The sequence below is a fragment of the Drosophila novamexicana genome, unplaced genomic scaffold (genome assembly GCF_003285875.2).
Source record: "Drosophila novamexicana strain 15010-1031.04,08,12 unplaced genomic scaffold, DnovRS2.1 tig00002129-arrow-arrow-pilon, whole genome shotgun sequence".
Classification (NCBI taxonomy): domain Eukaryota; kingdom Metazoa; phylum Arthropoda; class Insecta; order Diptera; family Drosophilidae; genus Drosophila; species Drosophila novamexicana.
In genome coordinates, this window is record NW_020824944.1 from 14,649 (window position 1) to 158,827 (window position 144,179).

The following is a 144,179-nucleotide window of genomic DNA, read 5'->3' on the forward strand; positions in this document are numbered from 1 at the left end:
CTTCCGTACTCTCATTCCGGAAATTTGACTCAATTTCATTCGAATCTTTGTTCGAAATTAATTGTAGATTATCCAGATCACTCTGGATCTCTCACCCGTTCCATACTCTTGGTATGAAATCTTGAGTCCAACAGTCCTAGAATTTTTTTTGTCGTACCACTAGGCTGTTCATCTGATATTTTACTATCAGATTTCTCTTCCGTACTCTCATTCCGGAAATTTGACTCAATTTCCATCGAATCTATGTTCGAAATTGATTGTAGATTATCCAGATCACTCTGGATATTTTCTACCCGTGCCATACTCTTGGTATGGAATCTTGAGTCCAACAGTCCTAGATTTTCTCGATTATTTGCATCAACCACAACATCTCTTGCTACCAAGAAACTTTAGCACCCATATCCCACAACTTATATCGTTTTGGTTCATAGCCAACAAGTATACTTTTCAAATGGATTTTGCAGATCCAACATAAAAAAAAAAAAACATTTAATTTCGCCGAACTAATCATTGCGTTCGGATACTCCATTTAGTTGTGGCGTATGGGGAACGGTTAAATGGTAGTTTATGCCTTATTCTACACAATAATTACGCATGTCGTTAGGTAAGTACTCTCTCCCATTATCAATGTAGAGATTTGCCACATAATCTTTAAAAACTGAAAACACATCAGATTTATAAGTTATCAAATAGGTTACACAATAATGTGTACATTGATCTACAAAAACTACATAATAGCTTTCGCAATCAATACTTAATGTTATTGGACCGCAAACATCCGCATGAACCATAAATGAAGGTCCACTAAAGGGGAGTCTAGTTTGTTTACCATTAACACAAGCCTCACATTCAGTTGTACATTTTTATATCCTCAAATATTATTTCGCACAATTTCTAAAAACTTCCCTCTACTCATGTGTCCTAATCTATCGTGCCACAAGCGATAATTATACCCTGAGCCCATTAAAAATAAGGGTATAACGATATATTGTATTTGTGCGAAAGCCAAATGTATGTAACAGGCAGAAAGAAGCATCTCCGACCCCATAAAGTATATATATTCTTGATCAGCATCAATAGCCGAGTCGATCTAGCCATGTCCGTCTGTCTGTCTGTTCGTCCTCAGAACCTATAAGAGCTAGAGACTTGAAATTTTATGTAGATGCTCCTAGTTCCCGCGCAGACCGTGTTTGTTTCCGATAATCGATAACTTACTCCGTTTCCAAGCAATCGATAAAAAGCGATATCGACATCCTGTTTTTTTTAGCAAATTGGGTAAATAATAAGAGCTGGAGCCACCAAACATGATATGTTGCTTTTAGAATATTATAGATAATTCAATTATCTTTCATTTCATACATTTCGCCACCTCCCCGCTATCACCCCAGAGCTATAAATCAAGTTAATAACCCAACTTTTATTGTCAACCAATTTAAGCCACAATATAAATACAATTGACTTTTTCAGAATACACAAATATTCTATGGTACAATAAGATACACTGTAGAAAATTTCATAAAGATCGGTTAAGAAAAACCAAAGTTATTTGCAACTGCGCAATTGAATGGGGCAGCAGCTTTAAGAATTTCTGTATACATGTACACACACATTCATGCGCGTCTGCTTCGCATTCTTTGGCATGGTAATTTCATCTTTTTTTTTTTGTAATGTTATTTTAGTTCCTCTTTTTTTTCATAAGTACTTAATTGCTGTTTTTTTTTTCATAAGTACTTAATTGCTGCTGTGGCTGCTGAGTAGAGGCATAGCAAGTGGTGCGGTCTGTCGCGAGTTCGACCCCTACCGGGGAAAGTATTATTTTTTTTTTTTTTGCTGGTATGGCTGTTGAGTAGAGTCGACAGCAAGTAATGCGGTCAGTTGCGAGTTCGACCCAAGGGAACTTTTTTTTATTAATTTATTTGGTGTTGGAATATGAGGGTTCAGGGTATCCCCTAGTCGGGAGCTCCCGACTAGAACCTCTTACTTGTTTTTTTCTGTTTTAGATACAATCGTAAATGCTCTATGGTATAACTTGAATTTAACCATAGGAACATTCATTACATACGTACCTTCTAAAACGTCTCGTCCGTTCTTGAACACTCTTACACCAGTAGAATTGAACTGGATTGACATACCAGCATCCTGCATCTTTGGCACCGATAGTAAATTGTGTGGGATGTCTTTGCAAAAAGCACATTTTCTAGGGTAATGTTTTTATGAAGATTGCTCTCTAATTTCACTGTACCCTTAGCAGTAGCATAAATGTACTCCCCAAATTTTGCAATAGCAATTTCAATTGGTGTTTCCAGTAAATCATATTCCAGAAACAGATATACATTATTTATCATCTGGTCCGAGGCTCCTGAATCCAATATGAATAATATATTACCTTCGTCTTTATAATTCATACCACCCTGCTGCTTCAACATAAAAGCAAAAACTCCGCTCGGCTGAGTGGTTGCTACTTGGGCCTGTCTATTTCTTTCGTTTTTTCAAAAAACTTTTAAAATTAAAACAATCCCTTTTAAAATGTCCCTTTTAGCCGCAAAAATGGCATTGAACATTCATTTTAAAATTTGTGTGCTTGGGCTTCAATTTTGATTTAAGCCATGGTCCTGTTGTGTTGACCTTTTTTCTATTTTTAGTTAAGGCTTGCAAAATTTGTCTGATCCCATGATCAAAAAAATGACAGTCAGGCTTTCAAATAACAAGGTTCCAATAGCATTTACCATCCCATCATATGTGGAAGGTAATGTTAAAAGTAGGTTTGCTATTAACTCATTCATCAATTTGGCAAATTTATTAAAATAACTTGTAAGTGGAGTGTCACCACATAATTTCAATGCTAACAACTGCTTCCGTACGAAAAGTTACGATGCTAAACTTTTACGCTCGTACACCGAGTCCAACTTCATTAAAATTTCCTTTGCAGAATTCTCATTCTCAGCAAATGACAGAAAAGAATCGCTAAGAAATTCAATTATTATACTTTTTGCTGCTCTATCTGCCTTAGCCCATTTTTTTCGTCTATCATTTCCGGTTTCTCCTTTTTAATAACATAATATCTCGTTCTGAGCAAAAAGATCTATCATACGAAATTTCCATACAAAATACTTTTCTCCATTAAAAAGGAGTAACATTCTTGAATTTCTCCTTTTGCATTGTAATATTTTTTTTTATTTTCTGGAAACGTTGTCACGTTGAATTCTAAGCTTACAAAGGAGTTGTGTTATTTACCCGTTGTCGGATATACATACACATATAAAATAAAAACATTAGAAAATAAAAATAAAACCTAAAGGGTTGAAAAAAACTTGTATAATTTTTTTTTTTTTATTGAATTTCACTAAAAAAAATTTTTTTTTTTATTTAATTGTTTATTTAATTGCGTACGATTTTAATTATGTTTGGTTATGGGATGCCTGGGCCTATAACCTATTGAAATGTACACAATTAAATAAAACACTTTGTTTGGTTTAGTCGTTTCAATATTTATTAATTTACTTTTCTGGGCACGTTAACTTGTTTTCCTCTCTAAAGTTCAGATATGAGTTAGGCTAAACTATAAAAGCATTTCAGCATCAAAACTGAAGATAACAACAGCCTACTTGGTCACTGTACCTTTTGTATGAATGAGTGTTTGTGTGTCGAAAATTAAGCTGTATGAAAAAACATTTTGTTTTTCAAGATATCTTGACCAAACTCGGTATTTATTAGTTTTACTTTTCTTCTCATATATAGGCAAAATTATATTAAGTTCGGACCACTTTATCATATAGCTGCCATAGGAATGATCGGTCGAAAATTAGGTTGTTGTATGAAAAAAATTTTTTTTTCAAGAAATCTTGACCAAAGTCGGCATTTATTAGTTTAACTATACTCCTCATATATATGCAAAATTCTATTAATATCGGACCACTATATCAAATAGCTGCCACAGGACAGATCGGTCGAAAATTAAATTGTTGTCGAAAATTAAGTTGTTGTATGAAAAAACATTTTTTTTTCAAGATATCTTGTTAGTTTTACTATACTCCTCATATCAAATCCTATTAAGATCGGACCATTATATTTTTTCTTTTTTTTTTTTTTAAATTATTTATTTATTAATGGTCGACAAAACGAGTGTCTTCCTCATTATTCAATAGATTATACAATAGAATTTTATGCTAAAAGCCTAGTAAAAGGATACAATTTTCTAAATAGCATCACCGACCGATGGAGGTGTTTTATTTGCCAGTCCGGCCAGCTGTGCCCCTTTTCACAGCTAATTTTGTCAGTGACGCTATTAGAGCCTACATCTAAGCAGAAAGTTGTAAGTAGGAAAATAGTGTTTTCAAGTAACATTAAAATAATCTTAATTTGCTATATTAATAAACAAAATACAATAAATAGGAAAAATGAAAGTAAGAAGATTGTTAATAAAGTAAAGCAATGTAAGTTAGATAAAGTGTGTTAAGTAGATAGGACAGAGAGAAAAGTAATGGGAAATCACCGACCCGGTGGGGGAAAATTTTTCAGCCTGTCCGGCAAGCTATGCCCCTGCTCATAGCTGGGAATGGTCAGCGACTTCCCGAAGGTATCCTGAAAGCAACGATTTTATTAGGGGTAGAGACAGTTCGGTAGAGAAAACGTGATGCAAACTATTATAATTTTTACATAGCACGCGAAAAGGATTGTGCATAGCGTAGTCTGTTGTGCACGTAGATAGTAAAAAGGGGCGATAATTTCTGGTTGGTCTAGCCGGAACAGAGAATTGAAGACGCCCTAGCAGAAAAGGAGAATATATGTCGCCAATAATCAACTTATGTAGAAGAACAACACCGAGAATTGTCCTACGGTTGGTTAACGACGGAAGGTTGAGAAGAAGCAGTCTGCTGGAGTAGGACGGCAACCGAAGATTAGGGTCCCAATTTAAACCTCGTAAGGCAAAAAGCAGAAATTGCTTCTGAACAGATTCAATACGATCCTGGCTGTTGTTATACTGTGGAGACCAAATGCAAGAGCAGTATTCAAGGATAGGGCGAACAAGAGAGATGTACAAAAGTTTTGTTATAAAAGGATCGTTAAACTCTTTAGACCATCGTTTAATGAATCCAAGTACACCTTTTGCCTCATTAACGATGGTATCTATGTGAAGATTGAAACAGAGTTTAGAATCAAAAATTACGCCTAGATCCTTAACTGTTAGTATACGTTGCAAAGGGATATTGTCGATTGTATAACTGACAAGATAAGGTGTAGTACGATTAAAAGTCATAAACATACACTTTGAACAGTTTAGATGCAATTGATTGGCCAAACACTATAGCGTTCAAATCTTCTTGTAGACGGGAATGATGTAGGGGATTAGTGTATGATAGAAAAAGTTTGACATCGTCCGCATACATGAGTACACGGGCATGTGATATAACAGAGGGGAGATCATTTATAAAAAGGGTAAAGAGTAAAGGTCCAAGATGACTACCTTGAGGAACACCAGAAGTAACGTGAACCCGTTTAGAGGTAGTCAGCCTCAGCATTACTCTTTGGGTCCTACCTTTTAAATAAGAATTAATCCAAAGCAGAAGAGACAGGGGGAAACCTATTCGGTCAAGTTTAAAAAGTAAAATGTCATGGTGCACAGAGTCAAACGCCTTACTGAAGTCAGTGTAAATGACATCAGTTTGCATTTTCGAAAGGAAAGCATCGTTTACCAAGGAAGTAAACTCAAGCAGATTGGTCGTAGTTGACCGATTCTTTACGAATCCATGTTGAACAGGGGAAACAACTGATTTGCAGAAATGCTGCAAATTCGAAGTGATTATTTTTTCAAATAATTTAGGAATAGCGGACAGTTTTGCAATGCCCCTGTAATTTCGTATATCAGACTTCCCACCTTTCTTGTGAAGAGGAATGATATAAGATTCTTTCCAAAGAGATGGAAAGACAGAAGTTTCAAGGGATAGATTAAAAAGCTTTAGCAATGGATAAAGAAGGGAAGAACTACACTCCTTGAGAAGACAACTAGGAATATTGTCCGGCCCAGGAGAGTAAGAAGACTTTAAAGAGTTTATAGCTAATAGGAGAGAGGAGTGTGAAATAATTAGAGGAGGTATATAACTTGCGGAAGAAATAGTATAAGGGTAAGCATTAGTATTAGGACAGACTGAAGAGTAAGTTGATTGGAAAAAATTAGCAAAGAGGTTAGCAGAATCAGTGTCATTGCTAGATTTATCCAAGCCAAGAAAAAAAGAAGATGGCAAACTTGAAGATTTACGCTTCAAGTTTACAAAATTATAAAACTGTCTCTTTTACAACGAGTTAGATAATTCTCATAGCATTGAGAATTAAGAAGAAAGAAGTTCGACTTGGCTATGGAATATTTAGCCAAGTCTGTACACGAACCAGACTTTTTAAACTTTTTAAAATATTTGGATTTTACATTTTTTAGATGTGATAATCTGGTAGTAAACCAGGGTGGTTTTGAAAAAGTAGTCGAAGGAATTGACTTAGGAATACACACATCTAAGAGGGAGATTAGGGTGATGTAAAAAAAATTAATGGCTGTATTCATATCAACTGAGTCATATAAGAAAGACCAATCGGTTGAATAAATAAGCTGATTCAGCAAAGAATAATTTCCTTTGCGAAAGCAATAGCGGGGCTTATTGGCTGATGAGCACGAAATGAAAGGATTACAATTTTGCATTGCAATCTCTAAAGTTGGATGATAGACATCCTCAGGAAGAGATAAAGGAGGGGACCTAGACACATTAGAAATAAGGTAGTCGTTAACAAATACAAGGTCAAGTGTTCTAATCAAATGATTAGAAATTGAATTGATTTGAAACAACAACAACAAGCATGCAGTCTATAAAATCGTGCTGTGCTGTGGGCACTTCTTTAATACATATTGTTTCATATAAACTTGAATATCAGAAGAAGGTGGGACATAAGAGCATGTTACATAGACATTCCGTGTAGGAAAAGACACCTTAACTGAGACAATCTCAGCGTCAGGAGGCGTACTAAAACAGAAAAGTTCAGACTGGAGAGTGGCTTTAACGGCAATTAACACCCCACCACCTCGAGTCGGCCGATCATTTCTATACAAAATAAAGTTATTTGATAAAATCTCAAAATCAGATATGGTTGAGTTCGACCATGTTTCTGAAAATGCTATTATATCCGAATTGAAGGAAGTGCTGGCCATGAAAAGATTTTTAAGTTTTGAAATGAGACCTCTAACATTCTGATAATGAATAAAGATTTGGTCAGAAGATGAAGCTAGTTTTTTGGGGCAGAAATGGTACCCTGTATTGAAGGGACTGGAAGGGTGACAGGCTGAACAATCATGTGTGGAGGCCAAAATTTGGGATCACAAATGATTGGGAACATATCATGTGAAACATTTATTTTGAATGATGATATTTCACGAGGGGTGGAGAAATTAAATTTAGTTATTGACACGCTAGCAGAAGATTTGCTAGCAATATAGGCTGCCAATGACTCAGAAGTGGTGTCCGACGAAAGTCGAGACACAAAGACTTGCCTACGAGGGGCAACTACCGTTAAAGTAGGCGCTGATGGGGCTGTAGGTAATACAGGAGTTGGGGGAGCTAACGAGGCACAATGATTGTTTTTAACAATCTGGGCAAGATTGCGCGCAGGTCTACCTTTGCGGCCAGGAGCTGATGGGGCTGAGGCAGTTTGATTAATTGGGACGGGATCAGGTACGGGCTCTACTGGGACTAGTACAGGGGTTGAAACAGGGGTAATTGGACAGTCGCTTGGAGAAGGCGATATCATATAGCTGACTTAGGAACGATCGGTCGGAAAGTAGATTCTTGTATGAGAAACATTTTAATTGTCAAGAAAATTTGACCAAACTCGAATTTTGTTAGTTTTAATCTGCTCCTCATATATATGCAAAATCATATTAAGATCGGACCACTATATTATATAGCTGCAATAGGAACGACCGGTCAAAAATTTAGTTGTTGTATGGACAAATTTTTTGTTTATTGCGATATCTTGACCAAACTCGGCATTTACTATTTTCACGGTACTTCTTAGATATGGGCAAAGCACTATGAGGATCATGAAAAGGTTGAGTCTGCAAGGGTATTAGATCATCGGCGTGCCGAAGATAGCCCTTCTTTCTCGTTTTAATATACCCTTGCAGAGGGTGTTATAATTTTGTCATGAAATGTGTAACGCATAGAAGAAGACATCTCCGACCCCATAAAATATATATTCTTGATCAGCATCAACAGCCAAGTCAATATAGCCATGTCCGTCTGACCGTCTGACCGTCTGTCCGTCTGACCGTCTGTCCGTCTGTCTGTTTCTATGCGAACTAGTCTCTCAGTTTTGAAGCTATGCTAATGAAACTTTGCAGAAGTCCCTTTTTCTGTTGCACGCAGCACATATGTCAAAACCAGCTGGATCGGACCACTATGTCATAAAGCTGCGATAGGAACGATCGGTCGAAAATTAAGTTGTATGAAAAATCATTTTGTTTTTCGAGATATCTTGACCAAGCTCGGCACTTATTTTTTCTACTATACTCCTCATATATATGAAAAATCCTATTAAGATCGTATAGCTGCCATAGGAACGATCGGTCGAAAATTAAGTTTTTATATGAAAAATTATTTTGTTTATCAAGATATCTTGACCAAAATCGGAATTTATTACTTTTACTATGCTCCTCATATATGCAAAATCCTATTAAGATCGGACCACTATATCATATAGCTACCATAGGAACGATCGGTCAAAATTAAGTTGTTGTATGAAAAACATTTTAATTTTCAAGAAATCTTGACCAAAGTCGACATTTATTAGTTTTACTATACTCCTCATATATATAAAAATCCAATTAAGATTGGACCTATATATTGTATAGCTGCCATAGGAACGACCGGTTGAAAATTAAGTTGTTGTATGAACAAAATTTTTGTTTATCACGATATATTGACCAAACTCGGCATTTATTAGTTTAACTATGCTCCCTATATATATACAAAATCCTATCAAAATTGGCCCACTATATCATATAGTTGTCATAGGAGCGATCGGTATAAAACCTGGTTTTTGATTGAAAACATTTTTTGGTTATCAAGATATCATGACCAAACTCGGCAGTTACTATTTTCCCGGTACATCTTAGATAGGGGCAAAGCACTATGAGCATTATGAAAAGGGTGGATCTGCAAGGGTATTAGATCATCGGCGTGCCGATGATATACCCTTGCAGAGTGTGTTATAATTTTGTCGTTAAATGTGTAACGCATAGAAGGAGACATCTCCGACCCCATAAAGTATATATATTCTTGATCAGTATCAACAGCCGAGTTGATAGAGCCATGTCCGTCTGTCCGTCTATCTGTTTCTTTGCAGAAGTCCCTCTTTCTGTTGCACGCAGCACATATGTGAAAACCAGGTGGATCGGACCACTCTATCATATAGCTGCCATAGGAACGATCGGTCGAAAATTAAGTTTTTTATGAAAAAACATTTTGTTTTTAAAGATATATTGACCAAACTCGGCATTTATAAGTTATACCATACTCCTCATATATAGGCAAAATTGTAATAAGATCTTACCACTTTATCATATAGCTGACATAGAAACGATCGGTCGAAAACCATGTTTATGATTTAAAACATTTTTTGGTTATCAAGAAATCTTGACCAAACTTCGCATTTATTAGTTCTACTATACTCCTCATATATATGCAAAATTCTATTAAGATCGACCGACTATATCATACAGCTGCCATTAGAACGATCTGTCGAAAAGTAGATTCTTGTATGAAAAACATTTTGTTTATCAAGATATCTTGACCAATCTCGGCATTTATAGTTCTACTATACTCCTCATATATATGCAAAATTCTATTAAGATCGAACCACTATATCATACAGCTGCCATTAGAACGATCTGTCGAAAAGTAGATTCTTGTATGAAAAACATTTTGTTTTTCAAGAAATCTTGACCAAACACGACATTTATTGATTTACTCTGCTCCTCATATATATGCAAATCATATTAAGATCGGACCACTATATCATATAGATGCCATAGGAACGAACGGTCGAAAATAAGTTGTTGTATGGACAAATTCATTGTTTGTATATTGACCAAACTCGGCATTTATAACAAAATATATACAAAATCCTATTGACATCGTTCCACAATATCATATAGCTCCCATAAGAGCGATCGGTCGAAAAGCAGGTTTTTGATTAAAACCTTTTTATACCCTTGCAGAGGTTATTATAATTTTGTCGTGAAATGTGTAACGCATAGAAGGAGATATCTCCGACCCCATAAAGTATATATATTCTTGATCAGCATCAACAGCCGGGTCGATAGAGCCATGTCCGTCTGTCTGTTTTTATGCGAACTTGTCTCTCAGTTTTTAAGCTTTCTTAATGAAATTTTGCAGAAGTCCGTCTTTCTGTTGCACGCAGCACATATGTGAAAACCAGGTGGATCGTACCACTATATCATATAGCTGCCATAGGAACGATCGGTCGAAAATTAAGTTTTTGTATGAAAAAACATTTTGTTTTTTAAAATATCTTGACCAAACTCGGCATTTATTAGTTTTACTATGCTCCTCATATATATGCAAAATCCTATCAACATCGGGCCACTATATCATATAGCTGCCATAGGAACGATCGGTCGAAAATTAAGTTTTTGTATGAAAATACATTTTGTTTATCAAGATATCTTGACCAAGCTCAGCAATTATTAGTTTTATTAAGGTCCTCATATATATGCAAAATCCTATTAAGATCGGACCACTATATCATATAGCTGCCATAGGAACGATCGGTCGAAAATTAATTTTTGTATGAAAAAACATTTTGCTTATCAAGATACTCGGCATTAACTATTTTCCCTGTGCTTCTTAGATACGGACAAAGCACTAAGAGCATTATGAAAAGGTTGGGTCTGCAAGGGTATTAGATCTTCGGCGTGCCGAAGATAGCCCTTGTTTCTCGTTTTTTTTCGTGTTTGTTCGAGTGAAAGAATAAAGAGGAATTAAAATAAATGAACCTGCATAAAAGACAAGGATAAAACTGGAACAAATAAACCTACGGACGAGAATCGACCACCCACGAAACATAAAATCGATCGAGAATCCGCAAGAGAGTGTGTAATAAAAAAATGGAGTCAGGTGAGTGCCAAAGTCCGGGTGTTGGCGTGCGCTGGGTCCAGCAGCGACACAGGGAAGAACTGGTGGCGATCGCCCACGAGTTCGGGCTGGACAAGGAAGGGCGCGTGAAAGAGTTGCGTAAGCGACCATCGTGCAGGATGGCGGCCATACATACTGAGTTAGAATCTCAGTACGCCAACGCGTTGGAGCCGATGTTCTGGGGCGCCCTACCCGACGTTGGCGGACGGCCGCGCCAGAAATCTGAGCCCGACTCGAGCTCCCAATTGTACGAGCGTCCACAGATTCCGAGCCCTAGCATAGCCATCACGGGTGTGGGGGAGGCTCGCGACGATAGAAAAAATGGAGCTTGTCGAACAACAGCGGTCAGCGCAGACCTAAAGCGAGCCCCTGCAGATTAGGGTCCCCTATATAGCCAGGCTACCTCCTCAGTCGGAGGCCAAGCTTCTCGCAAGCTTTCCGGAACAAGGCCGAAAGTAGGGCATGAGGTACGATGGCCGTTCCGACCCCCTTGGGTTCCTAGAGGACCTAGAGGAGCGCGCCATTACGGATGGTATCGCCCTCGATCGATTGCCTTGGGCCATGAGCGAGGCATTCTGCGACCGGGCCGCTCGTTGGTTCTTAAGAAGTGGACTGAGGGACGCGTGCCGTGGCCAGTATTTAGGAGGCGTTTCTTGGAGTTCTTCCTGCCTCCACGCTACGCAACTAAGGGGGCACCTTAACCCGTTCCGGTCTATTCCCTTCGGATCCGGAGCGACCGTTGTGGATAGACAAGTCTCCGCCCCGGGAACGGACCCTGCGGAAGTTGCCCACCAAATCATGAGCCAAGAGGCAGAACCGGATATGATCCACGACTAGCATGACGTAGGTGCGCACAGGAGGGGCACTTTGTCAGGGATAGTATAAGGGTAAGCATTAGTATTAGGACAGACTGAAGAGTAAGTTGATTGGAAAAAATTAGCAAAGAGGTTAGCAGAATCAGTGTCATTGCTAGATTTATCCAAGCCAAGAAAAAAAGAAGATGGCAAACTTGAAGATTTACGCTTCAAGTTTACAAAATTATAAAACTGTCTCTTTTACAACGAGTTAGATAATTCTCATAGCATTGAGAATTAAGAAGAAAGAAGTTCGACTTGGCTATGGAATATTTAGCCAAGTCTGTACACGAACCAGACTTTTTAAACTTTTTAAAATATTTGGATTTTACATTTTTTAGATGTGATAATCTGGTAGTAAACCAGGGTGGTTTTGAAAAAGTAGTCGAAGGAATTGACTTAGGAATACACACATCTAAGAGGGAGATTAGGGTGATGTAAAAAAAATTAATGGCTGTATTCATATCAACTGAGTCATATAAGAAAGACCAATCGGTTGAATAAATAAGCTGATTCAGCAAAGAATAATTTCCTTTGCGAAAGCAATAGCGGGGCTTATTGGCTGATGAGCACGAAATGAAAGGATTACAATTTTGCATTGCAATCTCTAAAGTTGGATGATAGACATCCTCAGGAAGAGATAAAGGAGGGGACCTAGACACATTAGAAATAAGGTAGTCGTTAACAAATACAAGGTCAAGTGTTCTAATCAAATGATTAGAAATTGAATTGATTTGAAACAACAACAACAAGCATGCAGTCTATAAAATCGTGCTGTGCTGTGGGCACTTCTTTAATACATATTGTTTCATATAAACTTGAATATCAGAAGAAGGTGGGACATAAGAGCATGTTACATAGACATTCCGTGTAGGAAAAGACACCTTAACTGAGACAATCTCAGCGTCAGGAGGCGTACTAAAACAGAAAAGTTCAGACTGGAGAGTGGCTTTAACGGCAATTAACACCCCACCACCTCGAGTCGGCCGATCATTTCTATACAAAATAAAGTTATTTGATAAAATCTCAAAATCAGATATGGTTGAGTTCGACCATGTTTCTGAAAATGCTATTATATCCGAACTGAAGGAAGTGCTGGCCATGAAAAGATTTTTAAGTTTTGAAATGAGACCTCTAACATTCTGATAATGAATAAAGATTTGGTCAGAAGATGAAGCTAGTTTTTTGGGGCAGAAATGGTACCCTGTATTGAAGGGACTGGAAGGGTGACAGGCTGAACAATCATGTGTGGAGGCCAAAATTTGGGATCACAAATGATTGGGAACATATCACGTGAAACATTTATTTTGAATGATGATATTTCACGAGGGGTGGAGAAATTAAATTTAGTTATTGACACGCTAGCAGAAGATTTGCTAGCAATATAGGCTGCCAATGACTCAGAAGTGGTGTCCGACGAAAGTCGAGACACAAAGACTTGCCTACGAGGGGCAACTACCGTTAAAGTAGGCGCTGATGGGGCTGTAGGTAATACAAGAGTTGGGGGAGCTAACGAGGCACAATGATTGTTTTTAACAATCTGGGCAAGATTGCGCGCAGGTCTACCTTTGCGGCCAGGAGCTGATGGGGCTGAGGCAGTTTGATTAATTGGGACGGGATCAGGTACGGGCTCTACTGGGACTAGTACAGGGGTTGAAACAGGGGTAATTGGACAGTCGCTTGGAGAAGGCGATATCATATAGCTGACTTAGGAACGATCGGTCGGAAAGTAGATTCTTGTATGAGAAACATTTTAATTGTCAAGAAAATTTGACCAAACTCGAATTTTGTTAGTTTTAATCTGCTCCTCATATATATGCAAAATCATATTAAGATCGGACCACTATATTATATAGCTGCAATAGGAACGACCGGTCAAAAATTTAGTTGTTGTATGGACAAATTTTTTGTTTATTGCGATATCTTGACCAAACTCGGCATTTACTATTTTCACGGTACTTCTTAGATATGGGCAAAGCACTATGAGGATCATGAAAAGGTTGAGTCTGCAAGGGTATTAGATCATCGGCGTGCCGAAGATAGCCCTTCTTTCTCGTTTTAATATACCCTTGCAGAGGGTGTTATAATTTTGTCATGAAATGTGTAACGCATAGAAGAAGACATCTCCGACCCCATAAAATATATATTCTTGATCAGCATCAACAGCCAAGTCAATATAGCCATGTCCGTCTGACCGTCTGACCGTCTGTCCGTCTGACCGTCTGTCCGTCTGTCTGTTTCTATGCGAACTAGTCTCTCAGTTTTGAAGCTATGCTAATGAAACTTTGCAGAAGTCCCTTTTTCTGTTGCACGCAGCACATATGTCAAAACCAGCTGGATCGGACCACTATGTCATAAAGCTGCGATAGGAACGATCGGTCGAAAATTAAGTTGTATGAAAAATCATTTTGTTTTTCGAGATATCTTGACCAAGCTCGGCACTTATTTTTTCTACTATACTCCTCATATATATGAAAAATCCTATTAAGATCGTATAGCTGCCATAGGAACGATCGGTCGAAAATTAAGTTTTTATATGAAAAATTATTTTGTTTATCAAGATATCTTGACCAAAATCGGAATTTATTACTTTTACTATGCTCCTCATATATATGCAAAATCCTATTAAGATCGGACCACTATATCATATAGCTACCATAGGAACGATCGGTCAAAATTAAGTTGTTGTATGAAAAACATTTTAATTTTCAAGAAATCTTGACCAAAGTCGACATTTATTAGTTTTACTATACTCCTCATATATATAAAAATCCAATTAAGATTGGACCTATATATTGTATAGCTGCCATAGGAACGACCGGTTGAAAATTAAGTTGTTGTATGAACAAAATTTTTGTTTATCACGATATATTGACCAAACTCGGCATTTATTAGTTTAACTATGCTCCCTATATATATACAAAATCCTATCAAAATTGGCCCACTATATCATATAGTTGTCATAGGAGCGATCGGTATAAAACCTGGTTTTTGATTGAAAACATTTTTTGGTTATCAAGATATCATGACCAAACTCGGCAGTTACTATTTTCCCGGTACATCTTAGATAGGGGCAAAGCACTATGAGCATTATGAAAAGGGTGGATCTGCAAGGGTATTAGATCATCGGCGTGCCGATGATATACCCTTGCAGAGTGTGTTATAATTTTGTCGTTAAATGTGTAACGCATAGAAGGAGACATCTCCGACCCCATAAAGTATATATATTCTTGATCAGTATCAACAGCCGAGTTGATAGAGCCATGTCCGTCTGTCCGTCTGTCTGTTTCTTTGCAGAAGTCCCTCTTTCTGTTGCACGCAGCACATATGTGAAAACCAGGTGGATCGGACCACTCTATCATATAGCTGCCATAGGAACGATCGGTCGAAAATTAAGTTTTTTATGAAAAAACATTTTGTTTTTAAAGATATATTGACCAAACTCGGCATTTATAAGTTATACCATACTCCTCATATATAGGCAAAATTGTAATAAGATCGGACCACTTTATCATATAGCTGACATAGAAACGATCGGTCGAAAACCATGTTTATGATTTAAAACATTTTTTGGTTATCAAGAAATCTTGACCAAACTTCGCATTTATTAGTTCTACTATACTCCTCATATATATGCAAAATTCTATTAAGATCGACCGACTATATCATACAGCTGCCATTAGAACGATCTGTCGAAAAGTAGATTCTTGTATGAAAAACATTTTGTTTATCAAGATATCTTGACCAATCTCGGCATTTATAGTTCTACTATACTCCTCATATATATGCAAAATTCTATTAAGATCGAACCACTATATCATACAGCTGCCATTAGAACGATCTGTCGAAAAGTAGATTCTTGTATGAAAAACATTTTGTTTTTCAAGAAATCTTGACCAAACACGACATTTATTGATTTACTCTGCTCCTCATATATATGCAAATCATATTAAGATCGGACCACTATATCATATAGATGCCATAGGAACGAACGGTCGAAAATAAGTTGTTGTATGGACAAATTCATTGTTTATAACGATATATTGACCAAACTCGGCATTTATAACAAAATATATACAAAATCCTATTGACATCGTTCCACAATATCATATAGCTCCCATAAGAGCGATCGGTCGAAAAGCAGGTTTTTGATTAAAACCTTTTTATACCCTTGCAGAGGTTATTATAATTTTGTCGTGAAATGTGTAACGCATAGAAGGAGATATCTCCGACCCCATAAAGTATATATATTCTTGATCAGCATCAACAGCCGGGTCGATAGAGCCATGTCCGTCTGTCTGTTTTTATGCGAACTTGTCTCTCAGTTTTTAAGCTTTCTTAATGAAATTTTGCAGAAGTCCGTCTTTCTGTTGCACGCAGCACATATGTGAAAACCAGGTGGATCGTACCACTATATCATATAGCTGCCATAGGAACGATCGGTCGAAAATTAAGTTTTTGTATGAAAAAACATTTTGTTTTTTAAAATATCTTGACCAAACTCGGCATTTATTAGTTTTACTATGCTCCTCATATATATGCAAAATCCTATCAACATCGGGCCACTATATCATATAGCTGCGATAGGAACGATCGGTCGAAAATTAAGTTTTTATATGAAAATACATTTTGTTTATCAAGATATCTTGACCAAGCTCAGCAATTATTAGTTTTATTAAAGTCCTCATATATATGCAAAATCCTATTAAGATCGGACCACTATATCATATAGCTGCCATAGGAACGATCGGTCGAAAATTAATTTTTGTATGAAAAAACATTTTGCTTATCAAGATACTCGGCATTAACTATTTTCCCTGTGCTTCTTAGATACGGACAAAGCACTAAGAGCATTATGAAAAGGTTGGGTCTGCAAGGGTATTAGATCTTCGGCGTGCCGAAGATAGCCCTTGTTTCTCGTTTTTTTTCGTGTTTGTTCGAGTGAAAGAATAAAGAGGAATTAAAATAAATGAACCTGCATAAAAGACAAGGATAAAACTGGAACAAATAAACCTACGGACGAGAATCGACCACCCACGAAACATAAAATCGATCGAGAATCCGCAAGAGAGTGTGTAATAAAAAAATGGAGTCAGGTGAGTGCCAAAGTCCGGGTGTTGGCGTGCGCTGGGTCCAGCAGCGACACAGGGAAGAACTGGTGGCGATCGCCCACGAGTTCGGGCTGGACAAGGAAGGGCGCGTGAAAGAGTTGCGTAAGCGACCATCGTGCAGGATGGCGGCCATACATACTGAGTTAGAATCTCAGTACGCCAACGCGTTGGAGCCGATGTTCTGGGGCGCCCTACCCGACGTTGGCGGACGGCCGCGCCAGAAATCTGAGCGCGACTCGAGCTCCCAATTGTACGAGCGTCCACAGATTCCGAGCCCTAGCATACCCATCACGGGTGTGGAGGAGGCTCGCGACGATAGAAAAAATGGAGCTTGTCGAACAACAGCGGTCAGCGCAGACCTAAAGCGAGCCCCTGCAGATTAGGGTCCCCTATATAGCCAGGCTACCTCCTCAGTCGGAGGCCAAGCTTCTCGCAAGCTTTCCGGAACAAGGCCGAAAGTAGGGCATGAGGTACGATGGCCGTTCCGACCCCCTTGGGTTCCTAGAGGACCTAGAGGAGCGCGCCATTACGGATGGTATCGCCCTCGATCGATTGCCTTGGGCCATGAGCGAGGCATTCTGCGACCGGGCCGCTCGTTGGTTCTTAAGAAGTGGACTGAGGGACGCGTGCCGTGGCCAGTATTTAGGAGGCGTTTCTTGGAGTTCTTCCTGCCTCCACGCTACGCAACTAAGGGGGCACCTTAACCCGTTCCGGTCTATTCCCTTCGGATCCGGAGCGACCGTTGTGGATAGACAAGTCTCCGCCCCGGGAACGGACCCTGCGGAAGTTGCCCACCAAATCATGAGCCAAGAGGCAGAACCGGATATGATCCACGACTAGCATGACGTAGGTGCGCACAGGAGGGGCACTTTGTCAGGGAATGTCCCAACGCACCCGTCTTGCTCAAAAGTAGCCAGAATTGTTGTCGCCGCACGGTGGCAGGAAACGGGCAACGGCGCCGCCCAGGCTAGGATCGGGTCGGGACTCGGTAATGGGACACCCGCTGAAGGTGGAAGTTGGACGGATCGTCGCTACAGTGGATATTGGCGGGCGAACGATGCCCGCTACCATTGATACTGGGGCCACTCGCAGCTTCATGAGAGAAGGTCCACGCTGGATGTAGGGAAGGCATTGTGGTTAGACTTTGGCCTAGCGGGGAAGGTGACCAGCATGCCGATTCTCATAATGCCCTCAACGAGAGATGAGCCGAAAGAAGGCCTCGAGCGTTAAGAAGCGGGAGTGCCTGCTCGGCTACCAATGAAAAAGGATACGAGCAAAGGCCTCCCGCCTGCTCGGCGACAGAAAGGTGAAGAGACGAAGAAGGAACCGAAGGAAGGCCTCCCTGGTCATGGAAGGGAGCACCTGCTCTGCGACAGGAGAAAGAGGATACGAAGAAGGCACCGAGGGAAGGCTTCCCAGGTCAGGAAAAGGAAGCACCTGCTCGACAACAGAGAGGAGAGATGTCGAAAGAGGACCTTACACGTCAGGAAACGGGAGTGCTTGCTCGGCAACCAACGGGGAAAGACACGCAAGAGAGAGCGAAGAAGGGGCGTCACTCGTGACTAGACCGAGAGCTTGAGGAGCCCAAAAGACGGAACGAAGAAACACACGGACACAGGAGAACAGGAACGACTGCCAGAGTGAAGTGATCATGGAGTTCTATCTGGAGACGAAGTGGTGCCCGGAGGAGGTGAAACGCAGAGCGAGCTCAGCATCGAAGAGGCAGAGTGGCCAGCGGATCTGGATCCGGAACTTAGGGCGTTCCTGGAGTCGGAACTGGCACTCTTCGAGGGGCTGCAAGGAGTCTCGCAGATCGCGGAGCACAGGAACTGGGTAAAGAACGACAAGCCATTGAAAAAATTATCCGAAGAATCCGGCCATGCAGAGGGTGATTGACGAACAGCTGGACGAGCTGATTCAGGCAGGTGCCATGGAGCCGTCGCGTAGTCCGCACAGCGACTCAATCGTTTTAGTCAAAAAGAAGACTGGCGAGTGGCGCATATGCATCGACTACCAGCACGTCTACGCGCATTCCGTCCAAGATGATGTTCCCAGGATTAATCACATCCTGGAGCGGCTGCGTCACGCCCGGTTCATCTCCACTCTGGATTTTGAAGATGCGCTGCTACCTAGAAGAGTACCGGTTCGACGTGATAACGGATCATCTGGCACTCAAGTGGCTCAACCTGATCAAAATTCCAATTTGTCGTGGCCGACGCTCTTTAAAGACATCGACTAGAGACCTGTCAGCAAACAGTGATGGCCGATCCACCCTGCAAATGGGTCGCGAGAATCGCCGAAGAGCCAGCCAGGAAGTTATACAGGCATTTGGGCCACCAGACGGACGACGAGGACTACATTCCCTGGAAGCTATGTGTGGCTACTGACAGAGGGTATTGCCGCAATACTATTGCGCAAATGTCATGATGCTCCCACGGCCTGTCATCAAGGCGTAAGGAAAACAGTGTCAAGGTTGGCACAGAAGTACTACTGGCCGGATTACTCTGCGACGCCGCCAAGTACGTGAGATGCTGCGAAATCTGCCAGAAGTTCAAGAGCGAGCAACTAAAACCGACTGGCCGTATGCTGACGAGACAGGTAGCAGAACCGATTGCGGTAGTCGCGGATTTAGTCGGTCCACTTCCACGTCGAAAACATGGCAACACAATGTTACTGGTGTTTCATGATGCCTTTTCGATGTGGGTGGAATTGGTGGAAATTGAGCATGCTCGGCGTACCTAAGAAGTTCGTGTGTGACAACGGGGTTCAGTTCACCAGCCGTAGCTTCAAGGATTTTCTGGAATCCCTGGGTGAAGAGGTCCACTATACTGCCCCGTACTGTCCCCAAGAGAATCCCACCGAGAGGACAAACAGCACCGTGAATACCATGATAGTGCAATTTATCGAGGGCCATCTGAGTTCGTTGGACGAGCTTTTGCCCGAGATATTGCTAGCGGTTAACACGAGAGTGTTGGACACGACGAAACTCAGTCCTGCCTTCCTGAAGTAGGGCAGGCAGCCGCGGTAACCATGGACAAGGGCGAATAAGCTGAAAGAAACCTATGATATCGTCCACAGCAATCTTAAGCGATCATCAAAGAACCAGGGTTGGAACTACAAATTGTGGAAACGAGAGTGGCGACCTTCGTTGGATTCGATGGACTTATAAAGGCAGCAACAACTATCCAACGCCGCCGAGAGTTTCGCAGCGAAACTTGCACCCAAATGTGTTGGCCCTTATCGGGTCGTCAAGTTCATATCCCTTAAAATCGTGCGCCTAGCGAAGCAAGACCGGAGGCCGTCAGCGCGATCCCCGTCGAGGTGACGACCATGTTCGTCGAGGATCCGCTTTTCCCCCGTCACCCCCGCCGGCATCACGCTCGCCAATGTCGCCTGGGACAGTGACCGACAAGGTGACCAATCCAGCGAACGAGGAGGAACACCTACCGCTCGAGACTAGCGAGCACTCGCCCTCAACGCAGCAATCCGGAACGACGGAGTCGGCGGGAATAGGAGTTTCCTCATCGGCCCCGATTGTCGAGTCGTCACCAGCTGATGTAGCACCCTGTCGAGGAAAGGGACCAACCGACGCCGGAGCCTGTGGCGACTTACGAACCAGTAGCTGAGAATAAATCTCAAGAACCGTTAATCCGCCGCCGGCTCGCCACCCACCGTTTTCCCCAGGTAACCCTACGCTATCTGCCAAAGATCCCCGAGGGGGTAGTGGACCCCAAACTGGCATCTCGAAACGTGAAGTAGCGAGCACAGGAGAAGGCCCTGGCGGAAAACGCCGGCGGAACCGCCACCTTCGACAAACGGTCGCCCGGGATAAGCACCGCCGAAGTAGAAGCCAACGACAAGCCCAAGAAGACTCCTCCGGAACCCGAGAAGATTGGAGAACCGCAGCTAAGCGTGCCGCGTTCGCCCCGCGAGCGCCAAGACCGGGAAGGAAACCGTAGTTTCGGAGCCATGGCCGTTCCAAGAGTTGGAAACCCCAAATGTTGGGCAGTGCCGATTGCCGCCTGCCAGATGGTTACAGAGACGCAGCAGATCAGAGATGAGGTCGCGATGACCCTCTAGTGCCCATAAAATGCGCACAGGCACCCATCACTACTCCCCGGGAGGAGATGGAGGATGATTGCTTCGGCCAGAAAGACGCGATGCCGTGTCATGTTACACGCGTGGAGGCGTCCGTTGCCTCCCGCCGGACGGATGGAATCGACGGGTGAGACACCAGCCTGGGGTCAGTGCTCGACGAAAAGGCGGACCTGAGTTCGAAGGCAGCCCCACTAACTGCCGGTCCCGAGGTAGCGCCAAGGAGCCCCACACCGAAAGACACCTTCCAAAACTTAGTCGAGCACCCCATTTCCGACTTCACCCCCTGGAGATGGAGGGTGATTCCTCAAGGGGCATCCCTATTGGGCGGACATGGTGGATCTCATCGAAAGAAAGACGAGGATCCGCCGAGAACGATGTCGTCGAACCCGGTTCCGCATGACGGAAGGGGACCGGCTATACAGCGTCACGTTAAATGCTAGAGGTGACGTAACCGTCATCTGCTCGATGTAAGGGGGGTGTGAGGCGGCTATTTGCGTCAGCCTCCCCACAGCTTTGAACCCAAGGCAAGGAGCCATCGTTTGAATCGCCAAGATCATGGCAAGGAGTCACTGGCAGCTTGACGGTTTTCTAAGTTCATAAGCATCAATTGTATTAGTATAAGGCATAAGGAATAAGTGCATAGTTATGGGCAAGTAGCCTTTCATATTTGGATTTAACCGCTGGCCGTTGCAGCAACGGTGCGTTGCTGATCAGTTGCTCAACACCGCCTGCGAGAGCGCAGCTTCGATTCAGCGGCGAAAAGCTAAAGCTCCGAAGCGAAGTTGCGAAGTTGACTGACCGACGCAAAGTTGAGTGACCGAGGCAAGCGCTCGCTCGTTAGCGAGCCGGCACTTTTCAAGCACCGAGGTGAGTACTTCTGTCAGCGAGAGAACGAGAGTGCTAGGGCTCCGAACAGTGTGGCTGGGCCTTAGTGAAATCATGTAGGGTAGTACGTAGTAAGTGAACATGAAAAAAAAGGAAGCTAGCAATGAAAGTCAACAAGTTTTTTATATTTCCTACTAGTCTTAGCCTCGAGCACCTGAGTAACCGGTGTTCAACGTAACCTCTCCCCATAATCTAGTGTCCCGTGCATGAGTGAACAGGGGCTTAGCCAGCCGGGGCTTAGTTTGAGAGCCGTGTAAACAATCTCGGCAATGCGTATGCATTTTCCTCTTTACCCTATGAAATGGTTGGAGTTTATTTGAAGCAGCTGCTCCCCCCCTCTAAACCCCTTATTACAGTTAACTAACAAATATTTTGTGTAGAACTGGTCCTGGTAAGATTGAGATTTGTACCCCGGAAAGTAGCTTCCTTACAATATTTATTGCTAACACTTAACAATAACATTCAATAATAATAGTCTCGATAATTTTTTTTTTTTCATCTAATAGTCTCGATAATTTTTTTGTAGATGCTCCTAGTTCGCGCGCAGATCGAGTTTGTTTCCGATAATCGATAACTTACTCCGTTTCCAAGCAATCGATAAAAATCGATATCGACAGCCTGTTTTTTTAGCAAATTGGGTAAATAATAAGAGCTAGAGCCACCAAGCATGATATGTTGCTTCTAGAATATTATAGATATTTCAATTATCTTTCATTTCATACCTATCGCCACCTCCCAGCTACCACCACAGAGCTATAAATCAAGTTAATAACCCAATTTTTATTGCCAACCAATTTAAGCCACAATTTAAATACAATTGACTTTTTCAGAATACACAAATATTCTATGGTACAATAAGATATACTGTAGAAAATTTCATAAAGATCGGTTAAGAAAAACCAAAGTTATATGCAACTGCGCAATTGAATGGGGCAGCAGCTTTAAGAATTTCCGAATACATGTACACACACATATTCATGCGCGTCTGCTTCGCATTCTAATAGCATGGTAATTGCAGTTTTTTTTTTTTTGTAATGTTATTTTAGTTCCTTTTTTTATCATAAGGACTTAATTATTGGTTTGGCTGCTGAGTAGAGGCATAGCAAGTGGTGCGGTCTGTCGCGAGTTCGAGTCCTGCCAAGGGAACTTTTTTTTATTAATTTATTTAGAGTTGGAATAAGAGGGTTCAGGGTATCCCCTTGTCGGGAGCTCCCGACTAAAACCTCTTACTTGTTTATTAATTTATTTGGTGTTGGAATAATAGGGTTCAGGGTATCCCCTAGTCGGGAGCTTCCTACTAGAACCTCTTACTTGTTTATTAATTTATTTGCTATTGGAATAAGAGGGTTCAGGGTATCCCCTAGTCGGGAGCTCCCGACTAGAACCTCTTACTTGTTCTTTCATCAACTATTCTTATCATTCCTAACGGCTTCGTTTCTTTGCCCATTAACAATTCTAACGGACTATATTTCGTTACACGGCTTGTCGTGAAATTTATTGCCAGCTGTATGTTCTTTAAAACGTGTTGCCTGGATCGGTGACTACTATCGACTGCTGATAGCATGCTCTTAATAATGCTCATGACACGCTCTACTTGGCCGTTTGCTCGACTGGCGCCCGTCGCAATCAGCTGGAAACCTGTCTTCTGTAAAGAAAATTCCCCGAACCTGGTGCTGGCAAAACATCTTCCCTAATCAGCCTTGATGTGTGACGGCACGCCAAATAGTGCAACAGTTTCTTTGACTGCCTTAATGCAGATTTCCGTATCAAGGCTCAACGTATGTTGAAGGTGAACAAATTTTGTCAACGCTTCAACTTGAACTATGATATACTCTTTCAAGTAGTTTTTGCCACTTAACTTGCCCGTTATGACAATATCCACAGTGTGCCAGGGAATGTCATCATTAGGAATCGGTACCATTTCTATTTTTGGCTTGCCAGATGGAGGTTCTGAAACTTCACAAGTAATGCAATATTTAGAAATCTTCTCAAACCATTAGTTGGCATACATTTTTTCTAGAGTTTTCTTCCACCCTAAATGCATTAATGACTGACTATCTAAAGGCTCTGGCTCTGGCTCATTTTGTGCTGCCATTTCTTTGAATATTTTGATATAACACTCCTGCTCTTAATTCGCACGTCGCTGAGATAGCTTCTCCCATCTCATGGTTAAATAATATTAAGATTATGGAAGCAATATCATATCATGTTATGCGCATTTCAACAGTTTTCGCTGAGAATTTATAGTCAATGGGCAGTGGATTGCGCGAGAAGAAATCAGCATGCAACATGCGTTCTCCCTTCCTGTATTCAATAATGAAATTGAATGATTGAAGAAATGCCAACAACCGATGTACCCTTGGGGTAAGGTAAATTTGTTTGATACTTGTTTTCAGAGAGTTGGAATCTGTATGCACAATAATTTTTTGACCATGTAAATAATGGCGAAAGTGTTTTACTGCGGCTTAAACCGTCGGGGTTTCAAGCTCGTACGAATGATATTTTGTTTCAGCCAATAACACTGCGTCCATTTTCTATTTTATGCATTAAAATGGCACCATATTCAATAGAGCTTGCGTCCCTGTGTAGTTCAATTGGCTTCAGTGGATCGAAAATTGTCAAAACGGAGTCATTAGTTAAAATTGAAACAGAAAATCTTGGTACAAACTGCCTTAAATAAAAAATAAAATGAAGCTAGGCCTATGAATTGTCGCATCTGTGTTACTGATTGCGGTAACGGCAATTTGGCCAACGCTTGTGTCTTGCGTGGATTTGGTCGAATTTGACCCGCTTCAACCAAGTATCCCAGATACTCTATGATCGTTTTCAAAAATGAGCACTTTGTAATATTAAAGGAAAATCCAGCCCGAAAAGGTTTTTCAAGACCGCTTGTAGCCTTTCAAATGCCTCTGCATTTGTTTTCGCTACGATTAACACGTCATCTTTATAGACGCCTTTATGCTGTCTGTTAATTTGATCAGCAATGAAAGGCAACGGATATTTGTCAGCGACGGTATTAGCGTTAAGTTCCCGATAATCGGCCGATCGGTTCCATTTTTCTTTCTAACCATCAACATTGGGCTTGCAAATGCGGAGCAACTCGGAAGTATGACATTTGATTCTAAGACTTCTTTTACTTTATTACGCACGACATCCTTTTCATCAATGCTACGTCTCTGTACAGTTTTATTTGGGTCGAGCAAGCGAATTTCAAGTTCACCTTTGGTCACTCGGGTTTGAGGAATACCCTCAATAAATTTATCAATATAGTTTTGCAACAATTCTAGCAGGCGATTGTTGTCAGTGGTGCTTAGTGCTCTATCATTATTCAAATGCTTTACGTAACCTGCATGGCACTTTTATAAGTGCATGAACAGTTTTGGTTTTTTACATTGCAAATTTGTCAGCCTCGATGGAGACTCCGTGCCAGTCATAGTTAACAGACGTGCTCTTTAAAATATTATTGTTTTGTGACTACAACGACACTCGGGTCTTGTTGTGCTGCCAGTAAGCCTAATTTAAAGAAAGGGATTTTCTGATCTCTGTGGACAGAGTCACATTTTCTCAGCCGTTCACCAACACAGAAGTCGATTTTGCTTTTTACAAAAGGCTACGTGTGCGTCTTTGTGTGCTTCAGCACCAAAGCCATTCAACTAGAGGCTACATCTGACCTAACCACAGAAAAATACCTGGCGGCTTTTGCGAGATTTGTGGCACGACGAGGGTGCCCAATTCTACTGCATTCCAATAACGTCGTCGGAGAGGTCAAAGTTGTTTCGCGTGATTTTGTGGAAACGCTTAAGACGCAACTCCAGGCCACTTACAGTCTGCAGAAACTTTTCTGGCACTTCAATCCTCCTGGTGCACTGCATATGGACGGCCAGTGGGATGCAGGTATGAAGAGTTTTGAAATTCTATTTTATTAGTCTACATCGACCACCAAATACAAATACAAATACGCTCTCCATGCCTGAATTCAAGACCGATATCTCTAATGTCGGAAGATCCTACTGATCTCTTAGCTTTGACTCCCGGTAATTTTCTAGTTGGGAGACCCCTACTCTCCGCCACAGAGCCAGATATCAAGGAAAATGCCGCTTCCATCATGAACCGCTGGCAGTGCTTAAAAGGCTTGCAGAGATATATATCGAAACTGATCCTGCTCCCAACAGAACATAGTTTCCATTTTTATACCCTGAACCCATTAAAAATAGGTACAACGGTATATTGTATTTGTGCACAATCCAAATGTATGTAACAGGCAGAAGGAAGCTTCTCCGCCCCCATAAAGTATATATATTCTTAATCAGCATCAATAGCCGAGTCGATCTAGCCATGTCGGTATGTCTGTCCGTCCGTCCGTCCGTATGTATGAACGCAAGGATCTCAGAACCTATAAGAGCTAGAGACTTGAAATTTTAGATGTAGGTGCTCGTAGTGCCCGCGCAGATCGAGTTTGTTTCCGATAATCGATAACTTGCTCCGTTTCCAAGCAATCGATAAAAATCGATATCGATATCCTGTTTTTTGGGCAATTTTGGTAAATAATAAGAGCTAAAGTCACCAAACTTGACATATAGCTTCTAAAAAAGAATATATATATTCATTTGATGTTGGAAGAAGAGGGTTCAGGGTATCCCCTAGTTGGGAGCTCCCGACTAGCACTTCTTAATTGTTTATCAAGAAACCGTTTAGAACCGCATAGTTAATATTTATTTTATTTCCATTCTTAACGTAACAGCACGATGTCTCCGCGCCACAAGGCCAACATGGCCGATCCAAGAGCCGCCCGGCAACAGAGCGGTTCCGATGCCGAATATGCCGAGGAATCCACGCACTACGAAAATGTCAGAAACTTTGCGGCTATCTCCAGGGAAGAGACTCCGAGCAGTTCTGGTGAATAAATTTTGCCCAAACTGTATAGCCCAAAAATACTGCGGGGAGTTCGTTGACGCAAGGACAAGTGCCGCAAGTGCCATGGCGACCATCACACCCTGCTTCACCTCCAAGATGTGCGTCGCCCGTTATCGCGATATCCAAAGCGATCCCAGCCAATGCGCACCACCAAGGCCCAACGCGCCGCCTTTATCCGCTGGCTTTACCTCCCTGTCCACCTTAATGGAGCACAAGACGACAACCGTGCTCCCGAGAGCACCAATCCGCCTTGGAAACGGCAAGTCGACCCGCGATACTCGGGCACTTTTAGACCCGTGCTGTCCGGGAAGTCTTATCAACGCATCTTTGACAAAGACGTTCGGGCTATTCGCCACCCACGTCGGTACAGACAATGCTTGCTCGGCCGTCATCCGTATTAGGATGTCCGGCTTCCAACGAGAGGTCATCCTTCAGGTGATGCCTAACCTTCAGTACCAGACTCCATCCAAGCTCATCAGCGAGAAACAAAATGAGCCCTTCCGAGTGGCAGACGATCGCAATTTCCAGCCGGGGATATCATCTCTGGTGTTGGTAATTATCCTTTTTATACCCTGAACCCTTTAAAAATGGGTTTTATTTGTGCGAAAGCCAAATGTATGTAACAGGCAGATGGAAGCATCTCCGACCCCATAAAGTATATATATTCTTGATCAGCATCAATAGCCGACTTGATCTAGCCATGTCCGTCTGTCTGTCCGTCCGTCCGTATGTATGAACGCAAGGATCTCAAAACCTATATGAGCTAGAGACTTGAAATTTTAGATGTAGATGGTCCTTGATCCCGCGCAGATCGAGTTTGTTTCCGATAATCGATAACTTACTCAGTTTCCAAGCAATCGATAAAAATCGATATCCTGTTTTTTGGCCAATTTTGGTAAATAACAAGAGCTAGAGTAAAATAGAATATATATATGCATTTGATGTTGGAAGTAGAGGGTTCAGGGTAACCCCTAGTCGGGAGCTCCCGACTAGAACCTCTTACTTGTTATTAATTTATTTGGTGTTGGAATAAGGGTATCCCCTAGTCGGGAGCTCCTGACTAGAACCTCTTACTTTTTATACCCTAAACCCATTGTATTTGCATATCGACATCCTGTTTTTTTTTAGCAAATTGTGTAAATAATAAGAACTAGAGCCACCAAATATGATATGTTGCTTCTAGAATGTTATAGATATTTCAATTATCTTTCATTTCATACCTTTCGCCACCTACCCGCTATCACCCCAGAGCTATTAATCAAGTTAATAACCCAACTTTTATTGCCAACCAATTTTAGCCACAATTTAAATGTAATTGACTTTTTCAGAATACACAAATATTCTATGGTACAATACGATATACAGTAGATAATTTCATAAAGATCGGTTAAGAAAAACCAAAGTTATTTGCAACTGCGCAATTGAATGGGGCAATAGCTTTAAGAATTTCTGTATACATGTACACAAACACATTCACGCGCGTCTGCTTCGCATTCTTTGGCATGGTAATTGCATCTTTTTTTTTTTTGTAATGTTATTTTAGTTCCTCTTTTTTTTCATAAGTACGTAATTGCTGGTGAGGCGGCTGAGTAGAGGCATAGCAAGGTCTGTCGCGAGTTCGAGCCCTACCGGGGAAAGTATTTTTTTTTTGCCGGTGTGGCTGTTGAGTAGAGTCGAAAGCAAGTAATGCTGTCAGTTGCGAGTTCGACCCAAGGGAACTTTTTTTTATTAATTTATTTGGTGTTGGAATAAGAGGGTTCAGGGTATCCCCTACTCGGGACCTTCCGACTAGAACCTCTTACTTGTTATACCCTTGCAGAGGGTATTATAATTTTGTCGTGAAATGTGTAACGCATAGAAGGAGACATCGCCGACCCCATAAAGTAAATATATTCTTGATCAGCATCAACACCCGAGTCGATATAGCCATGTCCGTCTGTCCGTCTGTCTGTTTCTATGCGGACTAGTCCCACAACTTTAAAGCTATCCTAATGAAATTTTGCAGAAGTCCGTCTTTCTGTTGCACGCAGCACATATGTGAAAACCAGCTGGATCGGACCACTATATCATATAGCTGCCATAGGAACGATCGGTCGAAAATTAAGTTTTTGTATGAAAAAAAAATATTTTTTTATCAAGATATCTTGACCAAACTCGGCAATTATTAGCTTTACTAAGGTCCTCATATATATGCAAAATCCTATTATGATCCGACCACTATATCATATAGCTGCCATAGGAACGATTGGTCGAAAATTAAGTTTTTGTATGAAAAAAAAATATTTTTTTATCAAGATATCTTGACCAAACTCGGCAATTATTATCTTTACTAAGGTCCTCATATATATGCAAAATCCTATTATGATCGGACCACTATATCATATAGCTGCCAGCTGAAATTCGATGTAGATGCTTCTAGTTGCCGCGCAGATCGAGTTTGTTTCCGATAATCGATCACTTACTCCGTTTCCAAGCTATCGATAAAAATCGATATCGATATCCTGTTTTTGGGCAATTTTGGTAAATAATAAGAGCTAGAGTCAACAAACTTAATATATAGCTTCTAAAATAGAATATATATATGCATTTGATGTTGGAAGAAGAGGGTTCAGGGTATCCCCTAGTCGGGAGCTCCCGACTAGAACCTCTTACTTGTTAATTTATTTGTTGTTGGAATAAGAGGCTTCAGGGTATTCCCTAGTCGGGAGTTCCCTACTAGAACCTCTTACTTGTTTAATTTATATTTATTCCTACTCAAGCAAAAAAGCGCGTAGCGCAAGCTGCAGTTGGTGTTGGAATAAGAGGGTATCCATTGTTAATAATGTTTTAATTACATTTTGAGTAGTTGACTGAGGGATGTGCCATGGTCAGTATTTAGGAGGGGTTTCTTGGAGTTCTTTCTGCTACCGCGCTACTGCGAGAGGCTGGAGGACGATATACGGTCTCGCCGACAGCGCGTATGGAAGGAATTCAAGGAATACTTGATAGAGCTGAGGGCTCTAATGCATCAGGCCAGATATGATATGAGAGGGAAAAACATTCGGGAAGCAAGCCTGAAAGTCAAGTGGTCATAAGCTCGAGTAGCGCAGAGTGGGTGAGGTCGGTACAGCTCACTTGCCAGGGAGTGTCCTAACGCACACGTCGTGTTCTGCTGGGGGTGTGGACGCCGGGCAGAAGTAGCCGGGATTGTTGCCGCCGCATGGAGGCGGGAAACGGGTAACGGTGTCGCCTAGGTCATGGTCGGGTTGGCGCCGACACACACACACTATTGCCACTCGCAACTTCATGAGTGAGGACTGCGTACGCAAGCGGGCGAAGAGTGGAGAATGTACAGGTGCGTGTTCGCCTGCCAGACGGGTCTGCGCTGGATGTAGAGAAAGCATTGTGGTTAGACATTGGCCTAGCGGGGAAGGTGATCAGCATGCGGATGCTCATCATGCCCTCCATTTTAAACCAGGTGGGTGCAATGCGCTGCGGCAAGGCATGACTGGTCTTAGAGACGGTGACGGCACCGGTCGCAAGGCTTGGGGCAAGAGGCCTCATGCGCCTAGAAGCGGTTGCCAGCTCGGCAACCAAAGGAAAAGGATGCGAGTGAGGAGCCGAAGGAAGGCCTCACGTGTTAAGAAGCGGGAGCACCTGCTCGGCAACAGAGTGGAGAGAAGTCGAAAGAAGGCCTCACGCGTCAGGGAACAGGAGTGCTTGCTCCCAACGGGAAAGACACGCAAGGGGCAGCGCAGAAGAGGCCTCACTCGAGATTGGACCGAGAGCTTGCAGCAGATCTACGCTGGTCATGGAGGCGGCACTGCGGAAATGTACCACCGAAAGGATGGATTAGGAGCAATGGCGAGGAGGCACAGGGGATCAGGAGCGACCGCCAGAGTGAACCGATCATGTAACTCTATATGGAGTCGGAGAGGCAGAGTGGCCAGTGGATCTGGATCCGGAACTTAGGGAGTTCCTGGAGCCAGAAGCATTGAAGCAGAGCTATTATCAGAAGAATCCTTGCAGAGGGTGATCGACGAACAGGTGGATGAGCTGATCCAGGCAGGTGCTACCGAGCCGTCGTGTAGTCCGCACAGCGCCCCAATCGTCATAGTCAAGAAGAAGACTGTCGCGTGGCGTATGTGCATCGACTACCGGCAACTCAATGCGCATTCCATTCCAGATGATTATATATGTGTCCCGGATTAATCACATTCTTGAGCGGTTGCGTCACGCCCGCTTCATATCTGCTCTGGATTTGAAGCACGGGTACTGACAGATACCGATGGCAGCCGATAGCAGCGAATGCACAGTCCCAGGAAGTGGTCTTTTCCCGTGGCGGGTGAATACATTTGGTAATTCCCCTACCTAGACGATGTCGTGGTGATAGGGGCAACGAAAGAGCAACATATGGAAAATTTAAGCGATGTATTACGCCGGTAAAGGGCGGCCAATCTCAGGTTGAATAGAGGTTGGTCTATCTGGGACATGTCATTTGCGGGGAAGGAATACATACCGATTCTGAGATGGTAAAGGCGATACGTAATCTGAGGGCCCCGACCAATTGTAAGCAGTTGCGGCACTGTCTCGTGATGGCGTCATGGTACAGGTGCTTCGTTCCCAACTTCGCGACTCAGGTACAGCCGTTTACCGCGCTCTTAAAGCAGGGGCGAAAATTGATATGGTATCAAGAGCAGGAGGAGCATTGCGTCAATTGACTTTTTCGCCAAGTGCGTCTTGCAGACTGACGAGAGTGAGTATGGCGTAGGCGCTGGGCTGACGCAGATGATGACGCGAGCCGGAAGTTGCTGAAGGCTGAGGTGAACTAACCACGGAAAAAGACTGCTTGGCAATCGTTTGATCGATCCGGAAGTTGCGTTGCTACCTAGAAGGGTACCGGTTCGACGTGATAACGGATCATCTGGCACTTAAGTGGCTCAGCTCGATTGAGAGCCCCTCAGGAAGAATCGCGCCATGGACACTGGAGCTGCAACAGGTCCAATTCGACGTCCACTACCGGCGAGGGAAGCTCAACGTCGTGGCCAACGCACTATCGAGGCGTCCTCTAGAGGCCTGTCAGCAAGCAGTGGTGGTTGAGGCCCCCAGTAAATGGGTCGCGAGTAAAGTTGTGTCGTTTAGTTCAGACCAAGTTCGATTAAACGGGTCATTAAAATGAACTACTGAACTTATTCAGTGATCAGTGAACTAAATATGTCATCATGAACGATGTATTCTGTACTCGTCCAGTCGGTCATGAACGTTACATTCTTGATACTCGTTCAGTCGGTCATGAACTATTAACGCGTAGTTCAGTTAAGCAGTCAAATCAAAATTGAAATTAAAATCCCGCCATCTTTTAAGAACTTAACATCTCAAAAGAATGTATCGTTCAGGAGCGACTGCTTAGTTGCATACAACGTTCATGACCGACTGAACGAGTATCAAGAATGGGCGCTGTGCGGACTACACGACGGCTCAGTGGCACATGCCTAGATCAGCTCATCCACCTGTTCGTCGATCACCCTCTGCAAGGCCGGATTCTTCTGATAATAGCTCTGCTTCAATGCTTCTGGCTCCAGGAACTCCCTAAGTTCCGGATCCAGATCCACTGGCCACTCTGCCTCTTCGATGCTGGGCTCGCTTTGCGTCTCGTCTCCTCCGGGCAATACTCCGACTCCATATAGAGTTACATGATCGGTTCACTCTGGCGGTCGCTCCTGATCCCCTGTGCCTCCTCGCCATTGCTCCTAATCCATCCTTTCGGTGGTACATTTCCGCAGTGCCGCCTCCATGACCAGCGTAGATCTGCTTCAAGCTCTCGGTCCAATCTCGAGTGAGGCCTCTTCTGCGCTGCCCCTTGCGTGTCTTTCCCGTTGGGACCAAGCACTCCTGTTCCCTGACGCGTGAGGCCTTCTTTCGACTTCTCTCCACTCTGTTGCCGAGCAGGTGCTCCCGCTTCTTGACACGTGAGGCCTTCCTTCGGCTCCTCACTCGCATCCTTTTCCTTTGGTTGCCGAGCTGGCAACCGCTTCTAGGCGCATGAGGCCTCTTGCCCCAGGCCTTGCGACCGGTGCCGTCACCGTCTCTAAGACCAGTCATGCCTTGCCGCAGCGCATTGCACCCACCTGGTCTAAAATGGAGGGCATGATGAGCATCGGCATGCTGATCACCTTCCCCGCTAGGCCAATGTCTAACCACAATGCCTTCTCTACATCCAGCGCAGACCCGTCTGGCAGGCGAACACGCACCTGTACATTCTCCACTCTTCGCCCGCTTGCGTACGCAGTCCTCACTCATGTAGTTGCGAGTGGCAATAGTGTGTGTGTGTCGGCGCCAACCCGACCATGACCTAGGCGACACCGTTACCCGTTTCCCGCCTCCATGCGGCGGCAACAATCCCGGCTACTTCCACACCGGCGTCCACACCCCCAGCAGAACACGACGTGTGCGTTAGGACACTCCCTAGCTTCACCCACTCTGCGCTACTCGAGCTTATGACCACTTGACTTTCAGGCTTGCTTCCCGAATGTTTTTCCCTCTCATATCATATCTGGCCTGATGCATTAGAGCCCTCAGCTCTATCAAGTATTCCTTGAATTCCTTCCATACGCGCTGTCGGCGGGACCGTATATCGTCCTCCAGCCTCTCGAATTACGCGAGCCGGAAGTTGCTGAAGGCTGAGGTGAACTATTCCACCACGGAGAAAGACTGCTTGGCAATCGTTTGATCGATCCGGAAGTTGCGTTGCTACCTAGAAGGGTACCGGTTCGACGTGATAACGGATTATTTGGCACTTAAGTGGCTCAGCTCGATTGAGAGCCCCTCAGGAAGAATCGCGCGATGGACACTGGAGCTGCAACAGTTCCAATTCGACGTCCACTACCGGCGAGGGAAGCTCAACGTCGTGGCCAACGCACTATCGAGGCGTCGTCTAGAGGCCTGTCAGCAAGCAGTGGTGGTTGAGGCCCCCAGTAAATGGGTCGCGAGTAAAGTTGTGTCGTTTAGTTCAGACCAAGTTCGATTAAACGGGTCTTTAAAATGAACTACTGAACTTATTCAGTGATCAGTGAACTAAATATGTCATCATGAACGATGTATTCTGTACTCGTCCAGTCGGTCATGAACGTTACATTCTTGAAACTCGTTCAGTCGGTCATGAACGTTGTATGCAACTAAGCAGCCGTTCCTGAACGATACATTCTTTTGAGATGTTAAGTTCTTAAAAGATGGCGGGATTTTAATTTCAATTTTGATTTGACTGCTTAACTGAACTAAGCGTTAATAGTTCATGACCGACTGAATAGACGAGCAGAATTCATCGCTTATGATTGAAAAGCTGAACGAGTGAACTAAATGACCGATTTAGTTCGTGGCCAGAAAATGAACGAGTGAACTTATTCAGCAAATTAAACTAAAAATCCCCACTCTAGCGAGTAGCGAGTATGACTGCCAGGATCACCGAAGAGCCGGCCATGTTCCTGGACTACACAGAGGAAACATTTGGGCCATCGGACGGACGTCGAGGATTACATTCCCTGGAAGCTATGTGTGGCTAGTGATCAACGGCAGAGAGTATTGAGGGAATGTCATGATGCTCCCACGGCCGGGCAACAAGGCGTGAGGTATCGACCGATCGTTCCTATGGCAGCTATATGATATCGTGACCCGATCTTAATAGGATTTTCCATATATATGAGGAGTATAGTAAAACTAACAAATGTAGAGTTTGGTCAAGATATCTTGAAAAATAAAATGTTTTTTCATACAACAACTTAATTTTCGACCGATCGTTTCTATGGCAGATATATGATATAGATATAATAGGATTTTGCCTATATATGAGGAGTATAGTAAAACTAATTAATGTCGAGTTTGGTCAAGATATCTTGAACAACAAAATGTTTTTTTATACAACAACTTAATTTTCGACAGATCGTTCCAATGACAGATACATGATATAGTGGTCCCATCTTAATAGGATATTGCCTATATATGAGGATTATAGTGAAACTAAATAATGCCGAGCTTGGTCAAGATGTCTTGAAAAACAAAATGTTTTTATCATACAACAACGTCATTTTCGACAGGTCGTTCCTATGGCAGCTATTTGATATTGCGGACCGATGTTGATTGGATTTTGTATATATATATAAGGTCCATGTTAAACTAATAAATGCCAAGTTTGGTCAATAAATCTTGAAAAACAAAATTTTTTTTCATACAACTTAATTTTCGACCGATCAATCCTATGACAGATATATGATATAGTGGTCCCATCTTAATAGGATTTTACCTATATATGACGAGTATAGTAAAACTAATTATTGCCGAGTTTGGTCGAGATATCTTGAAAAACAAAATGTTTTTTTATACAACTTAATTTTCGACCGATCGTTCCCATGACAGATATATGATATAGTGGTCCCATCTTAATAGGATATTACCTATATATGACGAGTATAGTAAAACTAATTTTCGCCGAGTTTGGTCAAGATATCTTGAAAAACAACATGTTTTTTAGTACAAAAACTTAGTTTTCGACCGATCGTTCCTATAACAGATATATGATATAGTGGTGCCATCTTAAAAGGATTTTACCTATATATGACGAGTATAATAAAATTAATTTTTGCCGAGTTTGGTCACGATATATTGAAACACAAAATGTTTTTGTATACAAGAATCTACGTTTCGACCGATCGTTCCTATGGCAGATAAATGATATAGTGGTCCCATCTTAATAGGATTTTGCCTATATATAAGGAGTATAGTAAAACTAATTAATGCCGAGTTTGGTCAAGATATATTGAAAAACAAAATGTTTTTTCATGCAACAGCTTAATTTTCAACCGATCGTTCCTATGACATATACATGATAAAGTGGTCCCATCTTGATAGGATTTTGCCTATATTTGAGGAGTATAGTAAAACTAATTATTGCCGGGTTTGGTCAATATATCGTGAAAAACCACAAATTTGTCCATACAACAACAAATGTTTCGACCAGTTGTTCCTATGGCAGCTATATGATATAGTGGTCCGATCTTGATAGGATTTTCCCTATTAATGAGGAGTTTAGTAAAACTAATGATTGCCGAGTTTGGTCAAGATATTTTGAAAAACAAAATGTTTTTTCATGCAACTTAATTTTCGACCGATCGTTCCTATGTCAGCTATACGATATAGTTTTCTGATCTTAATAGGATTTTGCCTATATATGACGAGTATAGTAAAACTAATTGATGCCGGGTTTGGTCAAGATATCTTGAAAAACAAAATGTTTTTTTCATACAACGTCATTTTCGACCGATCGTTCCTATGGCAGATATATGATATAGTAGTCCCATCTTAATAGGATTTTGCCTTTATATGAGGAGTATAGTAAAACTAATTGATGCCGGGTTTGGTCAAGATATCTTGAAAAACAAAATGTTTTTTAATACAACAACGTCATTTTCGACCGATCGTTCCTATGGCAGATATATGATATAGTAGTCCCATCTTAATAGGATTTTGCCTTTATATGAGGAGTATAGTAAAACTAATTAATGCCGAGTTTGGTCAAGATATGTTGAAAAACAAAATGTTTTTTCATACAAAAACTTAGTTTTTGACCGATCCTTCCTATGGCAGCTGTATGATATAGTGGTCGAATCCAGCTGGTTTTGACATATGTGCTGCGTGCAACAGAAAAAGGGACTTCTGCAAAGTTTCATTAAAATAGCTTTTAAACTGAAGGACTAGTTCGCATAGAAACTGTCAGACGGACAGACGAACATGGCTATATCGACTCGGCTGTTAATGCTGATCAGGAATATATATACTTTATGGGGTCGGAGATGTCTACTTCTATGTGTTACACAATTCACGATAAAATTATAATACCCTCTGCAAGGGTATATAAAGGTTTTTAATGAAAAACCTGGTTTTTGACCGATCGCTATTATGGCAGCTATATGATATTGTGTACCGACCTTAATAGGATTTTGCATATATACGAGGAGTAAAGTAAAATATGATATAGTGGTCCGATCCAGCTGGTTTTGCCATATGTGCTGCGTGCAACAGAAAATGGGACTTATGCAAAGTTTCATTAAGATAGTTTTAAAACTGAGAGACTACTTCACATAGAAGCACACAGACGGACAGACGGACATGGCTATATCGACTCGGCTGTTGATGCTGATCAAGAATATATGTACTTTATTGGGTCGGAGATGTCTCCTTCTATGCGTTACACATTTCACGACGAAATTACAATACCCTCAGCAAGGGTATAATAAATGGCGAGTTTGGTCAAGGTAAACAAAATGTTTTTTCGTACAACAACTTAATTTTCGACCGATCGTTCCTATGGCAGATATATGATATAGTGGTCCCTACTAATTAATGCCGAATTTGGTCAGGATATATTGAAAAACAAGATATATTTTTCATACAACAACTTAATTTTCGACCGATCGTTCCTATGACAGATACATGATATACTGGTCCCATCTTAATAGGATTTTGCCTATATATGAGGAGTATAGTAAAACTAATTAATGCCGAGTTTGGTCAAGATGTCTTGAAAAACAAAATGTTTTTTTCATACAACAACGTCATTTTCGACCGATCGTTCCTATGGCAGATATATGATATAGTAGTCCCATCTTAATAGGATTTTGCCTTTATATGAGGAGTATAGTAAAACTAATTAATGCCGAGTTTGGTCAAGATATGTTGAAAAACAAAATGTTTTTTCATACAAAAACTTAGTTTTTGACCGATCCTTCCTATGGCAGCTATATGATATAGTGGTCGAATCCAGCTGGTTTTGACATATGTGCTGCGTGCAACAGAAAAAGGGACTTCTGCAAAGTTTCATTAAAATAGCTTTTAAACTGAAGGACTAGTTCGCATAGAAACTGTCAGACGGACAGACGAACATGGCTATATCGACTCGGCTGTTAATGCTGATCAGGAATATATATACTTTATGGGGTCGGAGATGTCTAATTCTATGTGTTACACAATTCACGATAAAATTATAATACCCTCTGCAAGGGTATATAAAGGTTTTTAATGAAAAACCTGGTTTTTGACCGATCGCTATTATGGCAGCTATATGATATTGTGTACCGACCTTAATAGGATTTTGCATATATACGAGGAGTAAAGTAAAATATGATATAGTGGTCCGATCCAGCTGGTTTTGCCATATGTGCTGCGTGCAACAGAAAATGGGACTTATGCAAAGTTTCATTAAGATAGTTTTAAAACTGAGAGACTACTTCACATAGAAGCACACAGACGGACAGACGGACATGGCTATATCGACTCGGCTGTTGATGCTGATCAAGAATATATGTACTTTATTGGGTCGGAGATGTCTCCTTCTATGCGTTACACATTTCACGAAGAAATTACAATACCCTCAGCAAGGGTATAATAAATGGCGAGTTTGGTCAAGGTAAACAAAATGTTTTTTCATACAACAACTTAATTTTCGACCGATCGTTCCTATGGCAGATATATGATATAGTGGTCCCTACTAATTAATGCCGAATTTGGTCAGGATATATTGAAAAACAAGATATATTTTTCATACAACAACTTAATTTTCGACCGATCGTTCCTATGACAGATATATGATATAGTGGTCCCATCTTAATAGGATTTTGCCTATATATGAGGAGTATAGTAAAACTAATTAATGCCGAGTTTGGTCAAGATATCTTGAAAAACAAAATGTTTTTTTCATACAACAACGTCATTTTCGACCGATCGTTCCTATGGCAGATATATGATATAGTAGTCCCATCTTAATAGGATTTTGCCTTTATATGAGGAGTATAGTAAAACTAATTAATGTCGAGTTTGGTCAAGATATGTTGAAAAACAAAATGTTTTTTCATACAACAACTTAATTTTCGACCGATCGTTCCTATGACAGATATATGATATAGTGGTCCCATCTTAAAAGGATTTTATCTATATATGACGAGTATAGTAAAACTAATTTTCGCCGAGTTTGGTCACGATATGTTGAAAAACAAAATGTTTTTTCATACAAAAACTTAGTTTTTGACCGATCCTTCCTATGGCAGCTATATGATATAGTGGTCGAATCCAGCTGGTTTTGACATATGTGCTGCGTGCAACAGAAAAAGGGACTTCTGCAAAGTTTCATTAAAATAGCTTTTAAACTGAAGGACTAGTTCGCATAGAAACTGTCAGACGGACAGACGAACATGGCTATATCGACTCGGCTGTTAATGCTGATCAGGAATATATATACTTTATGGGGTCGGAGATGTCTAATTCTATGTGTTACACAATTCACGATAAAATTATAATACCCTCTGCAAGGGTATATAAAGGTTTTTAATGAAAAACCTGGTTTTTGACCGATCGCTATTATGGCAGCTATATGATATTGTGTACCGACCTTAATAGGATTTTGCATATATACGAGGAGTAAAGTAAAATATGATATAGTGGTCCGATCCAGCTGGTTTTGCCATATGTGCTGCGTGCAACAGAAAATGGGACTTATGCAAAGTTTCATTAAGATAGTTTTAAAACTGAGAGACTACTTCACATAGAAGCACACAGACGGACAGACGGACATGGCTATATCGACTCGGCTGTTGATGCTGATCAAGAATATATGTACTTTATTGGGTCGGAGATGTCTCCTTCTATGCGTTACACATTTCACGAAGAAATTACAATACCCTCAGCAAGGGTATAATAAATGGCGAGTTTGGTCAAGGTAAACAAAATGTTTTTTCATACAACAACTTAATTTTCGACCGATCGTTCCTATGGCAGATATATGATATAGTGGTCCCTACTAATTAATGCCGAATTTGGTCAGGATATATTGAAAAACAAGATATATTTTTCATACAACAACTTAATTTTCGACCGATCGTTCCTATGACAGATATATGATATAGTGGTCCCATCTTAATAGGATTTTGCCTATATATGAGGAGTATAGTAAAACTAATTAATGCCGAGTTTGGTCAAGATATCTTGAAAAACAAAATGTTTTTTTCATACAACAACGTCATTTTCGACCGATCGTTCCTATGGCAGATATATGATATAGTAGTCCCATCTTAATAGGATTTTGCCTTTATATGAGGAGTATAGTAAAACTAATTAATGCCGAGTTTGGTCAAGATATGTTGAAAAACAAAATGTTTTTTCATACAAAAACTTAGTTTTTGACCGATCCTTCCTATGGCAGCTATATGATATAGTGGTCGAATCCAGCTGGTTTTGACATATGTGCTGCGTGCAACAGAAAAAGGGACTTCTGCAAAGTTTCATTAAAATAGCTTTTAAACTGAAGGACTAGTTCGCATAGAAACTGTCAGACGGACAGACGAACATGGCTATATCGACTCGGCTGTTAATGCTGATCAGGAATATATATACTTTATGGGGTCGGAGATGTCTAATTCTATGTGTTACACAATTCACGATAAAATTATAATACCCTCTGCAAGGGTATATAAAGGTTTTTAATGAAAAACCTGGTTTTTGACCGATCGCTATTATGGCAGCTATATGATATTGTGTACCGACCTTAATAGGATTTTGCATATATACGAGGAGTAAAGTAAAATATGATATAGTGGTCCGATCCAGCTGGTTTTGCCATATGTGCTGCGTGCAACAGAAAATGGGACTTATGCAAAGTTTCATTAAGATAGTTTTAAAACTGAGAGACTACTTCACATAGAAGCACACAGACGGACAGACGGACATGGCTATATCGACTCGGCTGTTGATGCTGATCAAGAATATATGTACTTTATTGGGTCGGAGATGTCTCCTTCTATGCGTTACACATTTCACGAAGAAATTACAATACCCTCAGCAAGGGTATAATAAATGGCGAGTTTGGTCAAGGTAAACAAAATGTTTTTTCATACAACAACTTAATTTTCGACCGATCGTTCCTATGGCAGATATATGATATAGTGGTCCCTACTAATTAATGCCGAATTTGGTCAGGATATATTGAAAAACAAGATATATTTTTCATACAACAACTTAATTTTCGACCGATCGTTCCTATGACAGATACATGATATAGTGGTCCCATCTTAATAGGATTTTGCCTATATATGAGGAGTATAGTAAAACTAATTAATGCCGAGTTTGGTCAAGATGTCTTGAAAAACAAAATGTTTTTTTCATACAACAACGTCATTTTCGACCGATCGTTCCTATGGCAGATATATGATATAGTAGTCCCATCTTAATAGGATTTTGCCTTTATATGAGGAGTATAGTAAAACTAATTAATGTCGAGTTTGGTCAAGATATGTTGAAAAACAAAATGTTTTTTCATACAACAACTTAATTTTCGACCGATCGTTCCTATGACAGATATATGATATAGTGGTCCCATCTTAAAAGGATTTTATCTATATATGACGAGTATAGTAAAACTAATTTTCGCCGAGTTTGGTCACGATATATTGAAAAACAAAATGTTTTTTTATACTTTTCGACCGATCGTTCCTATGGCAGCTATATGATATATGGGTCCAATCCAGCTGGTTTTGACATATGTGCTGCGTGCAACAGAAAAAGGGACTTCTGCAAAGTTTTATTAAGATAGCTTTAAAACTGAGAGACTAGTTTATATAGAAACAGACAGACGGACAGACGGACATGGCTATATCGACTCGGCTTTTGATGCTGATCAAGAATATATGTACTTTATGGGGTCGGAGATGTCTCCTTCGATGCGTTACACATTTCACGACGATATTTTAATACCCCCAGCAAGGGTATAATAAATGCCGAGTTTGGTCAAGCTATCTTGATAAACAAAATGTTTTTTCATACAACAACTTAATTTTCGACCGATCGTTCCTATGGCAGACATATGATATAGTAGTCCCATCTTAATAGGATTTTGCCTTTATATGAGGAGTATAGTAAAACTAATTAATGCCGAGTTTGGTCAAGATATATTGAAAAACAAAATGTTTTTTCATACAACTACTTAATTTTCGACCGATCGTTCCTATGGCATATACATGATATAGTGGTCCGATCTTAATAGAATTTTGCCTATATGTGAGGAGTATAGTAAAACTAATTAATGCCGGGTTTGGTCACGATATATTGAAAAACAATGGCAGCTATATGATATATGGGTCCAATCCAGCTGGTTTTGACATATGTGCTGCGTGCAACAGAAAAAGGGACTTCTGCAAAGTTTCATTAAGATAGCTTTAAAACTGAGAGACTAGTTTATATAGAAACAGACAGACGGACAGACGGACATGGCTATATCGACTCGGCTTTTGATGCTGATCAAGAATATATGTACTTTATGGGGTCGGAGATGTCTCCTTCGATGCGTTACACATTTCACGACGATATTTTAATACCCCCAGCAAGGGTATAATAAATGCCGAGTTTGGTCAAGCTATCTTGATAAACAAAATGTTTTTTCATACAACAACTTAATTTTCGACCGATCGTTCCTATGGCAGACATATGATATAGTAGTCCCATCTTAATAGGATTTTACCTTTATATGAGGAGTATAGTAAAACTAATTAATGCCGAGTTTGGTCAAGATATGTTGAAAAACAAAATGTTTTTTCATACAACAACTTAATTTTCGACCGATCGTTCCTATGACAGATATATGATATAGTGGTCCCATCTGAAAAGGATTTTACCTATATATGACGAGTATAGTAAAACTAATTTTCGCCGAGTTTGGTCACGATATATTGAAAAACAAAATGTTTTTTTATACAAGAATCTACTTTTCGACCGATCGTTCCTATGGCAGCTATATGATATATGGGTCCAATCCAGCTGGTTTTGACATATGTGCTGCGTGCAACAGAAAAAGGGACGCCTACAAAGTTTCATTAAGATAGCTTTAAAACTGAGAGACTAGTTTATATAGAAACAGACGGACGGACAGACGGACATGGCTATAGGGACTCGGCTTTAGATGCTAATCAAGAATATATGTACTTTATGGGGTCGGAGATGTCTCCTTCTATGTGTTACACAATTCACGATAAAATTATAATACCCTCTGCAAGGCTTATAAAAGGTTTTTAATGAAAAACGTGGTTTTTGACCGATCGCTATTATGGCAGCTATATGATATTGTGTACCGACCTTAATAGGATTTTGCATATATACGAGGAGTAAAGTAAAATATGATATAGTGGTCCGATCCAGCTGGTTTTGCCATATGTGCTGCGTGCAACAGGAAATGGGACTTATGCAAAGTTTCATTAAGATAGTTTTAAAACTGAGAGATTACTTCACATAGAAGCACACTGACGGACAGACGGACATGGCTATATCGACTCGGCTGTTGATGCTGATCAAGAATATATGTACTTTATTGGGTCGGAGATGTCTCCTTCTATGCGTTACACATTTCACGACGAAATTACAATACCCTCAGCAAGGGTATAATAAATGGCGAGTTTGGTCAAGGTAAACAAAATGTTTTTTCATACAACAACTTAATTTTCGACCGATCGTTCCTATGGTAATATATGATATAGTGGTCCCTACTAATTAATGCCGAATTTGGTCAGGATATATTAAAAAACAAGATATATTTTTCATACAGCAACTTAATTTTCGACCGATCGTTCCTATGACAGATACATGATATAGTGGTCCCATCTTAATAGGGTTTTGCCTATATATGAGGAGTATGGTGAAACTAATTAATGCCGAGTTTGGTCAAGATGTCTTGAAAATCAAAATGTTTTTTTCATACAACAACGTCATTTTCGACCGGTCGTTCCTATGGCAGGTATATGATAGTGTGGTCCGATCCAGCTGGTTTTGACATATGTGCTGCGTGCAACAGAAAGAGGGAGTTCTGCAAAGTTTCATTAAGATAGCTTTAAAACTGAGGGACTAGTTCGACTATCGACTCGACTGTGCTGAACTTGACATATAGCTTCTAAAATAGAATATATACATCATTTAATGTTGGAAGAAGAAGGTTCAGGGTATCCCCTAGTCGGGAGCTCCCGACTAGAACCTCTTACTTGTTTGAGTATATCTTAGGCAGGTTTGGTGAAGAATTTTATAAAATAGAAAATCGTTCCATTTACAAATTATTCCTTCACAGATGCTTGAGATAAAGATTTCCGTTATTGAAAAGCTTTGGTTCATACGTGAGGCAAATAGTCAAATCAATAAATGTCCAGTTTTCCATTTTTTAAAGCCTCTATTAGCGCCTATTTGTTTTAATGAAGATATTAAAATTATCACTTTATTCCAAATTTTTGACATTGTTCATTCAATTTGTTTTTATACACTTAAAAGGGCATTATAAGGTATTAGGTAAAATGTGTAACGCATCAATGCGTTTTACATTTAATGACCTATTTACACTTTTAAACATTATAAACATGTTAGAAAAAATACTTTTAGTGACATATATATGTTAGAAAAAATATTTTTAGTTATGTTGTTAATTTAAAACTAAGTAGGCTTTGATATTTCAGGCAGCAAATATGGTCCTTGTACGGCACGCATAGCTCATACATTCATTTTCAATTCGACCAGCATCCAAATTGTAACAACAAAATTTAAAATTTTATTAAAATCAAAATAAATTTTTTTCTGTTTTTTTTTCACAATGTGTTCTCCTTGCGGACCGTGCAGCCCTTGTGATCCTTGCTGTGGACCTTTCGAGTGCTCGCCAAAGTGTTACAATGCAGCGCAGTTGGAAGCCTTGCCGCAATGTGCACCGCGCATTCCACCGCCATTTCCCAAGTGCATAACTGTACAGCAACCTCCGCGCCTTATATGCAAAAAGCGAGTTGTATTTACGGAGAAGATTGTGCCAGAGCCTATGGTTGTAAATCGTTGTCGTCAAATTACTGTTCCTAAAGTAGTGGATGCGACTCGGGTTATCAAGGTTCCAAAACTCATTTGGGTCTCGCAAATGGTTCGCGAGCCTCGTGTCATATATTATCCGTCCATGATACCCGATCCCTATGTTGTTTGCTATCCGAAGCGTGTATGCGAACCTAGAGAAGTTTGCCAGTCCATATTGTGCCAACCGAAACCACAAACTATCGATATACCACCGCCACGCGAGTACTGTTGCTACCCGAACGGACCTATAAACTACAAGCCCAGTGCCGCTTGTCCACCGTGCCCAATCGGACCATGTGCACCAGGTGGCGCTTGTTGTCCACTTCCTTGCTTCTCCACAAATCAATATCCAGTGTGCGAGACTCGCTGTGGACCTTGTGGGCCTTGTGGACCGTGTGGACCAGGGCGTTGCGGACCGTGTGGACCAGGACGTTGTGGACCATGTGGACCCTGTGGTGGACCATGTGGACCCTGTGGTGGGCCTTGCGCTGTGCCAAATTGCGGACCGTGTGGTTTGACAATGCCTTCAGGGCCCTTTATTCCCGCACCTTGTGGTCCGTGCGGAACAGGTTGTGGACCATTGGGAAATGGACCTTGTGGTCCTTGCGGACCGTGCGGACCTTGTTCACCCCCCTGCCCCTACGAATCGCCGGAGTGTGGACCCTGTTATCCTTGTGCTCCAACGCCATGGAACACGCATTGTGGACCCGTTGGGCCGTGTGGTCCTCAAGTTCCCTGCGGTCCCTGTGGTCCTTGTTGAATATCACACATCTAAATGGAACACTCGACAGTGACAAAATTGATATTACTAACGCGTAAATAAATTAGCTAATCTTCTGTTCGATTATGCCTATGCATGACCATAAAATATTATTTAACTGGGGCTGACAAAGCACGATAGTAACTGTAACTGAAGTCGGAAAATACAATTTATATTAAAGCTCACCTACTTTGCGCACAAGCAAATCAATCTGTTTATCGTGAGTGGGGCCCAATCATGAGAACTAGCATCTACATCTAAAATTTCAAGTCTCTAGCTCTTATAGGTTTTGAGATCCTTGCGTTTATACATACGGACGGACGGACAGACAGACGGACATGACTAGATCGTCATGGCTATTGATGCTGATCAACAATATATATACTTTATGGGGTCGGAGATGCTTCCTTCTGCCTGTTACATACATTTGGCTTTCGCACAAATACAATATACCCTTACAATCATTTTTAATGGGTTCAGGGTATAAAAACATACCAAACAATGCTTAATTCAAGAATGCAATGCTTTGTGTTAGCCAGATTAATGTTTGATTCTTTCATATGTTTATAATTTGTGTTGCTTCCTGCCCACTTAGAAAGCACGCTAACTTGTCTTTACCCATTTATGTTGTCATCAACCTCCTGAAGTTTAAAAAGCCATCTTTGATGTTGACGTCACTTCATTTCCTTAAAGTTTGATTTACAAAATTTGATGAGACATGTTCTGTCCTACTTTGGAATTTGATTCAATATAAATAATTTACAGCTTGAAAAATTTATGGGACCATCGATAGCGAGTGTTGTACACAGCCGATATCCTGGCTGATCGGGAGGCAGTCAAAATTGATGCTGTTAGCAAATGGTCTAAAGGCGTCCATCTTTGGGGTCCCGCCAGCAGGAGGAACCTCAGCATGATTCAGCTTTTTCGAATTTTATCTGCCAGCTAAATATTGCTTGGTTAAAGGAGGTAAGTTAAGTGATCGCTACATCGCCAGGGCAACAACCCAAACAATCTCGCCACCAACCTATTGGACGATATACGGGTCAAAAGAACACACCCCCTTGACATCCTCCAAAGAGTAGATGTTTACCTCTACCGAAATGATTTAATTATTGTCCAAAAAACGGGAAGATTTTAATGGTCAGGTGGTTTAATGCCGAGTGACCGGACGTATGCTCTGTGTAGGTTAGATTAATAATTATTATACCTTCTGCATTCCATGCTGGTTCGCTATATACATTTCTTATGTTAATGCCTTCTGTATAAACATATATACAGAGTACATAGGAAAAGAACAATTTGGATTTAGCTTAAGCTCTTTCCATGTATCGAATAAGAATTCAGATTAAAAATAAAACCTAAACGGAGCATGGTTGTCGTCACTGTGTGTGCAATTCAAGAACAATAGAAAACAAGAAAGAAATGATATCTTCGGCACGCCGAAGATCTAATACCCTTGCAGACCCAACATTTTCATAATGCTTATAGTGCTTTGCCCGTACCTTAGAAGCACAGGGAAACTAGTTAATGCCGAGTTTGGTCAAGATATCTTGATAAACAAAAAAGGTTTTAAATCAAAAGCCTAGATCTCGACTGATCGTTCCTCTGGCAGATATATGATATAGAAGTCCGATGTTAATAGGATTTTGCATATATATGAGTAGTATAGTACAACTAATTAATGCCGAGGTTGGTCGAGATATCTTGAAAAACAAAATGTTTTTTCATACAAAAACTTAATTTTCGACCGATGGCAGCTATATGATATAGTGGTCCAATCCTTATAGGACTTTGCCTATATATGAGAAGTATAGTAAAAGTAATAAATGCCGAGTTTGGTCAAGATATGTTTCATACAACTTAATTTTCGACCGATCGCTCCTATGTCAGCTATATGATATAGTGGTCCGATCTTAATAGAATTTTGCTTATATATGAGGAGTATAGTAAAACTAATAAATGCCGAGTTTGGTCAAGTTATCTTGAAAAACAAAATGTTTTTTCATACAACAACTTAATTTTCGACCGATCGTTCCTATGGCAGCTATATGATATAGTGGTCCGATCTAGCTGGCTTTGACATATGTGCTGCGTGCAACAGAAAAAGGGACTTCTGCAAAGTTACATTAAGATAGCTTTAAATCGGAGGGACTAGTTCGCATAGAAACAGACAGACGGACAGATGGTCAGACGGACAGACGGACATGGCTATATCGACTCGGCTGTTGATGCTGATCAAGAATAAACATACTTTATGGGGTCGGAGATGTCTACTTCTATGCGTTACACATTTCACGACAAAATTATAATACCCTCTGCAAGGGTATAAAAAGTACACTTTGGTTCTAATTATAGTATGGGAGTTCTTGGACTGATTGGGGCTTGTTCCAAGAATAAATTAATCTTCTACCAACTTTAAGGTGTACTTGAAATATGATCAGAAAATCTTGATCTTAATTAAAGACCAAAATGTCATTAATTCAAGTATTTTGGCTCATAAATTTAGTATGGCTTAAGTTCGAGAGCTCTTGAATCAAGAAATATAGAAGCCTTGTTTAGGCTTAAACTGCGATTGTATTTAGAACATATGGGTTGTTATATTAAGAATCAAAAAAAACTTGATTCAATACTTATCCGTCCTTAAATTCAGCGCAATAAGTCTGAAAAACATACCAAACAATACTTGATTCAAGAATGCAATGCTTTGTGTTAGCCAGATTAATGTTTGATTCTTTCATATGTTTATAATTTGTGTTGCTTCCTGGCCACTTAGAAAGCACGCTAACTTGTCTTTACCCATTTATGTTGTCATCAAACTCTGAAGTTTTAATTAATCTTTGATGTTACCGTCACTTCATTTCCTTAAATTTTGATTTACAAAATTTGATGAGACATGTTCTGTCCTACTTTGGAATTTGTTTCAATATAAATAATTTACAGCTTGAAAAATTTATGGGACCATCGCCATAGGAGAAGCAGCCTTAGCATGATTTAGTGGTTTCAAAATAAAGCGCTGCAAATTTTATCTGCCAGCTAAATATTACTTGGTTAAAGGAGGTTAGTTGAGTGATGGCTACATCGCCAGGGCAGCCACCCAAACAATTTCGCCACCAACCTACGACGACAGCGCAACATCGAGACGGGTCAAAAGAACACACCCCTTTGACATCCCCCAAAGAATAGATGTTAACCTCTACCCCTCCCGCTTCTTCCCATACACTAAGCAGATGACAAAAAAAAACGAGAAAGAAAGGCTATCTTCGGCACGCCGAAGGTCTTATACCCTTGCAGACCCAACCTTTTCATAATGCTTATAGTGCTTTGCCCGTATCCAAGAAGCACAGGGAAAATAGTTAATGCCGAGTTTGGACAAGATATCTTGAAAAACAAAATGTTTTATTATACAACAACCTTATTTTCGACCGATCGTTCCGATGGCAACTATATGATATAGTGGTCCGATCTTAATATGATTTTGCATATATATGTTGAGCATACTAAAACTAATAAATGCCGAGTTTGGTCAAGATGTCTTGAAAAACAAAATGTTTTATTATACAACAACCTTATTTTCGACCGATCGTTCCTATGGCAACTATATGATATAGTGGTCCGATCTTTATAGGATTTTGCATATATATAACGAGTATAGTTAAATAAAATCAACCCAAACAATGGAAGTCTGTAAGATAGTGCTTTCGAAACTGAACGAAAAGTGAAGATGAAAAAGGGGGTGCCTTTCAAATGAGCCAAATATTTTGTGCGGTTGTTTACGCAAGCTAATCGGAGTCGCCTATTAAAATTCCGGCGAATTCCTAAATTATAACATTTTTCCTGGAACATGCAAAAAAAATATACGAATATATATACTTTATGGGGTCGGAGATGTCTCCTTCTATGCGTTACACATTTCTCGACAAAATTATAATACCCTCTGCAAGGGTATAATAAATGCCGAGTTTGGTCAAGTAATCTTGATAAACAAAATGTTTTTTCATACATAAACTTAATTTTCCACCGATCGTTCCTATGGCAGCTATATGATATAGTCGTCCGATCTTAATAGGATTTTGCATATATATGAGGAGTATAGTGAAACTAATAAATGCCGAGTTTGGACAAGATATCTTGATGAACACAATGTTTTTTCATACAAAAAATTAGTTTTTCACCGCTCGTTCTATACTACCTATACCACTATATGATATAGTGGTCCGATCTAAATAGGATTTTGCATATATATGAGGAATATAGTAAAACTAATAAATGCCGAGCTTGGTCATGATATCTTGAAAAACAAAATTTTTTTCATTCAAATTAATTTTCGACCGATCATTCCTATGGCAGCTATATAATATAGTGGTCCGATCTTAATTGGATATTGGATAAATATAAGGAGTAAAGTAAAACTAATAATTGCTGAGTTTGGTCGAGATATCTTGTAAAACAAAATGTTTTTTCATACAAAAACTTAATTTTCGACCGATCGATCCAATGGCAGCTATATGATATAGTAGTCCGATCTTAATATGATATTGCATATATATGAGGAGTATAGTAAAACTAATAAACACCGAGTTTGGTCAAGATATCTTGAAAACAAAATGTTTTTTCATACAAAAAGATAATTTACGACCGATCGTTCCTATGGCAGCTATATGATATTGAGGTCCGATCTAAATAGGATTCCGAATTTATGTGGGGAGTAAAGTAAAACTAATAAATGCCGAGTTTGGTCAAAATATCTTTATAAACAAAATGTTTTTTCATACAAAAACTTAGTTTTCGATCGATCGTTCCTATGGCAGTTATATGATATAGTGGTCCGATCTTAATTGGATATTGCATATATATAAGGAGTATAGTAAAACTAATAAATGCCGAGTTTGGGCGAGATATCTTGAATACAAAATGTTTTTTCATACAAAAACTTAATTTTCGACCGATCGTTCCTATGGCAGCTATATGATATAGTGGTCAGATCTTAATAGGATTTTCCATTTATATGAGGAGTATAGTAAAATCAATTAATGCCGAGATTGGTCAAAATATCTTGATAAACAAAATGTTTTTTCATACAAAAACTTTATTTTCGACCGATCGTTCCTATGGCAGCTATATGATATAGTAGTCCGATATTAATATGATATTGCATATATATGAGGAGTATAGTGAAACTAATAAATGCCGAGTTTGGTCAATATATTTTGAAAACAAAATGTTTTTTCATACAAAAACTTAATTTTCGACCGATCGTTCCTATGGCAGCTATACGATATAGTGGTTAGATTTTAATAGGATTTTCCAATTATATGAGGAGTATAGTAAAATCAATTAATGCCGAGATTGGTCAATATATCGTGATAAACAAAAATTTGTCCATACAACAACTTAGTTTTCGACCTATCGTTCATTTGGCAGCTATATGATATCGTGGTCCGATCTTAATAGGATTTTGCATATATATGGGGAGCTTAGTAAAACTAATAAATGCCGAGTTTGGTCAAAATATCTTGATAAACAAAATGTTTTTTCATACAAAAACTTAATTTTCGACCGATCCTTCCTATGGCAGCTATATGATATAGTGGTCCGATCCAGCTGGATTTCACATATTGTCTGCGTGCAACAGAAAGACGGACTTTTGCGAAATTTTATTAAGATAGCTTTAAAACAGAGACTACTTCGCATAGAAACAGACAGACGGACAGACGGACATGGCTCTATCGACTCGGCTGTTGATGTTGATCAAGAATATATATACTTTATGGGGTCGGAGATGTTTCCTTCTATCCGTTACACATTTCACTACAAAATTATAATACCCTCTGCAAGGGTTTAAAAAAGGGGAAAAATGGTAATTATAGTCATATTTTACAGATTCTGCTGTGCGACATCACAGATTATTAAAGTACAACAGCTGGTGGAGCACGACAGACTCGCAATAATAAACCTGGGGAACGCAAGAGTTATAATATCATAAAAACACCTTTCGCACATAATCAACCCACAAAACTTGTTAATAAACACAGAAAAATTCGAAACAGCATTAAATGACCTCAAACAAGTAAAATTTTCAGGAGAAGTAATAGACAGTCTAAAATAAAAGTAGACCAGCTAAGATTCAAAATAAATGCATTACTACCCAAAAAATTGGGAAAAGAGAGGTTTAATAAATGGTCTTGGTAGTATAATAAAAGTAGTAACAGGAAATATCGACGCAGAAGACGCCCAATCTTTTGCTGATGAATTCAATGTTATAAAAGAAAAAGAAAACCAAATCACTGAAAATGTAAAACAAACAAATAAAATTTAATCAAGAAACTATCCTAAGATTTTAAAACATTACCGATCACATAAACCAAGAACAGGGAATAATTAATAATTTCATTGAAAATTATAAAAATAATATATACAAAGCATTAAATGTAGAACATAATGAAATACATCTACTTCAGTATATTACAAGAATAAATTTTAATATAGATATATATTACAACCATATAGATAATATAGCAGAGAGTTTTCTGCTAACCAAATTGAATATAATACCTAAATTCATACATACGGACGGACGGACGGACGGACGGACGGACATGGCTGAATTTAGGTATTATCAATTTGGTTAGCAGCCATGTCCGTCCGTCCGTCCGTCCGTCCGTCCTTATGTATGAACGCAATGATCTCAGAACCCCTTGCTTAAGGAATTTTCAGATAATACTCATTATCAACTTATCCAATTCAATAATTTCAATTCCACCCATACTTTGACGGATTAATTGGAATTGATATTTACAACAGTTATAATCGGTAGTCGATATCTCCAAATTAACACTAGACTCAACATTTCAACATTAAGATGCACATAGAAAAAAAAACACAACTTCAGAACTTCACATTTTGGACGAATCTTCCAAGAACATAGTAAAACTACCCGTCAGCATCGCTAACGGCGCAATTTGGTGCGAAACCACAAAGATTTCCGTAGATGTCCTCATATCTGGAGGACTGTACCAAGCCAAAAACAATTTCAGTCTTATGGAAGTTATCAATTACTGACAAGACAAACAGAAATGATGCCTCGACTCAGAATTACAAGTCAATAAATACATCGAGAACGATTACATTAAGATAAATTCCCTACCCGAAATTAATAATAATAGACGAAAGGTATCAATATACTTACCCAACTGCGGACAGACCATCTAAACGCTGCAGATTTAACAGCGCTAAAAGACCTTTGCAAAAAATTCCTTAAACTATTTCATCGAGAGGGACAACCTCACCTTCTCTTACTTGGTTAAACATAGAATGCAAACTACAGACGAAATTCCATTGCACACACAAGCATTCGGATACAACCTTATACAAAGACAAGAAATTCAGAGACAAATCACGAAACTTTTAGAACAAGACATAATCAGACACAGTCATTCCCCAATTTTCCTAGTTTCAAAGAAACCCGATGCTTTAAATAATAAGAAATGGGTACTAGTGGTCGACCATTGAAATCTAAACGAAAAGACCGTGAAAGATAAGTACCCCATTCCAAACATCAACAATGTTCTTGACAGGATAGGTAGAGCCAAATACTTTACGTCTTTAGATCTGGCAAGTGGATACCAGCAAGTTGAGATGGATTCACGAGATATTAGCAAAACAGCCTTTTCGGCAATATGACATTTTGAATTTGTAAGAATGCCCTTCGGGCTTTCAAACGGCCCAGCCACCTTTCAAAGAGTGATGGACAAAATCTTAGCAGACCATAGTTGTTCTTGACGACATGACCTAAAGTTTGCATTCGACAGGTTAAATAGAGCAAATTTAAAGCTTTAACCAAAAAATTTGAATTTTTCAGAAAAGAAATCGAATACCTAGGATACGTAGTAACCGATTCCGGTATAAAACCTAACCCCAACAAGTTAATTGCATGTAAAGCATTCCCTATGCCAAAAACCAGACAACAAATCAAATCCTTCCTAGGACTGCTCGGTTACTATAGAAAGTTCATAAAAGATTTTGCAGCAATCACTAAACCCTTGACACAACAACTGAAAGGCAAAGCCACAGTAAAAATAGGTGAGGAATATACTTAAGCACTTGAAACTTGTAAAACTCTGCTATGTAACGACCCGACCCTTCAATATCCAGATTCCAAAAAACCTTTTATGCCTACTAGAGACGCTAGTAATTTCGCTATTGGGGCAGTTTTGTCTCAAGGCAATCTTAACTACGACAAGCCGGTGTCTTTTGCTAGCAGAACTTTATCGGACACAGAGGTAAACAATTCAACTGTAGAAAAGGAAATGTTAGCCATTATCTGGGCTACAAAACATTTTCGCCCCTACTTATACGGACAGAAATTCAAAATAGTAACGGATCATAGGCCATTGACTGGGCTTATGAGCTTCGAGGAACCAAATTCAAAATTGGTTCGATGGAAACTAAAGCTACTCGAGTACGACTACGAGATAATATACATGAAAGGACACCAAAACGTAGTAGACGCCGCCCATAGCCGCGTCACTGGCGACGTAAATATAAACGACGTTGCTTTTCCCATAAACAAGAATAACATTAATACGATTCCTATTTCCAACAAACCTATGAACGAATTTAATATACAGACTGTATACAAAAACAAAATCAGAAAAACTTCATCAGAAACACAGTACGATAAAAATACTACGACTAATATTTTTCAAGAGATTCTTAAACCTCACAAAACATGCGCTATTTTTGCACCTGACGAAATTTTGAAACTATTGAGCAACTACCGACTCAGTTATATAAGGTCATTAGATGTGTCTCACTACTAAGAGGCATAACCGACCCAAACGAACAAGAACTAGAAATACGCCAATAACACCCACAGCGGAATAGATGAGACAGTAGCTTCTTACCTAAGAAGATCCATAAATTTCCCATTATTAAAGACTTCGCATATTATTAATGACTGCGATATATGCAAAACACTTAAGTACGACGGGCAACCACAGAAACTAGAATATTCTGAAACAGAAACCCCGTCATGCCCTACGCAGATAATACACACAGCCATTTACACAATTAACGGAAAAACCATATTGATATATATAGATATAGAGAATAATTTTAAACAAAGGAAGACCAAACGAGAAGGAAGGGCTATCTTCGGCACGCCGAAGATCTAATACCCTTGCAGACCCAACCTTTTCATAATGCTTATACTTTTTTACCCGTATCTAAGAAGCACAGGGAAAATAATTAATGCCGAATTTGGTCAAGATATCTTGATAAACAAAATGTTTTTCATACAACAACTTAATTTTCGACCCATCGTTCCTCTGGCAGCTATGTGATATAGTGGTCCGATGTTAAGAGGATTATGCATATATATATGAGAAGTAAAGTAAAACTAATAAATGCCGAGTTTAGTCAAGATATCTTGCAAAACAAAATGTTTTTTCATACAAAAACTTAATTTTCGACCGATCGTTCCTATGGCAGCTATATGATATAATTTTCCATTTATATGATTTTCCATTTATATGAGGAGTATAGTAAAATCAATTAATGCCGAGATTGGTCAATATATCGTGATAAACAAAAATTTGTCCATACAACAACTTAATTTTCGACCTATCGTTCCTATGGCAGCTATATGATATAGTGGTCCGATCTTAATAGGATTTTGCATATATATGGGGAGCTTAGTAAAACTAATAAATGCCGGGTTTGGTCAAAATATCTTTATAAACAAAATGTTTTTTCATACAAAAGCTTAATTTTCGAACGATCCTTCCTATGGCAGCTATATGATATAGTGGTCCGATCCAGCTGGATTTCACATATGTGCTGCGTGCAACAGAAAGACAGACTTCTGCAAAATTTTATTAAGATAGCTTTAAAACTGAGAGACTACTTCGCATAGCAACAGACAGACGGACATGGCTCTATCGACTCGGCTGTTGACGCTGATCAAAAATATATATATTTTATGGGGTCGGAGATGTCTCCTTCTATGCGTTACACATTTCACGACAAAATTATAATACCCTCTGCAAGGGTTTAAAAAAAGGGAAAAATGGTAATTAGAGTCATATTTTACAGATCCTGCTGTGCGACAGCAAAGATTATTAAAGTACAACAGCTGGTGGAGCACGACAGACTCGAAATAATAAACCTGGGGAACGCAAGAGTTATAATATCATAAAAACACCTTTCGCACAAAATCAACACACAAAACTTGTTAGAAAACACAGAAAAATTCGAAACAGCATTAAATGACCTCAGACAAGTTAAATGTTCAGGAGAAGTATTACACAGTCTAAAATAAAAGTAGACCAGCTAAGAATCAAAATAAATGCATTACTACCCAAAAAATTGGGAAAAGAGAGGTTTAATAAATGGTCTTGGTAGTATAATAAAAGTAGTAACAGAAAATATCGACGCAGGAGACGCCCAATCTATTGCTGATATATTCAATGTCATAAAAGAAAAAGAAAACCAAATTACTGAAAATGTCAAACAAACAAATAAAATGTAATCAAGAAACTATCCTAAGATTTTAAAACATTACCGAACACATAAACCAAGAACAGGGAATAATTAATAATTTCATTGAAAATTATAAAAATAATATATACAAAGCATTAAATGTAGAACATAATGAAATACATCTACTTCAGTATATTACAAGAATAAATTTTAATATAGATATATATTATAACCATATAGACAATATAGCAGAGAGTATTCTGCTAACCAAATTGAATATAATACCTAAATTAATATTATCCGAATTCATTTCCACCCAAAATATAGTAGAATCCGATGAACACTTATATATAATGTTAAAATTAGAAACCTACACAAATAACTTTTACATAACATTCCATGTAAAAATTCCCATATTTAACACACAAATTAGCACACATTGTCCCCTACCAATACACCACACTAAATTCATAATAGTACCAAACTACATCTTGTACGAACCAAACGGCCTTGAAAACAAATGTCCTAAAGTCCATCAGACATTTATATGTGAAAACGCACATACACAAACGTTATCGTGCAAGAGACTTGACTGCCGCAACGGCAATTTGTCAGATACATGTTGCTAGCTTTTAAGAAAATCATTGTATACATTTAGCTTTATTGAAGCTCGAGTAATAAATAGATATTTAGTTCAGTTTGGAACATTCAAAGAAAACGTTGCAGTGCTTATTAAATTCTTATTTAATTTTACATCAAATCAATATATATATATATATATATGTATACCACCTTATCGCTTTGACGATACTGGTAACTCGTGCGCTTGCAAGAATATTTGTGTATGTTTGTATGGATGCGACGGTGTATGTGTATATTTGTGCAAGTAGACACACACATACTTACATATGTTCGCATTACTTTCAAGTCTCTAGCTCTTATAGGTTCTGAGATCATTGCGTTCATACATACGGACGGACGGACGATCTAGCCATGTCCGTCTGTCTGTCCGTCCGTCCGTCCGTCCGTCCGTCCGTCCGTATGTATGAACGCAAGGATCTCAGAACCAATAAGAGCTAGAGACTAGAAATTTTAGATGTAGGTGCTCCTAGTTCCCGCGCAGATCGAGTTTGTTTGCGATAATCGATAATTACTCCGTTTCCAAGCAATCGATCAAAATCTTTATCGATATCCTGTTTTTTGGGCAATATTGGTAATAAGAGCTAGAGTCACCAAACTGCACATATAGCTTCTAAAATAGAATATATATATGCAATTAATGTTGGAAGAAGAGGGTTCAGGGTATCCCCTAGTTGGAAGCTCCCGACTAGAACCTCTTACTTGTTAAAGCTATCTTAGTGATAGCTTAATGAAAATTAAGTTTTTGTATGAAAAAACATTTTGTTTTTCAATATATCTTGACCAAACTCGGCATTTATTAGTTTTACTATGCTCCTCATATATACGGACCTTTATATCATATAGCTGCCATAGGAATGAACCGTCGAAAATTAAGTTTTTGTATGAAAAAACATTTTGTTTTTTAAGATATCTTATTAGTTTTACTATGCTGCTCATATATACGCAAAATCCTATTAAGATCGGACCACTATATCATATAGCTGCGAACGATCGGTCGTAAAAAATTGCAATAAAGAGGAGTCTGTGTACATAAGCATATATACACCTAAATACAGACGCGTTGGTTCTCTCTATCTGCATTTTACTTGTGCTTTTATTCGACTAACTGTTGCGTGCGCTTAAGAGTACAGTGCTGACAATAAGTCAACGGTCAAGGAGCTTTCGTGTGCAGTTTTAATTCGGTTTTCTTTGACCTTTTTTCGTTTGCTTCGGTTGCCATGGAAAGTTCTAGTGCTGAATCGCTGGCCCAGCCCGCAAACAGGGTGTCATTTTTAAAGCGCAAGGTGGCGTCCTCCTATGAGCGGTTGCAAGCGCTTCAATCTAGCCTCAACCAAACGCCCCTTGCCAATAATGATGAAATTGCATTGTCGGTGCTGCTCAAGCGGATTGAAAAAATGGAATCTGCATTCGAAGACGCTCAAAACAAATTGGAAGAACTAGACTTTGACGAAATAGGCAGTGAGTTACGCGAGACTTTTGACGAGCTTTCAGTAACTTTGGAGACTTCGGTGCGGTTTAAAATTGCTAAGCGCAGTAGAGCATTGCCGTCCAGCTCCACATCTGTAAATGCCATTGCTCCTTTCTATAGCTGCTGCGTCAATGACTAGTCCAGAGCGTTACCGACCTTACCGCCAATCAAATTGCCAACGTTTTCTGGAGGTTATACAGAGTGGTCAGATTTCTTTTCAATGTTCACAACATTAATCAAAAATCATCCCGAACTCACAAACATAGAAAAAATGCAGAATTTGCGGCTCTGCTTGAAGGACTCTGCGCTGGATACCATTCGGTCATTGGAAATATCAGAGGCTAATTATTCCACAGCATTAAATTTATTACAAAAACGATTTGATAACCGTCGATTAGTATTTCAGGCACACATCGTTGAACTGCTGTGGCTCAAGAAGCTAGAGAATGGCTCCGCTGGCATGCTGCGCGAATTGTCGGATAAGTTAAATGCCCATATTCGTGCTCTCACCAGTTTGGGTAGCAAGGAACAAATTGCTGGTTGCATCCTTGTGCAGGTGCTACTACAAAAACTGGATCCTGCTACGCAGGCGAAGTGGGAAGCGAAGCTGGAGGATCCCGCCTTTGCAAATTTAATTCCATCATGGTCACAAATTGCCACATTTTTGGACCAATGCTGCAGAACCCTAGAGACTGTGGATTATGCTATGGCAACCTATACGCCGAGCTCTCAGGTGGGCAAGAACAAACAGACTAACCCCAGTAGGACATCACTCGTTGCTACTAACTCAATGGCTGCTATTTGCATATTTTGAAGGTGAAGAGCTTAATATATAGCAATGCCCAAGATTTGGCAATTTATCTCTAGAGATGCGTCTCAAGGAAGCAAATCGATTATCTTTATGCCTCAACTGCCTTAAAAGGGGACATCATTTACGAACATGCAATTCAGGAACTTGTCGCACATGTAGCTCCAAACACCACACACTTCTGCATTTAGACGTTTTGCATTCGATTCATCACTCTGTTACTCCTCTTGTTGTCCACAACCTCAGCAGCGATGTTGTGTTCCTGGCCACCGCTTTTGTACTAGCTCAAAATCGGTCTGGGACTCTAGTTCCGTGTCGTGCTGTATTGGATGGTGGCTCACAGCTACATTTAATTACATCCCGATTAGCTCAGCAGCTTCAGTTCAAGAAAAGTCCCTGGGAAACGCCTCTTCGCTACTGATGGATGCACTGTGACCGTCAATCCACAATCTCAAACTCTGCAATCATCACAGCCAGCGTAGCTTCCGCTATAGCAGATCGCCTGCCAAGCATCGCCCTAATTGGAATGTGCCTGGAAATATTCGCCTCGCTGATCTTTGCTTTTACAAGTCGCAGCGAGTTGACTTATAAATCGGAGCTGGCTATTTCTACGAGCTAATGTGTGTCCGGCAAATAAAACTGCTACCGGGATTGCAGAAGAAACGCTTTGGATGGCGGTTCCCAGCAAGGCGGTACCTATCTTTTCGCCAATCGTGTATCGTCTGATGCCCGCACTGATTCTGATGGCCGAACCGATGAATTAATTAAACGATTTTGGGAAGTAGAAAGTTTTCCAGACCCTGTTGCTAAAGCAACAAAGGAAGAGCTTGACTGCGAGAAGCATTTTGTTAAGAATTTCCAAAGGTTGCCAACAGTAGCATAATCCGTGCGACTCCCTATCAAATTTACGCTGGATCAATTAGCTGAAGAAACAGGCATTTCGCAGATTTATATCGCTTGAGAGAAAGTTGCATCGTCATCCCAACCTTAAATCCAAGTATTGCGCGTTCATTCAAGAGTATATGGAGCTCGGACATATGACTCTTGTCCCTCTAGATTCGTTACGTTTATGCAAATATTTTCTCCCTCATCATTGCGTGCTGAAGGAACAAAGCACGAGCACCAAACTTCGTGTCGTGTTTGATGGTTCAGCTATCACCAGCACTGGATGTTCGCTGAATGAAGTGTTGATGGCTGGGCCCGTCATACAACCGAAGCTGTTTAACATTTTGATGCGATTTCGCACGTTCCCTGTTGCCCTTACTGGAGACATTGGCAAGATGTATCGCTGTGTCAGAGAAACGTTCCCAGATAACTACCTACAATGCATCTTGTGGCGAAATTCTACTGATTCTGAAATAAGTGTCTTCAAGTTGGACACAGCAAGGACACACAGCAATGCAGCAATTGGCTGTCGCCGAGCAACATTCATTTCCAATTGGTGCGAAAATTCTTCGACGCGCTTTCTATGTAGATGACCTTATATCTGGCGGTGGCTTGGTCCAAGAGGCGATCGACGTATTAAATCAAACAAAGGGCATCGTTATGGCCAAAATCTTAATGCAGCTTCTTTTGAAGGAAAACTTGGATTGGGATGAGAGTCTGCCAATTTCTCTAAATACTGCCTGGGAGGAACTTTGCCAAACTTTTAGGAATGTCCAATCCACCTTTCGCCGGTTGGTTTGCAATACAATGTGCGATGTAGAGGTTCACGGTTTCTGTGACGCTAGCATTACCGCGTACGGAGCTTGCATTTTTGTGGTTTCAAACGGACATCATTCGAGTTCACGCCTATTTTGTTCTAAATCACGAGTGGCTCCACTTAAAACTCTTACGGTACCAAAACTCGAGCTTTGTGGCGCACTTTTGTTAGCCCAATTGATGCAGGAAGTAGCTGAAATGAACTTATTTACCGGTGCATTCCATTATTGGTCAGATTCATCAATATGTCTATCATGGATCCGAGATGAATCGTCGAAATTCAATGTATTCGTTGCAAATCGGATAACCACCATCCAGGAACTCACAGCGGGATTCCAGTGGCATTATGTTCCAACAGCCAGTAATCCAGCTGATATTCTCTCCAGAGGGGCCACTCCTAACAAGCTTATAAAGTCAAAACTTTGGTCATGTGGTCCTGAATTTTAGACTGGTTCGCAATGGTGCTGGCCTGCGACTTGTCTTCTTGAAAAACCAATACTGGAGTTACACAAAAGAGTGTTTCTCATCACAGATCCTGCAGATGATGCCATATTAAGGTGCAAATATATGAATTCCTTTTCTGCTATTCAACAAGTATTTGCCTATGTGTACAAGTTTATCCATCGTATTCGGCGCCCCGGACTTTTGATCTCCGACGCACGTTTTGCACGTTTTAGATCCTTTATACTTTTACGTAACGTTCAAAAGGGCTCTTTTTGGGAGGATAGAGAAAGAACGTGCAATCAAAGGGCATGGTCGCTCGTTCCAGTATACTCTCATCATTATTGCCCTTTTAGGATGAATTTGGTATTCTTCGAGTTGGTGGGCGCTTCGAAAAGTCAACCCTTCCTTATGAGGCCCGTCATCCTATTATACTGCATAGACAAGATCCAGTTACCATCGCCATTGTCACTCACTTTCATAAGCGTAATCTCCATGCTGGATTCGTCTGCAATATTGGCCGATTGGTGGCCGCAAATCAGTTTCGAGCATTGTAAACAAATGCATCACATGTTTCCGGAACAAGCCACGCTTGGTGGAGCACGTAATGGCTAATCTTCCAAAGGAGCGATATGTTGAAACTCAAGCGTTGATATAAATGGTGTAGACTTTTGCGGACCATTCTTCTACAAGCCTGACACTCGAAACAAAGCTCCTATAAAATGCTACATCAACAAATTTATTTGCTTCGCCACGAAAGCCATTCATTTGGAGTTGGTCAAGGATCTATCTACGTGTGCATTTCTCAATGTTCTAAAGCGCTTTATATGCACTCGTGGGAAGCCACGTCAGATTTGGTCAGACAATGCCACCACTGTGCTGTGTTGGATCTAAAAAATCTCTTCCTTAGTAGCTGTCAGTTTTGCTTGGCGGACACAATTGACTGGCGCTTCATTCCACCGCGCACCCCTCAGTTTTGTGACCTTTGGGAGGCGGCGGTAAAAACTGCAAAACATTAATTCTATCAGGTTGTGAGGTCAACTGTTCTGGGATTCGAAGAGCTTCGTACCCTTGTGTGCCACATAACTGCAGTCATTAATTCTAGACCACTGCTTCCTATTTCAGAAGATCCAGAAGACCTTGATGTTCTTACCTCTGCTCATTTTTTGGTTGGTGGCCCACAAGCCACGTTTACAGAACCAGATGTGACACGGCTCAATTTTAATCGTCTGGACAGCTGGCAGCGAGTGTCCTACATGCACCAAGTCTTTTAGTCTCGCTGGCGAGAAGAATATTTAAATCTTCTGCAACAGCGTTCAGAATGGCGGACTCCCAAGCCAGGTGTGGCTCTCAATGACATCGTTCTTATCAAAGACGAGAACTTACCTCCTTTGAAATGGCCACTAGCTAGAGTGGTCAAAGGAACTGAAGACATCACACGCGTTGCAGTTCTCAAGTCAGCTAATGGAATCATAAAGCGAGCAACTAATAAGATAATAATAATAAAAAAAGCTTGTTAGCCCAACATTTCCTATGGCAGCTATTTGACATAGTGGTCCGATCACAATAGGATTTTGCTTATATATGAGGAGTATAGTAAAACTAATAAATGCCGAGTTTGGTCAAGATATCTTAAGAGACAACATTTTTCTTCATACAATTTAATTTTCGACCGATCGTTCCTATGGCAGCTATATGATTTAGTGGCCCGATCCAGCTGGTTTTGACATATGTGCTGCGTGCAACAGAAAGTTTCATTAAGATAGCTTTAAAGCTGAGGGACTAGTTCACATAGAAAGAGACATACGGACAGATGGTCAGACGACGGACGGACAGACGGACATGCCTATATCGACTCGGCTGTTAATGCTGATCAAGAATAAATATACTTTACTTTCACGACAAAATTATAATACCATCTGCAAGGGTATAAAAAGTACACTTTGGTTTTAATTATAGTATGGGAGTTCTTGGACTGATTGGGGCTTGCTCCAAGAATAAATTAATCTTCTACCAACTTTAAGGTGTACTTGAATTAGGATCAGAAAATCTTGATCTTAATTAAAGACCAAAATGTGATTAATTCAAGTATCTTGGGTCATAAATTTAGTATGGCTTAAGTTCGGGAGCTCTATAGAAGCTTATTTTTATCTCAAATTTCGATTGTATTCAGAACATATGAGTTGTTATATTAACAATCAATACAACTTGATTCAATACTATTCCGTCCTTAAATTCAGCGCAATAAGTCTGAACAAGTAAGAGATTCTAGTGAGGAGCTCCCGACTAGGGGATACCCTGAACCCTCTTCTTCCAACATCAAATGCATAAATATATTCTATTATAGAAGCTTTATTTCAAAAAACAGGATATCGAAATAGATTTTTATCGATTGCTTGGAAACGGAGTAAGTTATCGATTATCGGAAACAAACTCGATCTGCGCGGGAGCTAGGAGCATCTACATCTAAAATTTCTCTAGCTCTTATAGGTTCTGAGATCCTTGCGTTCATACATACGGACGGACGGACGGACGGACAGACAGACGGACATGACTAGATCGTCATGACTATTGATGCTGATCAACAATATATATACTTTATGGGGTCGGAGATGCTTCCTTCTGCCTGTTACATACATTTGGCTTTCGCACAAATACAATATACCCTTATACCCATTTTTAATGGGTTCAGGGTATAAAAAGGTTTTTAATCAAAAACCTGGATTTCGACCGATTGCTCTTATGGCAGATATATATATGGCAGAATTTTGAATATATAAAAGGAGCAAAGTTACACTAATAAATGCCGAGTTTAAGCAATATATCGTGAAAACTAAAAATTTGTCCATACAACATAATTTTCGACCGGTCGTTCCTATGACAGCTAGTGGTCCGATCTTAATAGAACTTTGCATATATATGAGCAGCATAGTAAAACTAATAAATGTCGAGGATAGTCAAGATTTCCTGAAAAACAATTTTTTTCATACAACAACTTAATTTTCGACCGATCGTTCCTATGGCAGCTATTTGATATAGTGGTCCAATCTTAATAGGATTTTACATATACATGGGGAGTATAGTAAAACTAAGAAATGCCGAGTTTGGTCAAGATATCTTGATAAACAAAATGTTTTTTCATACAATAATTTAAATTTCGACCGATCGTTTCATTAAGATAGCTTTAATACTGATAAGACTAGTTCGCATAGAAACAGACAACAGACATACAATATACCCTTACAATCATTTTTAATGGGTTCAGGGTATAAAAACATACCAAACAATGCTTAATTCAAGAATGCAATGCTTTGTGCTAGCCAGATTAATGTTTGATTCTTCCACATGTTTATACTTTGTGTTGCTTCCTGCCCACTTAGAAAGCACGCTAACTTGTCTTTACCCATTTATGTTGTCATCAACCTCCTGAAGTTTAAAAAGCCATTTTTGATGTTGACGTCACTTCATTTCCTTAAAGTTTGATTTATAAAGTTGATTAAGACATGTTGTGTCCTACTTTGGAATTTGATTCAATATAAATAATTTACAGCTTGAAAAATTTATGGGACCATCGATAGCGAGTGTTGTACACAGCCGATATCCTGGCTGATCGGGAGGCAGTCAAAATTGATGCTGTTAGCAAATGGTCTAAAGGCGTCCATCTTTGGGGTCCCGCCAGCAGGAGCAACCTCAGCATGATTCAGCTTTTTCGAATTTTATCTGCCAGCTAAATATTGCTTGGTTAAAGGAGGTAAGTTAAGTGATCGCTACATCGCCAGGGCAACAACCCAAACAATCTCGCCACCAACCTATTGGACGATATACGGGTCAAAAGAACACACCCCCTTGACATCCTCCAAAGAGTAGATGTTTACCTCTACCGAAATGATTTAATTATTGTCCAAAAAACGGGAAGATTTTAATGGTCAGGTGGTTTAATGCCAAGTGACCGGACGTATGCTGTGTGTAATTATTATGCCTTCTGCATTCCATGCTGGTTCGCTATATATATTTCTTATGTTAATGCCTTCTGTATAAACATATATACAGAGTACATAGAAAATGAACAATTTGGATTTAGCTTAAGCTCTTTCCATGTATCGAATAAGAATTCAGATTAAAGATAGAACCTAAACAGAGCATGGTTGTCATCACTGTGTGTGCAATTCAAGAACAATATAAAACGAGAAAGAAATGATATCTTCGGCACGCCGAAGATCTAATACCCTTGCAGACCCAACCTTTTCATAATGCTTATAGAACCTAAGAAGCACAGGGAAAATAGTTAATGCCGAGTTTGGTCAAGATATATTGATAAACCAAACAGGTTTTTAATCAAAAGCCTAGATTTCGACTGATCGTTCCTCTGGCAGATATATGATATAGTAGTCCGATCTTGATAGGATTTTGCATATATATGAGTAGTATAGTAAAAATAATTAATGCCGAGGTTGGCCAAGATATCTTGAAAAACAAAATGTTTTTTCATACAAAAACTTAATTTTCGACCGATCGTTCCTATGATATAGTGTACCGATCTTATTAGGATTTTGCATTTATATGATGAGCATAGTAAAACTAGTAAATGCAGAGTTTGGTCATGATATATTGATAAACAATGTGTTTTTTCATACAAAAACTTAATTTTCGACCAATCGTTCCCATAGCAGCTATATGATATAGTCGTCCGATCCTTATAGGATTTTGCCTATATATTAGGAGTATAGTAGAACTAATAAGTGTTGAATTTGGTCAAGATATCTTAAAAAACAACATTTTTATTTACAACGTAATTTTTGACCGATTGATGGCAGCTATATATGATATAGTGGTCCGATCCAGCTGGTTTGACATATGTGCTGGCTGCTACAGCAAAAGGGACTTCTGCAAAGTTTGATTAAGATTAAGATTAAGCCTTAAAACTGAGACTATTTTGCATAGAAACAGACACACGGACGGAAGGTTAGACGGACATGGCTATATCGACTCGGTTGTTGATGCTGATCAAGAATATATATACCTTATGGATTCGAAGATGTCTCCTTCTATGTATATTAATAAAGAAAATCTTATTTTAAAACTAAATGAATCTGAATTAAAGACCAAAATGTAATAAATTCTAGCAAAATACTTGAATAATTCACATTTTGGTCTTTAATTATGATTTTTGTCATAACTTTAGTATGGTTTAAGTTCGTGAGCTCTTGAATCAAGAAATATTCAAGCTTATTTCAAGCTCAAACTGCAATGTGTTCAGAACATATTGGTCTTATATTAATCATCAATAAAAATTGATTCAATACCATTTCTTCCTTAAATTCAGCGCAATAAGGCTGAAAAAAATACTAATCAATGCTTGATTCAAGAATTTTCTTACTTAAAAATTAATACTTGAAATAAGAATTTCATATTTGAATCGAATATTACCGGTCTTACCTTACTGTTATGAACGGGTTGTCTTGATTCAAGTACGAAATTCTTGATATTTTCTCTCTGTTTAGCGTTCTGAAAATGCCAGTATGATCTCCTTGTATGGGGTCGTCATGATATGTAAACAGTAACGCTTCTTGATCTTTTTCATTTTCTATTATGGTCACCGGCTTGAGTAGCGCTTTTCGTTATGATTTTAAAAAATTCAATTGAAATTAATTCAAATATCTTTTCGCCGTGTCAGCTTTAGTATGCTGATCTCATGTGTACCGGCTTCTTTTTCAAGCCTTTGGAAAAACTAACCAAAGTCATATGTTCCATTGGTGTACAGATCGCTAACATTAATACTTACTATAACTTTTTTTTTCCAATTTTAAAGAATTATATATTATTTAATATCAGCAAGGCCACTACTTTTCGTGCTTCATCATTACAAATGACTTCATATACGTTGGGCTTAGAAGCATTGTGCTTAGGAAAATTTACTTGATCTTTTCCTGCGCAGGAGTTTTTCTGATTACTTTGGTGCCTGGTGACTTTCAGGTCTTTAACTTGTAAGTCTTTGAGTTCTTGAATGGTTATTCTTGATAACGACTCATGATAACGATAATCATGTGATTATCCTTACCCTTAAGATTCATATTCTTCTAATTCTTATCTCATTCGTGTTTTTAGCTTGGGTTAACATAGAGAATAAGTAAGCTAACGGTCTGTGATCTGTTTATACTGTGAAATGTTTGCCAGAAATGTATGGAAGAAAGTGTTTTATTGCCCAGTGGACCGAACTTCAGTATACAAGATTAAAATATTGAAGTATTAGCGGATTTATTTGGTACTGGAATAGCTACAAGATATTTTGTTAAGTAGCATATAAATGTGATTGCATATTCGTTACCATTTTTAGATTTTGGTAGCGGACCTATAGTATCCACTGTCACTCTGTCGAACGCACTTATAGGTGTTTCTGTTATGTTCGGGTGCTTTTGTGTGGGTGGTTGGTTTTTGACTTTTTGCATTTAAAACATCTACGTATGTTCTTGGATATATGACGTGTCATATTTTGCCAGTAATAGTGTCTTGTTATTATAGCTACACAGAAAGAAAAACGGCAGGCTACTGACAAGAATTTTCGTACTTGATTTTACACCAACAAATTCGGTACGTTTTGAGCCCGAATCGAGCTAAAAATTCTTGGCTTAAGTATAATTCGTACTTAATTTCAGATAAGCTCGGAAAGGTCTTAGAATAAGTACTAATATTCTTGAGTCAAGTACAAAACAGTTATTTTAAGAAATAACAAAAATTAATTCGAGATATGAAAATCTTGAAAACCTGGAGAGCCCAAAAAAATTTGAGAGAGAATTGGCATGCGCTCGCTCTCTCAATTTTTTTCTAACTCTTGCTGAAGCCGACTCGTGGCATTTCAAGTGAAGAGTTCTACCAGTGTAAACGTACAAATGTACGCGGAAAAGAATGCGACAGTGCTGGACAGGAGGCATCGTGAGCTTCTTAAGTAGTTTGGTTTTGGAGCAGCTGCTTTCTTATTTACAGGGTAAGTAAGTACAAATATACGTATGTATGATATATTTACATAGATAATACACATGAGTATATACATGTATGTAGATACATATGTATCATACATATGTACATTTTTTTTTTGCAAGTGACACGGCGTTATCTCGACGGCGGCGTCTGCTATTTTCTACCAAGATTAATTTTGTTACGATTCGCCGTCGTTGAGACGATTTGTGTGTGTTTGTATGGATGGAGGCTGAACGCTTCCGATTTATTTGAATCCAAGATTCGAACTGAAGTACAATTGAGAACGTATGCTGCAAGTCAGCTATGGTAATGATAAAGCTTATTCTCTTAAAGCTCAAAAGCTCGCGGTGATCTTATGCTGCGAATCAACTGTGTTTATGCTAAATCTTCTTTTCTTAAAGTTTAAAAGCTAACGGGGGTGGCTTGCGTAAGTTAGACGCTTTGAGTCATGTTTACGTTAGCAATTGCGTTCTAGAGACTGGGTCTTTGGTTTACGTTATAAATTGCGCATGAGAGCGCATGAGAATATGAATCTTTATGTTAAGTGGTTGCGCTGTTATATTTATGTTAGAGCCGAGAATCTGCATATTTATGTTAGTAGAGCTGCAGCTATGCGTTAAGTGGACGTAGTGATTGAAACGGGTCTAATAAGTCTGAAAGGACTAAGTAATTGGGATGGCGACTTATACTGAAATGTTGTTTATGATTGCAATAAGAATTGCCTTGCGGGCTGGGTGATAACTCCTTCCTTTCTTAAAAAGAATCGACCCCGATTCTTAATGATTTCTTTTTAAAGTTTCAATTTGTTCGTTTAATTGGTTTAATATGTCAAGCTCTGTTTCTGTAGTTTGAGTGTTATGGTACTTTTGATAACTTGACGATTTCAATTTTAGTATTTTAAGGGGGATTTATATTTATTAAAGGGCAGCGTTTAAGAAGCTTTACCATAATAAAAATAAAAATTATTATGGATAATAAAAAGGTTATTTTTGAATGATTACTTTCTAATTTTATAACAATTTTTGATAGTATATTAGTATTTTCTAATTGACGTTCAGTATTATTAGTAAATTGATATTCACTAACTAATTAGTTTGTGAATTTATTGTGTTTTACATAATTAAGAATTTTTTCTTTTACATTGGTGTAGGTAACATTGTTTAGGGTTACTATGGTTTTAAATGTAACAAGGTAAATGCCTGTAAGCTAGGTTTTTTCATACAAAAAGTTAGTTTTCGACCGATCGTTCCTATGGCAGCTGTATGATGAAGTGGTCCGATCTTAATATGATTTTGCATGCATATGAGGAGTTTAGTAAAACTAATAAATGCCGAGTTTGGTCAAGATATCTTGAAAAACAACATTTTTTTCCATACAACAACTTAATCTTTGACCGATCGTTCCTATCGCAGCTATCTGATATAGTGGTCCGATCTTAATAGGATTTTGCGTATATATGAGCAGTATAGTAAAACTAATAAATGCCGAGTTTGGGCAAGTACCGGGAAAATAGTAAATTCCGAGTTTGGTCAAGACAACTTGATAACCAAAAAAGGTTTTTAATCAAAAACTTGGATTTCGACCGATCGCTCTTATGGCAGATATATTATATAGTTGTCCGATGTTGGTAGAATTTTACATATATATGAGCAGCATAGTAAAAATAATAAATGCCGAGGTTAGTCAAGATTTCTTGAAAAACAATTTTTTGCATACAACAATTTAATTTTCGACCGATCGTTCCTATGGCAGCTATTTGATATAGTGGTCCAATCTTAATAGGATTTTACATATATATGGGGAGTATAGTAAAACTAATAATTGTTTGTCAAGATATCTGAAAACAAATATTTATTGTTTTACAACTTAATTTTTGACCGATCTTTCCTATGGCAGCTATTTGATATAGTGGTCAAATCTTAATAGGATTTTACATATATATGGGGAGTATAGTAAAACTAATAAATGCTGAGTTTGGTCAAGTACCGGGAAAATAGTAAATTCCGAGTTTGGTCAAGACAAATTGATAACCAAAAAGGTTTTTAATCAAAAACCTGGATTTCGACCGATCGCTCTTATGGCAGATTTATTATATAGTGGTCCGATGTTGGTAGAATTTTGCATATATATGGGCAGCATAGTAAAACTAATAAATGCCGAGTTTGGTCAAGATATCTTGATAAACAAAATGTTTTCTCATACAATAAGTTAATTTTCGACCAATCGTTCCTATGGCAGCTATATGATATAGTGTTCCGATTTTAATAGGATTTTGCCTATATATGAGGAGTATAGTAAAACTAATAAATGACGAGTTTGGTCAAGATATCTTGAAAAACAAAATGTTTATTCATACAACTTAATTTTCGACTGATCGTTCCTATAGCAGCAGCTATATGAAATAGTTGTCGATCTAGCTGGTTTTGATATATGAGCTGCGTGCTACAGAAAAAGGGACTTCTGTATAGTTTCATTAAGATAGCTTTAAGACTGAGAGACTAGTTCGCATAGAAACAGACAGACGTACAGACGGTAAGATCGACAGACGGACATGGCTATATCGACTCGGCTGTTGATGATGATCAAGAATATATACACTTTGTGGGGTCGGAGAAGTCTCCTTCTATGCGTTACACCTTTCACGACCAAATTAAAATAACCTCTGCAAGGATATAATAAAAAAAAAAAAACTTTAGTTTTAATTTTAGTATGGGAGTTCTTGGTTCATGACTGATTAGGGCTTGTTCCAAGAATAAATTAATCTTCTACCAAGTTTAAGGTATACTTGAAAAATGATCAGAAAATCTTGTTTTAAGACTAAATTGATCTTTATTAAAGACCAAAATGTGATTAATGCAAGTATTTTGGGTCATAAATTTAGTATGGTTTAAGTTCGTGAGCTCTTGAATCAAGAAGTATACAAGCTTATTTTAAGCTCAAACTGCGATTGTATTCAGAACATATTGGTCTTATAATAATAATCAATAAAACTTGATTTAATACCATTCCGACCTTGAATTAAGCGCAATAAGGCTGAAAAAAAATACTAATCAATGCTTGATTCAAGAATTTTCTTACTTAAAAATTAATACTTGAGATAAGAATTTCATACTTGAATCGAATATTACCGGTCTTACCTTACTTTTATGACCGGGTTGAATTGATTAAAGTACGAAATTCTTGATTTTTTCTCTCTGTGTAGTGTTCTGAAAATGCCAGTATGATCTCCTTGTATGGGGTCGTCATGATATGTAAACAGTAACGCTTCTTGATCTTTTTCATTTTCTATTATGGTCACCGGCTTGAGTAGCGCTTTTCGTTATGATTTTAAAAAATTCAATTGAAATTAATTCAAATATCTTTTCGCCGTGTCAGCTTTAGTATGCTGATCTCATGTGTACCGGCTTCTTTTTCAAGCCTTTGGAAAAACTAACCAAAGTCATATGTTCCATTGGTGTACAGATCGCTAACATTAATACTTACTATAACTTTTTTTCCAATTTTAAAGAATTATATATTATTTAATATCAGCAAGGCCACTACTTTTCGTGCTTCATCATTACAAATGACTTCATATACGTTGGGCTTAGAAGCATTGTGCTTAGGAAAATTTACTTGATCTTTTCCTGCGCAGGAGTTTTTCTGTTTACTTTAGTGCCTGGTGACTTTCAGGTCTTTAACTTGTAAGTCTTTGAGTTCTTGAATGGTTATTCTTGATAACGATAATCATGTGATTATCCTTACCCTTAAGATTCATATTCTTCTAATTCTTATCTCATTCGTGTTTTTAGCTTGGGTTAACATAGAGAATAAGTAAGCTAACGGTCTGTGATCTGTTTATACTGTGAAATGTTTGCCATAAATGTATGGAAGAAAGTGTTTTATTGCCCAGTGGACCGAACTTCAGTATACAAGATTAAAATATTGAAGTATTAGCGGATTTATTTGGTACTGGAATAGCTACAAGATATTTTGTTAAGTAGCATATAAATGTGATTGCATATTCGTTACCATTTTTAGATTTTGGTAGCGTATAGTATAGTATCCACTGTCACTCTGTCGAACGCACTTATAGGTGTTTCTGTTATGTTCGGGTGCTTTTGTGTGGGTGGTTGGTTTTTGACTTTTTGCATTTAAAACATCTACGTATGTTCTTGGATATATGACGTGTCATATTTTGCCAGTAATAGTGTCTTGTTATTATAGCTACACAGAAAGAAAAACGGCAGGCTACTGACAAGAATTTTCGTACTTGATTTTACACCAACAAATTCGGTACGTTTTGAGCCCGAATCGAGCTAAAAATTCTTGGCTTAAGTATAATTCGTACTTAATTTCAGATAAGCTCGGAAAGGTCTTAGAATAAGTACTAATATTCTTGAGTCAAGTACAAAACAGTTATTTTAAGAAATAACAAAAATTAATTCGAGATATGAAAATCTTGAAAACCTGGAGAGCCCAAAAAAATTTGAGAGAGAATTGGCATGCGCTCGCTCTCTCAATTTTTTTCTAACTCTTGCTGAAGCCGACTCGTGGCATTTCAAGTGAAGAGTTCTACCAGTGTAAACGTACAAATGTACGCGGAAAAGAATGCGACAGTGCTGGACAGGAGGCATCGTGAGCTTCTTAAGTAGTTTGGTTTTGGAGCAGCTGCTTTCTTATTTACAGGGTAAGTAAGTACAAATATACGTATGTATGATATATTTACATAGATAATACACATGAGTATATACATGTATGTAGATACATATGTATCATACATATGTACATTTTTTTTTGCAAGTGACACGGCGTAATCTCGACGGCGGCGTCTGCTATTTTCTACCAAGATTAATTTTGTTACGATTCGCCGTCGTTGAGACGATTTGTGTGTGTTTGTATGGATGGAGGCTGAACGCTTCCGATTTATTTGAATCCAAGATTCGAACTGAAGTACAATTGAGAACGTATGCTGCAAGTCAGCTATGGTAATGATAAAGCTTATTCTCTTAAAGCTCAAAAGCTCGCGGTGATCTTATGCTGCGAATCAACTGTGTTTATGCTAAATCTTCTTTTCTTAAAGTTTAAAAGCTAACGGGGGTGGCTTGCGTAAGTTAGACGCTTTGAGTCATGTTTACGTTAGCAATTGCGTTCTAGAGACTGGGTCTTTGGTTTACGTTATAAATTGCGCATGAGAGCGCATGAGAATATGAATCTTTATGTTAAGTGGTTGCGCTGTTATATTTATGTTAGAGTCGAGAATCTGCATATTTATGTTAGTAGAGCTGCAGCTATGCGTTAAGTGGACGTAGTGATTGAAACGGGTCTAATAAGTCTGAAAGGGCTAAGTAATTGGGATGGCGACTTATACTGAAATGTTGTTTATGATTGCAATAAGAATTGCCTTGCGGGCTGGGTGATAACTCCTTCCTTTCTTAAAAAGAATCGTTCCCGATTCTTAATGATTTCTTTTTAAAGTTTCAATTTGTTCGTTTAATTGGTTTAATATGTCAAGCTCTGTTTCTGTGGTTTGAGTGATATGGTACTTTTGATAACTTGACGATTTCAATTTTAGTATTTTAAGGGGGATTTATATTTATTAAAGGGCAGCGTTTAAGAAGCTTTACCATAATAAAAATAAAAATTATTATGGATAATAAAAAGGTTATTTTTGAATGATTACTTTCTAATTTTATAACAATTTTTGATAGTATATTAGTATTTTCTAATTGACGTTCAGTATAATTAGTAAATTGATATTCACTAACTAATTAGTTTGTGAATTTATTGTGTTTTACATAATTAAGAATTTTTTCTTTTACATTGGTGTAGGTAACATTGTTTAGGGTTACTATGGTTTTAAATGTAACAAGGTAAATGCCTGTAAGCTAGGTTTTTTCATACAAAAAGTTAGTTTTCGACCGATCGTTCCAATGGCAGCTATATGATGAAGTGGTCCGATCTTCATATGATTTTGCATGCATATGAGGAGTATAGTAAAACTAATATATGCCGAGTTTGGTCAAGATATCTTAAAAAATAAAATGTTATTTTATACAACAATATAATTTTTGACCGATCTTTCCTATGGCAGCTATATGATATAGTGGTCCGATGTGAGGAGTATAGTAAAACTAATAAATGCCGAACTTGCTCAAGATATCTTGAAAAACAAAATGGTTTTTCGTACAACTTAATTTTCAACCGATCGTTCCTATGGCAGCTTTTTGATATAGTGGCCCGATCTTAATAGGATTTTGCCTATATATGAGGAGTATACTAAAACTAATAAATGCCGAGTTTGGTCAAGATATCTTGAAAAACAAAATGTTTTTTCATACAACTTAGTTTTCGTCTGATCGTTCCTATAGCAGCTATATGATATAGTGGTGAGATCCAGCTGGTTTTGACATATGCTGCGTGCTACAGAAAAAGGGACTTCTGCATAGTTTCATTATGATAGCTTTAAGACTGAGAGACTACTTCGCATGGAAACAGACAGATGTACAGACGGTAAGACGGTCAACCCGCCAGACCGACAGACGGACATGGCTATATCGACTCGGCTGTTGATGATGATCAAGAATATATACACTTTGTGGGGTCGGAGAAGTTTCCTTCTATGCGTTACACCTTTCACGACCAAATTAAAATAACCTCTGCAAGAATATAATAAAAAAAAAACTTTAGTTTTAATTTTAGTATGGGAGTTCTTGGCTCATGACTGATTAAGGCTTCTACCAAGTTTAAGGTATACTTGAAAATCTTGTTTTAAGACTAAATTGATCTATATTAAAGACCAATATGTGATTAATTCAAGTATTTTGGGTCATAAATTTAGTATGGTTTAAGTTCGTGAGCTCTTGAATCGAGAAGTATACAAGCTTATTTTAAGCTCAAACTGGGATTGTATTCAGAACATATTGGTCTTATATTAATAATCAATAAAACTTGATTTAATACCATTCCGACCTTGAATTAAGCGCAATAAGGCTGAAAAACATACCAATCAATGTCAAGAATTTTTTTTACTTAAAAATTTATACTTGAGATAAGAATTTCATACTTGAATCGAATATTACCGGTCTTACCTTACTTTTATGACCGGTTTTATTCTTGATTTATTCTCTCTGTGTAGCGTTCTGGAAATGCCAGTATGATCTCCTTGTATGGGGTCGTCATGATATGTAAGCAGTATCGCTCTTGATCTTTTTCATTTTCTATTATGGTCACCGGCTTGAGTAGCGCTACTCGTTATGATATTAATATTTCGTTGCCCATATCTTTAAAAGATTCAATTGAAATTAATTCAAATATCTTTTCGCCCGGTGTCAGCTTTAGTTTGCTGATCTCATGTGTACCGGCTTCTTTTTCAAACCTTTAGAAAAACTAACCTAAGTCATATGTTCCATTGGTGTACAGATCGCTAACATCAATTCTTACTATAACTTTTTTTTTCCAATTTTAAAGAATTATATATTATTTAATATCAGCAAGGCCACTACTTTTCGTGCTTCATCATTACAAATGTCTCATATACGTTTGGCTTAGAAGCATTGTCAAGAGTGTGCTTAGGAAAATTTAATTGATCTTCTCCTGCGCAGGAGTTTTTCTGTTTACTTTGGTGCCTGGTAGTGACTTTCAGGTCTTTAACTTGTAAATCTTTGAGTTCTTGAATGGTTATTCTTGATAACGATTCATGATAACGATAATCATGTGATTATCCTTACCCTTAAGATTCATATTCTTCTAATTCTTATCTCATTCGTGTTTTTAGCTTGGGTTAACATAGAGAATAAGTAAGCTAACGGTCTGTGATCTGTTTTTACTGTGAAATGTTTGCCATAAATGTATGGAAGAAAGTGTTTTATTGCCCAGTGGACCGAACTTTAGTATAAACGGTTGAAATATTGAAGTATTAGCGGATTTGTTTGGTACTGGAATAGCTACAAGATATTTTGTTAAGTAGCATATAAATGTGATTGCATATTCGTTACCATTTTTAGATTTTGGTAGCGGACCTATAGTATCCACTGTCACTCTGTCGAACGCACTTCGGTGTTTATGTTATGTGCTTTTGTGTGGGTGGTTTGTCTTTGAACCTTAATCGAGCTAAAAATTCTTGGTTTAAGTATAATTCGTACTTAATTTCAGATAAGCTCGGAAAGGTCTTAGAATAAGTACTAATATTCTTGAGTCAAGTACAAAACAGTTATTTTAAGAAATAACAAAAGTTAATTCAAGATTTAAAATCTTGAAAAGCTGGAGAGCCCAAAAAAATTTAAGAGAGAATTAGCATGCGCTCGCTCTCTCAATTTTTTTTCTAACTCTTGCTGAAGCCGACTCGTGGCATTTCAAGTGAAGAGCTCTACAAATGTACGCGACAGTGCTGGACAAGAGCCATCGTGAGCTTCTTAAGTAGTTTGGTTTTGGAGCACCTGCTTTGTTATTTACAGGGGAAGTACAAATATACGTATGTATGATATATTTACATAGATAATACACATGAGTATATACATGTATTGTAGATACATATGTATCATACATATGTACATTTTTTTTTTGCAAGTGATACGGCGTAGTCTCGACGGCGGCGTCTGCTATTTTCTACCAAGATCAATTTTGTTACTTTTCGCCGTCGTTGAGACGATTTGTGTGTGTTTGTATGGATGGAGGCTGAAGGCTTCCAATTTATTTGAATCTAGGATTAGAACTGAAGTATGAATGAAAACTTATTATGCAAGTCAGCTATGGTTATGATAAAGCTTATTTTCTTAAAGCTCAAAAGCTCGCGGTGATCTTATGCTGCGAATCAGCTGTGTTTATGCTAAAGGTTCTTTCCTTAAAGTGGGGGTGGCTTGCGTAAGTTAGACGCTTTGAGTCATGTTTACGTTAGCAATTGCGTTCTAGAGACTGGGTCTTTGATTAACGTTATAAATTGAGCATGAGAGCGCATGAGAATATGAATATTTATGTTAAGTGGTTGCGCTGTTACATTTATGTTAGAGCCGGGAATCTGGATATTTATGTTAGCAGAGCTGCAGCTGTGCGTTAAGTGGACGTTAAGTGGACGTAGTGATTGAAACGGGTCTAATAAGTCTGATAGGGCTAAGTAATTGGGATAGCGACTTATACTGAAATGTTGTTTATGATTTCAATAAGAATTGCCTTGCGGGCTGGGTGATAACTCCTCCCTTTCTTAAAAAGAATCGTCCCCGATTCTTAATGATTTCTCTTTAAAGATTCAATTTGTTAGTTTAATTGGTTTAATATGTCAAGCCCTGTTTCTGTAGTTTGAGTGTTATGGTACTTTTGATTACTTGACGATTTAAATTTCAGTATTTTGAGCTCTACCATAATAAAAATAAAAATTAGTATAAATAATAAAAAGGTTATTTTTGAATGATTACTTTCTAATTTTATAACAATTTTTGATAGTGTATTTGAATTTTCTAATTGAAGTTCAGTATTATTAGTAACTTGATATTCACTAACTAAGTAGTTTGTGAATTTATTGTGTTTTACATAATTAAGAATTTTTTCTTTTACATTGGTGTAGGTAACATTGTTTATGGTTACTATGGTTTTAAATGTTACAAGGTAAATGCCTGTAAGCGAGGTTTAGTTAATACAGTTTGTGCCTGATACTAAAATAGCGCCGTCTGTTTTTATTTTTTCGGATAATTTTATACAACTTGTAAATTTTTTAAGGAGATTTACAAAACAGTTTGGTTCAAAATTAATGTGGGCAAAACTATTATAAATTTCTCTTTTAAAGTTATCAATGAGGTAAAACGTGTTATTACATTTAGCAATTTTATCGTTAAAGAAAAGTTTTCCATCTGCTTGGGATATGGCTTTAGCGTTATATAACTTACAATTGTAATTAATTCGTGATTAAATAGATTTTTGGATTCAATATTCCGGCTTCGGAAAATGTGATAATAACAACTTAAGTCGATATTTTTTCATAAATAATTCCTGATTAAATTTAATATCTCTTAAAAGATTTGTGATTTTAGTGACTTTTTTGAAAATTGCAGAATTGATTTGATTTTGCTTATTATTGTTTTGAACAAGTTCATTGATTTTAGTTTGGATAGGTCTCATGTCATCATGGTCTGGTGTTCCTGTGATCCATTTAAAAATTGTGCCTAGTTCATTGATACTACGTTTGGCAATTTTGTGAGGTGTAAGTTCAGAAAGGAGTGTTTTGATTAAATTCAATTCCAAGGTTACTTCCGAATCGATTGTATTGTTTTTGTTTATTAAAAAATTTAATTCTTTTTCAAAAATATCGTTATAAAAACTTAGAAACATGAAAAACTTCTCAGTATTATCTGTATCCTGAAGTAGGACATAGTCATCATTTGAATAATTAATAATGTCTGCACCGCAGAACGGCAGTAAAACAGATAACTTACATAAAATGTGCATTCTAAAAATACATTAAAAAAACATAAAATAGGTTAGAATTTGATATTGTCTTTGTGAATAATACGATCCCTATTGTTCATTTTGACTTTATTTCCTAAGTCTTCTTTAACTACCTGTTTTTTAAATCTAGGCTGTAGTTTGTTTCGTTCGCCATGTTTTTTTTCATAAATTATTTCACATACTTTGTAATTTTTTGGTGACCTATTTTTGTTATGGTACTCTAACATTTTGGCTTGGGCTGATTTTAATTTTTCTGACAATTTTGGGTGTTCTATTTTGTTAAATAATATGTCACATGGTTTTTGTTGAGTTGTCGATTGAATTGTGTTGTTATACTCTTTAATTGCTCGGTATACGAATTCGGAATGATCCATTATATTGTATTCTTCTTGAATACAACGAGAAATTTCGATAATTGTTGAATGAACTCTTTCGACCTGACCGTTGCTTAAGCTGTGTCTGGGGTCTGCATAATAAATCGCTATACCTGAACGAGACAATGACGATTTGAATTGTGTCGAGGAAAACGTAGGTTCGTTGTCCATCATTATGGATTAAGCGAAAGGAAAAGTTTAGATAAGTTCCAACACTTTGTTTGCCATATCTGCTTTGTCATTGATTTCCTTAATCACTAAAAATTTAGAGTATGCGTCTAGGCATGTCAAGAATGTTAATTTTTGAGCATAAAAAATGTCAATATGTAATTGTTCACCTTCTCTCTCCAGAATAGGGGCTTTAGAAATAGGAATTTGCTTAGGGTTTCTGTTATATTTATTTTTATTACAAATTTCGCAGTAGCGTATATGTTGCTTAAGGGTTTTATATAGTGTTGGCCAATAATAGTATTTGAGAATTTGCTTTAGATTTTCGTCCAAACCTCTATGAGCACGAGCATGTGTTTCTTCTATTATAATTTCTTGGTCATTTTTGTTTTCGATGTCTTTGTTGTTAAAAGTGTTTTTTAATGAGTTTTGGATTTCGTATAAATCTTCGAGACTGCAATGAACTCCTGTAGTCAGGTTTGGTTGAAGAAATTCTTTAAGTATGATTATTAAATTGTGTACTGCGTCGTATTCTATAATATGTCTTGATTTGTTGAAAACTTCATATTTTTCATGAATTGTTATGTTGTTTTTAGAACCAAGTAATTGTTGTTTAAATTGGTTCAATGGTTTGTGTGTTTCTTCAATTACGCTTTCATAACTACTGTCGGCTGAATGGATGGTTTCATTATCGGACGACGGTTCTTCTTCGGACACGAGATTACTTTCATTGGAAATATGATTGATCATTACCCTTGATAACTCGTCAGCGACGTTTGTAAAATATTTTAGGGGAAAATTCTTCTATGAAAGCATGCCATCTTTTCATTTTTGAGTTAGGGTTTCGTGCAGAAACTGCAAAAGAAAGTGGTGGTTCATTTGCAGCGTAATTTCTTTCTGTTTTATTTAAGGTTTTTGAAACAAAGGTGATTGGTTTGTTTTCCTGTGAAAGGACGGCGCCTATGGCGATGTCGGAAGTGTCTGTGGTGAGGACAACCTTTTTTGTATAATCTGGCTGAGTTAGTTCGATGTTTTCAATCAAGTGTGATTTTAAGTTTTCATACGCAGAGATTGCTTCTTCTTTTTTTTGGATACATGTTTTGAAACCATACCGTTATGTCCCTGTAACAATTTAGTGGTTTTGCTATAGTCGCGAAGTTTTTTACAAACTTCCTGTAGTAGCCTGTTAAGCCAAGAAAACCTCGTAATTCCCTTAAATTATTAGGAGGAGGGTATTTCATGATTGATTCTATTTTTTTCGGATCAGTTTTAATGATATTGTATGATACTATGTATCCTAAAAATTATATTTCTTTTCTAAAGAATTTTGATTTTTCCAAGGATATTTTCATGTTTGCTTTGAATAGAATTTTAATGATTTCTTGTAAATCATCAAAATGTTATTCCGGGGTATTTGAAAAAACTATTATGTCGTCCATATAAAAGTGACAAGTTTTTCCGATTTTTTCACGTAATATATTGTCCATTGCTCTCTGAAAGATGCTTGGCGCGTTCGCAAGCCCAAATGGCAAACGAAGAAATTCATATTTTCCATTGTTAATGGAAAAAGCTGTTTTTCGATGTCTTCTTCTTTCATTAGAATCTGATGAAATCCCGATTCTAAGTCAATTGTCGAAAATATTTTGGCTTTGCCTAAGTTGGATAGAATGACTGAAGGATCAGGCATTGGATACCTATCAGGGATTGTATCGTTATTCAGTTTCTTAAAATATATTACCAATCGATTCTTAGGCGTTCCATCTTCATTAAAACCTTTTTTCCCTACTACCCATACCGGGGCATTATAAGGACTTCTGCTGGGCCTTATTATATTTTCATTTAATACCCTGTTTATTTCTTGACTAACAAAATTGTTAACTGAATGAGGATAAGGATATGGTTTACTATAAATTTCCATTTCGTTTAATGTTCATATCTCTCTTCTAATATCTGTTCTAAAAGGGAGACATGTTTGAATCTGAGAATGCTTTGTTTCTATTTGTTAAAAGACTTGTTGCTCAAGGACATTCAAATTATCCACTTCATTAATGGAATGATTTATTTTGCATAAAGAAGAACTTGTTGTAGAGGATACCGACATCTTTCGACGTCTGCTCTTTTTGAGTTTTAATTTTTTTAGCTTTCCTTCATTAAGAATATCGTCAACTTTAGTTTTTTCGATACTTGGGTTATTAACGTCACTTAAAGACGATTATTCTGTATCGGATACATTAAGTAAAGAAAATGATTTACATTTCCCACTTTGGTAGTTCAAATACGAAGCAACGTTATAGGTTTCGTCTGAACTTTTTAAATGGCCACCCGTTTCTTGGACATGTTTTGTAAAATTAATATTTTCCTTTTTGTTATTATAAAACAAAGTTTCCTTTGACAAGTCGATTACTGCCTTAATCTCCTTCAGTAGATTATAACCGGCTAATAGATCTGCGTCTAGATTATTAATTTCATAAAATCTGTGGCGTTTGCCAAATATGTTTATGTTCTCTCTTCTTCTAAAAAATGGTCTTCCTCGAGGTTATTGATACGTATGAGTTTGTTAGGTTGCTGAACCGAAGGGGGAGCGTATTCCCGTTTCTTTTTCGATTTTGGGGATACGGATAAGGTGTATTCTCCGGTGGAGGTTGACGAGTCTTGTTGCTTTGCGCAAAAATTTGCTTTTGTCGAACTTGATTGAACCTTAAGTGATTGTCATATCTTTTATTAGGTTGTTTTGGGGATTCAGCTTTCTTTGGGGATTGAGCTTTTGCCAAAGAATAAATCTTCTGATAAAGAACCGTTAAGACCTGTGATGAAAATTCTTAAAGCGTTGTCTCTGTTTTTCTTATTCATTTCCGTAATGATGTGGGCTTTGACAACATGACGTATGGTAGTTTTGTTTACTAACTAATTTGTAGTATTCGAGAACGGATAAGTTACCCTGTCGTAAAATACTCAACTCCTGTTCCATTATATAGATTGGTCGTCTATCACTGTAGGCGAAATGCAACCTTGCAAGTATAGCTTCAAAATTAAGAACGGTACCGTGATTAGTCAAGGTGTCATTAGCTTTACCTGTTATTTTATTTCTTAATATTGTTAAAGCACCTACGTACTTTCTACTTCCTTCTTTATATATTCGCATGGCACAGCAAGCGGCTTCGCGCCAACTAACATGTGCATTATAGCTGCCTGAGAATTCTGGTATGGACTTGATAACATCAAAAGATTAATCGCAACGAATAAGGTCATTTATTTTAGTAATCTTATATTCTTGTTCATTATTAGATGAGAAAGTGATTTTTAACTTCAATTCTGCAATTTGCTCTTGAAGCGCTCTGGTCTGAGTTGCAATCAACTGAGCTACCAAATCAGCTGTCAAGTTATTATTGTTAGCCATTTTTAAATTTTGAAAATCTTCAATTAAACTTTCTATATGGTTATCCAGTTTACAACACTTATTATTCTAACAAATGCTTACACAAATTTTAACTCTAATTACTTAAGTAAAAGAAAATTTATTTTTAAAGTAAATGATGATGGCTCACGTAAAAGGTATTTCTTTATGGGTGATTATAGATACATATGTCGTTCAAGTCTTCCTCCTTCCTTCCTTCTGGGTTTTAGGGGTTCTTTTTATGGGGGTCTCAGGTTGACGTGATATTTTTCATTTGGTTAAAGGTTTATGATTAGTGAAAAAATCATCTTAGGATTTTGTTTCTTTTAATTATCCTTTGTTGTGTTTATAAACGCGAGCCCCATGTTGGGCGCCAATTAACCGATTAGTGGCTACTAATTGGAAAAAATATGTTTTTAAGTGGGAGGCTGAAGGCTTCCGATTTATTTGAATCCAAGATTAGAACTAGAGTACAATTGAGAACTTATGCTGAAAGTCAGCTATGGTTATGATAAAGCTTATTATCTTAAAGCTCAAAAGCTCGCGGTGATCTTATGCTGCGAATCAGCTGTGTTTATGCTAAAGCTTCTTTCCCCCCTCGCGGGGGTGGCTTGCGTAAGCAAGACGCTTTGAGTCATGTTAACGTTAGCAATTGCGTTCTAGAGACTTGGTCTTAAGTTTACGTTATAAATTGCGCATGAGAATATGAATCTTTATGTTAAGTGGTTGCGCTGTTATGTTTATGTTAGAGCCGTGAATCTGGATATTTATGTTAGGACATCTGCAGCTGTGCGTTAAGTGGACGTTAAGTGGACGTAGTGATTGAAACGAGTCTAATAAGTCTGAAAGGGCTAAGTAATTGGGATAGCGACTTATACTGAAATGTTGTTTATGATTGCAATAAGAATTGCCTTGCGGGCTGGGTGATAACTTGCACATAGAAAAGCATGACAATCGACGACGATCTTCTTGCACAAATATACACACACTCTGTCGGGTCCATAGAAACACAATCAAATCGTCTCAAACACGGCAAAAAGTAAAAAAATAGCAGATGCCGCCGTCGAGACTACGCCGTGTCACTTGCAAAAAAAAAATGTACATATGTATGGTACATATGTATCTACATACATGTATATATACTCATGTGTATTATCTATATAAATATATCATACATACGTATATTTGTACTTACTTACCCTGTAAATAAGAAAGCAGGTGCTCCAAAACCAAACTACTTAAGAAGCTCCCGATGCCTCTTGTCCAGCACTGTCGCGTTCTTTTCCGCGTACATTTGTACGTTTACACTGGTAGAACTCTTCACTTGAAATGCCACGAGTCGGCTTCAGCAAGAGTTAGAAAAAAATTGACAGAGCGAGCGCATGCCTATTCTCTCTAAAATTTTTTTGCACTCTCCAGCTTTTCAAGATTTTTATGTCTTGAATTATCTATTATTATTCTTGTTTTTTTAAAGCTTACGTTAAGTACAAATATTTCTTTAAATAACTGTTTTGTACTTGACTCAAGAATATTAGTACTTATTCTAAGACCTTTCCGAGCCTTTCTGAAATTAAGTACGGATTATACTTAAATCAAGAATTTTTAGCTCGATTTTGGCGTAAGATCAAGTGCAAAAAGTCTTATCAGTAGCCCGCCGTTTTTCTTTCTGTGTAGCTATAATAACAAGACACTATTACTGGCAAAATATGACACGTCATATAACCAAGAAAATACGTAGATGTTTTAAATGCAAAAAGTCAAAAACCAACCACCCACACAAAAGCACCCGACTATAACAGAAACACCTATAAGTGCGTTCGACAGAGTGACAGTGGATACTATAGGTCCGCTACCAAAATGTAAAAATGGTAACGAATATGCAATCACATTTATATGCTATTTAACAAAATATCTTGTAGCTATTCCAGTACCAAATAAATCCGCTAATACTTCAATATTTCAACCGTTTATACTAAAGTTCGGTCCACTGGGCAATAAAACACTTTCTTCCATACATTTATGGCAAACATTTCACAGTAAAAACAGATCACAGACCGTTAGCTTACTTATTCTCTATGTTAACCCAAGCTAAAAACACGAATGAGATAAGAATTAGAAGAATATGAATCTTAAGGGTAAGGATAATCACATGATTATCGTTATCATGAATCGTTATCAAGAATAACCATTCAAGAACTCAAAGATTTACAAGTTAAAGACCTGAAAGTCACTACCAGGCACCAAAGTAAACAGAAAAACTCCTGCGCAGGAGAAGATCAATTAAATTTTCCTAAGCACACTCTTGACAATGCTTCTAAGCCCAACGTATATGAGACATTTGTAATGATGAAGCACGAAAAGTAGTGGCCTTGCTGATATTAAATAATATATAATTCTTTAAACGTGGAAAAAAAAGTTATAGTAAGAGCGATCTGTGCGCCAATGGAACACATGACTTAGGTTAGTTTTTCCAAATGTTTGAAACAGAAGCCGGTACACATGAGATCAGCAAACTAAAGCTGACACGGCGAAAAGATATTTGAATTGATTTCAATTGAATTTTTTAAAATCATAACGAGTAGCGCTACTCAAGCCGGTGACCATAATAGAAATTGAAAAAGATCAAGAGCGATACTGTTTACATATCATGACGACCCCATACAAGGAGATCATACTGGCATTTCCAGAACACTACACAGAGAGAAAAAATCAAGAATTTCGTACTTGAATCAATTCAACCCGGTTATAAAAGTAAGGTAAGGCCGGTAATATTCGATTCAAGTATGAAATTCTTATCTCAAGTATTAATTTTTAAGTAAGAAAATTCTTGACTCTACCATTGATTGTTATGTTTTTCAGCCTTATTGCGCTTAATTCAAGGTCGGAATGGTATTAAATCAAGTTTTATTGATTATTAATATAAGACCAATATGTTCTGAATACAATCCCAGTTTGAGCTTAAAATAAGCTTGTATACTTCTCGATTCAAGAGCTCACGAACTTAAACCATACTAAATTTATGACCCAAAATACTTGAATTAATCACATATTGGTCTTTAATATAGATCAATTTAGTCTTAAAACAAGATTTTCAAGTATACCTTAAACTTGGTAGAAGCCTGAATCAGTCATGAACCAAGAACTCCCATACTAAAATTAAAACTAAAGTTTTTTTTTCTTATTATATCCTTGCAGAGGTTATTTTAATTTGGTCGTGACAGGTGTAACGCATAGAAGGAGACTTCTCCGACCCCACAAAGTGTATTTATTCTTGATCAGCATCAACAGCCGAGTCGATATAGCCATGTCCGTCTGTCGGTCTGACGGGTTGACCGTCTTACCGTCTGTACGTCTGTCTGTTTCTATGCGAACTAGTCTTATCAGTATTAAAGCTATCTTAATGAAACGATCGGTCGAAATTTAAATTATTGTATGAAAAAACATTTTGTTTATCAAGATATCTTGACCAAACTCGGCATTTCTTAGTTTTACTACACTCCCCATGTATACGTAAAATCCTATTAAGATTGGACCACTATATCAAATAGCTGCCATAGGAACGATCGGTCGAAAATTAAGTTGTTGTATGAAAAAAATTGTTTTTCAGGAAATCTTGACTATCCTCGACATTTATTAGTTTTACTATGCTGCTCATATATATGCAAAGTTCTATTAAGATCGGACCACTAGCTGTCATAGGAACGACCGGTGGAAAATTATGTTGTATGGACAAATTTTTAGTTTTCACGATATATTGCTTAAACTCGGCATTTATTAGTGTAACTTTGCTCCTTTTATATATTCAAAATTCTGCCATATATATATCTGCCATAAGAGCAATCGGTCGAAATCCAGGTTTTTGATTAAAAACCTTTTTATACCCTGAACCCATTAAAAATGGGTAAAAGGGTATATTGTATTTGTGCAAAATCCAAATGTATGTAACAGGCAGAAGGAAGCGTCTCCGACCCCATAAAGTATATATATTCTTGATCAGCATCAATAGCCGAGGCGATCTAGCCATGTCCGTCTGTCTGTCCGTTCGTCCGTCCGTCCGTATGTATGAACGCAAGGATCTCAGAACCTATAAGAGCTAGAGACTTGAAATTTTAGATGTAGATGCTCCTAGTTCCCGCGCAATTGGGTAAATAATAAGAGCTAGAGCCACGAAACATGATATGTTGCTTCTAGAATATTATAGATATTTCAAGTATCTTTCATTTCATACCTATTGCCACCTCCCCGCTACCACCATAGAGCTATAAATCAAGTTAATAACCCAACTTTTATTGCCAACCAATTTAAACCACAATTTAAATGGAATTGATTTTCTCAGAATACACAAATATTCAATGGTACAATAAGATATACTGTAGAAAATTTCATAAAGATAATAAGAAAAACCAAAGTTATATGCAACTGCGCAATTGAATGGGGCAGCAGCTTTAAGAATTTCTGTATACATGTACACACACACATTCATGCGCGTCTGCTTCGCATTCCAATAGCATGGTAATTGCATCTTTTTTTTGTAATGTTATTTTAGTTCCTTTTTTTATCATAAGTACTTAATTGTTAGTGTGGCTGCTGAGTAGAGACATAGCAAGTGGTGCGGTCTATCGCAAGTTCGAGCCCTACCGGGGAAAGTATTATTATTATTTTTTTTTTTGCTGGTGTGGCTGTTGAGTAGAGTCGACAGTAAGTAATGCGGTCAGTTGCAAATTCGAGCCCTGCCAAGGGAACTTTTTTTTATTAATTTATTTGGTGTTGGAATAAGAGGGTTCAGGGTATCCCCTAGTCGGGAGCTCCCGACTAGAATCTCTTAATTTTTTGGTTATCAAGTTGTCTTAACCAAATTCGGAATTTACTCTTTTCCCGGTACTTGACCAAACTCGGCATTTATTAGTTTTACTATACTGCTCATATATACGCAAAATCCTATTAAGATCGGACCACTATATCAGATAGCTGCGATAGGAACGATCAAAAATTCAGTTGTTGTATGGAGAAATTTTTTGTTTTTCACGATATATTGACCAAACGGGCAAAACACTATGAACATTATGAAAAGGTTGGGTCTGCAAGGGTAGTAGATCTTCGGTGTGCCGAAGATAGCATTTCTTTCTCGTTTTTATTTAATATTAGTTGTTCACAAATTGTACCTTAATATACAAAATCTGAAAGGAAAAAATAATTTATGATATGTTAAAATTAATGTTCAAATGGTGGATATAGATTTCATATCTTGTTTAAGACCCCCGATAAACAACTTCTTGTGTCGAGTCTAATGGTTTCCATAAATTTTATGGCATGGATTTCATCATGTATTTCAAACTATGATAAATGTAAAAATTTAATTTTTTAATTGCATAACAAACATTTTGTTCACATATATGTACACATACATATGTACATACATACAGTCGGACATGTCTCTTATAATGCTTACACATACACACATTCATGACGAAATTACTTTTCCACCAAAAACAAAAATATTTTCAAAGCGGACAAAGTAATGCGTACATATGTATGTTTGTGTTTTGTGTGCAAGTTATCACCCAGCCCGCAAGGCAATTCTTATTGCAATCATAAACATTTCAGTATAAGTCGCTATCCCAATTACTTAGCCTTTTCAGACTTATTAGACCCGTTTCAATCAGTACGACCACTTAACGCACAGCTGCAGCTCTGCTAACATAAATATCCAGATTCCCGGCTCTAACATAAACATAACAGCGCAACCACTTAACATAAAGATTCATATTCTCATGCGCTCTCATGCGCAATTTATAACGTAAACCAAAGACCCAGTCTCTAGTACGCAATTGCTAACGTAAACATGACTCAAAGCGTCTTGCTTACGCAAGCCACACCCGCGAGCTTTTAAACTTTAAGGAAAGAAGCTTTAGCATAAACACAGTTGATTCGCAGCATAAGATCACCGCGAGCTTTTGAGCTTTAAGAAAATAAGCTTTATCATAACCATAGCTGACTTGCAGCATAAGTTCTCAATTGTACTCTAGTTCTAATCTTGGGTTCAAATAAATCGGAAGGCTTCAGCCTCCCACTTAAAAGCATATTTTTTTCCAATTAGTAGCCACTAATTGTTTAATTGGCGCCCAACGTGGGGTCGCGATTATAAACACAAAAAAGGATAATTAAAAGAAACAAATCCTTAGTGATTCGAAGATTGTCTCAAAAGAGCATTAAAAATTTTCTAAGAACGAAAATATCGAGTGCGAAAAACGAAAATATCGAGTGGAAGTATAGATTGTTGACAAGACTTAAAAGTGAAATCAAATTTTCCCATTCAAGTTAAATGAAAACATTCCAATAAATTAATCGATCAAAGAAGCGAAAAAAATATTTTCGCCAACAAAAATTTTTTCATATAAAAATAAAAAAAATCAACCTGAGACCCCAATAAAAAGAAAACCCTAAAACCCAGAAGGAAGGAAGGAAGGAGGAAGACTTGAACGACATATGTATCTATAATCACCCATAAAGAAATACCTTTTACGTGAGCCATCATCATTTACTTTAAAAATAAATTTTCTTTTACTTAAGTAATTAGAGTTAAAATTTTTGTAAGCATTTGCTTGAATAATAAGTGTTATAAATTGGATAACCATATAGAAAGTTTAATTGAAGATTTTCAAAATTTAAAAATGACAATAATAACTTGACAGCTGATTTGGTAGCTCAGTTGATTGCAACTCAGACCAGAGCGCTTCAAGAGCAAATTGGAGAATTGAAGTTACAAATCACTCTCTCATCTAATAATGAACAAGAATATAAGATTACTAAAATAAATGACCTTATTCGTTGCGATGAATCTTTTGATATTATCAAGTTCATACCAGAATTCTCAGGCAGCTATAATGCATATGTTAGCTGGCGCGAAGCCGCTTGCTGTGCCATGCGAATGTATAAAGAAGGAAGTAGAAAGTACGTAGGTGCTTTAACAATATTAAGAAATAAAATAACAGGTAAAGCTAATGACACCTTGACATCACGGTACCGTTCTTAATTTTGAAGCTATACTTGTAATTTTTTTGTATTTTTTTTTATTTATTTATTTATTAATGGTCGACAAAACGAGTGTCTTCCTCATTATTCAATATATTATACAATAGAGTTTTATGCTAAAAGCCTAGTTAAAGGATACAATTTTCTAAATAGCTTCACCAACCGATGGAGGTGTTTTATTTGCCAGTCCGGCCAGCTGTGCCCCTTTTCACAGCTAATTTTGTCAGTGACGCTATTAGAGCCTACATCTTAGCAGAAGGTTGTAAGTAGGAAAAAAGTGTTCTCAAGTAACATTAAAATAATCTTAATTTGCTATATTAATCAAGAAAATACAATAAATAGGAAAAATGAAAGTAAGAAGATTGTTAATAAAGTAAAGCAATGTAAGTTAGATAAAGAGTGTTAAGTAGATAGGACAGAGAGAAAAGTAATGGGAAATCACCGACCCGGTGGGGGAAAATTTTTCAGCCTGTCCGGCAAGCTATGCCCCTGCTCATAGCTGGGAATGGTCAGCGACTTCCCGAAGGTATCCTGAAAGCAACGATTTTATTAGGGGTAGAGACAGTTCGGTAGAGAAAACGTGATGCAAACTATTATAATTTTTACATAGCACGCGAAAAGGATTGTGCATAGCGTAGTCTGTTGTGCACGTAGATAGTACAAAGGGGCGATAATTTCTGGTTGGTCTAGCCGGAACAGAGAATTGAAGACGCCCTAGCAGAAAAGGGGAATCTATGTCGCCAATAATCAACTTATGTAGAAGGACAACACCGAGAATTGTCCTTCAGTTGGTTAACGACGGAAGGTTGAGAAGAAGCAGTCTGCTGGAGTAGGACGGCAACCGAAGATTAGGGTCCCAATTTAAACCTCGTAAGGCAAAATTGCTTCTGAACAGATTCAATACGATCCTGGCTGTTGTTATACTGTGGAGACCAAATGCAAGAGCAGTATTCAAGGATAGGGCGAACAAGAGAGATGTACAGAAGTTTTGTTATATAAGGATCGTTAAACTCTTTAGACCATCGTTTAATGAATCCAAGTACACCTTTTGCCTCATTAACGATGGTATCTATGTGAAGATTGAAACAGAGTTTAGAATCAAAAATTACGCCTAGATCCTTAACTGTTAGTATACGTTGCAAAGGGATATTGTCGATTGTATAATTGACAAGATAAGGTGTAGTACGATTAAAAGTCATAAACATACACTTTGAACAGTTTAGATGCAATTGATTGGCCGAACACCATAGTTGCATAGCGTTCAAATCGTCTTGTAGACGAGAATGATGTAGGGATTAGTGTATGATAGAAAAAGTTTGACATCGTCCGCATACATGAGTACACGGGCATGTGATATAACAGAGGGGAGATCATTTATAAAAAGGGTAAAGAGTAAAGGTCCAAGATGACTACCTTGAGGAACACCAGAAGTAACGTGAACCCGTTTAGAGGTAGTCAGCCTCAGCATTACTCTTTGGATCCTACCTTTTAAATAAGAATTAATCCAAAGCAGAAGAGACAGGGGGAAACCTATTCGGTCAAGTTAAAAAGCAAAATGTCATGGTGCACAGAGTCAAACGCCTTACTGAAGTCAGTGTAAATGACATCAGTTTGCATTTTCGAAAGGAAAGCATCGTTTACCAAGGAAGTAAACTCAAGCAGATTGGTCGTAGTTGACCGATTCTTTACGAATCCATGTTGAACAGGGGAAACAACTGATTTGCAGAAATGCTGCAAATTCGAAGTGATGATTTTTTCAAATAATTTAGGAATAGCGGACAGTTTTGCAATGCCCCTGTAATTTCGTATATCAGACTTCCCACCTTTCTTGTGAAGAGGAATGATATAAGATTCTTTCCAAAGAGATGGAAAGACAGAAGTTTCAAGGGATAGATTAAAAAGCTTTAGCAATGGATAAAGAAGGGAAGAACTACACTCCTTGAGTAGACAACTAGGAATATTGTCCGGCCCAGGAGAGTAAGAAGACTTTAAAGAGTTTATAGCTAATAGGAGAGAGGAGTGTGAAATAATTAGAGGAGGTATATAACTTGCGGAAGAAATAGTATAAGGGTAAGCATTAGTATTAGGACAGACTGAAGAGTAAGTTGATTGGAAAAAATTAGCAAAGAGGTTAGCAGAATCAGTGTCATTGCTAGCTTTATCCAAGCCAAGAAAAAAAGAAGATGGCAAACTTGAAGATTTACGCTTCAAGTTTACAAAATTATAAAACTGTCTCGGATTTCGGGCAAATTGTCTTTTACAACGTGTTAGATAATTCTCATAGCATTGAGAATTAAGAAGAAAGAAGTTCGACTTGGCTATGGAATATTTAGCCAAGTCTGTACACGAACCAGACTTTTTAAACTTTTTAAAATATTTGGATTTTACATTTTTTAGATGTGATAATCTGGTAGTAAACCAGGGTGGTTTTGAAAAAGTAGTCGAAGGAATTGACTTAGGAATACACACATCTAAGAGGGAGATTAGGGTGATGTAAAAAAAATTAATGGCTGTATTCATATCAACTGAGTCATATAAGAAAGACCAATCGGTTGAATAAATAAGCTGATTCAGCAAAGAATAATTTCCTTTGCGAAAGCAATAGCGGGGCTTATTGGCTGATGAGCACGAAATGAAAGGATTACAATTTAGCATTGCAATCTCTAAAGTTGGATGATAGACATCCTCAGGAAGAGATAAAGGAGGGGACCTAGACACATTAGAAATAAGGTAGTCGTTAACAAATACAAGGTCAAGTATTCTAATCAAATGATTAGAAATTGAATTGATTTGAAACAACGAAAGATCAAGCATGCAGTCTATAAAATCGTGGTGTGCTGAGGGCACTAGATAATTTTTGGCAGTAAATAATGACCAAGAGATGTCGATCATTTCTATACAAAATAAAGTTATTTGATAAAATCTCAAAATCAGATATGGTTGAGTTCAACAATGTTTCTGAAAATGCTATTATATCCGAATTGAAGGAAGTGCTGGCCATGAAAAGATTTTTAAGTTTTGAAATAAGACCTCTAACATTCTGATAATGAATAAAGATTTGGTCAGAAGATGAAGCTAGTTTTTTGGGGCAGAAATGGTACCCTGTATTGAAGGGACTGGAAGGGTGACAGGCTGGTTACGCTTTTTAGGCTTGAACTCGTGAACAATCATGTGTGGAGGCCAAAATTTGGGATCACAAATGATTGGGAACATATCATGTGAAACATTTATTTTGAATGATGATATTTCACGAGGGGTGGAGAAATTAAATTTAGTTATTGACACGCTAGCAGAAGATTTGCTAGCAATATAGGCTGCCAATGACTCAGAAGTGGTGTCCGACGAAAGTCGAGACACAAAGACTTGCCTACGAGGGGCAACTACCGTTAAAGTAGGCGCTGATGGGGCTGTAGGTAATACAGGAGTTGGGGGAGCTAACGAGGCACAATGATTGTTTTTAACAATCTGGGCAAGATTGCGCGCAGGTCTACCTTTGCGGCCAGGAGCTGATGGGGCTGAGGCAGTTTGATTAATTGGGACGGGATCAGGTACGGGCTCTACTGGGACTAGTACAGGGGTTGAAACAGGGGTAATTGGAAAGTCGCTTGGAGAAGGCGATAAAGACAACATTGGAGATACCTCCAAGTTGCTAGGAAGGGACAAGAAAGTAGTAGGTATCTGAACAGACGTAGAGGGCAATTGCAAAAGTTGAGGCTCCAACCGGCGATTGGTTGGGGACTCAAATTTATATTTGCCAAGCAACTCGAAACTCGAGTCAAAATTACTCGAGAGCTGCTTAGCCACATTATTTAATTTTAAGAATTGACTTCTCACAGAATTATACATTCTAGAAAAATCAATTTGATTGTCGATGCATTCTGGGCACAGCCCTTCTTGGCAATTGCAGCGATCTTGTCGCAATCACGCCCAGTGAGACCTGCACATTTAGCATGCATCATATTCTCACACAGCCAGCAATTAACAAATTGCGGCAGTGCAGAATCATCAGCCTGCTTGAACGTGCACGGTTTCTTACAGCACAACATTTTTTTTTTTTTTTTTTTTTTTTTATTTTATTTATTTATTAATGGTCGACAAAACGAGTGTCTTCCTCATTATTCAATAGATTATACAATAGAATTTTATGCTAAAAGCCTAGTTAAAGGATATAATTTTCTAAATAGCATCACCGACCGATGGAGGTGTTTTATTTGCCAGTCCGGCCAGCTGTGCCCCTTTTCACAGCTAATTTTGTCAGTGACGCTATTAGAGCCTACATCTAAGCAGAAGGTTGTAAGTAGGAAAAAAGTGTTAACATTAAAATAATCTTAATTTGCTATATTAATAAAGAAAATACAATAAATAGGAAAATGAAAGTAAGAAGATTGTTAATAAAGTAAAGCAATGTAAGTTAGATAAAGAGTGTTAAGTAGATAGGACAGAGAGAAAAGTAATGGGAAATCACCGACCCGGTGGGGGAAAATTTTTCAGCCTGTCCGGCAAGCTATGCCCCTGCTCATAGCTGGGAATGGTCAGCGACTTCCCGAAGGTATCCTGAAAGCAACGATTTTATTAGGGGTAGAGACAGTTCGGTAGAGAAAACGTGATGCAAACTATTATAATTTTTACATAGCACGCGAAAAGGATTGTGCATAGCGTAGTCTGTTGTGCACGTAGATAGTAAAAAGGGGCGATAATTTCTGGTTGGTCTAGCCGGAACAGAGAATTGAAGACGCCCTAGCAGAAAAGGAGAATCTATGTCGCCAATAATCAACTTATGTAGAAGGACAACACCGAGAATTGTCCTACGGTTGGTTAACGACGGAAGGTTGAGAAGAAGCGACCGAAGATTAGGGTCCCAATTTAAACCTCGTAAGGCAAAAAGCAGAAATTGCTTCTGAACAGATTCAATACGATCCTGGCTGTTGTTATACTGTGGAGACCAAATGCAAGAGCAGTATTCAAGGATAGGGCGAACAAGAGAGATGTACAGAAGTTTTGTTATAAAAGGATCGTTAAACTCTTTAGACCATCGTTTAATGAATCCAAGTACACCCTTTGCCTCATTAACGATGGTATCTATGTGAAGATTGAAACAGAGTTTAGAATCAAAAATTACGCCTAGATCCTTAACTGTTAGTATACGTTGCAAAGGGATATTGTCGATTGTATAACTGACAAGATAAGGTGTAGTACGATTAAAAGTCATAAACATACACTTTGAACAGTTTAGATGCAATTGATTGGCCGAACACCATAGTTGCATAGCGCTCAAATCGTCTTGTAGACGAGAATGATGTAGGGGATTAGTGTATGATAGAAAAAGTTAGACATCGTCCGCATACATGAGTACACGGGCATGTGATATAACAGAGGGGAGATCATTTATAAAAAGGGTAAAGAGTAAAGGTCCAAGATGACTACCTTGAGGAACACCAGAAGTAACGTGAACCCATTTAGAGGTAGTCAGCCTCAGCATTACTCTTTGGATCCTACCTTTTAAATAAGAATTAATCCAAAGCAGAAGAGGCAGGGGGAAACCTATTCGGTCAAGTTTAAAAAGTAAAATGTCATGGTGCACAGAGTCAAACGCCTTACTGAAGTCAGTGTAAATGACATTAGTTTGCATTTTCGAAAGGAAAGCATCGTTTACCAAGGAAGTAAACTCAAGCAGATTGGTCGTAGTTGACCGATTCTTTACGAATCCATGTTGAACAGGGGAAACAACTGATTTGCAGAAATGCTGCAAATTCGAAGTGATGATTTTTTCAAATAATTTAGGAATAGCGGACAGTTTTGAAATGCCCCTGTAATTTCGTATATCAGACTTCCCACCTTTCTTGTGAAGAGGAATGATATAAGATTCTTTCCAAAGAGATGGAAAGACAGAAGTTTCAAGGGATAGATTAAAAAGCTTTAGCAATGGATAAAGAAGGGAAGAACTACACTCCTTGAGTAGACAACTAGTCCGGCCCAGGAGAGTAAGAAGACTTTAAAGAGTTTATAGCTAATAGGAGAGAGGAGTGTGAAATAATTAGAGGAGGTATATAACTTGCGGAAGAAATAGTATAAGGGTAAGCATTAGTATTAGGACAGACTGAAGAGTAAGTTGATTGGAAAAAATTAGCAAAGAGGTTAGCAGAATCGGTGTCATTAATAGCTTTATCCAAGCCAAGAAAAAAAGAAGATGGCAAACTTGAAGATTTACGCTTCAAGTTTACAAAATTATAAAACTGTCTCGGATTTCGAGCAAATTGTCTTTTACAACGTGTTAGATAATTCTCATAGCATTGAGAATTAAGAAGAAAGAAGTTCGACTTGGCTATGGAATATTTGGCCAAGTCTGTACACGAACCAGACTTTTTAAACTTTTTAAAATATTTGGATTTTACATTTTTTAGATGTGATAATCTGGTAGTAAACCAGGGTGGTTTTGAAAAAGTAGTCGAAGGAATTGACTTAGGAATACACACATCTAAGAGGGAGATTAGGGTGATGTAAAAAGACCAATCGGTTGAATAAATAAGCTGATTCAGCAAAGAATAATTTCCTTTGCGAAAGCAATAGCGGGGCTTATTGGCTGATGAGCACGAAATGAAAGGATTACAATTTTGCATTGCAATCTCTAAAGTTGGATGATAGACATCCTCAGGAAGAGATAAAGGAGGGGACCTAGACACATTAGAAATAAGGTAGTCGTTAACAAATACAAGGTCAAGTGTTCTAATCAAATGATTAGAAATTGAATTGATTTGAAACAACGAAAGATCAAGCATGCAGTCTATAAAATCGTGGTGTGCTGAGGGCACTAGATAATTTTTGGCAGTAAATAATGACCAAGAGATGTTGGGCAAATTAAAATCACCCAACACCATAAATAGGTCACTATCACGCACGTGTGAAGAAACTTCTTTAATACAAGTAATATGTTTCATATAAAATTGAATATCAGAAGAAGGTGGGACATAAGAGCATGTTACATAGACATTCCGTGTAGGAAAAGACACCTTAACTGAGACAATCTCAGCGTCAGTAGGCATACTAAAACAGAAAAGTTCAGACTGGAGAGTGGCTTTAACGGCAATTAACACCCCGCCACCTCGAGTCGGCCGATCATTTCTATACAAAATAAAGTTGTTTGATAAAATCTCAAAATCAGATATGGTTGAGTTCAACCATGTTTCTGAAAATGCTATTATATCCGAATTGAAGGAAGTGCTGGCCATGAAAAGATTTTTAAGTTTTGAAATAAGACCTCTAACATTCTGATAATGAATAAAGATTTGGTCAGAAGATGAAGCTAGTTTTTTGGGGCAGAAATGGTACCCTGTATTGAAGGGACTGGAAGGGTGACAGGCTGGTTACGCTTTTTAGGCTTGAACTCGTGAACAATCATGTGTGGAGGCCAAAATTTGGGATCTATAAATGATTGGGAACATATCATGTGAAACATTTATTTTGAATGATGATATTTCACGAGGGGTGGAGAAATTAAATTTAGTTATTGACACGCTAGCAGAAGATTTGCTAGCAATATAGGCTGCCAATGACTCAGAAGTGGTGTCCGACGAAAGTCGAGACACAAAGACTTGCCTACGAGGGGCAACTACCGTTAAAGTAGGCGCTGATGGGGCTGTAGGTAATACAGGAGTTGGGGGAGCTAACGAGGCACAATGATTGTTTTTAACAATCTGGGCAAGATTGCGCGCAGGTCTACCTTTGCGGCCAGGAGCTGATGGGGCTGAGGCAGTTTGATTAATTGGGACGGGATCAGGTACGGGCTCTACTGGGACTAGTACAGGGGTTGAAACAGGGGTAATTGGACAGTCGCTTGGAGAAGGCGATAAAGACAACATTGGAGATACCTCCAAGTTGCTAGGAAGGGACAAGAAAGTAGTAGGTGTCTGAACAGACGTAGAGGGCAATTGCAAAAGTTGAGGCTCCAACCGGCGATTGGTTGGGGACTCAAATTTATATTTGCCAAGCAACTCGAAACTCGAGTCAAAATTACTCGAGAGCTGCTTAGCCACATTATTTAATTTTAAGAATTGACTTCTCACAGAATTATACATTCTAGATAAATCAATTTGATTGTCGATGCATTCTGGGCACAGCCCTTCTTGGCAATTGCAGCGATCTTGTCGCAATCACGCCCAGTGAGACCTGCACATTTAGCATGCATCATATTCTCACACAGCCAGCAATTAACAAATTGCGGCAGTGCAGAATCATCAGCCTGCTTGAACGTGCACGGTTTCTTACAGCACAACATTTTTTTTTTTTTTTTTTTTTATTTTATTTATTTATTAATGGTCGACAAAACGAGTGTCTTCCTCATTATTCAATAGATTATACAATAGAATTTTATGCTAAAAGCCTAGTTAAAGGATATAATTTTCTAAATAGCATCACCGACCGATGGAGGTGTTTTATTTGCCTGAAAGCAACGATTTTATTAGGGGTAGAGACAGTTCGGTAGAGAAAACGTGATGCAAACTATTATAATTTTTACATAGCACGCGAAAAGGATTGTGCATAGCGTAGTCTGTTGTGCACGTAGATAGTAAAAAGGGGCGATAATTTCTGGTTGGTCTAGCCGGAACAGAGAATTGAAGACGCCCTAGCAGAAAAGGAGAATCTATGTCGCCAATAATCAACTTATGTAGAAGGACAACACCGAGAATTGTCCTACGGTTGGTTAACGACGGAAGGTTGAGAAGAAGCAACCGAAGATTAGGGTCCCAATTTAAACCTCGTAAGGCAAAAAGCAGAAATTGCTTCTGAACAGATTCAATACGATCCTGGCTGTTGTTATACTGTGGAGACCAAATGCAAGAGCAGTATTCAAGGATAGGGCGAACAAGAGAGATGTACAGAAGTTTTGTTATAAAAGGATCGTTAAACTCTTTAGACCATCGTTAAATGAATCCAAGTACACCTTTTGCCTCATTAACGATGGTATCTATGTGAAGATTGAAACAGAGTTTAGAATCAAAAATTACGCCTAGATCCTTAACTGTTAGTATACGTTGCAAAGGGATATTGTCGATTGTATAACTGACAAGATAAGGTGTAGTACGATTAAAAGTCATAAACATACACTTTGAACAGTTTAGATGCAATTGATTGGCCGAACACCATAGTTGCATAGCGTTCAAATCGTCTTGTAGACGAGAATGATGTAGGGGATTAGAAAAAGTTTGACATCGTCCGCATACATGAGTACACGGGCATGTGATATAACAGAGGGGAGATCATTTATAAAAAGGGTAAAGAGTAAAGGTCCAAGATGACTACCTTGAGGAACACCAGAAGTAACGTGAACCCGTTTAGAGGTAGTCAGCCTCAGCATTACTCTTTGGATCCTACCTTTTAAATAAGAATTAATCCAAAGCAGAAGAGACAGGGGGAAACCTATTCGGTCAAGTTTAAAAAGTAAAATGTCATGGTGCACAGAGTCAAACGCCTTACTGAAGTCATTGTAAATGACATCAGTTTGCATTTTCGAAAGGAAAGCATCGTTTACCAAGGAAGTAAACTCAAGCAGATTGGTCGTAGTTGACCGATTCTTTACGAATCCATGTTGAACAGGGGAAACAACTGATTTGCAGAAATGCTGCAAATTCGTAGTGATGATTTTTTCAAATAATTTAGGAATAGCGGACAGTTTTGCAATGCCCCTGTAATTTCGTATATCAGACTTCCCACCTTTCTTGTGAAGAGGAATGATATAAGATTCTTCCCAAAGAGATGGAAAGACAGAAGTTTCAAGGGATAGATTAAAAAGCTTTAGCAATGGATAAAGAAGGGAAGAACTACACTCCTTTAGAAGACAACTTGGAATATTGTCCGGCCCAGGAGAGTAAGAAGACTTTAAAGAGTTTATAGCTAATAGGAGAGAGGAGTGTGAAATAATTAGAGGAGGTATATAACTTGCGGAAGAAATAGTATAAGGGTAAGCATTAGTATTAGGACAGACTGAAGAGTAAGTTGATTGGAAAAAATTAGCAAAGAGGTTAGCAGAATCAGTGTCATTGCTAGCTTTATCCAAGCCAAGAAAAAAAGAAGATGGCAAACTTGAAGATTTACGCTTCAAGTTTACAAAATTATAAAACTGTCTCGGATTTCGGGCAAATTGTCTTTTACAACGTGTTAGATAATTCTCATAGCATTGAGAATTAAGAAGAAAGAAGTTCGACTTGGCTATGGAATATTTAGCCAAGTCTGTACACGAACCAGACTTTTTAAACTTTTTAAAATATTTGGATTTTACATTTTTTTGATGTGATAATCTGGTAGTAAACCAGGGTGGTTTTGAAAAAGTAGTCGAAGGAATTGACTTAGGAATACACACATCTAAGAGGGAGATTAGGGTGATGTAAAAAAAATTAATGGCTGTATTCATATCAACTGAGTCATATAAGAAAGACCAATCGGTTGAATAAATAAGCTGATTCAGCAAAGAATAATTTCCTTTGCGAAAGCAATAGCGGGGCTTATTGGCTGATGAGCACGAAATGAAAGGATTACAATTTAGCATTGCAATCTCTAAAGTTGGATGATAGACATCCTCAGGAAGAGATAAAGGAGGGGACCTAGACACATTAGAAATAAGGTAGTCGTTAACAAATACAAGGTCAAGTATTCTAATCAAATGATTAGAAATTGAATTGATTTGAAACAACGAAAGATCAAGCATGCAGTCTATAAAATCGTGGTGTGCTGAGGGCACTAGATAATTTTTGGCAGTAAATAATGACCAAGAGATGTCGATCATTTCTATACAAAATAAAGTTATTTGATAAAATCAGATATGGTTGAGTTCAACCATGTTTCTGAAAATGCTATTATATCCGAATTGAAGGAAGTGCTGGCCATGAAAAGATTTTTAAGTTTTGAAATAAGACCTCTAACATTCTGATAATGAATAAAGATTTGGTCAGAAGATGAAGCTAGTTTTTTGGGGCAGAAATGGTACCCTGTATTGAAGGGACTGGAAGGGTGACAGGCTGGTTACGCTTTTTAGGCTTGAACTCGTGAACAATCATGTGTGGAGGCCAAAATTTGGGACCACAAATGATTGGGAACATATCATGTGAAACATTTATTTTGAATGATGATATTTCACGAGGGGTGGAGAAATTAAATTTAGTTATTGACACGCTAGCAGAAGATTTGCTAGCAATATAGGCTGCCAATGACTCAGAAGTGGTGTCCGACGAAAGTCGAGACACAAAGACTTGCCTACGAGGGGCAACTACCGTTAAAGTAGGCGCTGATGGGGCTGTAGGTAATACAGGAGTTGGGGGAGCTAACGAGGCACAATGATTGTTTTTAACAATCTGGACAAGATTGCGCGCTAACGAGGCACAATGATTGTTTTTAACAATCTGGGCAAGATTGCGCGCAGGTCTACCTTTACGGCCAGGAGCTGATGGGGATGAGGCAGTTTGATTAATTGGGACGGGATCAGGTACGGGCTCTACTGGGACTAGTACAGGGGTTGAAACAAGGGTAATTGGACAGTCGCTTGGAGAAGGCGATAAAGACAACATTGGAGATACCTCCAAGTTGCTAGGAAGGGACAAGAAAGTAGTAGGTGTCTGAACAGACGTAGAGGGCAATTGCAAAAGTTGAGGCTCCAACCGGCGATTGGTTGGGGACTCAAATTTATATTTGCCAAGCAACTCGAAACTCGAGTCAAAATTACTCGAGAGCTGCTTAGCCACATTATTTAATTTTAAGAATTGACTTCTCACAGAATTATACATTCTAGAAAAATCAATTTGATTGTCGATGCATTCTGGGCACAGCCCTTCTTGGCAATTGCAGCGATCTTGTCGCAATCACGCCCAGTGAGACCTGCACATTTAGCATGCATCATATTCTCACACAGCCAGCAATTAACAAATTGCGGCAGTGCAGAATCATCAGCCTGCTTGAACGTGCACGGTTTCTTACAGCACAATATTTTTTTTTTTTTTTTTTTTTTATTTTATTTATTTATTAATGGTCGACAAAACGAGTGTCTTCCTCATTATTCAATAGATTATACAATAGAATTTTATGCTAAAAGCCTAGTTAAAGGATATAATTTTATAAATAGCATCACCGACCGATGGAGGTGTTTTATTTGCCAGTCCGGCCAGCTGTGCCCCTTTTCACAGCTAATTTTGTCAGTGACGCTATTAGAGCCTACATCTAAGCAGAAAGTTGTAAGTAGGAAAAAAGTGTTTTCAAGTAACATTAAAATAATCTTAATTTGCTATATTAATAAAGAAAATACAATAAATAGGAAAAATGAAAGTAAGAAGATTGTTAATAAAGTAAAGCAATGTAAGTTAGATAAAGAGTGTTAAGTAGATAGGACAGAGAGAAAAGTAATGGGAAATCACCGACCCGGTGGGGGAAAATTTTTCAGCCTGTCCGGCAAGCTATGCCCCTGCTCATAGCTGGGAATGGTCAGCGACTTCCCGAAGGTATCCTGAAAGCAACGATTTTATTAGGGGTAGAGACAGTTCGGTAGAGAAAACGTGATGCAAACTATTATAATTTTTACATAGCACGCGAAAAGGATTGTGCATAGCGTAGTCTGTTGTGCACGTAGATAGTAAAAAGGGGCGATAATTTCTGGTTGGAGAGGAGAATCTATGTCGCCAATAATCAACTTATGTAGAAGGACAACACCGAGAATTGTCCTACGGTTGGTTAACGACGGAAGGTTGAGAAGAAGCAGTCTGCTGGAGTAGGACGGCAACCGAAGATTAGGGTCCCAATTTAAACCTCGTAAGGCAAAAAGCAGAAATTGCTTCTGAACAGATTCAATACGATCCTGGCTGTTGTTATACTGTGGAGACCAAATGCAAGAGCAGTATTCAAGGATAGGGCGAACAAGAGAGATGTACAGAAGTTTTGTTATAAAAGGATCGTTAAACTCTTTAGACCATCGTTTAATGAATCCAAGTACACCTTTTGCCTCATTAACGATGGTATCTATGTGAAGATTGAAACAGAGTTTAGAATCAAAAATTACGCCTAGATCCTTAACTGTTAGTATACGTTGCAAAGGGATATTGTCGATTGTATAACTGACAAGATAAGGTGTAGTACGATTAAAAGTCATAAACATACACTTTGAACAGTTTAGATGCAATTGATTGGCCGAACACCATAGTTGCATAGCGTTCAAATCGTCTTGTAGACGAGAATGATGTAGGGGATTAGTGTATGATAGAAAATGTTTGACATCAGAGGGGAGATCATTTATAAAAAGGGTAAAGAGTAAAGGTCCAAGATGACTACCTTGAGGAACACCAGAAGTAACGTGAACCCGTTAGAGGTAGTCAGCCTCAGCATTACTCTTTGGATCCTACCTTTTAAATAAGAATTAATCCAAAGCAGAAGAGACAGGGGGAAACCTATTCGGTCAAGTTTAAAAAGTAAAATGTCATGGTGCCCAGAGTCAAACGCCTTACTGAAGTCAGTGTAAATGACATCAGTTTGCATTTTCGAAAGGAAAGCATTGTTTACCAAGGAAGTAAACTCAAGCAGATTGGTCGTAGTTGACCGATTCTTTACGAATCCATGTTGAACAGGGGAAACAACTGATTTGCAGAAATGCTGCAAATTCGAAGTGATGATTTTTTCAAATAATTTAGGAATAGCGGACAGTTTTGCAATGCCCCTGTAATTTCGTATATCAGACTTCCCACCTTTCTTGTGAAGAGGAATGATATAAGATTCTTTCCAAAGAGATGGAAAGATAGAAGTTTCAAGGGATAGATTAAAAAGCTTTAGCAATGGATAAAGAAGGGAAGAACTACACTCCTTGAGAAGACAACTAGGAATATTGTCCGGCCCAGGAGAGTAAGAAGACTTTAAAGAGTTTATAGCTAATAGGAGAGAGGAGTGTGAAATAATTAGAGGAGGTATATAACTTGCGGAAGAAATAGTATAAGGGTAAGCATTAGTATTAGGACAGACTGAAGAGTAAGTTGATTGGAAAAAATTAGCAAGGAGGTTAGCAGAATCAGTGTCATTGCTAGCTTTATCCAAGCCAAGAAAAAAAGAAGATGGCAAACTTGAAGATTTACGCTTCAAGTTTACAAAATTATAAAACTGTCTCGGATTTCGGGCAAATTGTCTTTTACAACGTGTTAGATAATTCTCATAGCATTGAGAATTAAGAAGAAAGAAGTTCGACTTGGCTATGGAATATTTAGCCAAGTCTGTACACGAACCAGACTTTTTAAACTTTTTAAAATATTTGGATTTTACATTTTTTAGATGTGATAATCTGGTAGTAAACCAGGGTGGTTTTGAAAAAGTAGTCGAAGGAATTGACTTAGGAATACACACATCTAAGGGTGATGTAAAAAAAATTAATAGCTGTATTCATATCAACTGAGTCATATAAGAAAGACCAATCGGTTGAATAAATAAGCTGATTCAGCAAAGAATAATTTCCTTTGCGAAAGCAATAGCGGGGCTTATTGGCTGATGAGCACGAAATGAAAGGATTACAATTTTGCATTGCAATCTCTAAAGTTGGATGATAGACATCCTCAGGAAGAGATAAAGGAGGGGACCTAGACACATTAGAAATAAGGTAGTCGTTAACAAATACAAGGTCAAGTGTTCTAATCAAATGATTAGAAATTGAATTGATTTGAAACAACGAAAGATCAAGCATGCAGTCTATAAAATCGTGGTGTGCTGAGGGCACTAGATAATTTTTGGCAGTAAATAATGACCAAGAGATGTTGGGCAAATTAAAATCACCCAACACCATAAATAGGTCACTATCACGCACGTGTGAAGAAACTTCTTTAATACAAGTAATATGTTTCATATAAACTTGAATATCAGAAGAAGGTGGGACATAAGAGCATGTTACATAGACATTCCGTGTAGGAAAAGACACCTTAACTGAGACAATCTCAGCGTCAGTAGGCATACTAAAACAGAAAAGTTCAGACTGGAGAGTGGCTTTAACGGCAATTAACACCCCGCCACCTCGAGTCGGCCGATCATTTCTATACAAAATAAAGTTATTTGATAAAATCTCAAAATCAGATATGGTTGAGTTCAACCATGTTTCTGAAAATGCTATTATATCCGAATTGAAGGAAGTGCTGGCCATGAAAAGATTTTTAAGTTTTGAAATAAGACCTCTAACATTCTGATAATGAATAAAGATTTGGTCAGAAGATGAAGCTAGTTTTTTGGGGCAGAAATGGTACCCTGTATTGAAGGGACTGGAAGGGTGACAGGCTGGTTACGCTTTTTAGGCTTGAACTCGTGAACAATCATGTGTGGAGGCCAAAATTTGGGATCACAAATGATTGGGAACATATCATGTGAAACTGGATCAGGTACGGGCTCTACTGGGACTAGTACAGGGGTTGAAACAGGGGTAATTGGACAGTCGCTTGGAGAAGGCGATAAAGACAACATTGGAGATACCTCCAAGTTGCTAGGAAGGGACAAGAAAGTAGTAGGTGTCTGAACAGACGTAGAGGGCAATTGCAAAAGTTGAGGCTCCAACCGGCGATTGGTTGGGGACTCAAATTTATATTTGCCAAGCAACTCGAAACTCGAGTCAAAATTACTCGAGAGCTGCTTAGCCACATTATTTAATTTTAAGAATTGACTTCTCACAGAATTATACATTCTAGAGAAATCAATTTGCTTGTCGATGCATTCTGGGCACGACCAACGCAAGCCACCACAGCCCTTCTTGGCAATAGCAGCGATCTTGTCGCAATCACGCCCAGTGAGACCTGCACATTTAGCATGCATCATATTCTCACAAAGCCAGCAATTAACAAAATGCGGCAGTGCAGAATCATCAGCCTGCTTGAACGTGCACGGTTTCTTACAGCACAACATAATTATTTAATGCGTATGCAAAATTGCGAGAGCACAGAGCAAAACGAAAACGGTGCACAAGATAGAGCAAGTAAATACACAAACAAATTGTTTGGAGCAAAAAGCAATAGAAAAAGTTTGCGAGAGCGCGATGCACAAGCAGAAAGTATGCAGCGAACACACGCACAAACAAGTGTATGCACAGGGGAGCACCAAAGCAAAAGAATCAAAACAGGCAATAACAACAACACGGAACTGATGCCGCGTTTTATAAAATGTAATAATTAACAGACTTACGCTGCACAACAGATAACACTTTGCACAGTTTATTAAAGCTTCTTAAATAAAGCACCGAAAAATGCAAAATTTTGAAATAAAAAGCAGGATAAAAGCGCAAAAATATATAAAAATCTTGGAGCACAAGTAAAACACGTCAATCACTCTCACATGAGAACACTCTCTATGTCATGTTGTCAAAGCCCACATCATTACGGAAATGAATAAGAAAAACAGAGACAACGCTTAGGAATTTTCATCACAGGTCTTAACGGTTCTTTATCAGAAGATTTATTCTTTGGCAAAAGCTCAATCCCCAAAGAAAGCTGAATCCCCAAAACATCCTAATAAAAGATATGACAATCACTTAAGGTTCAATCAAGTTCGACAAAAGCAAATTTTTGCGCAAAGCAACAAGACTCGTCAACCTCCACCGGAGAATACACCTTATCCCTATCCCCAAAATCGAAAAAGAAACGGGAATACGCTCCCCCTTCGGTTCAGCAACCTAACAAACTCATACATAGCAATAACCTCGAGGAAGACCATTTTTTAGAAGAAGAGAGAACATAAACATATTTGGCAAACGCCACAGATTTTATGAAATTAATAATCTAGACGCAGATCTATTAGCCGGTTATAATCTACTGAAGGAGATTAAGGCAGTAATCGACTTGTCAAAGGAAACTTTGTTTTATAATAACAAAAAGGAAAATATTAATTTTACAAAACATGTCCAAGAAACGGGTGGCCATTTAAAAAGTTCAGACAAAACCTATAACGTTGCTTCGTATTTGAACTACCAAAGTGGGAAATGTAAATCATTTTCTTTACTTAATGTATCCGATACAGAATAATCGTCTTTAAGTGACGTTAATAACCCAAGTATCGAAAAAACTAAAGTTGACGATATTCTTAATGAAGGAAAGCTAAAAAAATTAAAACTCAAAAAGAGCAGACGTCGAAAGATGTCGGTATCCTCTACAACAAGTTCTTCTTTATGCAAAATAAATCATTCCATTAATGAAGTGGATAATTTGAATGTCCTTGAGCAACAAGTCTTTCAACAAATAGAAACAAAGCATTCTCAGATTCAAACATGTCTCCCTTTTAGAACAGATATTAGAAGAGAGATATGAACATTAAACGAAAAGGAAATTTATAGTAAACCATATCCTTATCCTCATTCAGTTAACTATTTTGTTAGTCAAGAAATAAACAGAGTGTTAAATGAAAATATAACAAGGCCCAGCAGAAGTCCTTATAATGCCCCGGTATGGGTAGTAGGGAAAAAAGGTTTTAATGAAGATGGAACGCCTAAGAATCGATTGGAAATATATTTTAAGAAACTGAATAACGATACAATCCCTGATAGGTATCCAATGCCTGATCGTTCAGTCAGTCTATCCAACTTAGGCAAAGCCAAAATGTTTTCGACAATTGACTTAGAATCGGGATTTCATCAGATTCTAATGAAAGAAGAAGACATCGAAAAAACAGCTTTTTCCATTAACAATGGAAAATATGAATTTCTTCGTTTGCCATTTGGGCTTGCGAACGCGCCAAGCATCTTTCAGAGAGCAATGGACAATATATTACGTGAAAAAATCGGAAAAACTTGTCACTTTTATATGGACGACATAATAGTTTTTTCAAATACCCCGGAACAACATTTTGATGATTTACAAGAAATCATTAAAATTCTATTCAAAGCAAACATGAAAATATCCTTGGAAAAATCAAAACTCTTTAGAAAAGAAATATAATTTTTAGGATACATAGTATAATACAATATCATTAAAACTAATCCGAAAAAAATAGAATCAATCATGAAATACCCTCCTCCTAATAATTTAAGGGAATTACGAGGTTTTCTTGGTTTAACAGGCTACTACAGGAAGTTTGTAAAAAACTACGCGACTATAGCAAAACCACTCACTAAATTGTTACAGGGACATAACGGTATGGTTTCAAAACATATGTCCACAAAAACAGAAATATCTCTAGACGAAGAAGCAATCTCTGCGTTTGAAAACTTAAAATCACACTTGATTGCAAACATCGAACTAACTCAGCCAGATTATACAAAAAAGGTTATCAAGGGTAATGATCTATCATATTTCTAATGAAAGTAATCTCGTGTCCGAAGAAGAACCGTCGTTCGATAATTGTTCATGCCAGTTCAGTGCTAGTGTGAGCACAGCATTGACTGAGCGTCACTCAGTGTGAGCGAGTCACTCACTGAGAGATACTCACTCACTAAGTCGATCCCAAATGCGCTCAGCACTCTCCTTGTGGTCTTTCCACCTCCATTACTCCAACCAAAAATATTTAAAATCACTTAACCAGCAGAGTTTGTTACATGCAGCAGAAACTTCTAATAAAGTGCTTTTTTTCACCAACAACAATAATCAAGGATTATTTATCTGACGCCCCCCCACAAACATTGGTCCTTCGAGCCGGATTATACATAAACCGATCGCCTGATTGGCAATTTTCTGAATATATATAAATTATCCGACCACAAAACTAAAAACAGTTTAGTTAAATTTTGTGTTAGTTACTTCCAACTACAAAAGGGCACTTTCAAAACTATAAAAAAAATTTTTTTTTTTAATTACGGGTCCGCACTTAATCCGACAAGTTGCTTCACAATATTGTTCCTAATTAATATTGTTAATTCATGTTCATAGTCCGACACACAAACATACACCAGGTTCACCAGCACGTATTGTACATACATACATACAAACATACATATATGTAGGAGTTGGAAACAGAACTAGGAGTGGTCGAACTTACAATCAGTTAAATTAAACAGGCGAGTATAATGTTGGCATTATACTCATTTGGTAATATAAAATCACTTATCATATGCAACCCTGCTATGGATATTTAATCCACGATAGATTTATCGATAAAAATACAAGAAGGAGAAGCTCAGTTTTAAGCTAGAAGAGTCAATGAAAAGATGTGTTCGCTGTTGCTCGTTTTCTTTGAAATACATGTCGGAAAATGTACAATAATCATAAGTTTACGCTTGTTCACCAATTTCTCTAAATAAAATAATATGAACATAAAGAACTCAAGTGCTTGTGAAGACCATCGAATGGTCATCCCTACAAATTTGGTGTCAGAAGTGGGATAGACAGAAATTGCGAAATTCGTAAATTGATTAACGAGTACAAACGTATGCAAGATTATTAATCGGAGCATAAAACGAAGCGGGTGCATGAAAATTCATTAAAATTCGAATGCCCTGGAAAAAATGGAAATGGAAATGGAAGTCAAGAATCGTCTAGGATTAATGGCGACAGCGGCGAAGTATGCCTAGAGAGCTCTAGTAAGAGCGAGACAAACAGTCGTGTATTGCGTGACAGTGGTCGATAAGCGCAAGCGAGAAGGCGATGTTTTAAATTCTGCGTAGCAAAGGCTGGATAGCGCAAAATTTTCACTTCGTGATGAAATAAGACGACAAACAGTCGTGTATTGCGTGACAGTGGTCGATAAGCGCAAGCGAGAAGGCGATGTTTTAAATTCTGCGTAGCAAAGGCTGGATAGCGCAAAATTTTCACTTCGTGATGAAATAAGACGACAAACAGTCGTGTATTGCGTGACAGTGGTCGATAAGCGCAAGCGAGAAGGCGATGTTTTAAATTCTGCGTAGCAAAGGCTGGATAGCGCAAAATTTTCACTTCGTGATGAAATAAGAAGTTGCAGATCAAAGAGGCGAAGAGCGAAGAGCGCGGAATCTTTCAATAAAAGAGCGTGTGACTGGAAGGTGCTTCAACACGACAACGATGATCACAGGGTATATCAAGTTACAGATCAACAACAGAGTATGTTATTTCGTCATTATATGAAAATAATTAACTAGTTGTTGAGTAAAGAGTGTTAAATCAGTAAAAAATTTTCAAAGAATCAAATTATAACAAAGAAGAAATTAAGTGTAAGCAAACACAAAGTAAAAGTATAAGTTAAGACAGACGAATATAATAATTTAATAATTTCTAAAGTTGCTGAAAAAAAAAAAACTAAAATTTGATTCATAAGAGTTTAATTACTTATACCATTAAGTTAAGTACATTGAATTGTTTATTTGTAAGATTCAATTTTAAGCATTGTGAAAAGCGAGCAACGACGATAACAAAATGAACAGAGACGAAATTTTGGCGTTAAGAGTTAACGCATTAAAAGAAAAGTTATCGGCACTTAGTTTGGTAACAACAGGTAGAAAGCAAACTTTGCAAGACCGACTTTTAGAATATTATGGGTTGCAGGTTGACGATAATGAATCTGAGTATGACGATGCTGGGTCGGCTCAGACTCGTCAAAGCTCACCAATGCAGATAGTCCGAACAATGTTTACATTACGCGACATTGAAGATTCACTCTCGCAATTCAATGGGTCAAATCAACCAGCTATTGAAAAATGGGTTCATGAATTTGAAGAAACCGCTTTGGCAGTGCAGTGGAACGACCTTCAGAAATTTATTTACTCAAAGCAATTACTAAAAGGTGCAGCAAAATTATTCGTGCGCAGTCAGCATGGAATTTCAGATTGGATATCTTTAAAGCAAGCGCTATTGGAAGAATTTGGGACGGTAGTTTCATCAATAGACGTCCACCGCATGTTGCGGAATAGGCGTAAGCGTCAAGGTGAAGATTATATAGAATATCTGTATAGCCTTATGGAAATTGGCGGACCTCTTAACCTGGATGACTCAAGCCTGATAGAATATTTTATTGAGGGAATACCTGACTCGAGGAGTAACAAAAGTAATCTGTATCAGGCCAAGACTCTGCAGCAACTAAAAGAACAAATCAAGGTATATGAGAAAATCCGTAGTAGTCACCCTCAAGCGTCTAATACGGGTAGGATGTATAACGATACCGAAGAAAAGAAACCTGACTTGAATAAAGAACGAATTAAGAAATGTTTCAAATGCGGCGATCCATCACATCTAGCCAGAGAATGTAGACAGCCAATAAAATGTTACAAGTGTGCTCAACCAGGGCAGTGCAGTGGAGAAGAAAGAAGGCAAAAATGCGAACACGATGATAAACAAGGCCAACAGTAGTGGAAAATGCATTTTTAAGGAGTTGTCTTGTAAGAACATATGCTTCTCTGCATTAATCGATACAGGCTGTGACCTCTGTCTGATACGCGATGATATCCTTAAAGAGCTAGGAAAAGTTGAACTGAATAATGAAAAACAGTGTCTTGTTGGTATCCGTAATAGTGAGCTAAATACACTGGGAAGCTTTGTCACTCAAGTCGAAGTTGATGGTATCTTACTGGATATAACCTTTCATGTTACGAGCAGAGACGACATCCAATACTCAGCTGTAATAGGAAACAGCGTATTGAAGCAAGCGGACTTAATAGTATCGGAAAATTTTGTAGAATTTCGACCCAAAGTGAAGGACAATGCAAACGAGAGAGTAATTGACAAGACATCAACAATAACAGAAGATACTGTCGAAAATAAGAAGCCAGACATAGAGCTTTTACAAAAATTCAAAGATGTATGTTTTTTTGCAGAAAATCAGGAGGCTGAGATCGATCTACATCACTTAGAAAAACCTGTTGCAGACGCAGTTCAAGCAATAATTAAAAACTATTCACCTGAAATGAAGAAGAAATGTCCAATTGAAATGAAAATTTTGTTAAATGATGAGCGTCCAGTTTTCGAACGCCCAAGGCGCATATCACATGCGGACAAGTCTATTGTCGATTCGCAAATCAAAACTTGGCTAGAAGAAAAGATCATACAGCCAAGTACATCGGAGTATGCATCTCCTGTTGTCCTCGTTCCGAAAAAAGATGGTACCAAAAGATTGTGCTGTGACTACAGGCGTTTAAACGAAAAGATCGCGAGGGACAATTTTCCAATGCCCTTAATAGACGATGTGATTGAGAGATTGCAGGGCCAAAGTGTGTTTACTACACTTGATCTCGCAAACGAATTTTTTCATGTTCCAATTGAGCCAAATTCGAGAAAATTTACATCATTTGTAACAAGTGCAGGGCAATATGAATTCCTGTTCGTCCCTTTTGGAATATCGAACTCCCCAGCTGTATTTTCCAGATTCATTCATGCAATTCTTGTAGATCTGGTACAGGATGGTACAGTCGTAACTTATATGGATGATCTTATAATTCCCTCCAAGGCAGTTCAAAATTTTCCTATACCGCATGACCGAAAGAGTTTGCAGCGTTTTCTCGGATTAACATCGTACTTTAGGCGCTTTGTAGAAGACTATGCGCTGATAGCCAAACCGCTCTCCGATTTGTTACGGAAAGTCGTGCAATTTAAAGTTGATGAAGAACAACTCGTCGCATTCAGGCAATTAAAATCAGCATTAGTTAGTACTCCAGTATTGCGATTATATAATCCGAAAGCCCAGACTGAAGTGCATACGGACGCCTCAATGAATGGTTATGGTGGTGTACTCTTGCAAAAAGACTCGGACGATCAATTGTTGCATCCAATTCAATATTTAAGTCGGAAAACAAAACCCTCAGAAGAGAAGTATCATTCTTATGAGCTCGAGGTGCTGGCTATAGTCGAGGCCTTGAAAAAGTGGCGCGTTTACTTACTTGGCATAAAATTTAAGATTGTGACCGACTGTAACGCTTTCGCTTTGTCCATGAAAAAACGTGGAGATATTCCATTGAGAGTCTCGCGTTGGGCACTCTTCCTTCAAGATTTTGACTACAGTATTGAGCATCGAAATGGCAGCAAAATGAGGCATGTTGATGCTTTAAGCCGCGTATCCTGTCTTATGCTTGAAGACTCACTGCAGCACAGATTGCAGCAAGCACAAGCGAGAGATGATTGGGTCCGAGCGGTGCTAACTGTTTTGGATTGTAGCACATACGAAGATTTTTATGTTAGGCATGGTATTTTATACAAGGATCCCATCAAGGAACTTATAGTTGTACCATCGCTGATGGAAGACGAAATCATAAGAATTGCACACAAGCAAGGGCATTTCTCAGCGAAACGAACTCAAGAAGCAATCGAGAAGACATTCTATATTCCGCAGCTATCGTCAAAAGTGCCAAAAATTGTAAAAAGTTGCGTAGAATGCATAATATCTGAGAGCAAATCAGGCAAGAAAGAAGGGTTTTTGGCACCAATTGACAAAGAAGACACTTAGGCACGTACCATGTGGATCATGTCGGTCCAATAGAACAGACAAGTAAAAACTATAACTATATTCTAGTGATAGTCGATGCGTTTTCAAAATTTGTTTGGCTCTATCCAACAAAAAATACCACCGCAGAAGGAGTTGTAGATCGACTAAGACGGCAGGCAGCAGTGTTTGGAAATCCTAAGCGCATAATATCAGATAGGGGTGCAGCTTTCGTTTCAAACTTGTTCAAGGAGTATTGTGAAACAGAAGGTATACAGCATCTTACGATAGCTACAGGAGTTCCAAGAGGAAACGGCCAGGTAGAACGTATCCACAAAATCGTAATACCAATGTTGTCTAAACTATGTCGTGAAAATCCTTGTAGCTGGTATAAGCATATTGATATCGTTCAACAAACAATCAACAGTACGCCGCCAAGAAGCACTAAAGTTTCACCGTTTAGATTGTTGACTGGTGTGGAGATGAAACTTAAAAGAATATCGGACTTGCAAGAACTATTAGAAGAAGCTGCTAAAGAGGAGCTAAGTAACGAAAGAGAAGAAGTTCGTAAAGAAGTGCGGCAAAATATAGCAAAAATACAGCAGGAAAACCGAAAATCTTTTAATAAACATCGCAAAAAAGAGTCCAATTATATAATAAACGAACTTGTAGCCATTAAGAGAACACAGTATGGTACTGGTTTAAAATTGAAACCTAAATTCTTTGGTCCATATAAAATAGTAAAGATTCAAAACCATGGTAGATATGACGTAGAAAAGGTAGGCGACCACGAAGGTCCAGGGAAAACTACAACTGTAGCAGAATACATGACAAAATGGGAGCCAAATGCTAATTTAACAGAAGAGTCGTCATTCGGGTCGAATGAAGAGTCAGGATGGCCGAGTGTAGGAGTTGGAAACAGAACTAGGAGTGGTCGAACTTACAATCAGTTAAATTAAACAGGCGAGTATAATGTTGGCATTATACTCATTTGGTAATATAAAATCACTCATCATATGCAACCCTGCTATGGATATTTAATCCACGATAGATTTATCGATAAAAATACAAGAAGGAGAAGCTCAGTTTTAAGCTAGAAGAGTCAATGAAAAGATGTTTTCGCTGTTGCTCGTAGTCTTTGAAATACATGTCGGAAAATGTACAATAATCATAAGTTTACGCTTGTTCACCAATTTCTCTAAATAAAATAATATGAACATAAAGAACTCAAGTGCTTGTGAAGACCATCGAATGGTCATCCCTACATATATTCAATCCCAATATAATTGCCCATATGCATTTTGAATAGACACTATATTTAACCTTATTATTTGATAAACACAACCTCCAATTCATTCTCTTAACTTATAATTGTGCATAGTGCAAACGAATATATTTGTGCAACCACATAGTACATACATCCGATAAATAAATCCACAAATCACATGTACTATGTGTGTATAATATTTTTTAGTGCACAATCCACAGCAATATTATAACACAGCAATATTATAGTAATAAATTGCAATTTCGACCGGCGAATGTGCGTGAGTACACACCACACACATATGTAAAAACTACAGCTGCCGATCCGTACTCCAATTACACGTTTTTTATGCAATTGCACACATTCCCATACAATTATTCTTGTTCCGAGACGCACTAAATAAAAACACAATCATAATTAATAGATTAATAACACTACTAATTTATTGTAAATGAAAAAAAAAACACTGCACATTAACTTCGAAGTTCTACATTTGTCAGCGGTGTGTACTCAGCCACAATAGTGGGTATTTTATGAGTACCACAAAAAAGTAAAAATAAACCAGCCGTTACCGTATTCAAATACTAATATAATAATAAAATTATCGAAAACGAGCATCGAATTCTTTATTATTATATCCCGTGCTTAATAAATAATATTATTTTTTTTAAATTACCAAGTCAAATAAATTTATTAATTAAATTTATTAAATCAAATAAATTTTGATTTTAAGCAAAATTATTTAAATCTTCCGCAATCTCAATTGAATTATAAACTCGATTATTTACCTGTACCGGCATTCCAGTGTTTCTTTGTTTTAAGCATCACAACCTCTACTACTAGAAACGAGCACCTTTGTTTTCCTACCCAAGCGCTTCCGCCTAGTATGCCAACTGGCAAAGGGGAAGAAACAAAGCATCAATTAGCAGTTCCGTCCGCAAGCACCTCCAGAATACCCAAATTCTGCGTCTCCAACAGCAGCCCTTAGAGTCGAAAGGGAAACATCGTCCCGGACTAAAAGCGAATCATCCGCGTCCACGCCAAGGGGAACTGTAAAGGCACCTCTTAGTTTGAGGCCAAGTCCACTGATAAAAATCAGTCGCCCGCCGTCCAAAGCTAAAAGCGAAGCATCCCTGACCACTGCAGTCGGACGCACTAAGGCAACCATTAGCACAAGCTCTAGTCCGATTTCCACGCGAGCTAATACCAAAACGGCCCAAAATATGACAGACGCGGCCTTAATCAAGTTTATTGCTGTCACTGATCGGCTAAGTCAGTTTGAAGCAAAAATAAACACTCCAGAATGTTCTGACCCGTCTCTCTATACGTGCCAGGTCCGTCGGCACCAAGTGCGAGCCTTGTGGGACAAGGTTGAAAAAGAGTACGAGGTCGGCTCACCAATAATCTCGGAAGCAGGTTCACTGGAAACCATTTCAGTTATGCAGTCCAAGTACGACTATTGTTACATGGTATATGAGAGATGCGCCGCTAAACTTAGCGAGCAAATCGATACCGCTAACGCCCAAAATAGACCATCCGCTCAGTCCACCATTCTGACATATGCTCCCACAGGGTGTCGCTTACCTCCTTGCGACACAGAAATCTTCAGCGGAGATTACATACGTTGGCCCACATTTCGAGACCTCTTTACCGCAATTTACATAAATAGGTTATCAGAGGTCGAGAAATTATTCCATCTCAATGCGAAAACCAGCGGTGAGGCTCAGGCGATTGTATCGAATTCACCTTTGACTAACGATGGCTTCCGATCAGCCTGGGCCAATCTGACTGAGCGTTTTGAGAACCGAAAATTGTTAGTCAACAGCCAGCTCAAGATTCTTTTCAACCTGCAGCCAATCTCCCAAGAGTCTGGAACGGCAATTAAGGAATTTCAGAGCACCATTCAAGGTTGCTTAACAGCTCTGGAGTTATCCGAAATCAACATAGAAAACTGGGACTGTATCCTCGTGTTCCTATGTTCCTCCAAATTACCCAAATTAATACTCTCCTTATGGGAACAGTCCATCTCCAGAAAAAACGACATCTCATCTTGGCTTGAGATGAACGCCTTCCTCTTAGAACGCTATCGCACTCTAGAAGCGATAGAAGAGCTTAAGCCAACGCGAATACTCCAGCGCACTCCAGAATTGTTCAAACAGAACCTCCTACCACTAGAAGGCTCAACTCATTTGAGAACTGTTTCGCTAGGGGTGATCAGTTAAGGGATTGGGAAGTGCTCACAATTGTTTTACGTGCAAGGGTCGTCACAATACGCTCTTGCATCGTACTGACACTCCATAATTGAGCCCTACAGTAGTGCATCCATGCACTACGCAAGTGTCAGCGCTTCTTGAAGCTCACGCCCGAGAAGCGTCTCCGAGCCGTGTTAAGTAACAAATATTGCTCCAACTGCCTGGCTCATCAGCATTCAGGGGAATCATGCCGTAGTGGAGCCAAGTGCAAAATTTGCATAAAGGACCACCACACCTTACTCCACATGCGCGATCCCCGTAGCGCTCGACCCTCTCGGTCAGACAACAGGCCCACCAGAAGAGCTTCTGGCTCCTCGCCCTCCAGCGGCACAACCCCCAAGCCCGAGACGTGCTACTATACGGACGTCGCTTACGTCCCTTCTCCAGCACAAGGGGGTCAGTATATTGCCTACCGCCATAGTTCATGTTCATGTTCATGCCAGTTCAGTGCTAATGTGAACACAGCATTGACTGAGCCTTACTCAGTGTGAGAGAGTCACTCAGTGAGACAGACTCACTCACTGAGAGAGACTCACTCACTAAGTCGATCCCAGATGCGCTCAGCACTCTCCTTGTGGTCTCCTTTCCACCTCCATCACTCCAACCAAAAATATGTAAAATCACTTAACCAGCAGAGTTTGTTACATGCAGCAGAAACTTCTAATAAAGTGCTTTTTTTCACCAACAACAATAATCAAGGATTATTTATCTGACGCCACCCGCACTAACAATAATGAAACCATCCATTCAGCCGACAGTAGTTATAAAAGCGTAATTGAAAAAACACACAAACCATTGAACCAATTTAAACAACAATTACTTGGTTCTAAAAACAACATAACAATTCATGAAAAATATGACGCTTTCAACAAAACAAGACATATTATAGAATACGACACAGTACACAATTTAATAATCATACTTAAAGAATTTCTTCAACCAAACCTGACTACAGGAGTTCATGGCAGTCTCGAAGATTTATACGAAATCCAAAACTCTAAAAAAAAGTTTGTCCTAGACATCGAAAACAAAAATGACCAAGAAATTATAAAAGAAGTAACACATGCTCGTGCTCATAGAGGTTTGGACGAAAATATTAAGCAAATTCTCAAATACTATTATTGGCCAACACTATATAAAACCCTTAAGCAACACATACGCTACTGCGAAATTTGTAATAAAAATAAATATAACAGAAACCCTAAGCAAATTCCTATTTCTAAAGCCCCTATTCCGGAGAGAGAAGGTGAACAATTACATATTGACATTTTTTATGCTCAAAAATTAACATTCTTGACATGCCTAGACGCATATTCTAAATTTTTAGTGATTAAGGAAATCAATGACAAAGCAGATATGGCAAACAAAGTGTTGGAACTTATCCAAACTTTTTCTTTCGCTAAATCCATAATGATGGACAGCGAACCTACGTTTTCCTCGACACAATTCAAATCGTCAATGTCTCCTTCAGGTATAGCGATTTATCATGCAGACCCCAGACACAGTTTAAGCAACGGTCAGGTAGAAAGAGTTCATTCAACAATTATCGAAATTTCTCGTTGTATTCAAGAAGAATGCAATATAATGGATCATTCCGAATTCGTATACCGAGCAGGTTAAGAGTATAACAACACAATTCAATCGACAACTCAACAAAAACCATGTGACATATTATTTAACAAAATAGAACACCCAAAATTGTAAGACAAATTAAAATCAGCCCAAGCCAAAATGTTAGAGTACCATAAAAAAAAGGGGTCACCAAAAAATTATCAAGTAGGTAAAATAATTTATGAAAAAAAAAACATGGCGAACGAAAAAAACTACAACTAGATTTAAAAAACAGGTAGTTAAAGAAGACTTAGGAAATAAAGTCAAAATAAACAATAGGGATCGTATTATTCACAAATACAATATCAAATTCTAACCTATTTTATGTTTTTTTAATGATTTTTAGAATGCACATTTTATGTAAGTTATCTGTTATACTGCCGTTCTGCGGTGCAGACATTATTAATTATTCAAATGATGACTATGTCCTACTTGAGGATACAGATAATACTGAGAAGTTTTTCATGTTTCTAAGTTTTTATAACAATATTTTTGAAAAAGAATTAAATTTTTTTAAAAAACAAAAACAATACAATCGATTCGGAAGTAACCTTGGAATTGAATTTAATCAAAACACTCCTTTCTGAACTTACACCTCACAAAATTGCCAAACGTAGTATCAATGAACTAGGCACAATTTTTAAATGGATCACAGGAACACCAGACCATGATGACATGATAACTATCCAAACTAAAATCAATGAACTTGTTCAAAACAATAATAAGCAAAATCAAATCAATTCTGCAATTTTTAAAGAAGTCACTAAAATCACAAATCTTTTAATAGATATTAAATTTAATCAGGAATTCTTTATGAAAAAATATCGACATAAGTTGTTATCACTTGACCTACAAAATCTGCTGGATACTATCACATTTTCCGAAGCCAGAATATTGAATCCAAAAATCTTAAATAAACAAGACGATAAATATATTTAATCACGAAACACTCAATATCACTCTAATCGATCTTTTAGACATTTCCTCTTTTTCGATCGTTTCATACCAAGGTTTAATCATAGTTTTTATAAAATACCCTACAATTAATTACAATTGTAAGTTATACCACGCTAAAGCCATATCCCAAGCAGATGGAAAATTTTTCTTTAACGACAAAATTGCTAAATGTAATAACACGTTTTACCTCATTAATAACTTTAAAAGAGAAATTTGTAATAGTTTTGCCCACATTAATTTTGAACCAAACTGTTTTGTAAATCTCCTTAAAAAATTTACAAGTTGTATAAAATTATCCCAAAAAAATAAACTAAAAGAATTTATAACAGACGGCGCTATTTTAGTATCAGGCACAAACTGTATTAACTAAACCTCACTTACAGGCATTTACCTTGTTACATTTAAAACCATAGTAACCATAAACAATGTTACCTACACCAATGTAAAAGAAAAAATTCTTAATTATGTAAAACACAATAAATTCACAAACTACTTAGTTAGTGAATATCAAGTTACTAATAATACTGAACTTCAATTAGAAAATTCAAATACACTATCAAAAATTGTTATAAAATTAGAAAGTAATCATTCAAAAATAACCTTTTTATTATTTATACTAATTTTTATTTTTATTATGGTAGAGCTCAAAATACTGAAATTTAAATCGTCAAGTAATCAAAAGAACCATAACACTCAAACTACAGAAACAGGGCTTGACATATTAAAGCAATTAAACTAACAAATTGAATCTTTAAAAAGAAATCATTAAGAATCGGGGACGATTCATTTTAAGAAAGCGAGGAGTTATCACCCAGCCCGCAAGGCAATTCTTATTGAAATCATAAACAACATTTCAGTATAAGTCGCTATATTAATTACTTAGCCCTTTCAGACTTATTAGAACCGTTTCAATCACTACGTACACTTAACGTCCACTTAACGCACAGCTGCAGCTCTGCTAACATAAATATCCAGATTCCCGGCTCTAACATAAACATAACAGCGCAACCACTTAACATAAAGATTCATATTCTCATGCGCAATTTATAATGTAAACTAAAGACCCAGTCTCTAGAACGCAATTGCTAACGTAAACATGACTCAAAGCGTCTAGCTTACGCAAGCCACCCCGCGAGCTTTTTAACTTTAAGGAAAGAAGCGTTAGCATAAACACAGCTGATTCGCAGCATAAGATCACCCCGAGCTTTTGAGCTTAAAGAGAATAAGCTTTATCATAACCATAGCTGACTTGCAGCATAAGTTCTCAATTGTACTCTAGTTCTAATCTTGGATTCAAATAAATCGGAAGCCGTCAGCCTCCCACGTAAAAACATATTTTTTCCAATTAGTAGCCACTAATCGGTTAATTTGCACACAAAACACAAACTTACATATGTACGCTTTGATCATATTCTTGTTTCTGGTGGAAAAGTAATTTCGTCATGAATGTGTGTATAAGTAAGCATTAAAAGAGACATCTCCGACTGATATATGTATGTATGTACGTATATTTATGTATATGTATGTATATGTACATATTTGTGAATAAAATGTTTCAGTTATGCAATTTAATAATTACTTTTACATTTATCATAGTTTGAAATATATGATGAAACATTAAGCTCCATGCCATCAAATTTATCGAAAGAACTAGACTCGCCACTAGAAGTTGATTATCGAGGACGAATATTCTTAAACAAGGTAAGCAATCTACATCCACCATTTCAACATTAATTTAAACATATCATAAATTATTTTTTCTTTTCAGAGTTTGTATATTAAGGTACACTTTGTGAACAACTAATATTAAAAAAAACAAGAAAGAAAGGCTATCTTAGGCACACCGAAGATCTAATACCCTTACAGGCCCAACCTTTTCATGATGTTCATAGTGCTTTGCCCGTATCTAGGAAGTGCCGAGTTTGGTCAATATATCGTGGAAAAAAAAATTTCTCCATACAAGAACTAAATTTTTGACCGATCGTTCCTAGCGGACCTATCTGATATAGTGGTCCGATCTTACTAGGATTTTGCCTATATATGGAGGAGTATAGTAAAACTAATAAATGCCGAGTTTGGACAAGATATCTTAAGAAACAAAATTTTAATTTTCGACCGATCGTTCACATGGCAGCTATATGATATAGTTCTCCGATCATAACAGGATTTTGCCTAAATATAAGGAGTAGAGTAAAACTAATAAATGCCGAGCTTTGTCCAGATAACTTGAAAAACAAAATGTATTTTCATACAACAGATTAATTTTCGACCGATCGGTCCTAAAACAGATATATGATAAAGTTGTCCCATCTTAATAGGACTTTGCCTACATATGAGGAGTATAGTAAAACTAATAAATACCGAGTTTGGTCAAGATATCTTGATAAACAAAATGTTTTTTCATACAACAACTTAATTTTCGACCGATCATTCCCATGCCAGCTATATGATTTAGTGGTCCGATCTTAATAGTATTTTGCCTATACATGAGGAGTTTAGTAAAACTAATAAATGCTGAAAGAAAGAAAGACTATCTTCGGCACGCCGAAGATCTAATACCCTTGTAGACCCAACCTTTTCATAATACTTATAGTGCTTTGCCCGTATATAAGAAGCACAGGGAAAATAGTTAATGCCGAGTTTGGACAAGATATCTTGATAAACAAAATGTTTTTTTATATAATTATATAGTGGTCCGATCTTAATAGGATTTTGCGTATATATGAGGAACATAGTAAATAAATAATATCTTGAAATAATATCTTGAAAAATGAAATGTTTTTTTATATAACTTTTTTTAATTTTCGACCGATCGATCCTATGGAAGCTATATGATAACGTGGTCCGATCCTAATAGGATTTTGCATAAATATCAGGAGTATAGTAAAACTAATAAATGCCGAGTGTGGTCAAGATATCTTGAAAAAAAAAATTATTTTTTCATACAACACCTTAATTTTAGACCGATCGTTCCTATGGAAGCTATATGATATAGTGGTCCGATCCAGCTGATTTTGACATATGTGATGCGTGCAACAGAAAAAGGGACTTCTGCAAAGTTTCATTAAGATAGGTTTAAAACTGAGAGACTAGTTCGCATAGAAACAGACAGACGGACATGGCTATATCGAGTCGGCTGTTGATGCTGATCAAGAATATATATGCTTTATGGGGTCGGAGATGTCTCCTTCCATGCGTTGAACACTTCACGACAAAATTATAATACCCTCTGCAACGGTATAAAAATGTTTTTTATCAAAAACCTGGACTTCGACCGATCGCTCTAATGGCAGCTGTATGATATAGTGGTCCGATGTTGATAGGATTTTGTATATATATAAGGAGCATAGTTAAACTAATAAATGCCGAGTTTGGTCAATATACCGTGAAATACAAAAAGATTGTCCATACAACAACATAATTTTTGACCGGTAGTTCCTATTGCAGCTATATGATATGGTGGCCCGATCTTAATAGGACTTTACTAATATGTGAGGAGCATGGTAAAACTCATAAATGTCGAGGTTGGTCAAGACTTCTTGAAAAATCAAGAATCTACTTTTTGACCGATCGTTCCTATGGCAGCTATATGATATAGAGTTCCGATCTTGATAAATGCCGAGTTTGGCCCAGATATCTTGAAAAACAAAATGTTTTTTCATACAACTTAATTTTCGACCGATCGTTCCTATGGCAGCTATATGATATAGTGATCCGATCTTAATTGGATTTTGCATATATATGAGGAGTAATGTAATAACACGTTTTACAACATTGATAACTTTAAAAGAGAAATTTATAATAGTTTTGCCCACATTAATTTTGAAGCAAACTGTTTTGTAAATCTCCCTAATCCAGAAGGAGCTATTTTAGTATCCGGCACAAACTGTATTAACGAAACCTGGCTTACAGGCATTGTCCTTGTTACATTTAAAACCATAGTAACCATAAACAATGTTACCTACACCAATGTAAAAGAAAAAATTCTTAATTTTGTAAAACACAATAAATTCACAAACTACTTCGTTAGTGAATATCAAGTTACTAATAATACTGAACTTCAATTAGAAAATACAAATATACTATCAAAAATAAAATTAGAAAGTAATCATTCAAAAATAACCTTTTTATTATTTATACTTATTTTTGTTTTTATTATGGTAAAGCTTCTTTAACTCTGCCCTTTAATAAATCTTAATCCCCTCAAAATACTGAAATTGATATCGTCAAGTAATCCAAAGTACCATAACACTCAAACTACAGAAACACAGCTTGACATATTAAACCAATTACGCGAACAAATTGAATCTTCAAAAAAAAGAACTCATTAAGAATCGGGGATGATTCTTTTTAAGAAAGGGAGGAGTTATCACCCAGCAATCTTATTGCAATCATAAACAACATTTCAGTATAAGTCGCTATCCCAATTACTTAGCCCTTTCAGACTTATTAGACCCGTTTCAATCACTACGTACACTTAACGTCCACTTAACGCACAGCTGCAGCTCTGCTAACATAAATATCCAGATTCCCGGCTCTAACATAAACATAACAGCACAACCACTTAACATAAAGATTCATATTCTCATGCGCAATTTATAATGTAAACTAAAGACCCAGTCTCTAGAACGCAATTGCTAACGTAAACATGACTCAAAGCGTCTAGCTTACGCAAGCCAATGGTCAGTTCCTGTTACGGTACTTGAGACAGAGATTGAACAACGCGCAGTGAAGTGCAATGTCTCACAGCTACCCTCCTATAACCTTCTGGAACGATTCTCCAGATTCGACAAGGCATTGCGAGTTATTGCATATATCTGTCGCTTTATCCAGCGCTGTAGAAATCCAGCGATCCACTTTCCCGCCGAGCTCCGTAATGAAGAACTTAGGAGAGTTCAGTTCCGGCTTATCGAGTATACTCAACGCCAAGCTTATCCTAAGGAGTATAGCTGTTTGCTCGATAAGCAGCCAATTCAAGGATCAAACAGCATTCGCAATTTAACCCCTTTCATCGATCTGCGATCCTGTGAACGGGTGAGAGCGTCAACCTCGTTAGGCTATGATGAGCGACACCCCATAATCATTCCGGCCAATTGTGATTTTTCACGCCTCCTGGTCCGATTTACCCACCTCATTTGTTTTCACGGAGGCAATCAGTTGGTAATACGCCTCATAAGAGCCAAATACTGGATCCCAAAGCTCAATGTCCTGGTAAAATCTACCATAAACTCCTGCAAGGGTGTGTAATACACCGTAGACGACTCCAGACCCAACTTATGGTCGAACTCCCAAGGGCGAGATCAACCTTTTCCCGACCCTTCACATATACGGGTGTAGACTTTGCCGGACCTTTCGATATTAAAAGCTACATTGGTAGATTACCAAAGGTTATGTCTGTGTCTTCGTGTGTTTCAGCACGAAAGCAATCCATTTAGAAGCCACCACAGATCTAACCACGGAGAGATTCCTGGCCGCATTTTCGCGATTTATCGCAAGACGTGGCCTTCCACAACAGATGTACTCAGATAATGGGAAAGCATTTGTGGGAGCGTCATCCGTTCTTTCGAGAGATTTCTTGCAAGCGACCAAAGAGCTCATCTTATCCAAGCATAGCCATCAAAACTTGTGTTGGCATTTCAATCCTCCTGCCGCTCCTCACATGGGCGGATTGTGGGAAGCAGGTGTCAAAAGCTTTAAGACCCACTTCTACAAGTCCACCGCATGCTCAAAATATACATTTGAGGAGTTCGCGACTCTCCTCTGCAAGATTGAAGCCTGCCTTAACTCCAGGCCAATCTCTCCAATGTCGGAAGATCCGACTGATTTATTGGCCCTAAGTCCAGGCCACTTCCTAGTTGGTGGCCCTCTTCTGTCAACTAACGAGCCAGTAATCAAAGAAGACGCTATTTCTATAATTAACCGCTGGCAGCGACTCAAAGCGCTCCACCACCAATTTTGCTTACGGTGGAAGAATGAGTATTTGAAAGAGCTCCATAAGCGAAACAAATGGTAGTCCCCTACAAGGGACCTCCAAGTCGGTGATATGGTGATTATCAAAGAAGATAACATACCAATAAATGAATGGCGCCTTGGCCGAGTCCAGCTGGCTTGCCCAGGCCCAGATGATAAGGTCCGCGTAGTGGACGTGCTTACCGCTCGTGGTGTCATCCGAAGGCCAATAGCCAAATTGGTCCTAATTCCTACTGAGGCAAATAGCACCACCGACTAATCCTTAAAAGCAACTAATCCCTCTTTCAAAATAAAATCATCACATAATAACACCTGTCCTACATCTTATTCTCCAGTTCACTCCTCTGTAGAGAACCAGCATGGCACCGTCAACGAAGGCATCCAATCATCGTCAAGGAACGGACTCTTTTAGATGCCGGGTGTGTATAGGCCATCCATGCACTACGCAAGTGTCAGCGCTTCTTGAAGCTCACGCCCGAGAAGCGTCTCCGAGCCGTGTTAAGTAACAAATATTGCTCCAACTGCCTGGCTCATCAGCATTCAGGGGAATCATGCCGTAGTGGAGCCAAGTGCAAAATTTGCATAAAGGACCACCACACCTTACTCCACATGCGTGATCCCCGTAGCGCTCGACCCTCTCGGTCAGACAACAGGCCCACCAGAAGAGCTTCTGGCTCCTCGCCCTCCAGCGGCACATCACCCCCAAGCCCGAGACGTGCTACTATACGGACGTCGCTTACGTCCCTTCTCCAGCACAAGGGGGTCAGTATATTGCCCACCGCCATAGTTCATGTTCATGTTCATGCCAGTTCAGTGCTAATGTGAACACAGCATTGACTGAGCCTTACTCAGTGTGAGAGAGTCACTCAGTGAGACAGACTCACTCACTGAGAGAGACTCACTCACTAAGTCGATCCCAGATGCGCTCAGCACTCTCCTTGTGGTCTCCCTTCCACCTCCATCACTCCAAACAAAAATATGTAAAATCACTTAACCAGCAGAGTTTGTTACATGCAGCAGAAACTTCTAATAAAGTGCTTTTTTCACCAACAACAATAATCAAGGATTATTTATCTGACGCCACCCGCACAAACAATAATGAAACCATCCATTCAGCCGACAGTAGTTATAAAAGCGTAATTGAAAAAACACACAAACCATTGAACCAATTTAAACAACAATTACTTGGTTCTAAAAACAACATAACAATTCATGAAAAATATGACGTTTTCAACAAAACAAGACATATTATAGAATACGACACAGTACACAATTTAATAATCATACTTAAAGAATTTCTTCAACCAAACCTGACTACAGGAGTTCATGGCAGTCTCGAAGATTTATACGAAATCCAAAACTCATTAAAAAACACTTTTAACAACAAATTTTTATTTACTAAAAAGTTTGTCCTAGACATCGAAAACAATAATGACCAAGAAATTATAAAAGAAGTAACACATGCTCGTGCTCATAGAGGTTTGGACGAAAATATTAAGCAAATTCTCAAATACTATTATTGGCCAACACTATATAAAACCCTTAAGCAACACATACGCTACTGCGAAATTTGTAATAAATAAATATAACAGAAACCCTAAGCAAATTCCTATTTCTAAAGCCCCTATTCCGGAGAGAGAAGGTGAACAATTACATATTGACATTTTTTATGCTCAAAAATTAACATTCTTGACATGCCTAGACGCATATTCTAAATTTTTAGTGATTAAGGAAATCAATGACAAAGCAGATATGGCAAACAAAGTGTTGGAACTTATCCAAACTTTTTCTTTCGCTAAATCCATAATGATGGACAGCGAACCTACGTTTTCCTCGACACAATTCAAATCGTCAATGTCTCCTTCAGGTATAGCGATTTATCATGCAGACCCCAGACACAGTTTAAGCAACGGTCAGGTAGAAAGAGTTCATTCAACAATTATCGAAATTTCTCGTTGTATTCAAGAAGAATGCAATACAATGGATCATTCCGAATTCGTATACCGAGCAGGTTAAGAGTATAACAACACAATTCAATCGACAACTCAACAAAAACCATGTGACATATTATTTAACAAAATAGAACACCCAAAATTGTAAGACAAATTAAAATCAGCCCAAGCCAAAATGTTAGAGTACCATAAAAAAAAGGGGTCACCAAAAAATTATCAAGTAGGTAAAATAATTTATGAAAAAAAAACATGGCGAACGAAAAAAACTACAACTAGATTTAAAAAACAGGTAGTTAAAGAAGACTTAGGAAATAAAGTCAAAATAAACAATAGGGATCGTATTATTCACAAATACAATATCAAATTCTAACCTATTTTATGTTTTTTTAATGATTTTTAGAATGCACATTTTATGTAAGTTATCTGTTATACTGCCGTTCTGCGGTGCAGACATTATTAATTATTCAAATGATGACTATGTCCTACTTGAGGATACAGATAATACTGAGAAGTTTTTCATGTTTCTAAGTTTTTATAACAATATTTTTGAAAAAGAATTAAATTTTTTTAAAAAACAAAAACAATACAATCGATTCGGAAGTAACCTTGGAATTGAATTTAATCAAAACACTCCTTTCTGAACTTACACCTCACAAAATTGCCAAACGTAGTATCAATGAACTAGGCACAATTTTTAAATGGATCACAGGAACACCAGACCATGATGACATGATAACTATCCAAACTAAAATCAATGAACTTGTTCAAAACAATAATAAGCAAAATCAAATCAATTCTGCAATTTTTAAAGAAGTCACTAAAATCACAAATCTTTTAATAGATATTAAATTTAATCAGGAATTCTTTATGAAAAAATATCGACATAAGTTGTTATCACTTGACCTACAAAATCTGCTGGATACTATCACATTTTCCGAAGCCAGAATATTGAATCCAAAAATCTTAAATAAACAAGACGATAAATATATTTAATCACGAAACACTCAATATCACTCTAATCGATCTTTTAGACATTTCCTCTTTTTCGATCGTTTCATACCAAGGTTTAATCATAGTTTTTATAAAATACCCTACAATTAATTACAATTGTAAGTTATACCACGCTAAAGCCATATCCCAAGCAGATGGAAAATTTTTCTTTAACGACAAAATTGCTAAATGTAATAACACGTTTTACCTCATTAATAACTTTAAAAGAGAAATTTATAATAGTTTTGCCCACATTAATTTTGAACCAAACTGTTTTGTAAATCTCCTTAAAAAATTTACAAGTTGTATAAAATTATCCGAAAAAAATAAACCAAAAGAATTTATAACAGACGGCGCTATTTTAGTATCAGGCACAAACTGTATTAACTAAACCTCGCTTACAGGCATTTACCTTGTTACATTTAAAACCATAGTAACCATAAACAATGTTACCTACACCAATGTAAAAGAAAAAATTCTTAATTATGTAAAACACAATAAATTCACAAACTACTTAGTTAGTGAATATCAAGTTACTAATAATACTGAACTTCAATTAGAAAATTCAAATACACTATCAAAAATTGTTATAAAATTAGAAAGTAATCATTCAAAAATAACCTTTTTATTATTTATACTAATTTTTATTTTTATTATGGTAGAGCTCAAAATACTGAAATTTAAATCGTCAAGTAATCAAAAGTACCATAACACTCAAACTACAGAAACAGGGCTTGACATATTAAACCAATTAAACTAACAAATTGAATCTTTAAAAAGAAATCATTAAGAATCGGGGACGATTCATTTTAAAAATGCGAGGAGTTATCAAGGCAATTCTTATTGAAATCATAAACAACATTTCAGTATAAGTCGCTATATTAATTACTTAGCCCTTTCAGACTTATTAGACCCGTTTCAATCACTACGTACACTTAACGTCCACTTAACGCACAGCTGCAGCTCTGCTAACATAAATATCCAGATTCCCGGCTCTAACATAAACATAACAGCGCAACCACTTAACATAAAGATTCATATTCTCATGCGCAATTTATAATGTAAACTAAAGACCCAGTCTCTAGAACGCAATTGCTAACGTAAACATGACTCAAAGCGTCTAGCTTACGCAAGCCACCCCGCGAGCTTTTTAACTTTAAGGAAAGAAGCTTTAGCATAAAAACAGCTGATTCGCAGCATAAGATCACCCCGAGCTTTTGAGCTTTAAGAGAATAAGCTTTATCATAACCATAGCTGACTTGCAGCATAATTTCTCAATTGTACTCTAGTTCTAATCTTGGATTCAAATAAATCGGAAGCCTTCAGCCTCCCACGTAAAAACATATTTTTTCCAATTAGTAGGCACTAATCGGTTAATTTGCACACAAAACACATACATACATATGTCCGCTTTGATCATACTCTTGTTTCTGGTGGAAAAGTAATTTCGTCACGAATGTAAGTATGTGTAAGCATTTAAAGAGACATCTCCGACTGATATATGTATGTATGTACATATGTATATGTACATATTTGTGAATAAAATGTTTCAGTTATGCAATTTAATAATTACTTTTACATTTATCATAGTTTGAAATATATGATGAAACATTAAGTTCCATGCCATCAAATTTATCGAAACCACTAGACTCGACACCAGAAGTTGATTATCGGGGACGAATGGTCTTAAACAAGGTAAGAAATCTATATCCACCATTTGAACATTAATTTAAACATATCATAAATTATTTTTTCTTTTCAGAGTTTGTATATTAAGGTACACTTTGTGAACAACTAATATTATATAAAAACAAGAAAGAAAGGCTATCTTAGGCACACCGAAGATCTAATACCCTTACAGGCCCAACCTTTTCATGATGTTCATAGTGCTTTGCCCGTATCTAGGAAGTGCCGAGTTTGGTCAATATATCGTGAAAAACAAAAAATTTCTCCATACAACAACTAAATTTTTGACCGATCGTTCCTAGCGGAGCTATCTGATATAGTGGTCCGATCTTACTAGGATTTTGCCTATATATGGAGGAGTATAGTAAAACTAATAAATGCCGAGTTTGGTCAAGATATCTTAAGAAACAAAATTTTAATTTTCGACCGATCGTTCACATGGCAGCTATATGATATAGTTCTCCGATCTTAACAGGATTTTGCCTAAATATAAGGAGTATAGTAAAACTAATAAATGCCGAGCTTTGTCCAGATAACTTGAAAAACAAAATGTATTTTCATACAACAGATTAATTTTCGACCGATCGGTCCTAAAACAGATATATGATAAAGTTGTCCCATCTTAATAGGACTTTGCCTATATATGAGGAGTATAGTAATATCTGGACAAAGCTCGGCATTAATTAGCCGAGCTTTGTCCAGATATTTTGAAAAACAAAATATTTTTTCATACAACTTAATTTTTGACCGATCGTTCCTATCGGAGGTATCTGATGTGGTGGTCCGATCTTAATAGGATAATGCATATATATGAAGAGTATAGTAAAACTTATAAATGCTGAAAGAAAGAAAGACTATCTTCGGCACGCCCAAGATCTAATACCCTTGTAGACCCAACCTTTTCATAATACTTATAGTGCTTTGTCCGCATCTAAGAAGCACAGGGAAAATAGTTAATGCCGAGTTTGGGCAAGATATCTTGATAAACAAAATGTTTTTTATATAATTATATAGTGGTCCGATCTTAATTGGATTTTGCGTATATATGAGGAACATAGTAAATAAATAATATCTTGAAATAATATCTTGAAAAACTAAATGTTTTTTATATAACTATTTAATTTTCGACCGATCGATCCTATGGCAGCTATATGATAAAGTGGTCCGATCTTAATAGGATTTTGCATAAATATCAGGAATATAGTAAAACTAATAAATGCCGAGTTTGGTCAAGATATCTTGAAAAACAAAATGTTTTCATACAACCTAATTTTCGACCGATCGTTCCTATGGCAGCTATATGATATATTGGTCCGATCTTAATTGGATTTTGCATATATATGAGGAGTAATGTAATAACACGTTGTACCTAATCGATAACTTTAAAAGAGAAATTTATAATAGTTTTGCCCACATTAATTTTGAAGCAAACTGTTTTGTAAATCTCCCTAATAAAAAATTTACAAATTGTATAAAATTATCCGAAAAAAATAAACCAATAGAATTTATAACAGACGGCGCTATTTTAGTATTAGGCACAAACTGTATTAACGAAACCTGGCTTACAGGCATTGTCCTTGTTATATTTAAAGTCATAGTAACCATAAACAATGTTACCTACACCAATGTAAAAGAAAAAATTCTTAATTATGTAAAACACAATAAATTCACAAACTACTTAGTTAGTGAATATCAAGTTACTAATAATACTGAACTTCAATTAGAAAATACAAATATACTATCAAAAATAAAATTAGAAAGTAATCATTCAAAAATAACCTTTTTATTATTTATACTTATTTTTATTTTTATTATGGTAAAGCTTCTTAAACTCTGCCCTTTAATAAATCTTAATCCCCTCAAAATACTGAAATTGAAATCGTCAAGTAATCCAAAGTACCATAACACTCAAACTACAGAAACAGAGCTTGACATATTTAACCAATTACGCGAACAAATTGAATCTTCAAAAAAAAGAACTCATTAAGAATCGGGGACGATTCTTTTTAAGAAAGGGAGGAGTTATCACCCAGCAATCTTATTGCAATCATAAACAACATTTCAGTATAAGTCGCTATCCCAATTTCTTAGCCCTTTCAGACTTATTAGACCCGTTTCAATCACTACGTACACTTAACGTCCACTTAACGCACAGCTGCAGCTCTGCTAACATAAATATCCAGATTCCCGGCTCTAACATAAACATAACAGCGCAACCACTTAACATAAAGATTCATATTCTCATGCGCAATTTATAATGTAAACTAAAGACCCAGTCTCTAGAACGCAATTGCTAACGTAAACATAACTCAAAGCGTCTAGCTTACGCAAGCCACACCCGCGAGCTTTTAAACTTTAAGGAAAGAAGCTTTAGCATAAACACAGCTGATTCGCAGCATAAAATCACCGCGAGCTTTTGAGCTTTAAGAGAATAAGCTTTATCATAACCATAGCTGACTTGCAGCATAAGTTCTCAATTGTACTCTAGTTCTAATCTTGGATTCAAATAAATCGGAAGCCTTCAGCCTCCCACTTAAAAACATATTTTTTCCAATTAGTAGGCACTAATCGGTTAATTTGCACACAAAACACATACATACATATATGTACGCATTACTTTGTCCGCTTTGATCATACTCTTGTTTCTGGTGGAAAAGTAATTTCGTCACGAATGTAAGTATGTGTAAGCATTTAAAGAGACATATCCTACTGATATATGTATGTATGTACATATGTATATGTACATATTTGTGAATAAAATGTTTCAGTTATGCAATTTAATAATTACTTTTACATTTATCATAGTTTGAAATATATGATGAAACATTAAGCTCAATGCCATCAAATTTATCGAAACCACTAGACTCGACACCAGAAGTTGATTAACGCGAATCCCGATGCAACGTACTGCATCCCACCTCCCGCCCAACCGACCGAGGGGCGCAGTCGTATAACGTACGACACGAAATGCAAAGTATGAAGAAAAAAAAAATATTAAAAAAAAGTCGATACAAACAACGAGTACGTGTACAAATACAATTACAAATAAAAATAGGATTATCTACTTGCTAAATAGTTTAGAATAGAAGACTTTATATGAGGAAGAGAAGCTTCCGAACAAAATACTCTGTAATGCTTGTTATAGTCATCACAGAGAACCCTGAACGGTTTATGCAAGGCATAATTAGTTGAGCAAAATTGAAGCGATAAAGGTACAAAATTACGTGTTAGTTTAGTAGGGATAGAGAAATTTAATTGGCTAATCAACACAGAAGAGTCGATTTCACCAGTAATTAATTTATGAATAAATATTGCACCCAGTTCTACGATTGATTAAAGAAGGAAGGTTAATCATCAGAAGTCTACTGGAGTATGACGGTAACCTCACACGAGGATCCCAATTTAAACCACTAAGGGCAAACAACAAGAATTGTTTCTGAACGGATTCAATTCTGTCCTGATGGGTAGCATATTGTTGTGACCAGATACATGAGGCATACTCAAGAATAGGTCGTACCAAAGATATATAAAGTGTTTCTGTCGTGTACGGATCGTCAAACTCCTTTGACCATCGCTTGATGAAACCCATAACTATTCTGGCCTTATTGACCACGGTATTAACATGAGAGTCGAATTTAAGTTTATGATCAAGGATGACACCTAGATCATTAACTTCATTAATAGTACTATTATACGCTCAAGCGGTATGCTATTAAGGATGTAAGAAACAAATTGAGGAGGGCTTCTATAGAAGGTCATTAACTTACATTTAGAGCAGTTTAAGTTTAACAGGTTGGCTAGACACCAAGCCTAAAACGCATCAATGTCCGCTTGTAAGAGATAACATGATGCAATATCCTTATATGCAAGGCATAATTTTACATCATCACCATACATTAATACTCGAGAGTGAGACAGTATCGAGGGAAGGTCATTGATGAAAAGAGTAAAGAGTAACGGGCCAAGATGACTACCTTGAGGAACACCGGAAGTCACCAGAATACGTTTAGAGAATGAATTTCTGAAAAGAACCTTTTGGGTTCTGTCACGCAAATACTCTGATATCCAGTTCAAAAGATTGACTGGGAAGCCGAGAAGGCCTATTTTATGAAGCAACAAGGAATGGTTGAGAGTCGAAAGCCTTACTGAAATCAGTATAGATGACGTCAGTCTGCTTTCTTTCCTTAAACCCATCAATTACAAACGAAGTAAACTCAAGAAGGTTAGTGGTTGTAGATCTGCGCTTCACGAACCCATGCTGGAACTACATAAATGCTGCAGTTGAGATGTTATAATTCTCTCAAAAGCTTTAGGTATAGCGGATAATTTGGAAATACCTCTATAGTTTTCAACATCGGACTTACTCCCTTTCTTATGGAGAGGGATAATGTATGAGTCCTTCCAGATGGTCGGAAAAGATGAAGTGTTTACGGACAATTCAAAAAGTTTTAAAACAGGTTTACATAATGCTACAGCGCAGTATCTAAGCACGCAAGCAGGAACACCATCAGGGCCCGGTGAGTAAACCGGCTTGATAGTATTAAGGTCGCTAAGAACCGAACTTTCGGTAATAATGGGATTAAAGATGCAGTTTGACCTCTGTAACTGATAAGGATAAGGCTGATTTTTATTATACCTAATGGAGGAGTAGGTAGTTTGAAAAAAGTTTGCGAACAGATCGGCTATGCCTGGATCAGTGCTCGCGCTCTCATCTGCAAACTTAACCGAAGAAGGCAAAGTATATGTCTTACGTTTAGAATTGACAAAGTTAAAAAATTGCTTAGGATTATGAGAAAATTGAAGGCGACAACGCCGAAGGTAATTCTTATAGCAGATGGAATTTTGGGTGGAAAAATTTGATCGGGCAACTGCATAGCGAGAGAAATCAGAGTGATTTCCCGATTTCTTAAACTTTTTATAACACCTCGACTTCACGTTTTTTAACCTCATCAGTTCCTTTGAGAACCAGGGAGGCCTATCAGGCCTCGCTGGGTAATCAAGAGGAACGCAGACATCAAAAATCGAGTACAAGGTGTCATAAAAAAGTTTCAAGGCAACATCAATATCTGCACAATTGTACAGTTGGGTCCAGTCGACTTGCAGAATAAGATCATTAAGCTTATGAAAATCAGCCTTTCTGAAACAACGCATACGTTCAGCTAATTCCGATTCCTTGATAGGGACTCGGGCTGGTAAATCAATGACCATTTCCAGAGTTGGATGAAAAAGGTCTCCAGGAAGTGTAAGCGGATTGATCCTGTGCACAACACTGTTGAACGAATCCAACACGAAAATTAGATCAAGAGATCTTGAATTGCGCACACGATTAACCTGCCGTAAGGACATTTCATGTAGACCATCAATAAATTCGTTTGACGATGACGGCAACAGAAAGAGAGAGTTCTCAGTTGAGAGTGATTGACGTGTTTTACTTGTGCTCCAAGATTTTTATATATTTTTGCGCTTTTATCCTGCTTTTTATTTCAAAATTTTGCATTTTTCGGTGCTTTATTTAAGAAGCTTTAATAAACTGTGCAAAGTGTTATCTGTTGTGCAGCGTAAGTCTGTTAATTATTACATTTTATAAAACGCGGCATCAGTTCCGTGTTGTTGTTATTGCCTGTTTTGATTCTTTTGCTTTGGTGCTCCTCTGTGCATACACTTGTTTGTGCGTGTGTTCGCTGCATACTTTCTGCTTGTGCATCGCGCTCTCGCAAACTTTTTCTATTGCTTTTTGCTCCAAACAATTTGTTTGTGTATTTACTTGCTCTATCTTGTGCACCGTTTTCGTTTTGCTCTGTGCTCTCGCAATTTGCATACGCATTAAATAATTATGTTGTACTGTAAGAAACCGTGCACGTTCAAGCAGGCTGATGATTCTGCACTGCCGCAATTTGTTAATTGCTGGCTGTGTGAGAATATGATGCATGCTAAATGTGCAGGTCTCACTGGGCGTGATTGCGACAAGATCGCTGCTATTGCCAAGAAGGGCTGTGGTGGCTTGCGTTGGTCGTCCCCAGAATGCATCGACAAGCAAATTGAATTCTCTAGAATGTATAATTCTGTGAGAAGTCAATTCTTAAAATTAAATAATGTGGCTAAGCAGCTCTCGAGAAATTTTAACTCGAGTTTCGAGTTGCTTGGCAAATATAAATTTGAGTCCCCAACCAATCGCCGGTTGGAGCCTCAACTTTTGCAATTGCCCTCTACGTCTGTTCAGACACCTACTACTTTCTTGTCCCTTCCTAGCAACTTGGAGGTATCTCCAATGTTGTCTTTATCGCCTTCTCCAAGCGACTGTCCAATTACCCCTGTTTCAACCCCTGTACTAGTCCCAGTAGAGCCCGTACCTGATCCCGTCCCAATTAATCAAACTGCCTCAGCCCCATCAGCTCCTGGCCGCAAAGGTAGACCTGCGCGCAATCTTGCCCAGATTGTTAAAAACAATCAGTGTGCCTCGTTAGCTCCCCCAACTCCTGTATTACCTACAGCCCCATCAGCCCCTACTTTAACGGTAGTTGCCCCTCGTAGGCAAGTCTTTGTGTCTCGACTTTCGTCGGACACCACTTCTGAGTCATTGGCAGCCTATATTGCTAGCAAATCTTCTGCTAGCGTGTCAATAACTAAATTTAATTTCTCCACCCCTCGTGAAATATCATCATTCGAAATAAATGTTTCACATGATATGTTCCCAATCATTTGTGATCCCAAATTTTGGCCTCCACACATGATTGTTCACGAGTTCAAGCCTAAAAAGCGTAACCAGCCTGTCACCCTTCCAGTCCCTTCAATACAGGGTACCATTTCTGCCCCAAAAAACTAGCTTCATCTTCTGACCAAATCTTTATTCATTATCAGAATGTTAGAGGTCTTATTTCAAAACTTAAAAATCTTTTCATGGCCAGCACTTCCTTCAATTCGGATATAATAGCATTTTCAGAAACATGGTTGAACTCAACCATATCTGATTTTGAGATTTTATCAAATAACTTTATTTTGTATAGAAATGATCGGCCGACTCGAGGTGGCGGGGTGTTAATTGACGTTAAAGCCACTCTCCAGTCTGAACTTTTCTGTTTTAGTACGCCTACTGACGCTGAGATTGTCTCAGTTAAGGTGTCTTTTCCTACACGGAATGTCTATGTAACATGCTCTTATGTCCCACCTTCTTCTGGTATTCAAGTTTATATGAAACATATTACTTGTATTAAAGAAGTTTCTTCACACGTGCGTGATAGTGACCTATTTATGGTGTTGGGTGATTTTAATTTGCCCAACATCTCTTGGTCATTATTTACTGCCAAAAATTATCTAGTGCCCTCAGCACAGCACGATTTTATAGACTGCATGCTTGATCTTTCGTTGTTTCAAATCAATTCAATTTTTAATCATTTGATTAGAACACTTGACCTTGTATTTGTTAACGACTACCTTATTTCTAATGTGTCTAGGTCCCCTCCTTTATCTCTTCCTGAGGATGTCTATCATCCAACTTTAAAGATTGCAATGCTAAATTGTAATCCTTTCATTTCGTGCTCATCAGCCAATAAGCCCCGCTATTGCTTTCGCAAAGGAAATTATTCTTTGCTGAATCAGCTTATTTATTCAACCGATTGGTCTTTTTACATCACCCTAATCTCCCTCTTAGATGTGTGTATTCCTAAGTCAATTCCTTCGACTACTTTTTCAAAACCACCCTGGTTTACTACCAGATTATCACATCTAAAAAATGTAAAATCCAAATATTTTAAAAAGTTTAAAAAGTCTGGTTCGTGTACAGACTTGGCCAAATATTCCATAGCCAAGTCGAACTTCTTTCTTCTTAATTCTCAATGCTATGAGAATTATCTAACACGTTGTAAAAGACAATTTGCTCGAAATCCGAGACAGTTTTATAATTTTGTAAACTTGAAGCGTAAATCTTCAAGTTTGCCATCTTCTTTTTTTCTTGGCTTGGATAAAGCTATTAATGACACCGATTCTGCTAACCTCTTTGCTAATTTTTTCCAATCAACTTACTCTTCAGTCTGTCCTAATACTAATGCTTACCCTTATACTATTTCTTCCGCAAGTTATATACCTCCTCTAATTATTTCACACTCCTCTCTCCTATTAGCTATAAACTCTTTAAAGTCTTCTTACTCTCCTGGGCCGGACTAGTTGTCTACTCAAGGAGTGTAGTTCTTCCCTTCTTTATCCATTGCTAAAGCTTTTTAATCTATCCCTTGAAACTTCTGTCTTTCCATCTCTTTGGAAAGAATCTTATATCATTCCTCTTCACAAGAAAGGTGGGAAGTCTGATATACGAAATTACAGGGGCATTGCAAAACTGTCCGCTATTCCTAAATTATTTGAAAAAATAATCACTTCGAATTTGCAGCATTTCTGCAAATCAGTTGTTTCCCCTGTTCAACATGGATTCGTAAAGAATCGGTCAACTACGACCAATCTGCTTGAGTTTACTTCCTTGGGAAACGATGCTTTCCTTTCGAAAATGCAAACCGATGTCATTTACACTGACTTCAGTAAGGCGTTTGACTCTGTGCACCATGACATTTTACTTTTTAAACTTGACCGAATAGGTTTCCCCCTGTCTCTTCTGCTTTGGATTAATTCTTATTTAAAAGGTAGGACCCAAAGACCAATGCTGAGGCTGACTACCTCTAAACGGGTTCACGTTACTTCTGGTGTTCCTCAAGGTAGTCATCTTGGACCTTTACTCTTTACCCTTTTTATAAATGATCTCCCCTCTGTTATATCACATGCCCGTGTACTCATGTATGCGGACGATGTCAAACTTTTTCTATCATACACTAATCCCCTACATCATTCTCGTCTACAAGACGATTTGAACGCTATGCAACTATGGTGTTCGGCCAATCAATTGCATCTAAACTGTTCAAAGTGTATGTTTATGACTTTTAATCGTACTACACCTTATCTTGTCAGTTATACAATCGACAATATCCCTTTGCAACGTATACTAACAGTTAAGGATCTAGGCGTAATTTTTGATTCTAAACTCTGTTTCAATCTTCACATAGATACCATCGTTAATGAGGCAAAAGGTGTACTTGGATTCATTAATCGATGGTCTAAAGAGTTTAACGATCCTTTTATAACAAAACTTCTGTACATCTCTCTTGTTCGCCCTATCCTGGAATACTGCTCTTGCATCTGGTCTCCACAGTATAACAACAGCCAGGATCGTATTGAATCTGTTCAGAAGCAATTTTGCCTTACGAGGTTTAAATTGGGACCCTAATCTTCGGTTGCCGTCCTACTCCAGCAGACTGCTTCTTCTCAACCTTCCGTCGTTAACCAACCGTAGGACAATTCTCGGTGTTGTCCTTCTACATAAGTTGATTATTGGCGACATAGATTCTCCTTTTCTGCTAGGGCGTCTTCAATTCTCTGTTCCGGCTAGACCAACCAGAAATTATCGCCCCTTTTTACTATCTACGTGCTCAACAGACTACGCTATGCACAATCCTTTTCGCGTGCTATGTAAAAATTATAATAGTTTGCATCACGTTTTCTCTACCGAACTGTCTCTACCCCTAATAAAATCGTTGCTTTCAGGATACCTTCGGGAAGTCGCTGACCATTCCCAGCTATGAGCAGGGGCATAGCTTGCCGGACAGGCTGAAAAATTTTCCCCCACCGGGTCGGTGATTTCCCATTACTTTTCTCTCTGTCCTATCTACTTAACACTCTTTATCTAACTTACATTGCTTTACTTTATTAACAATCTTCTTACTTTCATTTTTCCTATTTATTGTATTTTCTTTATTAATATAGCAAATTAAGATTATTTTAATGTTACTTGAGAACACTTTTTTCCTACTTACAACCTTCTGCTTAGATGTAGGCTCTAATAGCGTCACTGACAAAATTAGCTGTGAAAAGGGGCACAGCTGGCCGGACTGGCAAATAAAACACCTCCATCGGTCGGTGATGCTATTTAGAAAATTGTATCCTTTAACTAGGCTTTTAGCATAAAATTCTATTGTATAATCTATTGAATAATGAGGAAGACACTCGTTTTGTCGACCATTAATAAATAAATAAATAAATAAAATAAATAGAAAGTTTGAGTCTGATGGCGATGACCACTCGACAACAGGAAGATTAAAGTCCCCAAGAACCACTAAAAGGTCTCTATCAGAAAGTAGGGAGGAGATAAATTTAATAGGCAAATTAGATAAAGGAGGTAATTTGAACATGTAATAAAGATAGAAAAAGTATCAAATACAACTCGTACAGCCACCAACTCAATCTCTGAGATGGGAAGATCACTGCGTTCCGACGAAAGAGCAGACTCGACAGCTATAAGTACTCCTCCTCCGATACGGGAGGCTGGATCGCATCTGTAAGTGGTGTATTTGGAGGTAAAAATTGAAGAGTCTGAGACGTCCGGCTTCAGCCAGGTCTCAGTAAAAGCGATAATTTGAAAATTGAAAGCAAGAGAGTCTAAATACAGTTTAGCGAGTTTAGATTTAAGACCTCTAACATTCTGGTAGGCAAGCTCCAAAGATGGAATTAGTTTTTTGACGCAGCAACTAAAGTTGATGCGCCATTAGAAATAGGTGGTAATAAAATCGGAGTCCGATTTTTCTTTTTGGCCTTATATTCTTTTACTATTAAGTGCTCCGGCCAAAACTCATTACAACAAATATCAGTAAATATTTCTGGCGGAACACTTATTTTAAAGGACGCAATATCCCTTTCATACGCGAACTTAAATTTCTCCACCAGTATACCTGGGGCTTGAATTTTTGCCTGTATAAAGGCAATTTTATGGTCCATTATTATGGGTCTCTACTGTAATAACACAGCCAAATGGAAAAAGAGAGTTATTTAGATTAGATTAATAGCGTATGGAGCACCAACAAGCGGCAGAAAGTAGAAAAAGATCAAAGCGCAAGTTGAAAAAAAAAAGGTGAGAGAGCGCGAGAGTGCGAGAGTAGTCTATTTATAGATTGCTTGCTTGCCCACGAAATCTTGCACACCAGAGAGGCGATGTGCTGTTAAACATAAACAACAAACAACAACAAGAAGCTTACCCACAGAGCTAAATAGCGCAAGCGCACAAACAAAAATGCACAAGTTTGAAAGAAACAATATTTAAATAACAAAAATGCACAGACCACAAGCATGCACTCGCGATAAATATAAAATAAACCGAGAAGGCGAACACAATAGTAGAAATATATAAAAATATAAATAATTAAAACGCCGGTGTTTTATTAAATCAAAAACAAAACGGAGAGCACAAAAAAAACACGTCTGTTCGCTTCAAGTGGAGAACGTATATATTATCGGGGACGAATGGTCTTAAACAAGGTAAGAAATCTATATCCACCATTTCAACATTAATTTAAACATATCATAAATTATTTTTTCTATTCAGAGTTTGTATATTAAGGTACAGTTTGTGAACAACTAATATTAAATAAAAACAAGAAAGAAAGGCTATCTTAGGCACACCGAAAATCTAATACCCTAACAGGCCAAACCTTTTCATAATGTTCATAGTGCTTGGACCGTATCGAGGAAGTGCCGAGTTTGGTCAATATATCGTGAAAAACAAAAAATTTCTCCATACAACAACTAAAGTTTGACCGATCGTTCCTAGCGGAGCTATCTGATATAGTGATCCGATCTTACTAGGATTTTGCCTATATATGGAGGAGTATAGTAAAACTAATAAATGCCGAGCTTGGTCAAGATATATTGAAAAACAAAATTTTTTTCATACAGCAACTTAATTTTCGACCGATCGTTCCCATGGCAGCTATATGATATAGTTCTCCGATCTTAATAGGATTTTGCCTAAATATGAGGAGTATAGTAAAACTAATAAATGCCGAGCTTTGTCCAGATAACCTGAAAAAAAAAATGTATTTTCATACAACAGATTAATTTTCGACCGATCGATCCTGAAACAGATATATGATTAAGTTGTCCCATCTTAATAGGACTTTGCCTATATATGAGGAGTATAGTAAAACTAATTAATGCCGAGCTTGGTCAAGATATCTTGAAAAACAAAATTTTTTTCATACAGCAACTTAATTTTCGACCGATCGTTCCCATGGCAGCTATATATAGTTCTCCGATCTTATTAGGATTTTGCCTAAATATGAGGAGTATAGTAAAACTAATAAATGCCGAGCTTTGTCCAGATATTTTGAAAAACAAAATATTTTTTCATACAACTTAATTTTTGACCGGTCGTTCCTATCGGAGGATAGGAATAGGATTTGCATATATATGAAGAGTATAGTAAAACGAATAAATGCCGAGTTTGGTCAAGATATCTTGATAAACAAAATGTTTTTTCATACAACAATTTAATTTTCGACCGATCATTCCCATGCCATGACCGATCGTTCCTATGGCAGCTATATGATATAGTGGTCCGATCCAGCTGATTTTCACATATGTGCTGGGTGCAACATAAAGACGGACTTCTGCAAAATTTCATTAAGATAGCTTTAAAAGTGAGAGACTAGTTCGCATAGAAACAGACAGACGGACAGACGGACATGGCTCTATCTACTCGGCTGTTGATGCTGATCATGAATATATTTACTTTATGGGGTCGGAGATGTCTCCTTCTATGCGTTATACATTTCACTACAAAATTATAATATCCTCCGCAAGGGTATAAAAAGGTTTTGAACAAAAACCTGAATTTCGAAGGATCGGTCTAATGGCAGCTGTATGATATAGTGGTCCGATGTTGATAGGATTTTGTATATATATGTCGATGCGGCCGTTGGGTCAGAATTTTTTACATTTTGAGCAGCGAGTCCCGGCATCTTTGTTGGTGGCATTTGCTTCTCTTTTCTAAATTTCACAGTGCACAATCACGTCCGTTCGCTCAGACCATTTACTTCTGTCTGTCCACAGCAATCCTTTGCCTCGCAACGCCACGAATAATAACGAAAACCAGCGGTAACCGCTTTTGCTTCTTGCAACGCATCGAAAACCAGCCGTAACCGCTTTTGCTTCTTGCAACGCAACGAAAACCAGCCGTAACCGCTTTTTCTTCTTGCAACGCTTTCTTCGTGTCCTTACACGAATCAGCTTACAATGAACTGCACGCACACCAACAACTCTATGCACGGGTCTCACTCAGTGAGAGAATTAACAGTTAGTCCTCTCACCGACTCTCAGTGATATAAGAAATACAAGTCGACAATGACAGTTCCTCTGTTTTCTCTATTCTTCTTTCTTTTAATTTCGACTCGTACAATATTCATGTTGCTGCACTTAAATTCGAATAACAATAACAATAACAATAGCAATGCTCCGACACGGCCAATTCTGACAATTACACGTCCTCGTGTATAAATTTAGCAATTCATGTTGATATGCTCCGCTCAAGTGTTCTTTCGCCTTTCCTTAAATCAATGTTAAAATAATCTTTACAACTTATTTGATAGCCAAATCATATAGATGAATGTCCAGATAGCGCACCAAGTCTACCTATGTTTCTCGAAGAGGCCTTTTGATCATGACGTTACACCTGTTTCAACGCTAGTACCTTCACTGGCACTGTCTCTTGCGTCTGTTTCAACGCTAGTACCTTCACTGGCACTGTCTCTTGCGTCTGTTTCAACGCCAACACCTGTACCTTCACTGGTACCAATTGCGTCTGTTTCAACGCCAACACCTGTACTTTCACTGGTACCAATTGCGTCTGTTTCAACGCTACTACTCATCATATCCTCATCCATCTCCGCAGAAACTGTCTAGACCGGTAACGCTCTTAAGCACTCATGAGGATACTTGTAGGTGCGCTTGCTTGTTAATGATTTCAAACAATATCGGTCTCCTTCAAGTACTTCTGTTATGACAAATGGGCCCTTAAATTTTGGGATCTAGTTTGGTCTGATTTCTCTCTTCACACTTGAGCAGAACATGATCACCCACTTTATGCTTTACAACGTTTGCTTTGCCTTTATCGCTTCTGTTTTTATCATAATAGGCATTATTTTCTATATTCTCTTTTGCTTGTGCTCATAGATTTTGTAGATTATCATATTTTTCATCAACAATGTTCGATAGCATCCCTAATGGTCTTACATCTTTTCCAATTAAAAGCTGTAACGGACTAAACTTAGTGACCCGATTGACTGTGCAATTTATTGCTAACTGTACCTCTTTTAATGCCTCTCTACCGCTGTTAGTAAACTTTTAAGTGTACTCATTACGCGTTCGAGCTGTCCATTTGCTCGACTTGCTCCTGTGGCAATTAAATGCAACTCGATGTTATGTGCAGAGCAAAATTCCTTAAACCCAGATCCTGCAAAGCATCGCCCCTGATCTGCTATGATACGGGATGGTACACCAAACAAGGAAATAACCACCTTCAGTGATACTATACAATTAGCTGCATCTATCTTCAGTGTATGGTGCAAATAAACGTACTTTGTAAACGCATCTATAAAGACTATAACATACTCTTTTTGGTCGTTCTTGCCACTTAGTTTACCGGTGATGTCTACATGTACCGTATGCCAGGGTATTTCGATTTTAGGAATCGGATGCATCTCTTGTTGAATTTTCCCAGATTGCGGTTTCGATAGCTTGCACGTGATG

The 144,179-nt window shown here is 38.0% G+C and overlaps 1 protein-coding gene and 1 long non-coding RNA gene across 2 annotated transcripts; both read left to right on the forward strand.

Moving 5' to 3' along the window:
• Positions 1–44,607: 44,607 nt before the first annotated feature.
• LOC115768949 (DBF4-type zinc finger-containing protein 2 homolog) lies at positions 44,608–45,800 on the forward strand. Its single transcript, XM_030713667.1, has one exon. It carries the CDS (start codon positions 44,693–44,695, stop codon positions 45,692–45,694), a length of 1,002 nt encoding a protein of 333 aa, XP_030569527.1. The 5' UTR covers positions 44,608–44,692; the 3' UTR covers positions 45,695–45,800.
• Positions 45,801–64,756: 18,956 nt separating this feature from the next.
• Positions 64,757–120,808, forward strand: LOC115768948. The gene is made up of 3 exons (XR_004018641.1): positions 64,757–64,984; positions 120,565–120,669; positions 120,737–120,808. It is a non-coding gene; the product is annotated as an uncharacterized LOC115768948 (long non-coding RNA).
• Positions 120,809–144,179: the final 23,371 nt, after the last annotated feature.

Bases quoted from the DNA above. Each gene is read 5' to 3' on its own strand.
- LOC115768949 (XM_030713667.1), top strand. From the start codon at position 44,693: ATGTGTTCTCCTTGCGGACCGTGCAGCCCTTGTGATCCTTGCTGTGGA.